At 50.0% G+C, this 136,343-nt stretch overlaps 2 protein-coding genes across 2 annotated transcripts; one reads left to right on the plus strand and one right to left on the minus strand.

Annotated features, from left to right (window-relative positions):
- Nucleotides 1-20,771: 20,771 nt before the first annotated feature.
- On the plus strand, nucleotides 20,772-94,996 carry Arrb1 (arrestin beta 1). Its single transcript, XM_038313926.1, has 16 exons — nucleotides 20,772-20,861; nucleotides 69,572-69,602; nucleotides 71,252-71,312; nucleotides 74,627-74,671; nucleotides 75,367-75,563; nucleotides 76,262-76,321; nucleotides 77,093-77,160; nucleotides 78,847-78,982; nucleotides 80,527-80,611; nucleotides 80,997-81,069; nucleotides 82,409-82,546; nucleotides 83,808-83,891; nucleotides 85,000-85,023; nucleotides 86,899-86,969; nucleotides 87,979-88,030; nucleotides 89,251-94,996. Exons 1-16 carry the CDS (start codon nucleotides 20,842-20,844, stop codon nucleotides 89,360-89,362), a joined length of 1,257 nt encoding a protein of 418 aa, XP_038169854.1. The 5' UTR covers nucleotides 20,772-20,841; the 3' UTR covers nucleotides 89,363-94,996.
- A 12,982-nt stretch (nucleotides 94,997-107,978) lies between these two features.
- Nucleotides 107,979-109,133, minus strand: Tpbgl (trophoblast glycoprotein like). Its single transcript, XM_038313405.1, has one exon. It carries the CDS (start codon nucleotides 109,131-109,133, stop codon nucleotides 107,979-107,981), a length of 1,155 nt encoding a protein of 384 aa, XP_038169333.1.
- Nucleotides 109,134-136,343: the final 27,210 nt, after the last annotated feature.

Consider the following 136,343-nt stretch of genomic DNA (forward strand, 5'->3'; position numbering starts at 1 on the left):
TTTCAAGAATTGGGTACCAGCCCACCCGAAGATGGCTGTCTCTGGAGGGCTGGTTGGAAGAGCAGCCACTAGGGGGCAGCAGATCACGGACGAAGTCTGGGCAGTGTCCTGAAAGCGGGAGGAGTTTTTTGGTTTTTTTTTTTTTTCCCTCCAGGGGCCAGTGCGGAATTTAATTCAGCAATTTGGTCATACATCATGCATTTAGCTAGTCTAGAGAGCCAGTTCTTGGACAGCCAGAACTTCAAAGAGAAACCCTATCTCAAAAAACAAAACAAAACAAACAAAAGACATGAAGTTGTGAGGGGGGACATATTACAGGAATCCGAGGGTGGGGGGCGAGAAGGGAGGAGGGAGATTGGAAGTGGATACGGCCATATTTCATTATTTACTTATATGAAATTCTCAAGGATAAAGAAAAATTATAATAGCAAAATAAACTGCTTATATTTCCTTTCTTTTTTCTTTTTCGTTTCTGATTTTTTAAAATTTTTTTATTTTTATTTATTTATTTTTATTTTTTGGCAGGGTCTCTCTCTCTCTCTCTCTCTCTCTCTCTCTCTCTCTCTCTCTCTCTCTCTCTCTCTCTCTCTCTCTCTCTCTCTCTCTCTGTAGTTTTTGCTGGCCTGGAATTCACTGTATAGACCAGGTCTTGAACTCAGAGAGATCCATCTGTCTTGGCCTCCTGAGTGCTGGGAGTAAAGGTGTTCCCCACCATGCTGGGTTAAACTGCCTTTATTTTTAGCAGTAAATTAACAACGTCAAAACTCAAGAAAAAGAACAAAACACACACACACACACACACACACAACACCTTGATCTCCTGCGTTGAGTGCTCGGGTCACAGTGATATGTTACCTCACCTGGAGTTCTTCCTCCCCATCCTCTAATTCAGAGGGAAAATGTAGCAAAATATAACTTACATTCCTATTGGATAGTTTTGGCTCACTTCCCATCTCTGGGCTCTGTGCCTTCTGCTTCATTCAAAACTGTGGCTCCAAAGAGACAAGACAGCCACAGCCAGGCTTTTAAAACTGTTCATCTCAACTGGTATAGTTGAGATGGAAGAAGGACAGAGATGAGAGCAAGGAAAGAGATATCTTGATTGAGGGAGCCATTATGGGGCTAACAAGAAACCCAGCACTAGAGAAATTCCCAGGAATTCACAAGGATGACCCCAGCTAAGACCCTAAGCAACAGAGGAGAGGGGGCCAGAACTTGCCTTGCCCTGTAGTCAGACTGATGAATATCTTAAATATCACCATAGAACCTTCATCCAGCAACTGATGGGAACAGAGGCGGAGAGCTGCATCAGAGCACTGGGCTGAGCTCCCAACGTCCAGATGAAGAGTGGGAGGAGTGAGAATCTGAGCAAAGAGGTCAAGACCATGATGGTGCGGGTATGCCCACTGAAACAGTTTACCTGAGCTAATGGGAGCTCACCAATTCCAGCTGGACAGGGAAGGAAACAGCAAAAGACAAGGAGATCCGGTTCAGCAAGACTTAGTTAGCTGGACTGGTCCAACTTTTTACAGTCTGACCCCAGGCGGTTTATTTTAGATGTACTTAAGTCCAGTACAATTTTGAAAGAAGGTTTCCTGGTAACAATTATCTCAATCCCACGTGCTCAACAAAGCTTAAGGCATGACTACTTGAAAACTCTTTTGCAAAGTATACGTGACCTCTACCATGAAGATGGGTTCTATAGCTTAAAACCCAAAGATCTAATGTGGTTCCTGACCAAGATAGCACAGAGGTCAGCAGGATATGGAAAACAAATGACACTCCCCTAAGGATGGGTTCTATTGACTGAGAAACAATGCTAAAGATAAAGGTTTAGGGAGAATGGGATAAACATAATAGTCTGGGGAATTCAGGTTTGGGCCGACCCTATGGATAGCACAGATCACTAGGCTGTTAACTACATCCCCTCCCAGAGCTGGGAAACAGGCGTGCATCCCTTCCACTGAAGAGACAAGTCCAAGTCTTTAATATTTCCTCATCTGTGGGCTTGTGCCCTCTACAGATTTTCATTTGTATTTTTAAATATTTATTTATTATGTATACAGTGTTCTGCCTGCGTGTATGCCTTCAGGCCAGAAGAGGGCGCCAGATCTCATTACAGGTGGTGGTGAGCAACCATGTCGTTGGGAATTGAACTCAAGAGCTCTGGAAGAACAGCCAGTTCTCTTAACTGCTGTGCCATCTCTCCAGCCCTGAGATAGGGTACTTTTATGTATTTTTTTTTTTGGTTTTGTTTTATGTTTTGTTTTGTTGTTATTGGTTTTTCGAGACAGGGTTTCTCTGTGTAACAGTCCTGCCTGTACTGGAGCTTGCTTTGTAGACCAGGCTGGCCTTGAACTCACTAAGATCTGCCTACCTCTGTTCCCTGTGTGTGCTAGGATTAAAGGCACGTGCTGCCCTCGCCAGGTTTAAATTTGTTTTTTGATAGGGAATTTTTAAACCTCCATTCCTGCTGTGTCCCTAGCACTCCAAATAAGTCTTAGACAGAATAGTTGTTCAAGAACAGATATGGAATAAGTGAACCTAGAGAGGGGAGATGGGCCCTCACAGAGCCACGAGCTCAGTCTGCTTCCTGGAAGGCTCAGATTCACGGAGAGCCTTGGTACTCCTGTCAGCTCCTACCATCCTCCTCGGAAACCAAGTCAGAGCAGCACTCAAAAGTTGTTCTGACTGAGCTCTCCCTCCACTCACTTCCCTTGCTTTCTGCAGAAAGACATTCAACAAAATGCCTACTAAGTGCCCAATACATTTCAGTTCTATGTTCCCTGCCCTGATGACAATTTCCTCGTTTCTTAAAATTTTCATTGATTTTAATTATGTATATGTGTGTAGGTGTGTGCCCGTGAGTACAGGTGCCTACAGAGGCCAGAGGCATCAGATTCTCAGGAGGTGGAGTTACAGGTGGTTGTGAGCTACCCAAAGTGGGTGCTGGGCACTGGACGGAGGGCCTCTGCACAGATTCTTGCTACTGAGCCATTTCTTCAGCTTTCTGTTTCCTCTCTTTAAATGCATAAAGACAGAGACAGTGGGGATCTCCGGAAAAGAACTCCTGCTGCTTCTGGTGGTACAGCTCCGCCGTTCCAGATGCTCAGGAGGCTCAGTCGGGATGGGACACTCAAGAGCAAGCACAGGGTTGGTCTGGGATACTTCCAGAGACCCTGACTTAAGATGGAACGAGGGGGTGGGGTTTGTAGCTTAGCTGGAAGGACGCAATAGCACGCAGGGGCTCCTGAGGCTGATCTCCAGCATCTCAGAAAGCAAACAAACAAAATTAGGCCAGGTGACTCAGGACTGTAATCTCCACACTCAGAAGGTGGAGGCAAGAGTTCGAGGCCAGCCTGGTCTACAAGAGCTAGTTCCAAGGCAGGTTCCAAAGCTACAGAGAAACCTTGTCTCAAAAAACCAGAGAGAGAGAGAGAGAGAGAGAGAGAGAGAGAGAGAGAGGAGTCATCCTCAACTACATAGAGAGGTAGAGGCCAGCCTGGGCTAGATGAGACCATTTCTCAGTCAGTCCGTCAACGTCAACGGCTGGGGATGTAGTGGAGCACCAGCCTAGTGTTAGATGCAGGGAGCATGGAGTACCTGACTGTGGCAGCTTCTTTTCAGGAATCTAGATAGGAGAGAGCGGTCCAGCAGGGCCAGCCTCTGAGCGAGAGCGCTCTCCAGGCAGAAGGCAGCTGCTTATCTCAGAGGAAGGCAATTACAATGTGGCAGAACCGGCTTCCAGTGAACTCTGCACAGACAGTGAATGCAAGGACGGGACCCAAAGCTGTAAATTTGACTCAGAAGCTGTGGGCCTTAGACTTTTATTATTATTTATTATTATTAATTTTAAAAATTAGATTTATTCATTTTTTTCTTTTCTTTCTTTTTTTCTTTTCAAGACAGGGTTTCTCCATAGCTTTTGGTTCTTGTCCTGGAACTAGCTCTTGTAGACCAGGCTGGTCTTGAACTCACAGAGATCTGCCTGCTTCTGCCTCCCAAGTGCTGGGATTAAAGGCATGTGCCACCACTGCCCGGTTCATTTTTATTTGTGTTTTGCCTGAATGTTGTATCTGTGATCTTACCCACTGAGCCATCTCTCCAGCCCTGCTTTTCATTATTATTTTTAATCGTGTGTATGTGTGTGTGTGTTTCAGTATGTAGGTTGTATGCTTGAATGCAGGTGCCGGAGGAGGCCAAAACGTTGGATACCCTGGAGCTGGAGTTACAAGCAGCTGTGAGCCAACCAACGTGGGTTCTGGGCACCAAACATGGGTCCTCTGCAAGAATAATATGTACTCTTAGCTACTGAGCCATCTCTCCAGCCCTGGGAAAACTTAAAAGGCCTTGACTCACCAAAATGGCTACTAGCTTTGCTCTGAAGGCCATTGACCACACCTTCTTGCTCTCCGCACTTCCTGGCCCCACCCCCAACCCCAGTGAAATATCTTGGCATGCTTATCTTTTCCTGAGCTTGCCTTTCCTCCCTTATTCCCAGAGCAATCAAAGCCCTCCACAGCCATTCAGTTCAACCACACAGAGGCCCCTCAACTCAGTCCCTAGTTTACCTCAGACCAGAGCTAATCCGATTTGTGAGAGGGGCATAAAAGGCATGGACAAGGAGGCCTGGCTAGCAATTCACTTTTGTGTCCCCTTGCAGGTTACAGGGAGCTGCTTTGCACCGCCATTAAAGCTTGGCTCACCCTCACTGTCCTTCCTGGCCGTTCTTCAAGATGATGAGACAATAAACCTGGGTGCAGCGGGCTCAGAACGAAGAGTTTCAGGGATGCTTGTTTTCCATGCTAAGGCCATCTGAGAAACAGGTGTTGTCACTGCAAAGAACCTTGCAACGACAGCATGCACAAGGGCCTAGGCTTAGTCCCTAGCAACACACACACACATATACACACACACGTCTGCACACACATGTATACACACACGTCTGCACACACATGTATACACACACGTCTGCGCACACATGTATACACACATCTGCACACATGTATACACACATACACACATGTCTGCACACACATACACACACATACACACACGTATACACACACGTATACACACACACGTCTGCACACACACGTATACACACACGTCTGCACACACACGTATACACACACACGTCTGCATACACATGTATATACACACACACACGTCTGCACACACATATATACACACACATACACACAAGCTGGGAGTTCTAGGTAGCACTCATCTTTAGGCGTATCTCTATGAGTTCAAGGCCAGCCAAGAGAGTTCCAGGCTAGCCAAGGCTGCGCTGTGAGAACCTGTCTCAACCAAACCAAACCAAACCAACCCCCAAGAAACTCACTGAAAAGGTGAGCGGTAACTCTGTGCCAGGACCCATGTTGGCGGTGGGATTAGAGACAAGTCTTAGCCTCACAGGAAGCCAGTATTCAAAGGGGCTTTCCTTGAGAGCTAGGGGCGGAGGTGTGAGGGAGGGGTTGGAAATGGAGTGGATCTGCTCAGTTTAGAGTCCAGGATTTGGTTTTCAATGAGCCATATTTAAGATACCACCTACTATCTCCACGTCTATCCTCAAAAAATAGGCTAGTTAAGATTTAAGGCTGGGTTGGAGAGATGGCTCAGAGGTTAAGAGGCCAGGACCCAGGTTTGGTTCCCAGCATGCACACACATGATGGTTCATAACCATCTGTAACCCCGGTTCCAGGGGATTAAAAAACTCTACATGTAGTGCACATACATACATGCAGAGAGAACATGCACATACAAAAAATAAGATAAACCTTTTGTTTGTTTGTTTTTTGTTTTTCAAGACACATTTTCTCTGTGTGGCCTTGGAACTCAGTCTGTAGACCAGACTAGCCTGGAAATCATAGAGATCTACCTGCCTCTGCCTCCTGAATGCTGGGATTAAAAGTGTATGCTACTAGAGTTTAAACACAAATAAATCTTTAAAAAATTAAATAAACCAGATGTGGTGTCACAGCCCTTTAATCCCAGCACTTGGGAGGCAGAAGCAAGTGGATCTCTGTGAGTTTGAGGCCAGCCTGGTCTACTTAGTATATTTCAGGACAGCCAGTGCTATATGGTGAGACCCTGTCTTGAAAAAACAAAACAGGTAATAATTAATAATAATAATAATTTATCAGCCGAAAGTTGTGGCCCAGGCCTGTGATTCCAGGACTTGGGAGTGGATGGAATTTTTTTTTTTTATGATAGGGTTTCTCTGTAGCTTTGGAGACTAGCCTGGAACTAGCTGTTCCCAAGCTGGCCTTGAACTCACAGAGATTCACCTGCCTCTGCCTCCCGAGTGCTGGGATTAAAGGCGTGCGCCACCACCGTCCGGCTGGGAGTGGATGGAATTTAAGACCTGAAGGCACTGAGGTCAACCAAGAGGTCCCACGTCAAAAGGTTGACTTTTGGTTTCAGATTTCTGGGTGTGGTTGCTGGCTTTTGTCACCAGCATCACCTAGGCAACTGCTGGAAACTTGGCCCTTCTGACAGCAGGCATTACTGCATGCTACCTCAAGGAACACTCAAGGCAGCAGCAAGGCTTCCTTGGGAGTGGGAGGGAGGAGAGGGGGTTAAAGTATGGAGCCAGGAAGATTGGGTTCAAATTCTGTCCCAACAGCTGTTGCAATGAAGTCTTATGCAAATCAGACCAAAGCTCCCATCATCTTCTGTTCCTGCTTGCCCTCCCCACCCCCCAACCAGTCACCATAATAAAAAGAGAAAAGAATAAAGTCCAGACTTATTCATGACTCAGGTTTGGGTAGGAGGCCCGAGATTCTACTGCAGCAGGCTGTGGGCTCAAGGCCAGATACTTCCTGCATCTCCCACAGCCCAGGAGTTCTATGGCGAAGCCTAGGATCCGTGGCTATTGGTTATTTCTGAGGGTCTTTTGTGGCTACATCTCCAAATAGCTTTTCATTCCTAATCTAAACTTCCTGGACTTTAGAGAGGCCCAGATAATAAATTAAAGCATAGTTTGAGCATCTTTAATCTGCCCTGGCACTCTTGCATTCATAATGTGTATAATCAAAGGGGGCTCTTAGTAAACTTAGATAAACAGAGAATCGAGGAAGGCTTCTGGGTGTTGGACACCTGCCCCCATGTTTACACTGGAGTAGGGCATCCTGAACATCTACATTGACTGGACCACCAAGGAATGGACCTTCAGAAGCTAAACAAACTAGAGATGCTTTTGACTCTAAAGAAGGGAAGATTTGAGAATGGCTGAAGTGGCCCCGACTTGAAGACTGTCCAACGCAGCAGCTGTTAAGACTAGGATCTGGGAGCTGGGAGGTGGTGGTGCGTGCCTTTAATCCCAGCACTCGGGAGGCAGAGGCAAGCGGATCTGTGAGTTGGAGGCCAACCTGGTTTACAAGAGATAGTTCCACTCCAAAAGCTACAGAGAAACCCTGTCTCAAAAAAAAAAAAAAAAAAAAGAGAGAGAGAGAGAGAGAGAGATAGTTCCAGGACAGGTTCCAAAGCTACAGAGAAACCTGCCTGGAAAAACAAACAAACAAACATGACTATGATCTGGCCTTCAGCAGCAGCAAACTATACCCCTACAGTTTGGTAGGAAAGAGCCCCTAATCTGGAGATGTCCACATAGAGTCCATGCAGCCCAGAACTCTGGGTAGTCCCGAGACCTCACTAACTGTGGAGAAAAGAAATGCATACATGCTTATACACACAGACAAATTCATAACACATACCACACGTCCTCACATGCACATATACACCAGTGACATTTATAATAACCATTGAAGCTGAGGGATGGGTATGTGGTGGTGGCTCAGTTTTTCTCTTCCTCTTTTTCTTTTTTTCTTTTTCCTTTTTCGAGACAGGGTTTCTCTGTGTAGCCCTGGTTGCCCTGGAACTCACTCTGTAGACCAGCTGGCCTCAAACTCACAGAGATCCACTCCCTCCACCTCCTGTCCTGGGATTAAAAGGATGCATCAACACCACCAGGCTTTTTTTTTTTTAATTTCTACCCGTGTTTACATTTTTCTATATGAAAGTAAAATGATGTCAAAAAAGAAGAAAAAGAGATGTTTTTCAGATGTTTGTATCACATGCTTCATTTTTTTAAACGTCATCAATTGCTCAAAAAAACCCACCCACATGATCATATTTGAATTATAAGCTTGTTATACAGTTTTGTTGTTTTCTTTTAGAAAGGCTCTTGTTGTCTGGTCCTGAAAGGCCTCACAATCATTGTGCAGTTCACTTTGTAGTTCACCCAGGACCCCCTCTCCACCCCGTCACCCTCCCCACCCCCACCCGATCCCATCCCGGCCTTCACCTCCTGGATGCTGAACTTAAAGGTAGTGCCATCATGCCCCGTTCGTTCACTTTGGTTTTTCTTAAAGTTTCTTGGCACCTTTCCCAATTCTTTTCAAGAGAAGTGTGTGTTTCTTTAAGAGGAAGAGCTCCTGACTTTTTACACTGTTTTCTAACTGAAATAATACTTTTTGACTTTAGGACATTATTATGGGAAGTTTCTGTTTCCTTGTTCTGCTTGAAATCAAATACAGCCCCTACAAACGAGTTTCTTTCAGTTTGTGTCTGCACTGGTTACATTGTTCTTTTACAACTTTGTATCTTAGGGCCCACAACTTTGTATCTTAGTGCCTGCAACAATGTATTTGTTTGTTTCCTATTTCTGTAACAAAATGTCTGAAGCTGGATGTTTATAAAGAAGTTTATTTAGTTCTGGAGCTTCAAGGACATGGCGCTGTTTGAAAATAGTTTTGCTGAGGACTTCCGGGCAAACAGTGTCACAAAGATAGGAATGGATGAGAGCGCCATCACCTGGAAAAATAGAAAGCCAAAGAGGGACTCCAGGCTCAGGTTCTGGCTTTTACGTTTAACAGCTCACTCTTTGGAAATCTAAGTAATTTAAGGTCCTATCAGAAATTCTTCAATTTTTTTGAGAGTGATGATCTAACCACTCCCACTAGACCTCATCATCACCCAACATGGTCACACCAGGCAACCAACTTCTCGATCTCGAACCCTTGGGGAACACCCTCAAGCCACATACAAACCATAGGAAGGGACGTAAGTGAGGGGAACTGAGGACATCGTCACAGGGGAGGAGGGTGAGACGAAGGACACGGCTAAGATGGAAGTATTTTCTCCTGGAGACAAGCATCAGCCTGGTCCTGAGAAATTCTAGAGTCTGTCCCACCTGGAGACAGGGCCGGTGGCTGTTGCAGGTCGTGAAGAATTAGGCCCAAAGGGGGTCTGACCGATCCACCAGTGCCAACTCCTGCACCATCCGCACCCACCCACGGATATCAGACGTGACCTGCACCACTTGGTCTAGAGGGCTCGCTCAAATGCAGGTGGCTAGGCACATTTTCACAGATCCGGACTAGGAGGGGCGGGGCTGGGTGGGTGGGTGGGAGTTGGGGTGGGGCTGACCACAGGCACTTCCTTCACGTTTCAGGTTCTTCCAGAACTATCCTTTGTGAGCGACAGCCCGCTGATTCCTCTCCTTTGTTTTCTTTAATGTTGTTGCTGTTATCATTATTATTGATTAATGTGTTTGTTTACTTGGTATGTATGTTTGCACATGCCCACTCGTGCAATGGTCTATGTTTGGAGGTTGGGGGGGCAACTTGAAGAAGTCAGTTCTCTCGTGCCCTGTAGTGTCTGGGATCATCTGGCTTGGGGCAAGCACCTTTATCTGATGAGCCATCTCCTCTGCCCTTTCCCTTGTTCTCCTGGACTACAAACTCAGGATAACTTTTGCAACCAGAGCTAAGTGGAGCTAAATATAAAGGTACACCTTCAATCCCAGTATTTGGGAGACAGAGGCAGGAGGATTTTTCTGAGTTCAAGACTAGCCTGGTCTATATAGTGAGTTCCAGACTCTGTCTCTCTCTCTCCATATATACATATATATTCTCTCTCTCTTACACACACACACACACACACACACACACACACACACGTGATGAGAGAGGACAAGCCACTGCCTAGCTCCTTTTTTAAAAATTATTACTAATCTATGGTGTCACAAGCCTTTAATCCTAGCACTCAGGAGGCAGAGGCAGGTTTAAGGTCAGCCTGGTCTGCAGAGTGAGTCCAGGGCTACACAGAGAAATCCTGTCTCAATTACCAATGAATAAATAAAAATAAATAAGGAATTTAAAAATAAAAGTTAAGTAAAATAAATGAAATACCTGACAGTTTTGTAAAGTACTAATCAGGCTTTTCTTTTTCTTTTCTAAAGCAGATGTATCTGTGAAAGGGGCACAAGCATGTGACTGGGCACAGGTACCCAAGGTGGCCAGAAGAGGGCTCTGGATCTGAGGAACTGCTTGGGACTTGCTGGGAAACAAGGAGGTGCTTGTGACTGGCCCAACATGGATGCTGGGAACTGAACTGCAGACCTCTGGGAGGGCAGACGGTGCTGTTACTACTGAGCCCTCTCTCCTTACTCCCAGCAGGCATTTTGTAGAATGTCCCTACAAAAATTTAGCATCTTTCTTGTGATTACCCATCATGTGACATCATCTGCTGATAGGAGCCGCCACTGGATTGCGGAAGTCACTGTCAGATGCTCTCACCTTGATCTTCTTGTTTTGTTGTTGTTTATTGGTTTTTGAAACAGTGCATCATTACCTCAAGCTGGTATTGAACGTGAAACGTGAAGGAGGAGAAGCCTTGAACTCCTGACCTTTCACCTCCAGTCACTCTAGTGCTGGGATTACAGTCCTGACTTCTCCTATGTATTTATTTATTCATTTAGATCACTGTGGTTCGTGTTTATTTATTTTAGACTTTGGGTTCTAGCCCAAGACATTATTCATTTTATTGCTCAAATTGTTCCACTGTTGGCTGTTGAAAATTTGTTCCGTTTGGCTCCTAAATCCTGCTAACACCCCTCATCCTAACTCTTTGCTTTCTGGCAACTGCCTCTAAATGTTTAAAAATTGTGCTTTTTTGTTTTTGTTTGTTTGAACTCTCCTGTTTTTCTTTTCTCTGAGACCTTATGCTTTCGTATTGATCCTTTTTATTAGTAATCTCTCTGGTTTTGTGGATGCAGGATAATATCATTTCAAAGTTTCTAACCATAATAGTGTGAGTAGTGAGCTCAGGGCCACATTTTTCTCTGCTCCCCTCCCTGCTTCTCCCCTCCCCCTTCAATCCTTCCCCAAGGTCCCCATGCTCCCAATTTACTCAGGAGATCTTGTCTTTTTATACTTTCTACTTCCCATGTAGTTTATATCTATGTAAGTTTCTCTTAGTGTCCACATTGTTGTCTAAGTTCTCTGGGATTGTGGTTTGGTGTTGCATTCTTCTATGTTGCATTTGTTTAACTCTGTAAAGCTCTGTACTTTGCCTTCTTAAAACACCTGATTGGTCTAATAAAGAGCTAAACGGCCAATAGCTAGGTAGGAGAAAGGACAGGCAGGTCTGCCAGGCAGAGAGAATAAATAGGAGGAGAAATCTAGGCTTGATAGAAGAGCTAGGAACAAGAAAAGGAGGGGAGGAGGACACTAGGGGTCAGTCACCCAGTCACACAGCTAGCCATAGAGTAAGAAGAAAAGAAAGACATATAGAATAAAGAAAGGTAGGGACTGGAGAGATAGCTCAGCTGGACTTCTCTTCCAAAAAACCTGGGTTCAATTCCCAGTACCCACATGGCAGCTCACGACTGTCTGTAACTCTGGTTCCAGAGGATCTTCTTCTTCTTCTTCTTCTTCTTCTTCTTCTTCTTCTTCTTCTTCTTCTTCTTCTTCTTCTTCTTCTTCTTCTTCTTCTTCTTCTTCTTCTTCTCCTTCTTCTTCTTCTTCTTCTTCTTCTTATTATTATTATTATTATTGTTATTATTATTATTATTATTTTGGTTTTTCGAAACAGAGTTTCTCTGTAGCTTTGGAGCCTGTCCTGGAACTAGCTCTTGCAGACCAGGCCTGCCTCTGCCTCCTAAGTGCTGGGGTTAAAGGCGTGCGCTACCACCATCCAGCAAATAAATACATAAATAATAATAAAAATAAAGAATAAAGAAAGGTAAAAAGCCCAGAGGCAAAACATAGTTACAGAGAAATGTGATAATTTAACTTAGAAAAGTTGGCTAGAAACAAGCTAAGCTAAGGCCGGGTGTTCATAAGTAATAATAAATCTCCACAATAAGTTGGAGGAGCTGAATGGCAGACACCCAAGGAGAAAAAAAAATAAAATGAAAAAACCAACTACCCCCCCTCTTTTATTTTTTTGAGACAGGGTTTCCTTCCCTGATGTGCCCCAGGCTGTCCTGAAACTCACTCTGCAGACCAGGCTGGCCTCTAACTCTCCTGCCTCTGCTTCTCGAGTGCTGGGATTAAAGGAGGGTGCCACCACCTCCCAACTGGGACTCCTTGGAGACTTCGTGTGTACCTGCGTAAGCACATACACAACCCAAATAAATAAAATGTAACAAAACAAATTAAACAAAAATGTAAGTTTTTTGGTTGTTAGTCCACTTTTCATTTTCAGAGCTCTTTGCCCACTTCTAAACTTCTGTCCTTTTTTTTTTATTATTTATATATTCCATCTCAGCCCATGCTCTTCACCCTGAAGAGCTTCTGTGAACACTTCTCACTGCAGGTCTGGGGGAGACGGTGGGTCCACAGGATGTATTTGGGTTTTGGTTTGGGTCCTGTAACGGTGGGTATTTATTCCATCGTCTTGGCCTCTGAGAAGTCAAACCCCACTGGATCGTTTTCTCTATCTATTTGCTACGTGCCTTCTTGTGGCTTTCAGGTTTTTCTCTTTTTTTCTGGTTTATAGCTGCTTGGCTAGGATATGCTTGGATATTTTCTTTGCGGGTTTCATTTTCCCTGTTTCTGTTTTGCCAAAATCCTTGGATATATGAGGTGATCCTTTTCATCAAATCTATGAAATCTTTTTTTTTTTGTTTGTTTGTTTTTTTTTCAAGACAGGTATCTGTGTATATCTCGCTGTCCTGGAATTTGTGCTCTAGACCAGGCTGGCCTCAAACTCAGACATCTGCCTGCCTCTGTCTCCCGAGTGCTGGGATTAAAGGCGTGTGCCACCACCGCCTGGCTTCATCAACTGCTTGTGAAGAGTGTTCCTTTTGTGCTAACAGGTCGTTAAATCACTGCCTGGCCATCTTAAACTTGTGAATTTTTTTTAATTATCATTTTAGTGACTATTTCAATTTTAATTATTTGCTTTTAACAAACAATTTCGAAAAGTTATAATGATGTACGTGTATAACCCAGTACTTAGGAGATGGAGGAGGTGGGGTAGAGAAGCTATCCTACTACTCCACGTGGAGTCAAGGGCAGCCTGAACTATATGAAACCCTGTCACTGAAAAAAAAAGTTCACAAGTTTCTTTTAACTAAAAATCTGCTATTGGGCCAAGCAGTTGTAATGCACACCTTTAATCCCAGCACTCAGGAGGCAGAGACAGGTGGACCTCTATGAATTTGAGGCCAGCCTAGTCTACAGAGCGAGTTCCAGGACAGCCAAGGCAACCCTGCCTCAAAAAACAAAAACAAAACAAAAAAGTCCAAACAAAAAATCAAGTCTGCCATGCACCGCGGCCCCGGTCTGCGCTCTAAGCGCTAGATCCCAGTTCGCGAGCTTTGGGCAAGGGGCTGGAGGTTGAGGATACACACGCAGAGACAGACCTACACACAGACCTTCAAACACTGATACCAAAACCCTTCTTTATTAGCACCATGGAGGCCTAAATACACTGCAGTCAATGGCCAACAGGTGAAAATCCCATCCTCTGATCCTCTAAGCTAGGCACAGCTTCTAGTAACTTTAATTAGAAGATTCTAGGAGGGAAGAGCAGGTGAAGGCCAGGACTCATTAGACCCAACAAAGTCTGCTATTGTTAACATCAAGAATAGTCAAAATTGGAGCAAATATTTAGTAACTTTCATGCATGAGCTGTGAAAAGATTCTGGGTTTACCTGTCTACCTATCTGTAGTAGATAGCAGGTACTGACTGATCTTAAAGACTCCTCGATTATTTATTTATTACTAAGTCCTAAGTTGTCTTTGAGGACATCTCTGTAGTGTTCTGTCCTGAGGTTTGTATTACCTTCAGCAATGCCAATCGTTTATGTCAAACCAGGAAAACTGCAGCATTGTCTGTAGCGGGGAATAGAGTTCATCAATAAGCTGAATTAGCTCTGCACAGCGACAAGCTGCCCAGTCTCTGAGCCTGCTTCCTCAGGGTAGCCGGTGTCTGGGCTTCCTTTCCACTCTCTATCTCCTGTTCCAGGCACTGTCCCCAGGTCCATCTGAGTCCTCCCTGTGGCAGACTTCTCCTTTCTCTGCTCAGGCTCTGTTGCTACTGTGTGCCCTCCCCCTGGAATGCAGTTTATCTTTCCTCCCTTGAATTGCTCACACCTCCTCCTTGCTGCTCTTGGCTATGCGCTTCCTCCATCCCTGTCTAATTTATTCTTCATATAACAGCTGGAGCGATCTCAGAGCACATCTTAGCATGTCCCCTTTTTTTTTTTTTTTTTTTAAATATTTATTTATTTATTATGTATACAATATTCTGTCTGTATGCCTGCACGCCAGAAGAGGGCACCAGACCCCATTACAGATGGTTGTGAGCCACCATGTGGTTGCTGGGAATTGAACTCAGGACCTTTGGAAGAGCAGGCAATGCTCTTAACCTCTGAGCCATCTCTCCAGCCCAGCATGTCCCCTTTTTGCTAGAAGTCTTTACAACCTCTTCACTGGCTGCGGAATGAAGACTAAACTCCTTACACACACAGACATCATACACACACACACACACCACTGACACATCACACACACAACCTACACACACATCACACACACCACACACATATACACACACCACACACATACACACATCACACACCACACACATCACACACACACCACACATATATACCACATATACCACACACATACACACATATATACACACCACACACATACCATTCACACATACACACACCATACACATCACACACACACCACAAACATCACACACCACACACACACACCACACACATATTATTCACACATACACCACACACATACACACACCACATACACACACAGCACACACACCACGCCACATACACACATCTCACACACCACACATATATCACATACACCACATGCACACACCACACATACCATTCACACATACACACCACACACATCCCACCACACACACACATACACATCCCACATACCACATATACCATTCACACATACACACCACACACATCCCACCACACACATACACATCCCACATCCCACATACATACTACATACACACACCACACACATATCATTCACACATACACATACACACACCATACCACACACACACACACACACACACACCTTGGTATGATGTGGTCTAATTCCTGCTCATTTTCCTAGCTTTGCTGGGAGGGACATAGGAGACAGAAGTCCTGGACTGGATTGATTGAGGAGGCAAGGGACTTGTCAAGAATGACACTCAGATTTCTGGTTGGGCAAGTTAGTGAAGTTTCTAACTTCCAGCATCTCCAGGGAACATCAGTTAACTGCAAATGCAGAGGCAACACCTCTGCTCCCTTGTTCCTCACTCTGCCTTTCAGCTGCTTGACCTAGCTTTGAGTCTTAGTCCTAGGTCTGCCTTCATTTGCTGTGCCCTTGGCTCGGCACTTCCTCCCTAAAGGAAGCAGGAATCATTTTCACCCCTCCACACCTCTCTTATTTTTTTTTTTTTAACAGAGAGGGAATTTATTTAAAGCAGCAACTTTGGGAAGAGGAACAAACAAAAGGGTCTAGCTAGGACTGACATGAAGAACTGGCCAAAGAGGGCCTGAGGTTTGCATCGTTAAGCGTCCTGGTCTAGGTATGATCTGGTGGATCCTCCAAAGGCTGTTTGTTTTGATTTGAGACAGGGTCTCACTCTGGAACCCTGGCTGGCCTCACACTTGAGGCAATCCTACCTCTGCCTCTCAAGGGTTGGGTTTACAGGTGTGTACTGCTGTGCCAAGTGTGTGGGTGTGTTTGCCTAGTGCACATTGGACACCAGAGATTGACTTCATATATCTCCCTCTATGCTTTTTTTTTTTTTTCATTACTTGGGAGGGGCAATGCAGACATGCCACTGTGTGCACGTGGAGGTCAGAGGTCAGCTTGCTGGAGTTCTCTCCTTTCTCCATGTGGGTCTCCCAGGGACTCCCAGATAGATTTGTTGGTGAGCACCCTCACCTGCTAAGCTATCTTGTTAGCCTAGGCTCATAAAAAAGATTTATTTTTATTTTAAATTATGCATATGCATGCATATCTATGTGTGGGTATGTATAGCATGCAGTTCCCTACCGAGGCCAAAAGAGGACATTAGAGTCTCCAGAACTGGAGTTCCAGGCATTTGTGAGCTTCCTGCCTTCTGCAAGCACAGCCATGCTCTTAACCACAGATCCATTTCTCCACTGAGCTCATTTTTTTTTTTTTTTTAATTCAAGAAATTGGCTGGGCAGTGGTGGCGCATGCCTTTAATCCCAGCACTTGGGAAGCAGAGGCAGGCGGATCTCTGTGAGTTTGAGGCCAGCCTGATCTACAAGAGCTAGTTCCAGGCCAGACTCCAAAGCTACAGAGAAACCCTGTCTCGAAAAACCAAAATAAACAAACAAACAAATAAATAAATAAATTGAAGAAATTGTTAGAAGACTGGGAATGTAGCTCACTTGGAAAGATACGTGCCTCGCATTCAAAGCCCTGGGTTCGATTCCCAGGACTGCATAAACGGGATGCCGTGGTAAGTACATACCTGACATCCCAGCACCCGAGGAAGGAGAGGCAGGAGGATCAGAAGATCAAGGTCATCTTTGGCTGCATAGTGAGTTAAAGGCCAGGCTGGGTTACGATAGTCCCTGTCTCAAAATATTTACAAAGGAAAGAAGCTATGGTTATGGACGATAAACTGGATAAACTGTAGACACAGGAGGCCTCAGTGGTGCAGAGCTGGAGGTGGCTGTTTCCTGGGGGCCTTCGTAGGACTTCATTTGCCTTTAGGGAAATCTCTCTGGTGAAGGATGCAAACCAGGTAGGTCAAGATAGGGAGGGTGGAACTTCTTCCCTTGTTTGAGGAAGGAGCCTGCATGAGCGTTGAACAGACTCTGCCCTAAACCTTCAAGTCATCCTGAACCCCCTCCCCTTGGCACGGTCCAGACCCTGAGCAGGTGCAGCTGGCTCTACCTCTGCAGTGGCGTGAATGAGAAATGTCCCCCACAGGCTCTGGCCTTTGAATACTTGGTCCCCAGTTGAAGTGTTGTTCAAGGAGGTCTATGGGGTGTCGCCCTCCTGGAGGAAGTAGCTACTGTGGTGGGCTTTGAGGTTTCAAAATGTCACATCATACCCAGTGCCTTTTTTTTTTTTTTTTTTTTTTTTTTTTGGTTTTTCGAGACAGGATTTTCCAGTAGTTTTGGAGCCTGTCCTGGAACTTGCTCTGTAGACCAGGATGGCCTTGAACTCGCAGAGATCCACTTGTCCCTTCCTCCTGAGTGCTGAGATCAGAAACATGCGCCACTGTGCCCAGCCTGCTAGTGTGCTCTTTTTGCTTCATGCTTGCTAAAAGATGTGAGCTCAGCATCCTGCTCCAAGCACAAAGCCTCTGCTCTGTCATCATGGATTCTCATCCTTCTGGAACCATCCAAGGTTAACTCTCCTTTCAGTTGCCTTGGTCATGGTGCTTAATCATAGCTGCAGGAAAAGGCCACACAGCCTCCGAGGGCAGTCATGAGTCTGTATTTCTTGGGCCACAGCTCTAGTACAAACCAGAAGACTGCACCAAGGGGGCACACAGCCTCTGCTCTTGCCTGGTTCCACGCCATCCCTGACTAGACTGTGCAGCACAACCTTAGAAAATGTGACCTGCATGCCAGGTATGCCCAACCTCTTGGCATTAGGACACGGCATTGCCACCTACAAAGTTCACACACCAGAAATGCAACGTCTAATCACACAAAAATCTCCTAGTGTTTTAAAGAAGTTTATGCTTGTGTGTTGGGCCACATTCATGGGTATTCTTGGCTGCATGTAGCCCATGGGCCAAAGGTTGGGCACACTGAAGCCCCAAACCTTCTCTTTAAATTGACTTCTCGTGCACCTCACCCCTAATTATGAGACCTGTGTGATATGGCTTCTACCTGACTTACCTGCACCCACTCTTCCTGTTCACCAAACCCAGACACACCCTCCTGGGTCCTTGTTTGTCCTTCCTGTCTCTGGCTTCTTGGTGCAGCTTTCTGCCCAAAGGTCTCCTCTTCGGAGAACCTTATCTAAGGACATTAACCCCAACCACTACGTTTTGGTTTATTTCATAACACTTATCATTAAAACTAGATTCCTGACGGGGAGTTCTCGTGACCGCCTTTGCAGTTTTATTAATTTTGATTACTGAATGAGTGCTAAGTGTTTTCCTTAGGCCTCACAGATGAAAAGAAAGTGTCCTCTTACCCCGCCCCATGACCTATTCTCGAGCACTCCCTGCATTGAAAACTCTGCCCTATTTGCTACTGACCTGTAAATTCTCCAGAACCACAACTGGCACAATAAACAGTCATTGAATAAAAAGTAAGCTGAATTCTGGCTTTGCTCTGTGTTAGTGTCCCTTGGAGAAAAACTGGAGAAAGGGAGGTTAGGGGCCAAGGTCAAGAGCAGGCTAGTGACTTAGTTTCTGTAAGCACCAGTTCGATCATTCATTTCAGAAAAGGCAACAGAGGAGCTAGCTCACAGACGTGCCCAGTAGCACCAGGCTCACTATCCACCCCCTTATGGGGTTTATAGAAGGGATGTCTGCACTTGACATCTTGCAGGTTGACTCTACCATCTACCAATCTGCTTGTGTCCCTCAGTGTTTAGAGTCTTGTTTTCCAAAGCCGGTCCAGGAAGAGCCCCATGGGGGGTGTGGGCTACCTGGAACCATCTAGTGCACCTTTCTGGGCTGTTTGTTTTATTGGGAAAGTAGTCTAAAACATTGTTATAGTAACATAACCGCAGATATTTATGGAGTGGGATGACGAATTTGCCTGAATGCTCTGAGAATTAGCACTGGGCACTGTATTGATGGCCTCGGGTTTGGAGGAAGCCTGTGTGGAGAGTACAAGTCCCCTCCAATGGTTATCAGTCTTTTGGGCTCACAGAGTGAGCTTCCCACTATCAACAGAGGATTCTATTCTGCTCCTTTCAAGATTCCCCTACTCCTGTAGAAGGATCAGGTGGCTTCCGGTTCTGCCCTGGTTGGGGCAGGGGAAGAACCCAGGCGCGAAGAAAGGGCAGGTGAAAATTCCAGACCTTAATCCATTTTCTCCCAGCTCTTACTGCCCAGACGTGGACCACCCTGCTTGTCTATTAGCCTCTACCCACCCCTCCCCAATCTGGACATAATTATAGTCATTATCCTAGGATATTATTACCAACTCTATAAACAGCACACTATGTAAACAGCATAGGTAACTGCTTCTGAACATAATTACAGGAGATGTTTCCAGAGCCGCAATTGCATCAGAGTAAATGACAGCTTCCTTTCCTATCGTTAATTCTCCGATATTAGGGACCTATCAGGGCCAATTAGTCAAACCCCAGCAGTGAGGGGGTGAGAAAGACCTCACATTCTTCCACTGCCTATAAAGCAAGAAGGGACCCCTCAAGATCCCTGCAAGGAGAAACTGGGTTAAAACCCAAAACCCTTCCCTACCCCTCCTTAGCCTTTGGGTTCCACCCTTCTACCCCTCACCTGCTTGCAGCTTCTGCTGTGGTAGGGAACTTGAGGAAAGTCAAGATTTCCAAGGATACCAAGAAAACTGTAGACAGTAGACTCTGTTGGACACTATTGTATTCAGGAGTCCGCTCACAAGAACAAGTAAGTCCCTTCAACCCGTGGACAGGTCACCTGCTGGTCTTAGGACCCAGCCAATACGCATGGAATGGGATCCGAGATGGCTAGTGTTCAGAGTCACCATTGCAGGCAACCAAGGTAGGCCTGGGTGCTAACAACGACGATGTTATCGGCCACCAAGGGTGGTCATCTCTCTGTCCCTACCTTATCTCCAGTTCTCACCGCTTCCTCTTTCGGCCTGCCCCTCCCGTACCCTTTCCACTCTCAACAGCTCTTCCGAGTTGCAGTCCGCTGCCCGCCCCCACCCCTTCTTCCTGTCCCCGTTCTGCAGTTGGGTGGTATCTCTCCAGAAGGGCGGGGGCGGGGAGGGTGGAGCAAAGGGCGAAGGCCTGGCTAGGCTTCTGGAATCTCGCTGTCCTCACGCAGGGGCGCCGCTGTGGCTGGGCCTCAGAGTCTGCGGATTTTCCGCTTTTATCTACCAGCGGACACAAAGGCCAGACCTGGTGTGCGCGGGAGACGCGCTCGCACCCACGGCTGTGCGCACACACGCACAACTGCACAAAGACGTGCACACCTCTGCATACACACAGAGAGACACACAGACACTTTCCCGACAGGCTCGCGCGCACAGCCGTGCACTCACTTGCATTGGCACGCGCTTGCGTGCACGCGCTCGCGTGGACCAGCCGCGGTCGGCATCCCAGCCTTTACTCTCTGGGCACGCACACGCAGAGCCGCGCACCGAGCCACACACGCGCGCTCACACCCGCACACTCCACGCCCCTGGCGGCGGTCCGGGCGCTGTGCTGCTCCAGCGACGGGCGGGGACCCGGGCGGGGGCGGCGGCGGCGGCGACAGCGGAGGAGGCGGAGCGGGGTAGCCGGGAGCGGGCTGGCCCGCGCTCCTCCTGGCGGCCGGGGATTTTCCAGCGCCTGGGAGCTGACGCCGCGGACCTCCCTGCGGCCGCCGCGGACCATGGGCGACAAAGGGACACGGTGAGTGCGGGTGGCCGCCCTGCCCCACGCGCTCGTGGGGACGACCTGGGAGAGGGCACGGGCGGAGGTTCCAATCAGCGTCACCCGGGGTCTGGCACTCTGTGCTCTGTTCAAGTCTCTTGTGTGGTCGCCGGCAAGAACCATGTGTAAGGACCCAGGCAGCCAGGGTGGGCCACCCCATCTGGCTCACGTTTCCTGGCCGAGGCGAGCTCACACACCCTGCACTGGCAGGCAGATTCGAGGACACTCCGGGGCAGGCTGACAACACACACACACACACACACACACACACACACACACACACGCTCATGAACACAGGAGCACCCTTCTTCTGCTGGCACAAGCTGACAGCCGCTGCCACACTCTTTGCATTTGTGACAAGACGACGTCACACACGTTCTCTCTCTCGCGCGCACACTCCTCTGTCAACACATTCTTGCTGACAGTCCTGTTAGCATACACAGGTCCCACTAAAACACTCACTAGCTCTAACACACCCTCATGTTGCCACACGCATGTGGGCATACACCAACACACATATCCTGTGACTTGGATGCTGCGAAGCACCCTTTGGCTGGTGCACGCAGTCCGTCCTCTCTGACATGACATGATGCGGCCACATGTCTTAGTGACACACCAGTGCTAACCACACTGCGTGTCAGAAAATGCCTGCAGGGCCTGACATCCCCCCTGGCGTTTTGGATACACTCACTCCTGACTCACCATGGCAGGACTGGAAGCACAGGTCACAGAGTGGAGGACCCTGTCTGGGGTTTGGAAAGGCAGTTCCTAGTCCCATGGCTTCCTTCCCCTCTGAGCTCCAAAGCACATAGCTGGGAGATATGTCTAGCTGAAGGAGGTGAGGGGAATCGTTTGGTGGTCCAGGGGAGGCTCTGGGGTCAGCCTTATGATCTAAACCAGCCTGGCCCCTGGAAGTCTCTCTGCAGCCCTCCCTGGCGGCTCCTCCTCCAGCCTTCCTGCACCTGCTGCTTTTCATTCCTTTCCTAATCTTATCTTTGTGTCCTCTCCGCCTTCACCTCCTTGCTTCCAATGTTTATTTATTAAGCTCCTGTTGTATACTAGAAACGGTAGAGGGGATCAGAGGGGAGGCATCCCTGTGGCCTCATGTTGGGACCCTCAAACAAGTTGATTTTTGCCTACTGCTGGCTGAGACTCTTAGCAGCTTGTGAAAGGGGCTCCAGAGGTTATTCCCATTTCCCAGGAGTAGAGACTGAGGCACTGAAGTTACTCAGACACCTTGTGTTTGGAAACTGCTTCCCACCAGCCTTCCTACTGAGGTTCTTCTAGGAAAACCATTTTCCTTTTCTGGCTTCTCCAAAGAAGGATCAAAGGATGAGAGAGATCACTAGCTTTGGTTAAGGTCAGGAGGCGGCAGAGGCCAGAACCCACTGTGTCTGTGGCTCTCCTTGGAGCCACTAGGTACTGTGTGGACCCCAGATGTGAGGACTAGTGGGGTACCCGCTCTGTGCAGAGCCATGGGAGACTGCACAGGGTCATGGGGTGTTTGCATTCACCTTGAGGCCCAGTCCCAAGCAGCTGGCTGGCCAGCGCTGTGACCCGGGCCTCTGCCCTTGGAGGAAGGATGCGAGACTCTCTCTCCAGTCACATCCATTGCCCCACGGAGACCCTGCTGACCTGTGAGGTCAGACTTTGGTCCAGAAGGGCATAGCAGGGAGTCAGCAGCCATCCCTTCTCCTTTGTTCATCTGTGCTGCTGATGACCGGGGTGACTCAGCCCTGCTGGGCCTCTCTGTAACTAGGGGAGAAGTGTCACATGCCTCTTTGACGCCGTGAATTGTCACAGGGTGAGGACACCTGTTGGAGAACCTGTCTGAGACCTGAGCTTTGTCCTTGACTCCTCCTGACGTCCTGCTGTGCTTCTCCCTCAAGGGCAGACCTGGAATTCCCATCTGTAAATTGTAGCAATCTACTCTTTGGTTTTCATGGTTCCCATGAGCCTACTGAGTTCACTGGACATAGGAGCACGTGCTGCCTAGGCCTGGAAACATGGGCTGTCTAGACAAACTCCACCTCTCCCTGCCTGTCCCTCCTGCCCTCCCACCCGCCCCCCCCCCACTCTGAGATCCTCTAGAACTCCAAATTTTGACACTCCCTTTCTAGACCTATCTAGATAAGAAAGGCAACATTGCAAAGATACTTTGACTATTGTGTTCCATGAGCCAGGAGATTTTACTTTGTGAATTGGAAAAGACATTGCAAAAATACCCAGCACCCAGACTCTGAGGTCTTCGCATCTATCCATCTGTCTCGGATTTCACCCTACAGAGGAAGTGCTAATGAACATTAATCAAAACTGTCACTGCCCTCTGGGAACTCCCTGGGTTGAGAGAGAGACAGAGACAGAGAGAGAGGGAGAGACAGAGAGAGAAACAGAGAGATACAGAGAGACAGACACACAGAAAGAGACAGAAACAGAGATTATAGGGCAGGAACAAGCTAGCACCAAGATGGGGCCTGAACAGGTTAATTCAAGGGGCTTCTTCGTACCCTGGGACTGGAGTCTCTAAAGAGGAATCCCCAGAAGATTCCCAGGCTGTTGTGATGCAGGACACCGCTCTGTGAGAGTGGAAGAGGAGACCCCACCAGAACTCTGGGCTTGATGTGGCCTGAAGCTGTCCAGGATAGTCAGAGCTGCAAAGATTCACCTAGAAGTCTAAGGAATGGAACTGGAGTCCCCTGCCAGGCCTGGAGATGTGAAAGGAGCCCTGCAGTCTGGGGGTGGACCTTAGGGGGTGAACACAGCCTGAGAATATCAGGCTGAGGAGACAGGATTTTTCTCCCAACACCAGAGTCAGCTGAAAGGAGAGGGTGGGACAAGGGAAGGACAAAAGCGAATCTTCCTTTTAGACCTGGAGGAGGGAGGAGCAGGCCTAGAGGCAGAGACCTCTAGGAAGAAGCCTCAGAACTAAGGCTGCAGGGAAGATGGGGCTAATCCACAGCATATGGACAAGGAAGAGGGACCCAGTAAGCTGGGTAGTTGATTGGACTTTTGCTGCCTGTCTGGTGTTAGAATTATGTTCACAGGGGCTGGGGAGATGGCTCCAGGAAAGTGCTTCCTGCTTAAGGACAAGGCCCTGAGTTTGGATCTCCAGAACCCACATAAAAACTGTGTATGGTGGTCTCTAACCCTGGTACTGGGGGTTGGGAGTCAGGAGGGAAAGGATGTGGAGACAGGTAGGTTGCTGGAGGTCTCTTGTTAACCAGCCTGGCACTCAGGTTTAGCGAGAGACTCTGTCTCAAAACATAGGGTAGAGAGTGTCTGAGAAAGATGCTGGGTATTAATTTCTGGTCTTTACATACGTGCACATACATGTGTGTGCACACCAGCACATATACAAGAAGTATGTGCGAGCTGGGTGGTGGTGGCGCACGCCTTTAATCCCAGCACTCGGGAGGCAGAGGCAGGTGGATCTCTGAGTTCGAGGCCAGCCTGGTCTACAAGAGCTAGTTCCAGGACAGGCTCTAGAAACTACAGGGAAACCCTGTCTCGAAAAAACAAAAAAAAAAAAAAAAAAAAAAAAAAGTATGTGCGTAATCTCACTGTATTTATTAACATAGGAATTGCTGGTCCCACTTTTTTTTTTTTTTTTTTTTTTGGTTTTTCGAGACAGGGTTTCCTTGTAGTTTCTAGAGCCTGTCCTGGAACTAGCTCTTGTAGACCAGGCTGGCCTCGAACTCAGAGATCCGCCTGCCTCTGCCTCCCGAGTGCTGGGATTAAAGGCGTGCGCCACCGCCGCCCGGCTGCTGGTCCCACTTTAAAGATATCGAAATTAACTAGGAGAAAGGAAGCATGTCTACCACCATTCAGCCAGCTAACATCTGAAGAGAGGTCTCTTTGCCCATTAGGTCCCCTCTGCTACTGTATACTCAGAGGGAAAGGGGCTTGTCCTATCCACAGCTGGCCTTTCAACTGCACCCAGCTGATGCTGTGAACTTAAAAGTGACCCGAGGGATCATCTTGAGGCAACAAGAGGGATGGAGTAGAATTTCCTTTGCTGTGGATGTTGAACTTTCCCTCTATATCCCCCCTCCACACACACACACACACACACACACACACACACACACACACTCAGCCCCAGGGAGGGAGGGCGGCTGTAATGGGGACTTGCAATCACCAGCTCTCTGTGAACCTTGGCTGTCTTTCTTGAGGTGGTTAAGCCCTGGGTGACCCTTCTTGGCTAGAACATAGGGAAGTCCTGTGGCTTTGGCAGGAGTGTTCCTGGGTTGCTGCTGGGCGTGGCGGTGAGGCTGGCCCAGTGTCCCTGATTCCCAGCTGGCCTCCGGGCTGCAGACTCCTTTGATGGCTCATTCATTTCCTTTCAAGTCTGAACCTCCTGGCTGGAGACCGAAACCTCTAGTTGGCATGGGGTCAGGGGTCCTTGGTTGTGGGCTTGCCTCATCCAGGGCCTTCCCTTCACACGGGCTGTGGAGGCTGAAGACAGCAACAGGGAGATTCACAGTGGCCCCTTGGCCTCTGCCAGATTATCCGTTCTACTGCTTGCTGGGGTGAAATGCTGACTGTCTAGCCGAGGCCCCCATGGATGGCAGGGGAGCCAGGAGTGGGCTGAGGAAGATGAGGGAGGCTTTGGCAGGTTCCTCTGAACCTCAGGCTAGGGACAGAGGGACAGGTGGGGACTTGAAAGTCTTCTGAGTGGACACAGTAGTTACCTTGGAAGATATAGATGACCTTGGTGTCGGGAGAAGATGACAGGGACTGCAGAGTCTCCTTGGAGAGCACCGGTGTGTGGGGTGGAGAGAAGCAGCAGACAGCTAAGGACATCTGGGACTGGAGTCCCAGAAGCAGGGAAGAGCTGCAGAGGCTAGGGGCGGGTCTACAGCAAGATCCCCACATGCAGCCAGGTGGTGGACGGGAGTCTGGGGGTTTGGTGGAGCGGTGAGGGTGCAGCCAAACACAGTAGGTGGAGGAGAAAGGGGTAGCCTCTGTTTTTCTGAGTGCCTTCTGGTCCTCTCCTCTGCAAAATGGCTCACAAAGCCCTTGAAATCAGTGAGGGCTTCCTGGAGGAATCCAGGTCTTGTAGGATGGAAGAAACACTGTGGTGAGCTGGCCAGGGGAGGCATGCTCCTGGACTGAGGGTCCTCTGACTCTGGGATCTGGTGACTCTGAGCTGGGTACTGGATCTCAAGGAAGGCCTAGGTGGCAGGAGGGTGCCCTAGACAGAAAGAAGAGCCCATGCCAAAGGTACTGACTATGAGGGCAAGGCTGAGAGGGGTGGCCACGCTGGCCCTAGGCGCTAAAGCAGCTGAAACCCACAGCACAGTCTTACTTGTACCCAGGGTGTGTGTGTTTTCTTCCCCACTGGTGAGCTCTTTTTGGTTCTGACTAAATCTGCTTCTTGTCTGTGGGTCCACCAGCCTTCAGATCTGGTTCTTGGAAGACGCCTGCCAGAGCTTTGTTGAACTGGACTGAACTCTGTCCTCCTTATGCCTCTGCTCTCAGCCCTGGGGCCCCCTAAGTGCTGATGTCAATTTCATCACTTCCATTAAGGATTCCTCTGAACCAAAGCACTACTCCTCACATTGGGCTGGGCATCCAGAGGAGTGGGATCATACATCATTTAGACTGGGAGGTCCCAGGCAGAGGCGGTAATACTCCATCAGACTGGAGGCTGCCGAGCAGACAATGTCCCCACTCCATGGGGCACGGGGCTGCTAAGGGTGAGTGTCTCATTACTGTGAGTGTGTGTGTGTGTGTGTGTGTGTGTGTGTGTGTGTGTGTGTGTGCGCGCTGGGACAGAACAAGGGTCCTCCTGGCAGATTCCAGGCACTGCCCTGCCATGTGCAAAATGGTTCCTGTCCCTGGGGGTGGGTGGCTTGATTCCTAGCAAGGGAGTTGAGAATGGGGGTTGGACAGGGTGGCTGTTTTGAGAGGGGAACAAAGGGCTCTGTTGTCCAGCCCCTTCTCTGCCTCCCTCCGCAGAGGAGCCCTGGCTGGGTCGTCTCTCAGGAGACAGCCTCCTCCTTCCTGGGACTGACCCATCTCTAGAACTGCCTCAGAGGAACTCCTTGTTCCTGCCCAGGAGCCCTGATGCCAGATGAGTCCCCAGGAGGCCAGGCCCCAGGGGCTGGACCTCACAGGTCCCTGGAAGTCTGTGGGATTGAAGTCAATACTGAAACGACGGGGGGCCCTGTCTTTGTCCCAGGGAGAGAATACTGACTGTTGACTGTAGAGCCTCAGCAAGGTGGGGTGCTGTGGCAGGAGGCAAGACTCTCCAGTTCCTGAGCTGTGAGGCAGACTGTCCCTTCCACGCTGCCCTGGGGCCTATGGATTCACAACGAGTCCCCTGATGCTCTTGTAGTTTCACCCGTTCTGTGTTGCCACCAATGGAAGTGTAGAGGCTTTGGCCAAAGGCCAAGGGAGTAGGGATGGACCATTCTAGGAACACTCCAGTCCTTGTTGACTGCTCACTCACGGCTGTGTGACCTAGGGCATGAGATTTTCCAACTCTGAGGCCGAGTGTCTCTATAGAAGTCAAACTGCCCTGCATGTGTGAGGGGATTGGACAGCTCAGGCCACTTACAGACCCGTGAGGCAGACACTGCCAAGGAAGTCGGTTCAGGGTGTAGAGTCTAAGTGCTAAGGGTCCAAAAGGATGTATGTACCCCCTACTTGTTTCTGTGGCATCTAGTCTTCCATTAGAAGTGGCCTTCACCCTCTGGTCTCATCTCCAGCCTCCAGGGACATCAACTAGTCATTGACAAGTCCCTGAAGGTCAGTTCCCTCCTGGACATGTCCATTCTATCCTGCCAACCCCTCCCCACTCCTCTGTGTAGTCCTAGCTGTCCTGGAGCTCACTCTGTAGACCAGGATGGCCTTGAACTTGGAGATCCACCTGCCTCTCTCTGCCTTCCAGTTGCTGAAATTAAAGGCGTGCGCCATCACCGCCCAGCTCCTTCAAGGGTCTTCAGGGATCACCTCCTTTAGGAAGCAGCCTGAGTCTCCGTGGTACTCTGGGGCCCACTTCTAGGCCTGCCTCTCTGAAGCCATCCTATCTATCAGGAGTGGATTAGTTGCTCTGGGAAGAACCAACTTCCGGTTTTCAAAGCCCAGCTCTGACACTCGAAAGCTGATTGTCTAACCAGTTGTTCGGCTGATTGTAGCTTGCTGTCTGTAAACCTGGGAGGAGGTTGTCTTGAGGGTTAGGTGAGCTGACAGGTCTATCTTGGAGCCTTGGCACCGTGTCAGGGCTGAAGGTGAGTGTGGAATGCTCCACCTGGATCAGCAGTCCTTACCGCGCTGAGCTCCCCCAGGGAGGTGACTTGGCCCCACGTAATGCCCTTCCCATCTGACAGGCCTGGGTTCCTCCAGGAAGCCCTCCAAAGCTTTCTGATCTCTTTGTGGTCTTCTCGTGCACACGCTTACCTCCCTCCCTGCTTGCGCTCTGTGATCTTCTCTCCTATGAAGCAAGAACTCTGCAAGGGCACCTGGCCCAGGTTGTCTCGTATCTTCTGTGCAGGCCTGGCGTGGCACTGAGCTCCATAAATATTTGTGCGGTGAACAAAACTGAATGTGGGCGTTCCGGTGGGAGATGTCCTCAGAGGGGAGAGTAAGGTAGCCTAGAGCCACAGGAATTAGATTAGGCTCGTGGCCCAGAAGGCAGAGGTCACGGGATGGCCAACTTTCTCTAGAATCAAAAACCATAGTTTTTTGACCTTGGAACCCTCTGGCAGGGGATTGATGGCTGTTGGCACCACTGCTGCTGCTGCTGCTGTTCCTGCTCCCTCTGGGTAACACCATCCAAGCCTCTCTTTGCTTGCCCCAATCTCTGGTACTAGGGATGAAACCCATGTGAGCTAGGCAAGCCCTCTACTGCTGAGCTATAGCCCCAGCTCTGCTTTTGTGTTTAGGTAGAGTCCTTACTTAGCTCAGACTAGCCTCCATCTCCCTATATAGTCAAGGTTGGTCTTGAACTCTTGATCATCCTGCTTCTACCCTCAGAGCTGGGATTACAGGCCTGTGTCAGCTTGCTTGGTCTATGTGGTGCAGGGGATCGAACCCAGGATATCATACATACCAGGCAAACACTCAAACGCTTCGTCGGCTGAGCTGCATCCTACTTAAGTTCCCCGATACGGAACCATCTTCCCCCGACCCCTAAGTATGGGCTCCTTCAGTCATGCTCAGTGTCAGAAGTTCCAGAGCCTTTGGACAGTGGCGTTAAAGAAGGGAGTCCCACTTGAGGGTGGACATCTGGGCCTGGCAATAGGACCTGGCTTGAGGAGGGCACCGTGGCTTCCCATGATCTGCCTGCATCAAGGAGCTCTTTATGATGTTCAAGAGCTTGCCTTGGCTGGCAGAGCCTAGGACTCCCCATTGGCTGCCCAGTGGGCAAGTGCTCAGTACCCACCTCATTATAAGGGACAGAATTCTGTACACTGAATCTAGCAGGCTGCAGCCATAATCAGCTAATTAAACCACCCAAGAATGGATGTTTGGCCCAGAAGAGTGTGTGTGGGGGGGGGTCAGGGAGGGTGGAGAGGCTGGGAGAGAGGAAGAGGATGCTGAGAGCTGAGCCTGCTTGGCAGAGCTGGGAAAGGGAAGCAGGGAGAGGAACTAGAGAGCAGGGGAAGGGGCGGGTGCAGAGAGGGTGCCATCTGGGCAGAGCACCCTGGTCAAACGGGAGCCTGAACCCCACTTTCTTGGGTCTCTCATCTCAAGGCAAGCTGTTCCTCTGCTCTGATCCTCAATTCCTCAGTGTGTCAAAGAGGAGATGGGAGAGGCTTTAGCTTAGGAGGTATCTCCTCATTTTACAGGTTCTGTGCCTAAGAGAGAGGAAAAGACCCAAGCCATGCTGCTCAGTGCTCGAGAGCAAAGACTTAGCCTCCGGCAGCTTGTGCCGAGGGAGGAGCAGACAGTGCCAGGCTCTGCTGGAACCTGTGGGTCTGAGTAGCCCTTGGCAGAGGTTAATTGGAAGGGGAGGTTTGCCAGAAGCCCAGCTAGGATGCTCTCTCTCCAGGTACCTCCTGTCCCCAGGCTGAGTCCGGCCTCTGTCCTGTGATTCTAAACAGTGTCCGCAGGAAGGGACTGTCTAAAGTGTGGTTCTCCCTCTTCAGGGACGGAGCAGTGTATTTTCCATCTATGTAGGAATTTCCCCAGTAGTACTCAGGGTGTGTGTGTGTGTGTGTGTGTGTGTGTGTGTGTGTTGGGAGCAGGATCTCTCCAGAGGTAGAGCCCCAAGGTTTTGGGTGTAGATTTTACGGTAAAAGACAAACTCAGCTAGCTACTGCCCACTCTAGTTCACTTCCATGATCTTGGTCAAGGGTCTTGGGCTCTCTGGGCATCAGTTTCCACACTTGGGAAGTCAGTGCACCTCTCTATCACACTGGGTGGCTATGGGCCCAGAGGCAAGGGTTTGATCAAATCGTTATTACAGATGGGATGATGTTCACCCCTGTGATCTGAGCACACAGGAGGATTGCCTTGAATTTGGGGCCAACCACTTTCTGAAATAAAGGGACCAGTGAGATAGCTCAGTCGGCGAAGACACTTGCTGCCACCAGGACTGACTGCCTGAGTTTAAGCTCTAGAACCCGCATAGTCGAAGAAGAGAACCGATTCTCAGACACACGGACACAAATAAAATGTGATATATAATATGCCACTTGTTACTGAAGCCTGGGACATGGACTTTGGCTTTTTGTCTGCCTATCCCCTCCATCCATCCCCTCCCTGTTCCTCTTCTCTTGTCTCACCTGACTTTCCCCCAGCTGGTCCAGGACTGTGCACACTGCTGGACGGTGGCCAGTGCCATAGAAGACCAGTCATGACAGGAAAGGGAAGTGAGATTGCCCAGGGCCAGCGTTGTAGGCCTGGGCTGGAGCGCCTCCTCTTTGGCCTCTGTCTGCCGAAGCAGATTCTCTTAAGAGGAAGTGGGGGAGAGATTGCAGAGCTGGAAGCTGGGAGCCGCTGTGGACAGAGGGCCCTTGGCATGCCAGATGTAGTCCTCACTCCTTTACCCCTCTCCCCCTTTCAGAGCGCAGAGCCTGGTTTGCTGCCAGGGAAGCCGACAGGCCACTTTTTCACACACTTGAAAAACAACAGCCCTTCCTGGTTCGCAGCCTTCGGCAGGAGGGGGGTCTGGGGGGCCGGCAGCACAGGGCAGGAGTCTGCCTCTGTTTCCCCAGCCTCTTGCAGCCTCAGAGTTGGGCTGTGACCTGCCCCCAGCGAGGGCCTCTGACTTGGAGGACGCCTAGGAAGCTGGTTATGTAAGCCAAAGAGACTCCCTGCTCACTTCCTCCTTCCCTCCCCTGTGAGGCCCTGCGAGCAGGAGGCAGGTGCTGCTTTGCTCAGGATGTCTAGGTCCAGCAGGTTGTGGAGACTCTACTGTGTTGGGGTGTGGTGGGTATGGGGGTGAGCTCCCTGTCCACGCCCTCTGGGGCAAGCCTTGTGGGCTGCCTCAGTGCAGGCCTCTGGGTTGGCGCTGAGCGTTGCCTCCTCCCACACCCGAGGACTCTGAAGCTGCAAAGCTTCATTAGAGGAAGCAGGCGGCAGGCCTGAGATCATTTGCCTACAAACTGCCCCCAGAGGGGATCTGGCCTCTGCAGCCAGAGGAACAAATCGCCAGCATTTTTTCGGTTTGTTCTGTTCCATTGCACAAACATTTCTACAGTGCTGGCTAGGTGCCAGACCTCTACTACAGGCATGTCCCTGGAGTGTAGCCTACCACAGTGGACATTTAAGGAGCAGTTCGGTTTCATGCGAAACTTAAGGATGGATCGTTTCTCTGCGGCTGGCGAGCTGCTCCTCCCGGAGTGTGCGTGCATGGAACTCTGTCTCTTGTCGGCTGGGGTTTTCAGGGATGGCTTATTCCCTTTTAACTGGGCCATGCCACTCTCCCCAGGAGGTGCCAATGAACAAATGTTTCCCTGAGCATCTTGCCAGGCCCCTGGGTTCGATGCTGGGCACCTGAGGTAGGAAGTAGAGACAGCCTCTTCATTTGTATGTTTGGGGGAGACGGAAAATAAATGTCTGAAACATTTTTAAGAGAGTGGTAAGGGATATCCGTTTATAACCGGAGACAGCAGTCCAGGATTAACACTTGGAGACCTCTCTACAGAACAGGGACACTCAAGTATGCGGAGGGAGATGCATTTTGATAGGCCCCGTAGGTGTGAGCTCAGGGGTTTGTGGAACAGACCCTGTCAATTGGGCCTGGAGCACCCCTGTGTCAGGTTGAGGTTCATAGCTTTCTTTTTTTTTTTAAAAAAAAAATTGATTTTATTGAGCTCTACATTTTTCTCTGTTCCTCTCCCTTTCTCTCCCCTCCCCTTCAATCCTCTCCCACGGTCCCCATGCTCCCAATTTACTCAGGAGATCTTGTCCTTTTCTACTTCCCGTGTAGATTAGATCCATGATCCTTGTTGTCTAGGTTCTCTGGGATTGTGAACTGCAGGCAGGTTTTCTTTGCTTTATGTCTAAAAGTCACTTATGAGTGAGTACATATGATATTTGTCTTTCCAGGTCTGTGTTACCTCACTCAATATGATGTTTTCTTTTTTTTTTTAATAAATGTTTTATTATTATGTGTACAGTACCTGCATGTACACCTGCAGGTCAGAAGAGGGCATCAGATCTCATTACAGATGGTTGTGAGCCACCATGTGGTTGCTGGGAATTGAACTCAGGACCTCTGGAAGAGCAGTCAGTGCTCTTAATCTCTGAGCCATCTCTCCAGCCCCCGATATGATGTTTTCTAGATCTATCCATTTGCCTGCAAATTTCAAGATGTCGTTATTTTTTTTTTTTCTGCTGTGTAGTACTACTCCATTGTATAAATGTACCACATTTTCCTCATCCATTCTTCGGTGGAGGGGCATTTAGGTTGTTTCCAGGTTCTGGCTATGACAAATAGTGCTGCTATGAACATAGTTGAGCACGCGTCCTTGTGGCACGATTGAGCATCCTTTGGTATTTCAGTAAAGAATTTCTTGGGAATGCAGACAGCATCAGAACAAAAAACAAAGTTAGCGTGCATTGCCTCTAATCCCAGCACTCGGGGGAGAGAGGGGAGGAGGAAGCTTACAAGTGTGAGGTCATCCTGCTCTACACTGTAAGCTCTGGGTCAGCTAGGATGACCCTAGTGAGTCTCCCCCACCCCCTTTCTAAACAAATCTAAAACAAAAAGGTCAAGAAAATTAGAGTGAAGAGTAAAAGTGTCACAGTGAATATTTCAGTGAGATTAGAAATGAGACAGACATATTGGCAGACGCTGGGCAAAGAGCAGAGGAAGCCAGGACTGCCCAGGGTCTCTACCCTGGTGTCAGGCAGGGGTTTCACAGCTTCTCTGGAGGTTTCCAGCAGAGTGCAAGGCTGGGAGCTAAAGTCTTCGGAGAGACAGCTTTGGTTTGGGGCTGTGGCCGGGAGCTAAGTCTTCGGTTTGGTTTGGGGCTGTGGCCAGGAAGGGGCATGGGTTGCTGGTCTTTATAGTTCAGAGGGACTTCTTTAGGAACGTTGAGGCCAAGCGGTGTGGTAGAGAGGGTGTAGGCTGGGGTCCTCTACTCCCCATGTCTGTGGATGAGATGCTCGGATTCTGGGGAAGTGGTACCCTTCTCCTTCACTGTAGAGTCTGTGCTAATGAGAGCGCCCAGCATCTTAACAGGGCTCACCTGGTGGGTGAGATTTTTATCATGAGTCTGTGGCCCCGGGGCTGTGGGAGAAAACCGAAGGCATTTAAAAAGACTTAGTAATGAAGATTTTGATTTTTTTTTTTTTTGCCAAGTTTTTTCCCCAATATCCTAAAAAGGACAGAGCTGATGACACGTTATAATCAAGCAGTTAATATGCGCACTTCTCTTCCTCACACGCAGCAACACACTGCTTTGTCTGCAGCCATCCAGCAGCCACGATTGAAATCACCATTTTGCAGAGCAAACCGTGTCTAGTAGGGAATTTGCAGAGGACTATGATGACCCTTGCCCAGGCCACGGATGGTCCTGGGTTTCTCCAGCCTCAGCTTCCTTATGAGTGAGAGAATGTCTGGAAAAGAGGCAACCTGAGTCCATACTCCCTGGAGAGAAACCCGTGCCCAGCCATCCCAGCTCAGACGTCCAGTCTGAACGGTGGTGTGTGAATGTCTTCTAATGCTGCTCTATCACACCTGCTCCACTAGGGTTCTGTGGGCGGTTCCACTAGGGTTCTGCCTGTCCTGCAGCTTGGTATAAAACCTGGAAGCAATCCTTTTGTTCAGAGACACAATAGACCGTGACCTTCCCAGCTTAAAAGATAGCCAGCTGCTCCCTACAAGAGGGTCATTTTCAGGTGGCAGCTAGAACCCTGCAGTTTCTGTCTCTAACTTCCTGCCTGCTGTCCTCACACTGTGGGCACTGGCTTAATGTCTATAGCCATTGACCTTTTATATAGTGTTCTGCCTGCATGTATGTCTGCATACCAGAAGGGGCACCAGATGTCATGACAGATGGTTGTGAGCCAGCATGTGGTTGCTGGGAATTGAACTCAGGACCTTTGGAAGAGCAGGCAATGCTCTTAACTGCTGAGCCATCTCTCCAGCCCAACCACTGATTTCCCACACCTGTGTCTCTGTCAGATCAGGCTTTTTGCCCTGGGTAGCCTTTCTTCTCCCAACTGGTCGAACCTTCTTTATATGTTCCTTTCAAGACACAATCTTATTATATATAACCCAGGCTGGTTTTGTACTCAAGACAATCCTCCTGCCTCAGCCTCCCGAGTGCTGGGAATAAATGTATGTGCTCCCATACTTGTCTTCTTCCTTAGGACCTCCCATCCCCTCCATCCATCACATTTGGAGACAGGGTCACATGCATCCCAGGCTGACTTCAAATTCACTATGTATTTGAGGATGACCATGAACTTGTGATCTTCCTGTCTCCACATCCCGAATGCTGGGATGCAGGCATGCGCTATTGTATATATATTATATATTGTATTGTATATGTATTATGTATTGCTGGGAATCGAACCCAGGCCCTCCTGCATGGGAGGCAAGCATTCTGCCAACCAAGCTACATCCCTGGCCCTCCCTCCCTTTGATCTTAATTTAAACAGTCACATGGGCACGTTTTCCAGGTGTGGAGCTTTCTCTGGGCTCTGTGTGCTCCCTGGAGGAAGACCAACTAGTCCTCATGGTCCCTTGGCACCTGGCAGGACTCCTTGGTGGCACTCTGTCCTGGAGTGGGCTACTGATAGAAGGGTCCTCTGCTCCAATTGGAGGCTGTGCTTGGTACCAGAGTTAGGCAAGGTGGGTCACAGTCGGCTCAGAGGAAGTGGGGCCTAAACTGCTGACCCAAAGGAGAAGCTCCCTTCCCTTCTTCTCACTTCCTTTCTGGTCCTGGTGCTGAAAGAAAGCAGATAGAACGGGTAGAAAAAGGGAAATGGATAAATTTTCAGCTGGGGTTTTGGGATTTCCCAGCCTGGAGATGAATAAACAAGACCCAGGCCTTTCTCCTTTCTTTTCTTTTCCTACACTCTTTCTGTCCACCTAGGAGGGTGGGGCACTGGCTACCAAACGGATCGAGAGGGCATCATTGTGTTTTTACAGCTCTGTTGTGTGCTGGAACTCACCCTTCCCTTTACCTGTCTTGTTGGATCTGAGTTCAAGTCTTGACAGACACTTGAAGCTCTGTAACTGGACAGGTCATGCTGGCCACTTTTTTGAGCCTCGGTTTCTTCTGCACACCAAAGAATGGATACTGTCTTCCTCATAGGGTGGTGTCGCTCTGTGCGTCCAGGGCTGAGAAGGTGTTTGTGGCATAGAAGCTACTTTCTGGTCAGAAGCTTGGGGGCATTGGCCATCACCTGGGCCAGGGTGGGGTACACAGTGCACCTTAGGGAACCCCCACCCCACCCCATCTCAGTGCTGAGCACATTGGGGCCAAGCTACTGTCTTAGTTACTTTTCTGCTGCTGTGAAGAGACTCCATGACCAAGACCACTTAAAACAGGAAGCATTTAACTGGGGCCTTGCTTACAGTTTCAGACCATTGTGGTGGGAAGCATGGTGGCAGGCAGGCATGACCCCAGAGCAGTAGCTGAGAGTTTACATCTGATCCTCAGGCAGGAGGCAGAGAGAGAGAGAGAGGGAGGGAGGAAGAGAGAGAGAGAGAGAGAGGGAGGGAGAGAGCGAGGGAGGGAGGGATGGAGGGAGGGAGAGAGAGAGAGAGAGAGAGAGAGAGAGAGAGAGAGAGAGAGAGAGAGATGACTGGGCCTACCTCAAAGCTCACCTCCTCCAACGAGGTCACACCTCCTAGCCCTCCTTAAACAGTTCACCAGCTGGGAACCAGGTGTTCATGTATTTGAGCCTATTCTCATTCTGTATTTGGGCCATTCTCATCCAAACCACCAGTTTGCTACTTACATTTTCCATAAAGGCTTGTGGATGACGTATATCAATGAATTCATCATTAATGCAGCACAGGGCGGGACATGGGCAAATAAAAACAAATACTGGTTTGTAAGGTGAGTCAGGAAGTGGCCAGAGCATCTGGAAGGCCCAGGAGGTGGGCAGTGAAGAAAAAGCTTACCGTTGTAAACTGTACTTGGCGCTTGGCGGGAGTGGAAGGACCCAAGGCCCTCGCTGTGTGAGGCTGTTGCTCTGAAACTCACTTCTGAGGTCTGGTGCTTCCTTGGATATCTCCAGAGAAGGCAGTGGCTGTTCAGGAAGATCTGTCACGGTTCCCCAGCTGCCGGTCTGTCCCAGTAGCTTAAGACCTTTCGCTCCGTGGACCACTGCCCTCTAACGTGTCTGCAGACTGCTTCTTCCCTCCAGGGCTAGGGTGGGAATGGAGGAAGAGGGCTTCAGCTCCGGTCTGTTTTCAGAAATGAAAGAAAGACTTAATCTCTCAGCCATTCCACATGATCACAGCCTTTCCACCTATTTGTCTAGGTCATGGCATTTGTAGAAAGCCCCCAGGTGTGTGTGTGTACCCTATAAGTATGTGTGAACGCGTGTGTGTATATGTGTGCGTGTGTAATGCATAACTGGTGGCACTAACTCTCTCCTTTTACAAAGTGGGGACAAAACAACTTGCCTTGTGTAGCCGTGGGACTGCGGTATGTGCTAGCCGGTGGGTGGGTTTCTTAGCTGCTTGGAGTTGCAGGTACAGCTGGGGACAGAGGCTGCCAGCCTGTCTGTGGAAGAATCTTCTCAGAGATGTGCAGCAGGATCGCCAAGAATTCCACTGGTGTGGACTTCATGAGCAGCAGGCCCTGGATTCAGATGAGCCTGGCTCCTTCAAAAGCTGTGGCAAGACACACAGACCTGGGCCAAGGACGGCAGGGAGGGCCCTGCATCAGAAGAACTTCCTGGGAGCCTCCTCTGTCTGTTGGGCTGGGGGCAGGGCCTTTGTGAAGGCGGGTTATGCTCAGATCGCCTCTGGGCCCTTCCTCCAGTCCCGAGGCAGATTTACTTCAAGGCAAAGCTGCACCCCAATTTCAGGTCTTTTGCACTCCAGACTCCTCTCTGGGTCTCGTCTTGTGCCATAGGGCTCAAGGCTGCCCTGAACTTTGACTTCTGGGATGGGGGTGTAGCCCATGTATCTGGACCTGGGTTTGATTCCCAGTACCCACAAACAGCGTGTAGTGGTCATGTCTCACATCTCAGCACTTAGGAGGTTAAGGCAGGACAAACCAGGAGGGTGACATGATCTATCAACTGTGGAGCACAGCTGGACTGGAAAGGGACTGTCAGAACCTGATGGGGCTTTCCATGGGAAGAGGGCTAGAGGAAGCCTGGCCTGGCTGTCTCTGTTCCAGCAGCTGGAGGAGGAGTCTGGTTGCTGTGGGGCTTATGGATGCCTCTGGGGCAGCTCAGCTGAACTTGGCTGCTCATCAGGAAGCCAGGCTGATAGACTGTCAGTCCCAGAGGGGGCTGCCTGTCCTTCCCCAGGGTCAGTGTCCACTTTAGGGGAGAAAGGGAGGAGACCTGGTTATTGAGATAGGTTTCAAGTCTCACGTCTGGTTGATTATGGTGGTCCACACCCATCATCCAAGCACTAGGGAGGTTGAGGCAGGAGATCAATTCAAGACCGTGTTCCACTACATGGTGCGTCCAAGGTTGGCTCTAGCTACATGAGATCTAGTCTCAAAGTAAAAAAAAAAAATTCAAATTTTACGTTTACTGTTTGTCAGGTTAGTGGATGTTAAATTGTTAAATAGTTACATAATTTTCCTGAACTTTTTTTTTTTTTTTTTTGGTTTTTCGAGACAGGGTTTCTCTGTAGCTTTGGAGCCTGTCCTGGAACTAGCTCTTGTAGACCAGGCTGGTCTCGAACTCACAGAGATCCGCCTGCCTCTGCCTCCCGAGTGCTGGGATTAAAGGCGTGCGCCACCGCCGCCCGGCAACTTTTTTTTTTCTTAAATCATCTTCAAAGTGTCCTTCCTGTCATGGGGGCTGTGGTAAGTCTCAAAAGAGATAACACAGGGCCTGGCACAGGGTCTGTACTCAGATTGTGCCTAGCTCACCTTCCCATGGCCCTCCCTAGCTTGTATCCTGCATCTTACCCATCCGCCTGTCCCCCAGTCAGTGTGTGCTCCCTGGGTTTGGTTTTGTTCATCTTGTGACCTTCCACAGCCCAACTATAGGGCCTTTGAGACACTTTGAAAGGGTTGGTAAACCCCTGCCAGGGGGCTTCTGTGTGGCTTCTGCCCTGCGGGACCTGCAGAGGCTGTGGCTCTTGCTAGGCTCCCACAGGCCAGCAGCTCTGTTCTCTGCAGCGCCCTGTAATCAAATCTCTGTGAGTGACAGTCTGAAATCTGTGGCTCCCTGCCGTGGAATGCCAGCACCCTGGGAGCCCTGTCTCCAGGTTCCAGTGGCTGACACCAGAGGTATGCGGCAGGAATTTCATGCTGAGGATAGGGCTTCTGTCTGCTCTCCCCTCTCAGAAATCAAGCCTGCTTCCTCGTCCAGCCCGGCCATTTTCTAGGTGGGGCAAGCCTCCCCCGCCCCCTACCCCGTTGAGAGTCAGATTGGGCAGCCAGATACATCAAGTGTTCTGCTGGGTCTTGGAGGAGGTAATGCTGGAAGTCAGGCTGTTGTTTTCGAAGAATCTTCAAGGGTCCTTCCCTTTGACCTGTGATCTGTAGGCCTGGGGTAGAGGGACCGAGCAGCTCAGACATTCCATTCCTTGCGGGCCCTCACTGCTGGCCTCACAATGGGTTGGGAGCTCTGTGCAAAGCTGTTTATATTTCCTTGGCAGAATTTATTGCCCAGCCTGGCCTTCTGCAATTAATTATAAGCCAAACAAATAACTTGTCTCTGGGAGGCTGGGGCTTGGCGTAAACATTTACGTATAGCCAGGGGGCCAGCCCAGAGACTGGGTGCTTCCCTCTGGCCTTGGGAACAGAGGGACGGAATAGGGTGGGACCATTTCCGCCTGAACCCGGGAGGTCCTGGGTTCAGGCCCTTTTTTCAGTCTTTCAAATTACCCCAAAGTATGGTCCCTGCTTGTAAAGGGAGACTCAGGCAGAGTTGATCAGTTTGTCTAAGACCACACAGCTTCAAAGGAGAGTTGTCTGTCTGTCTGTCCATCCATCCATCCATCCATCCATCCATCCATCATCCACTGCATATTTATTAAGCTCTCATCCCATGGGAAGGGGGTCTGAGGAGGGTCGTGATAATCAGTAATAATCAGTATACGCAGAACTTTTCTAACGGGGCTGAATTTGTAGGCACGTGCCTCGGTTGCTGGAGCACTTGCTTAGCTTCTATGAAGTCCTGGTTCACTGCATAGACTGAGCGTGTTGGTCACCTACCTGTCCTCTGGAGCAGAAGTAAAAGGGCCAGAGTTACCGGGAGAGCTTGCTGGGGGTGGTGGTGCACGCTTTGAATCCCAGCACCCAGAAGGCAGAGACAGGCGGATCTCTGTGAATTTGAGGCCTGCCTGGTCTACAGAGCCAGTTCCAGACCAGTTACAGCGACACAGTGAGGTCTTAATCTTCATTACTGTTATTATTGTTCCTATTACTTCTTTTGTTTTTTTTGAGACTATAATATGATAACAACATCCCACTCCCCCTTTTCCCTCTTTTTTATACCCTCTAATGTACCCCTCTGTAGATGGATTTGTCTTTGGGCCACTAGCTCACAAATAATGATATGGATTATTGTTAATTATTATTAGTAGTAACTAAAGCTCAGCCTTAGTTTAGGCTCTTATAACTTAAATTAACCTGCTTTTATTAATCTATGTTTTACCATGTGACTTTTTATCTTTATTTCATTTTATATGTCTGGCTCTCTCCGTGTCTCCCTTGCACCTTGATTGTCTTTTCCTACTTCCTCTCTCTGCCTGGAAGTTCTACCTATACCTCCTGTCTAGCCATTGGTCATTCAACTTTTTGTTACACCAATCAGAGCAATATATTTCACACAGTATACAAACATCCCACTACACCCTCCTTGCTCTCTTTCAAATTCATGGGTTCTTTTTCATTAATTGTTGTTACATCCTTATATGTATGTACATAGATTTCCTAAATATAACCTGTAGTGTGGAACTGCAGACAGGCCTGCTTTTCATCCCGCCCGGGTCCCGGCCACCGGCTAGCTTAGCCCCAGAAATAACAACACATAAATTGTATTCTTTTAAATACTGCCTGGCCCATTAATTTCAGCCTCTTACTCACATCTTGACTAACCCATATCTAATAATCATTGTAACACCACGAGTAGTGTCTTACTGGGGAAGATTCAACATTTCTGACCTGGCGGCTGGCTTCATCGCACCTGTCTCACTGAGGAGAGGCACGGCAGTCTGGCTCAGAGAGCAGAGGCATGGCAATTTATTAACTTCCCTTCCCAGCATTCTGTTCTGTCTACTCCGCCCACCTAAGGGCTGGCCAATCAAATGGGCCAGGCAGTTTCTTTATTAGCCAATGAAATCAACTCAAATAGAAGACCCTCCCACATCAATAACCTGCCCAGTCTGTTACTTGTGTGTCTGTCTTTAGGGCTGACCATTTGCTATTGGATAAGCAATGGCTGTGTCCCCCACCCCTCTACGTGTCCCTCAGTTGCCTGTAGTTCTTTGAGTAGGGCTGAGGCTCACTTCAGCAAGCCTGTGTTCAGTTCGTGTCTAGGCAGTGAGGCCTTATCTAAAAGGAAGTTCTAGGGCTCAATCTTGGTTACATACGTAGGGACTTTAAAGACCCTATCCTCAAACAGAAGACGAACGAGATAGCCTGTGAGGGTCTTTAGTGGTCACCTTCCACCTGTTTTGCACAGGGATGGCCTGGCTGGGAGCAGCATCAGCAGGAATAACTCCTCAAGGGCAGCCCTCACTGCTCAACTCCCCAGGTCTGGAACTGTACCTACGCTGAATATCCTTCATGCTAGGGAAGTGTTTTAGATTTGAGCTTTTGGAATATTTGCACATATGCCATAGAATTTCTTGGGGACAGGGACCAGTTTAACATGAAATCCATTTGTTTCATGTGTGCCTTATATAGGTAGCCTGATGGCAATGGTGATTTTGTAGGTGTGTGTGTGTGTGTGTGTGTGTGTGTGTGTGTGTGTGATGAGGACTGGCAAGTCCCTACCACTGAGCTGCATCCCTGGCTCCCTCCAGTTTTGTAATGGAGTTTCTTTGTCTTTATCGTGACCCTTTGCATGAGATCGAATATACAGTGTTCCCCTTGTGGTCTGTTGATATTCAGAAGTTTCAGATCTGGGAGTATTTAGGACTTTTAATTCCAGATCACCAGCCTCCTTTTGCTGCTGGGCTAGATAGCTTAGAGGAGGTGTGATTTGGCATGGTTCAAGGTTCGGTGGCAGGAAGAGGTATTGGGGATTCGAGGCCAAGTGTGTCTAAAATTGAGAAGTGGAGGTACTGGCCGCCAAGAACTCCTCATTAGCAACTGCCCTATGCCCTTCCCCTTCCCTGCTCGGTCTGTGTTTTCCAGCTTCCTGTTCAGCCAAACCCAGCTCACCGGTCTTGCTCACGGATCTCTAGAGCCATCTGCTGGGGGCCACCTTCCTCTTTGCAGAGGAAAACAACGTGGATTCCTGCCTCACAAATGGAGTGCTTGGTCTCGGGTCTTGGGTCCTGGAAACCCTTGATTGGGCAGGAGCCCATCCCCAAGGGTGGGGGCTGCACCCCTTGGGCCTCCATGACTTTGGGCTATGGTGGAGTCTGGGCTCAGCTTGAAGTGTGCACACCGTGTCAGCCCCCTTCTCGGAGGCAGGGGAATAGACACAGATGGTCAGAGAGGAAGAGATGTGTGGAGTAAGAGAAGGCTTCAGAAGGCTTCACGTTGGGAAGGTGTCTAATTTCAGATTCAAGTTATAACCTGTATCCCAGATGGCCACCGGTTTTGCATTCTGGTGATGGGAACAAAAAAAAAATCCTTACTTGCCGGATCAGAGTGGGACGTCGGGGTTACGGGTCTAACTAGGGCACCAAAGTTCTGGTCACAGATGTATAGAGGGGCAAATTGTGGTATATCCACGCCGCAGAATGCCATTCAACAGAAAGGCAGCGGAATCCTGACTCAGGCTGTAATTGGATGAATCATCGTGAAGACATCGTGCTGAGAGGTAGAAGCTGGGTACCAAAGGGCACGTATTGTATTAGAGAATTTATGTGACATAGCTAGAACAGATGAATCCATGGGATGGAAAGCAGGCCCTGGCTGGCTGCCAGCACAGAACAGGGAAAGGGTGGGGGAAAGACTTAATGGATAAAGAGACTGGTGGACGTGTGCTGGAAGCAGACAGGGGTCGCAGCTTTGCAGAGCCGTGTGAAGATGCTAACAGCTACTGACTTCCTCACTCTCTACAAAGGCTTAATTTTAAAGTTATTTTAACTGTTAATCAGCTAATTGTATGTGTTTATGTATGTGTGCACATGCATGTAGAAGCAGGGTTAATGTTAATTTTCCTCAGTTGCCTCGAGTCCACTGGTTTGTCTAGATGGGCAAGTGATCCCCAGGGACCCTTCTGTCTTTGCCTCCCTGGTGCTGGTGTTATAGGTACGCACTGCTACCTCACGTGGCTTCTTTGGATTAGGTTCTGGGTGATCAAATTCAGGTCCTCATGTTTGTGTGGCATGTACTTCACCAACTGACCCATCTCCCCGGTCTCCAACTGTTTTATTGGTCCCCTACAACCGTTTGCTGTTCTTATGAATGGGGTCTTATGTTGCAGGGAGGGGCTGCTTGTTTGTCCCAGCCGCCCGGCTAGCTTAGCCCTGAAATAACCACACAGAAACTGTATTAATTAAATCACTGCTTGGCCCATTAGCTCTAGTTTCTTATTGGCTAGTTCTTACATCTTAATTTAACCCATTTCTATTAATCTGTGTATCGCTATGTGGCTGTGTCTTACCAAGTAAAATTCCCAGTGTCTGTCTCTGGCGGATCCATGGCGTCTCTCTGACTCTGCTTTCTTCCTTCCAGAATTCAGTACTGTCTTCTCTGCCTACCTAAGTTCTGCCCTATCAGGCAAAGGCAATTTCTTTATTCATCAACCAATACAAGCAACACACAGAGGGGACTCCCACATCAAACTCATAATCCTCTGTCTTCGGGTGCTGGGATGATAGGAGTTGTGTCACTGGGTCTGGCTCGGATTCTTTGTTTGACATGTTAATGGCATGCTACGTGAATTTCATCTCAGTAAGTTTGTGTTTAAGAAAGGCGACTTCTGGGGGCTGGAGAGATGGCTCAGAGGTTAAGAGCATTGCCTGCTCTTCCAAAGGTCCTGAGTTCAATTCCCAGTCAACCACATGGTGGCTCACAACCATCTGTAACGGGGTCTGGTGCCCTCTTCTGGCCTACGGTCATATACACAGACGGAATATTGTATACATAATAAATAAATAAATATTAAAAAAAAAAGAAAGGCAACTTCTGTTGGGAGGAGGTGCAACAGAGACGAGACCCTGGGTTTGGGTTGAAGCTGGTGAAGAAAGAAGTCCAGGTCTTCCTGGTAGGCTTTTGGTGCAGAGAGGGGCAGTTTGACAGTGGTTAAGACCAAAGCTCGGGTATTGGCCTGATTTCTGTTGCTGTAATAGAACACCTGAGGTCTATTAGCTCACAGTTCTGGAGAGTCCAAGAGAAAGCACCGGCGTGGGGGAGGCTCTGGCAAAGACCCTGTGATAGATAGCATCATGGCAGGTGTGTGTGTGTGTGTGTGTGTGTGTATGAGATCTGCGGGGAGGTTGGGAGTCAGAGAGCTATTCAGGCTCTGGCTTACCTGTCCTAACAACGCACTCCGTTTTTGGTGTGTGTGTGTGTGTGTGTGTGTGTTCATTCATGTGCATACACATGTTTGTGTGGCTGCCCATGCTCATGTGTGAGGAGGTCAGAGGTCAACCTCTGGTGTTACCAATGAGCTCTAGGGAACCATCCGGCTATCCCTATCAGTGCTGGGATTATAAGGGAGCCCCGCCATGCAGTCCTTTTTATGTGGGTCCCATATGCTTTCCCAGGTGACTGAGTTATCTCTCCACAGCCCACAACTCACCCTTCCGAGGGCAGTTTCCCTAACAACCCAGCTGCCTTCTGCTAGCTTCCTTCTCCCCCTTCCTTCCTTCAGCTGGAGCCCAGGTCTCAAGGATGCAAGGCAGGTATTCCACCGACCCAGTCAATGTCACCTCTTAAAGTTCCATCGCCCCTCAATGCCACCACCCTGGGAACAGGCTTCCAATACCTGAACCCTAGCTGGGAGACATGCAAGTCGTTGTCCAAAGCGTAGCAATCCTCAGGGGCTGGAGAGATGGTTCAGTGGTCAAGAGTGCTTGCTGTTCAGCCATGAGAACTGGCTCACAGAGGCCTTCTAGCTCCCAGGGATCTGATGTCTCCGTGGACACCGGCTCACAGAGGCCTTCTAGTTCCCAGGGATCTGATGTCTCCATGGACACCTGCACACACATGTGCATGTACACGCACACAGATACATACATGCAGACACAAAAATACAATTCTTTGTTTTTTTTTTTTTTTTCAAGTCAGGGTTTCTCTGTGCAGCCTTAGGCTGCCCTGGAACTCTCTCCGTAGACCAGACTGGCCTTGGATTCATAGAGCTCTGCCTGCATCTGCCTCCCAAACGCTGTGTGCGCGCTACCGCTGCCCAGCCATAAAAAAGATTTTTAAAAATCTTAAAAACAAAACTGTAGGAGCTTTAGCGCACAGCTGTGTCATCTTGGCCTGGTTTCTTATCATTTGTTTGTTTCGGTTTCCCAGCCTAGAATGCAAGAATAATAAAGTTTTTATCATGGAAATTTAAATCTTCTATCATGGGAATCTTAAAGCTTTTCCGAGGATTAAATGAGTTAATATTTGAAAGAACTCCACACTGGCAGCTGTTATTGTCACTCATTCAAATTTTCATTTATTTGTTCATTTGCTGGGCACCCACAGGAGCCAGGGCTGGGGCAGGGCTCTGGAGACACAGCTGTGTGCATGACTCAGAGTCCGCTCTCAGGACCGCCTCCCATCCTGGTCGGAGAGTCAGCCGGCTGCACCTGCAACTTTGGCTGTTGATGAAAAGCCTTCATCATCTCCAGAACTGGTTGAGCAGGCGCCTCCCCTGGGACCCCGCAGGCCTTCTTAATGGTTTTGAAATGTACCAGACTCAGGAGCTGGTGACAAAGACTCGAGGCAGGCAGCAAAGCCCTGGGTTTTGGTGTCCCTGCCTGGTACGGACAATAGTTCAGAGCGGTTCCCAGCGTCTTTTCTGACTCCCAGTCCTGGCGACCACACAGAAACGACTTGGCCTTGGGCTTTTGCTGTCGTTGTGAGAACTGTCAGGGACCGACTACGGAGTGCAGAGGGATCCATGGGGTCTCAGAGGTCCCTGAGAAGTGCTCAGAGGGGGAGGGACGCTGGTGGCTTCTGGCCACACCTGTCCCTAGCAGGGCTGTGGGTCCCCTCTCCAGAGCTCTCATGCCTACTGGGACTCAGTAAGAAGTGAACTGCTTTGTGGGGACTGCCGTCTTGGCAGCCAGAAGGGGAACTGGGGTAGAAGGTTGTGGCTTTGCCTGGTCAGCAGCCTTGGAGAACGAGGACCCTGTCTTCTTTGGATGAGGTCACCCCTGTTTCTCTTCCCTCTGTCCACAGATCGTTCAGGCTCAGTAGGACCTCAGCTCTCTTCAGAACAACCTTATTCTACTGCTGTTTCTCCACGTTCTATCAGCTCCCCTAGGGTTCTGGTTGTACGTCCCTCGTCCCTCGGTCACCGTGGTCAACTGGGCACTGTCACACACCCCCAGTGGTGAAAACTGATACTCAGAAGAATCATTCTAAGAAGGAGCTTGCTCTCTTCTCCTTCCCAAAACTACTATGTTCAGCAGAGTGGGTGTGGTACAGTGGTGCCCTGTCTGTCACCTGAGCACTCAGGGGATGGAGTCAGGACAATAAGGAATTCAAGGTCAGCCTGGGCTATGGAGACTTTGTCTCAAAACAAACAAAAAAAATGCAAGTAAGTGAGCTGGGTGTGGTGATTCACACCTGTAATTTCAGCGTTCGGGACTCAGGCAGGAGGACAGCCTTACGTTTGAGGCCATCCTGGTTTACATAGCAAATTCTAGGCTTGCTAATACTCCACAGGAAAACCCTGTTACCAAGTAGAATAATATAGGGCTGGGTGAGGTGGCTCAGAGGTTAAAAGCACTGACTGCTCTTCCAGAAGTTTTGAGTTCAATTCCCAGCACCCACATGAAGGCTCACAACCATCTATAGTGATATCTGGCGCCCTTTTCTGGTGTGTAGGCATATATGCAGGAGGAACACTGTATACATTATATTGAATATGTATATGAATTTTTTTAACAAAATCAACTGAAGCAAGCTATGTCTGGAGTGGAGACAGTATCTGGAACCTTCCAGGTCTTGTCCTTTCTGACCCACGTGTTCCAATGGGCCAAGTCATAGTGGAAAGAGAAGGGACCTTGGGAGTGGAGGAGTCGGGGTCTGTCCGGGTCAAGTTCTCTGTATTCTAGGACACCCAGACCCATCTTCTCCCCTGTGTCCACCCTGTGTCCACCCTCCTCTTGTATCCTCACAGACTCCAGGCCCCAGGACTTTGGCATCCTGGGACCAGGGAGGACTTCTGAGCCTTCCCTTCATCCACAGGCCTTTGGTAACACCTCCTGGGTAACAGGTTCTGACCCGAGCCCAGGAGAGCCTGGGGCAGACCTCACCTTCCCTTGACACCGATGAAGGTGAGCACTCTGGATTCAGGAACACGTCCATCCACTCATCCACTCAGCAAGCACCATCAGTATCTTCAGTTGCCGGATGTAGTCCTGGCATCAGGGCAGTGATAGTGAGCAAAATGGCTTAGAGATTCCTTCCCGAAGTTGGCACACTGGTGCAGTTCCTTTAGACACAGGAGTGGCACGGCGGGGTCCCGGTTCTGAGGGTCTAGCTGGAAGCATTCGTTATCAGTTAGTCATTAAACAGCCGCAGCTGCTCTTTCCACACGAGCAAAGACAGTCCTGCATGATTCCCGCACTTAGAAGGAGGTTTGCAAGGTTTGGTGTGAGTTCTGAGCTGTGTGTTTCAAGCCTGTACCCATACATTCAGCGTAACTGGATTAGATGCTGTGAGACAGAATTTATTTCCTGTTCAATGGTTCCCCCTTCTCATTCTTGGCGGGAGGCGGTCAGAGGACAACATGCAGGGAGTCAGTTCTTGTCTTCTACCATGTGGGAGTTGGGGGTGTGTGGGAAGAGTGGGGGCAGAGATCAAACTCAGGCTATCAAGCATGGTGGCAAGCACCTTTACCCGCTAAGCTGCCCCTGTAGAGCCCAGGAGAGCACTCACAGGGGGGACTCCAGGAGAGCACTCACAGGGAGGACTCTCCCCTCCCCTTCTTGGAGTGTCTAACTCCTTTGGGGAAGACTTCCCTGGCTTCTTAGCTAACCACTTGCCATCCTGGGTTCTCAGAGTGCTGAACTTTGGAACATGTGTTCTAGGGATCACCTATACTCCTTGGTTGGGAGTCAGTCTTGCAGGACTGTGCTTCCTGCTTGCAGGAGAGGAACTGCGGTCCCTTCGACAGTACATCTGTGGTATGTGCCAAGGTATTCCTGGAGACTCCAGATAGGAGAGGGAGAGCTCTTCCTATGCCCTTTAGTGAGGGGAGGTTCGAACTAGGGACATGTGGTTCTGAGAATAAAACAGCTAATGAAAGGGCTCCTCCATTCTGCAATTTGGCTGCCAGTGCTGAAGACGAGCCCAGACCAAAGTTATCCAGGAACTTAGTGCATTTTCCCTGAGGTCTGTCTTTTTACCTTGTGTCTTTGCTCAAGGGAAAAGGGATAGGAAGTCTCAAAGTTCACAGTGAGGAGTCATGGAGAACCCAAGAAGCCAGTATTTATTTAACTCATGAAGTCCAGAACCGGGTCCCAGGATGCTTTCAGATCCAGCATTTGTGTGTGTGTTTGTGTCTATGTATGTTTTTCTCTGTGTGTGTGTGTGTGTGTTTATCTGTGTCTATGTGTCCATGTGTGTCTATGTATGTGTTCGTGGTCTGTCTCTCTGTGTGTTTGTGTCTTTGTGTGTGTCTGTGTGTGTGTGTGTGTGTGTGTGTGTGTGTGTGTGTGTGTGTGTGTGTGTCTCTGTGTGCCCATATATCTCTGGGTATGTGTGCCTGTTTCTCTGTTTGTGTGCCTCTGTGTGTGTGTATATGTGTGTGCCTATGTGTGTCTCGTGTGTGTGTGTGTGTGTGTGTGTGTGAAGGGCATTGGCAAAGATGGTACCTCCTTCTTCCTCTGTCCCCATACCCCCTCTAGTCTCTTCATTCCAGTGTGTTTTCCCACTAGACCTGAGGCATAGACCAGTTTCTGCTTGGGCTGGGGCTTCCTCGGAGGCTAGGCATTCATTCCCCATGATCAGACTAGTTTTGGAACGTTATACCTTTTGATTTGGTGCTAATCCTGCTGTGGATCTGGGGTTAGGGCAGTGTTAGGTACATGAGTGGAGTATGAGGAGTAGGCGTTAGGCTGCGCCATCTCTTCCACCTCCGAGCTGGCGGAGGCTCCGGTCCCAGGGCCAGTGTCTCACCCTGGTCCCTAAGGCCCTAGGTTCTTGCCCTGTCTCCTTCCTCACAGGTCCCTGCCTGCCAGGAATTCTGTTTTGATTGGAAGGAGGCAAAGCGGAGGAGTTTGCGTGTCTGGCTCCTTCCTCTCTCTTTCTCCTCCCTTCCTACCAGTGGCTCTCAAGATGTTTCCTCTGCCAGCCTGACTCCACTTGGGCCTGAGTCCCCTCAGGCACCAGCGGCGATCCTCTCTGCTTGGAGCTTCTGTGGGCTGTGGCTTTCCATAGTGGACCTTGATGCCTTCTGCCCTTTGAGGGACCCAATGAGCAAGTCCCTCAGGGTGGGGGCGGACCACCTGCTTTCTCTCTTCTCAGCATAAAACTCACACCTGCTGAGGAGGCTCCTGGTCATCCCAGGGCTGATCTGGGTGGACTTTGGTTGCGTCTTTTCTTTCTAGGGCCTCTGATTTCTGGAAAGGCTCATAATGGCCTCGTTCTCATTTGTTAATAGTTTGGATCTGTCTCACCCAGCATCTCTACTCCAGGCCTGAGGGTCATGGGAGGCCTTGTCCCCAGCCTCTGCAGAGACCTGGCATGTAGGAGCTGAGAACTGATTCCTAGCCCAGGTTCCTTCACTGGTCCTGTTGGGTGCATGTTCACATGGAGAAAGCAGAGCCACACCCTGGCTGGACAGAGCCAGGACTGAACCTTTTATCCTCAGCTCTTTGCACTGTGCCGGGGGAGTGTGGCTGCTTAGTAAAGCTGGTGGAAGAGCAACCAGAGAAGCTGAGCTGGTTATGGCAAACAAGGGCCTCAGGGAGCTCTTGCCAGAGGAGGTAGAGCTGGCATAGGTTTTGAAGTTAGGCCAGATGGGAAAGGCTTCTCATGCAATCAAACAGCCTACGTAAACTCTGTGAGGTGTCCTGATGCCCAGGGTATGTGTGCAGCAGGGGCAGGAGGGGAGGCTGGAGAGAGAGATGTGGAGAAAGGTCTGGTCTGGCGATGGGCACCCTGAACTGCCAGAATGCTGCACTGGCTTCCTCAGCTGGTCTCTGGCTTCTGTACTACAGGCCTGGCCTTGAGGGGCAGCTGGCAGCGGAGGGGGAAGGGAGGGTTTGTGGCTTTGAGGACCTGAGGATGTCTGAATACCTCCTGGGGTTTGGCTGTGCTTTCCGAGTGAGCAGGATGTGGGATAACAGCAGCAGCGACTGAAGCAGGTTTTCACCCACAGGTGAGACAGAGCCATGAGGCCTCTGCTATTTTCTGGTGGTGACTGGGACTTTTGCTGCTTTGGGGAGTTGCAGTTACCTCTATAATGAGGGCAGAGAGTCTGTCCAGAGAGTTAGGAAAGTTGAGCAAGGCAATCTGGGGAAAGACTTCCTTTCTTTTTCTCTGCTCCGTCCTGTATCCTGTTCCCCACGCCTGAATACAGTTTGAAGGATACTAGGTTTTCTCAGGCCCGACATCTTGGTCCTCAGTGTCTCTGGTCCACCCACAGCATCTCCTTTTCTAAAATGCAGCTTCCAGGGCTGGGTTGATGGTTCAGTGGGCAAGGTGCTTGCGAAAGCCTGAGGACCTGGGTTCAGATCCCCAGGTCCCCCATAAAAAGTTGGGCATGAGTCTGCAATCCCAGCACTTGGAAGGTGGGGGCAGGCAGATTCCTGGTTCTTGTTGTCCAGCCAGTCTAGCTGGAATTAATGAGTGAGTGAGAGAGACACCTGACACTGACCTCTGGCCTGCATACACACGCACGTGTAAAATTTAACAGTTGCTGGGCTGTGGTGGTGCACGCCTTTAATCTCAGCACTCGGGAGGCAGAGGCAGGCGGATCACTGTGAGTTCGAGGCCAGCCTAGTCTACAAGAGCTAGTTCCAGGCCAGGCTCCAGAGCTACAGAGAAACCCTGTCTGGAAAAGCAAAAACAAAATAAAACAAAAAAGTAACAGCTAAAAAAAAAAAAAAAAAAAAAAAAAAATCCCAGCATCCCCTACGGATGCTGAGTAGGGGCCAGATTTTCTTCAACAAGTCTTTCGTGTCCAGCCCCTTCCTCATATGTGACACCCAATGCCTTCCAATACCCTTCGGGACTTTTGCCTTTGAACATTCCACAGGGAGTCGCCTGGCATTGCTGATGGAGGGGGGCAGCTCCATGGGAGGCTGGGAGGTGCCAGGATCTGTAGTCAGAAGGGTTCCCTGGGGCTCTAACACTGCTGTTTCTGTCTTGACGTGCACAAGGATGGCAAGTCCACGTTTTCATTTGCGTGGGGCCCACGAGTCATGTAGCTAGCCTGAGGGCTGGTTCAACAGTTCTGGCTTAGCTGGGTAAGCAGAGGAGGTCCCCTCCCTCTCTGGGTCTCTGTCCTCATCGGTACAAGGGTCAGATCATCCCCTCCTTCCTGAGTGACTCCGAGGGCTGAATGTGCCGGGTGCATCTTTCAGCCCAAGCCAGTGCGAGGTGACCTCCTCGTGCTGAGTACTTTTGCCGCTGCACACAGTGCTTTGACGTCGCGAGGGCCATATTCTGTGGTGGGGAGACAACTAGCAGGAGATGTACAGCACAGAGGTGTTCTGGGGAAGACGCGCAGAGCTAGGGAGGGAGTGAAAGGTCTGAGGGGGCACCAAGGGGTTCTTGAGGATTCTGAATGAGAAACCATACAAGATGCAGTGGTAGGAATGGGGTGTGGGGGCGCTGTGCGCTCTGCTGAAGCAACAAGTTCGCTGTGAGCTATTTATTTATTATTTATTTATTTATTTATTTATTTATTTATTTATTTATTTTTGGCCTGTCCTGGAACTAGCTCTTGTAGACCAGGCTGGCCTCGAACTCACAAAGATCCACCTGCCTCCTAACTGCTGGGATTAAAGGCGTGTGCCACCACCGCCAGGCTTTTTCTTTTTTCAGTAATTTATGGTCATTGATGAAGAGTCTTGAGAGAGACTGAAGTAAGGAGAGGGAGGAGAGATGAGGTGATGAGCTGTGGATATTGGGGTGGGGTCAGAGGCTATCTCAGGGTCTCACCTCCCTGGTCTGGGTCTTTCCTAGACCACCTTGCTTTAGAAAGGGAATGGATTCTACCCAGAGTTCCAGGAGGAGGTAGGAAGACAGCAAGGTGAGCTTGTGCTCTGAAGGCATGTACCCAGCAGGCAGTGTGGTGTGTGCTGTATGGGACCTGAGCGAGTTGTAGTCTTTCTCTGAGCCTTGCTACTTCCTCACCCTAAATACCTTCGGTCTCCTTGGTAGATTAAAGATGTTTCTTTTTTTTTTTTTTAAAGATTTATTTATTATGTATACAATGTTCTGTCTGTATGTATGCTTGCTGGCCAGGAGAGGGCACCAGATCTCACTACAGATGGCTGTGAGCCACCATGTGGTTGCTGGGAATTGAACTCAGGACCTCTGGAAGAGCAGACAGTGCTCTTAACCTCTGAGCCATCTCTCCAGCCCAAGATGTTTCTTTTTTTAAATATTTATTTATTATGTATATAATATTCTGTCTGTATGTATGCCTGAAGGCCAGAAGAGGGCACCAGACCTCATTACAGATGGTTGTGAGCCACCATGTGGTTGCTGGGAATTGGAAGAACAGGCAATGCTCTTAACCGCTGAGTCATCTCTCCAGCCCCAAGATGTTTCTTTTATGGTTCTGGAGGTCTGAAGTCTAAAGTGGGTCAGCAGGACTGTGTTCCTTCTGGCGACCCCAGGGGAGAATGCTCTTCCTTGTCCCCACTGGCGTCTAGATACCACCTGCATCCATAGCTCCTGGTCCTGTCCTCTGCATTCAATGCCATCAGTAGAGTATCTTCCTGTGATTCTAAAGCTGCCATTTCTCTCTGAACCTGTGATTACTGTAGGCCTTCCTACCCACATAATTCAGGAGTTCCCCTGACACCCCATGCAAGATTTTTAACATGTGCTGTCCCTCCATCTTATCTCAGAAGTAGGATGGGGTACTTTCTCCAGCCTGCCATACATACCTGTGTCATGTCAATCAATTCCTGGGACTCCCCCTTTCTCTTCTCTCTAAGTTTCTGTCTCTCCATTTGTAAAGTGAGACCCTGCCACTACCATGGTCTTAAGTCCAGGCCTCTGCGCTCCTGGCAGACTGGGGCTCAGGAAACACAGACATTATCCTTGCCCCAAGGATGCCCCTCTTCTCCCTCCCTGGAGCAGCCTCCTCTCAGTTCCTGGCCAGGAGCACTTCCCATCATTCCTGAGCCACTGATGGGAAAAGCTGAGCTAACTGCTCCCTGGGGAGGGTGAGGGGCAGAGGAAGGAGATGGGAGAGGCTGGTGGCCCTGTGCTCTTAATGGGAGAGCAAATTGACAGCAGAGGGTCGAGGTTATCAGTCCTCAGAGGCGCTGGAGCGAGGATTCATCCTTGTCTCTGGCAGAGATCTGCTGCTCGGCTCTGCTGGCTGCCCTTCTAGGGTGGGTCCCTTCTGACAGGCCCCAGGGCCTGACTGAGTGTGTACAGGGGTTGTGGTAAGGGGGAGAGGAGAACCAGGGACCAGCAGGGCTGAGAGTGGGGGGTAGTTAAAGAACTCAGGGCCCCCTGCCTTTCATAGCAGACTGCAGCTCAGCTGGGCTCCAACTCACCTCCCTCTGCCTAGAAACCAGTCTTGGCTTGCCTTGCCTGGTTTGCTTATCTTCCTTCACCCAGCCTCTTTCCTTTCATTCACCGATGTGTATGCATGCCTGCGTACGTGAGTGTGTGTGTTAACATGACCATGGTTTGCGAGAGGCGGAACAAGGGTGACTTTGAATGGGTTGTGAATATGCTTTCTGCTAGGTCAGAGTGTCGAATGCATATGCATACCGCTTTAATGTCCTCTCTTCCAACATTGCCCTTCAAGTCCCAGCCTGGGGACAGCTTGCTAGCCGATCTCCATCTCACTCTGGAGTTACTGTCCCCCCCTCGGCAACCCCTCCTCTGGTGCATTCGCTGAGCTAGTCCCCTATGGTTCTCAACGCCACTGTAGTGGAGGTAGACCAGAGAAGGTTTGGCAAAGGGACTGGGAAGTTGGCGCCCTGGGGTCTGGCTTGGGGTGGCAGGGATGTAACACGGAAGCGGCACAGCCACAGCCTGTCCTTTGAGCAGTCTTCCATGGCTGAACCAGTGTATGAAAGTGCAAGCTAGGGGATGTGCTGGACACACAGATAGCACCCAGTCGATGCTGGGTGACAGTGGCTTTTCCTGACTGCTGTCCTTATGTAAGATTATATTGGTTTTCCCCCACTGGACGGGCAGCCCTGAGGGCACGGTCCTCTATAGCCTTGTTCTTCTCTTGTGCACGAAGCCACCACACACTGAACTTGGCTTATTCGCCCAGTGCATGAAGACGTCGGTTTGTTCATTCTTATGACCCAGATGAGGACGGGTGTGGCGAGATGCTACGTGAGATAGTGCCAGGGTAGAGATCTCAGCTTTTCTCCTCGTCTGCTCCTCACACACCTTTCTCTCGTGCGCCTCTCCGAGGGTTTGGGATCACGTGGTCTGTCTCTAGGCTGGGGCGGTAGAGCTGGTTCTGGAGGTGCAGCTTTGGACAGACTAGTGGTTGAGGGGGTCCGTGTGGCTCTTCACAGCTGGTTTCTCACCACCTCTCTAGGGACCAAAGTGAAACTGGGGAGTAGGTTGAAGGTTTGCAGTGGGTGTCAGGGTGCTTCTTACCAAGTCCTGGGGAAAGTTTTGGAGGTGCTCTGAATGCTTCCCCCTGCTTACCACCATTCTTGGCCAGCTCCTTGGCACCCACCTCACTTCCAGGCCTCCGTGTTCTTAGAAGTAACAGAAAATCATTTCTTAAATATGCTCGATAATGCAGCCGTGTTCTCCTAACAGTCTTGTGGTCTTCCCAGAATGCCTCATTCCTATGATCTCCTCAGCCGTCCAGGCTTCTGGGAGGTAGCATGACTCTACTGAGAGCCCCTGCTCCAGCTGAAGCCAAGAGAGACTTGGACCTGCCCCAGTCCACCTGGCGGGTCTGTTTGCTGTGGCGGCGTTAGTTTTATGGTAGCTCATAGGACGCAGGCTCGTGCCAGATCTGTGTGTCACGCTCTGGGTAGCTGAATAGCAAGACTGTGATGCCACAGGCCCGTTAGATATCCCGCCTGTGCACTTTGATCGTTTATATTGCTGTTCTTTGTGTTCAGCGAGGGACAGGAGGATCTTGAGTTGAAGTCCAGCCTGGGCTACATGAGGAGACTATGTCAACAAACAGATGCAGAAGGTGGAGATGTAGCTCCAGAGTGCTCCCATATGCCAGGGCAAACAGCCTATAGGGAACTGTAGAGAGGTGCTCCCCCTGGAGGTGCTGAAGCCCCCAGGAGTCAGTGCTCCTCATAGAAGAGCGAGTGGCCCCCAGCTTCCTTCATAGAGCATGGTGAGCCATACTCACAGCCAGGGAGAAACAGAGGCTGGGGTCTGGAAGGTTGGCCTTGCCTTCAACAGCCTCGGGGACTGTGGTGGCCTTCTCTCCTCTGGATCCTGCTTCTCCTTCTATAAAATGAGAATAATGTTTTTTTTTTTTTTCCCCATTGGAGTTGTCTAAAAGATGAGGCCCAAAAACCATGTAAAGGGCTCAACACCTGAACCATTGGTAGCCAGGAACTCTAAATATAGTTATGGGGGTTTTGTTTTCTAAATTCTAATAAAATCACTCGGTTTCAGAAGACCTGGCTGTGGTAATCCATGCTTGTAATTCCAGTGCTCAGGAGGCAGAGACAGGAGGACCTTGAGTTCTGGTCCAGCCTGGGCTACATGTCAATAAATAAATGGGTAAATAAGATGGGGATATTGCTCAGTTGTTAGATTGCTTGCCGAGCATGCACAAAGTTCTGGGTTTGGTCCTCAGCATTACAGAAACCGGATGTGGTGGCCTTACACCTATAAGCTCAGCCTTGGCAGGTAGAGGCAGGCAGAGGAGGCATTCAGGGTATCCTTGGCTACATAATGAGTTTGAGACCAGTCTGGGCTACATGAGACTCTAGATCAAAAACTAAAAGTTTGAAAAGAAGGATAACTGTGATTTAAGATGCCTGAGAAACATTGTGTGCTACTCTTTTGGAGACCCTCTCACATCCTGAATGGCCATCTCGTGTCTGGTTATGAAATGTGTGGTTTGGAACAGAAATAGGATGAGTTGTGTCTTTTTAGAAGCATCCAGTTCTTTTAATATTCGGAAGCACTGTTACTAGGTTTTAGTTTTTTTTTGGGCTGGTGGTACCGATTCACGTGCTAGGCAAGTGCTCTGCCACTGGGCTCTAGCAGTTTTCAACTTGCACATTTAGTGTGTGTATGTACGTGTGTGTGCGCACACACGTGTGTGCATGTGTATGTGCATGTGTGTGCATGTGTACTGTGCATGTGTGCGTGTGCATGTGCACGTGTGTGCATGTGCACGTGTGTGCGTGTGTTCGTGCATGTACGTGTGTGTATGTGTGTGTGTGTGTGTGTGGTTTGCATGTGTAAGTCAGAGAGTGACTTGGGGGAGTCAGTTTTGTCTTCCTTCCATGTGTGTTCCAGGTTTGGCTACAAGCACCCTGGTCCCTCTGATTCATTTCCCAGGCTCCCCTTCTGACTTTTTGTTTTGTTTTTCTGAGACAGTGTAGCTCTGGCTATTCTGGAACTCACTCTATAGACAAGGCTGGCCTCCAGCTTAGAGGTCTTCCTGCTTCTGCCTCCCAAGTGCTGGGACTAAAGGTGTGCGTCATCACCGCCCAGCTTCCTTTTGGCTTCTTAATCTGCTTTGACTGCTTAGGTCGTTCATTTCGTACTCTGTTACTTGGGTGAACTCTTTAACCCATGTGTTAGTTTCCAGTGGAGACAGTAAGAATGTATCAGGTGGTGTGTGTCGAAAGGGGATAACAACAGGTGCAGGCTGTTTGTTGAGTGTTAAATGAGCTACTGTAGCGCCTAGACTAGTGCCTGACTGAATTAAGCACAGCGGCATCTGTTCTGTAATGATTTCTGAGTCAGAAACGTCTCAGATCATCACCAGAGTGCAGCCGCTTTCCTGTGCATGTGTTCAGCTGACTTTCAGCCTGCTGGCTCTGGGCAGCTTGGGCCATGATCGATCTTGGGGTCTGGTTTCAGACCCTGCCCTTCAACCCCCTGATTGTACCTTCAGCCTGGGGTCCTCGACCTTTGCTTCCACCTCTGGTTTGGAACACATGAGGCTGAACTTGTCAGAGGTGTTGCGGGGACTTCGTGACTGATGTTGACTAATAGGGGCCCCTGGAGCTGGCGGGAGTAGGGAGAAGACATGTTGGCTGCTTGGGTCAGGGTCAGGGGTGTCACCCAGGGAAGGCCAGTGTTGCCTTCAAAGAGGAAGCTAGAGGGCTGGAGAGATGGCTCAATGGTTAAGAGCATTGCCTGCCTTCCAAAGGTCCTGAGTTCAATTCAGGCAACCACATGGTGGCTCACAACCATCTGTAATGAGGTCTGGTGCCCTCTTCTGGTCTGCAGACATACATACAGACAGAATATTGTATACATAATAAATAAATATTTTTTTTAAAAAAAGAGGAAGCTAGAATGGGCCTTCCTGTCCGTTCTTCCCAGTGCTGATGTCTCTGTAGCCAGGAACGGGTGTAGCATCATTTGGAGATGGGGAGGTAGCATTATTGGCTACAGGGACCTGACATACAGTTGCATTAAGACCAGAGCTGGGTGCACAATCCAATTGGTACCCCCTTTTCGAGGACATCTTCCCACAACTGCCACCAGAAGCTGATAGTCCTGACTGACAGTTGATAGCCTTTGCCTAGACACTTGACCGGACTGTCTTAATAACATGAAAGTTTCAGTTTGGTTGAGGTGTGGATTGAAAGTTGGCATGGGACCCTGGGCAAGATTCTTTAAAATTCTTCTCTAGAAGATAGTCCACCTCTATGCCTTTGTCTGAACTGGTTTGTTCTGGAATAGCTGTGGGGCTGTAGGTCTAATAGAGGGGAGAGCTGTTGATCTGATGGAGGAGGAGAAGGAGAAGGAAGAGGAGGAGGAGAAGGAGGAGAAGGAGGAGGAGGAGGAGGAGGAGGAGGAGGAGGAGGAGGAGGAGGAGTCAGCATATCCTGTCTGGGGGAAAACCTCAGATTCTGCTCCCTGGAATTCTCTATTCCCTACAAGTGCAGTAGCCCTCTTGTCCGCGGATGGAACCATGACTTCTTTTCCTTTAGGAGCTTCTATTCTGATAGAGGAGTCATAGCCACACTCCTCAGGGAGATGCTGCTTGGGGCCTGACCTCCACCCTCAGGAAGGACTTCTGTAGGGCAGGCAGGTACATTTTGTCCTTGCACTCGACAGGTGGGCTCTGACTTTGGAATCCCTTCCACTGTCCGATTCCTAGAGAGTTCCACCCCTCCAGATAGCCAGTAAGGAATGAGCTGGACAGTCAGGTATAAGAGCGAAGGCAGGGAGCTGTAGAACGAAGGATCCCCACAGCAAGCGAGAATGACAGGAAGGCTTCCTGGGGGAGGTACCTTTCTGGTGGAATCAGGTGTTGCCTGTGACTCAACTCGCAAAGGGTTAACATGGAGAGGCTCCCTGCACCGAGGAAGGGAAACTCAAGGGTCACTCAAGAAACCCATCTCCATGCAGTCTGTATTGCTGGGGCAGAGGGAGGCTCAGGAGACCCTCACCACTGGCTGGCTGTACACAGGCCAAGTTCTGCCAGCCCAGAGACATCCGCTTGCTATGGCCAGAGAAGCCCAGAGGAGGAGAGGAAACAGGACGCGTATCAGGAACGCCTTTTCCTTTTCTTTGTAACTGACCCTCATTTGGGGCTGGGGAGAGCTGTCTGCAGGGCTGGCTTGGCTGCTGCTGCCTACAGCCCCCAGTTCTGGGTCTCACTAAGGGGCCTTGCCTCTGCTCTGCTCCTTCCTGGTCTTGCGCGGTGGTATCCCTGAGTCTTGAGGCTTGCGTCTGCAAAATGGGGTAAGACGTCTTCTCATCTGCCTGGCCAGGAAACAGCTGTCTTCCTCTCCCTGTGGGTTTGTATCACTTATTCCTGGATCCCTGAGAGGTGCACAGAGCACATCCTCTGTCTGATGGCTCAACTGGGCAGGGCAGGGCTGGGAAAGGCAGCGCACACAGGGAAAGAGCAATATGGGAAGAATTGCCTGGTCATTAGTAGTGGTGTCTGGCTGGAGAGAAAGACTTGGGACTAGCTGTGACTGTGTCAGCCAACGTGCCCCAAGTGATGGAATTCTGCAGGGTGCTGATTGCTGCGGATTCTAGGAAGGTCAGAGGTAAATCCAGCACCCGAGTTATTCAGAACTAGGTGTGAAGCGGCACTGACCAGTTGCCTGGCCAGAGCCTTCAGGGACGTGGAAAGGGGACATATGAGCTTGATGCTTCCTGAGAGGAGGTTGAGATGTTTACATTAGGAGGCTGGCGTTGGTGGAATGGGGATGGGTGGACCATGAAGGATGAGAAGAGGGACAGTTGTTCAGATGGGTGGGCATCAGGAAGGATGCCTTTCCTCGGCCCTCTCATGGCTGCAGTTACGCCTTGTGTGTGTGTGTGTGTGTGTGTGTGTGTGTTTACGTGCCGTATGGGTAGTGTGTGTCAGGGAGGGTGTATGGTAGCAGTCTGCAATGTTTGCGTGGTGTGGTTAGTCATGTGGTGTGCCTGTGTGGAAGTGTGAAAGTGTCTGCTAATTGCATGGTTTCTGTGTGCGTGTGCACATGAGTGTCTGTGTGTGTATGTGTGTGCACGCATGTGTGCGTGTGCACATGTGTGTATGCATGTGTGTGCACGTGTGTGTGTATGCACATGACCACGATCTGGTCCTTACATGCTGCTGGTACCTGGTCTCCCCACCCCACACACCTGTACTGGAGCTGGCCTAGAGGGACTTCTACCTCACTTGGGGCTACACCCAAGTGTTGCCCTAAGGACCCCTGACTATGAAAGTGGTGGTGGGTGATTTCAGCCCTTACCTTTTCTGTAGAGCAAATTCTCCCACTGTGGAGTTCGTGCTGCCAGTGTGATTGCCCTTGGGTGTAGGGTTGAGAGGGCTGAACAGGAGGCACTACTCCATAGGACACATGAGGCCCCACTAACCTCAAGAAAAGAAGAGAAATCCAGTAAGAGGATATGGAAGTGAGGGGGCTGAGTGTGTTTTCCTTGTTTCTAAGGTAATTTATTCAGTCGTAGTGTGGACGGAAACTTCTTGACCTATATGGGCTTGCGGTGAGAGCCTTAGCTGGGTATGGGTCTGCCCTGTGCATAGAACAAGCAGCTGGAAACAAAAAATGACTATGTGTTCCAAATGTCCCTTGTGCTAAAAACTCACCCCTAGCTTAGAACCCCTCATGATGGGTGTGACAATAAGCTCAGAAATTACCAGAACTGTGGTGCTGGTCAGCTCTCAGACATCTGGAGAAGCCAGATCCAGCTCACTGCAGGCGCCCATGACCAACTTCTTCCTCAGGATCAGAGCTGCCCATTAGACTGCAGGCCTCTGTCCGCATGGAGACCCTGGCAGCAGGGGGCACTCAGCTCCCTGACTGGCCACAGCATGGCTTCCACAGGCAGAGAGGACAGAGCCTCTCTGCTGGACCCCTGTGTCATCTCCTGATCTGTGAGAAAGGAAGGGGGTGATGCTTCTGAATTCGTCTTTGCATTTAATACACTGACGTATGTTTTTCTGTATTCTGAAAGTCCGCACATTCTCACTGGCAAAATCAAAGCGAATCAAAGTAAAGCAGAAGCTGTGTTTCCAATAAATCTTCCCCCAGGCTTGGGGATGGATGAGTGTCACCTGGGTTTCCCAGAGGCAGAGGCTGGGGGAACAGGAGTTCAAGGTCATCCTAAGCTACATGGTGAGTTCCAGACTAGCACAGAGCTGGGTTTTAACCCTAGCACTCGGGAGGCAGATCTCTGTGATTTCAAGGCTAGCTTGGTCTATATAATGAGTTCCAAGACAGCCCGAGTTACATAGTGAGACCCTCTCAAACCCCTGCAAGAAAAGAAAAAAGAAAGAAAGAAAGAAAAAGACTAGCCTGGGGGTATATAAGACCTTATCTTAAATAAAATAATAAAATGATTTTTAGAATGTGGAGTAGGAATTTTTCACTGTGAAAACCAGGGGCCAGCGGTCCTGTGTGTGGCTCCCTGTTGGTACCGGCCCCTCTGAGCTGAATGTCTGCCAGACACTTCCTGATGTCTAGGCCATCAACCCTAACTTACCGTGTGGCTAGGTCCCATGTTGCTGGTCCTCAAACTCAGAGTTTGTCTGTTATTGGTTCAGTTATCCACTCATCCGGGGTATTTGTCAAGCACTGACTATGCACAGAGGAAAACAAGCATGGGAGGAGGAGCCAATTCCTGGCCTTCTTTCTCATCTGTGAGAGTTGATTTTGATTGTCAACTCGATATGTAGGATCATGAGATTAAATGGGGTCATGCTGATCAGGTTTATTAAGACCCGTGCACTCTGAATGACACTACCCCGGACTGTATACAAAGCAGAGAGTGAGCTGAGCACAGGTATCCATTACCCTCGGCTTCCTGACTGTGGTTGCTGTGTGTGCAGCTGCCTCAGGCTCCTGCAGCCCTGACCTCCCTGTCATCACGCACGATGCCCATGATCTGAGACAGAATCAACTTTTCATCCTTAAATTGGTTTTGCCAGGGTGGTTTATTACAGCAACCAGAAAAGAAAAACAGTATCACTTGTGTCCCTGATGGCTGGTGTGGGTACTGAGGGGACCCTAGGGAAGAGAGAAAAGTTCTGATATGGCCGGATGCACGGTGCTACTCCCTCCCACCCTCCCACTGCGCCTATGAGTGTGGAGGGTTTGGTTTGTTTGTGGAGTGTCTGCCTTTGCACCTCATCTACATTGTAAGTAGTCTGGAGGCGCACAGGGCACTTGGACCCGTTCCCTGGAGGGGGTCTGTTGTTTCCATAGTCTGATAACACAGTATTCTCCTTAACAGTCTTCTCTCCTGCTGGGATGGTTACTTTCTCACCTGAGGGTGTTGGTGTGGCCAGGGTAGATGATAGCATAGGAAGGATACTGCTAGCAATGCCCATTCCTGTTAAGGAGTCTTTAATAGATCAGGTCTCCCTGTTATTCCCAGAGGCAAGGCAGATGGTCCTCTGTACCCTTAACACAGGGGAGGGAGTCTCAGAGAGGATGGGAGACTGGAGTCAGGTGCCTGAATTTTTGGATCCTTTCTTTTGTCTCCTTTCCTTTCTGTCTCTCCCTAGCCCTCGGGAAGGCGAGGCGGGCTCAGGCTGTCTGTTGATGCCATTGTGTTCAGATGCCAGGCAGCTTGGTAAAATTTGCATTAGCCTTTGGTTTGCCTTTCTCCAGTGACATAGATTCCCAGCAGACGGGCTGTGATGTCCTTTGTTCAGGGGACAGAGTCTCGTCCATGTACCCCATGATTGTCCTACCCCATTTCTTCACCAGTCCAGATCATGGTCAGATTATGTGAGTAGAGACTGGTAAATTATAGGTAAAGCTGACAGAATCCCATCCACGGAATCCCATCCTTGGCCCCCAGCCCTCAGGCCTACTAGACACTATTCTATGCCCAGGGGCTGTGTCAGGCCCAAGGGCATCCTCGTGAAGTTTTGAGAAGCCTCTGACAGAAGCCAGGATGACAGAAGTCCAGGGGGCCCATTCTAGGCTGGTTGGGACACAGTCTTCTGGCTCCAGTGTAGTAGCTGCTTCCCCCCCCCCCCCCCCCCGACAGCTTTGGTTTCTCCACCAGGGCTGTGCTGTGACCTCTCAGGCCCCCGACCGTGGTGGGGGGGGTGTCTGTGAGATGAGGTGACATTTCCTGTCTCCCCTCCTGGGCTGACCAGAGAAGCAGGTGGGCCGAGCACGTGAGGCAGTCCATTCCGCTACTTCCCTCATAGCAGACAGCAGACAAGCCCAGCACAAACAACTCCTCCCAGGGAGAATATCGTAAGGCCCTCAAGAGTCTCTGCTGCCGCTGCCACCTGCTCCTCACGCCTCCCTGCTCCCTGATGGCTGTTCTCACACCCGGGAAAGTGGGTCAGAATGTAGGGCGGCTGCGTCTGAGAAGTAATGCCCCCTTGCTTAGTCCCTACCCCACCTAACTGAGCCAATACTGCCATAGGGGCAGGAGCAGAGATGAGGCTGGGGGCAGGGACAGATGCAGGGGGAAGCTGTGAGTTCAAGGGTGTGTCTGTATCCATTCTTCCTCTCTCTCATTGCCTGTGGCTCTCCACTGCCTTCTAGATGTGCCCCAAGTGTCTCAGCTCAGCACTCAAGGCCCCGCACGGCTAACTACCTACTGTGTTAAGACTCAGTTGTACATAGAGATGACCCATGGCTCTCCTGGAACCATGGACCCCTCTCTAGCTCAGCTTGCCCTTCTGGGGTTTTCTGAGGCACTGGGGACACTCTCCAGCTATGCCCAGATACTCTGAATCTTTCAAACACCCAGAGACCTCAGCCACCTTCATCTTTGTGTCTGGGAACCTTCCCCTGGCCTCTCCCCCATCACACACACTGCTTTCAGGGTTTCTCTATGTTATGGCCTGGGTCAGTATTTCATCCCATTTTGTGACTGAATAATATTCCATTTTGTCTATCTGCCACATTTTAAAAAATGCATTCACTTTCTCACTGATCAGGCATTTCTCCTTCTCTTTGACTGTGTTAAAGGACCCTACTGTGCACATCCAGGGGTCTATACCTAGGAGTGGACTAGATGGGTCACATCTGAACTCACTTTAGCTTTTTGGAGGAGTTGTCTGTCTTTCAAAGTGGCTGCATCGCTGTTGGCTGATTGGTGCATGTGTGTGATGTGTGTGTGGTGTGTGTGTGAGCACATGCATGTGTGTGTGCATGAGTGTATGTGTGTGTGAGCGTGTGTGTGTGGTGTGTGGTGTGTGGTGTGTGGTGTGTGTGGTATGTGTGAGCACATGTATGTGTGTGAGCATGTATGTGTGTGAGTGTGTGTGTGGTGTGTGTGTGTGTGAGCACATGCATGTGTGTGTGCATGAGTGTATGTGTGTGTGAGCATGTGTGTGTGGTGTGTGGTGTGTGTGGTGTGTGGTGTGTGTGAGCACATGCATGTGTGTGTGAGCATGTATGTGTGTGAGCGTGTGTGTGAGCGTGTGTGTGGTGTGTGTGAGCACATACATGTGTGTATGAGCATGTGTGTGGTGTGTGAGCATGTGTGTGTGGTGTGTGTGGTGTGTGTGGGGTGTGTGTGTGTGTGTGTGTGTGTGTGTGTGTATGTGTGTGTGTGTGCGTGTGCTAGGAAACAAACTCAGGTCCTTTGCAAGAGTAGCAACTGATCCTAACCATGGAGCCATATCTCCAATTCTCTTTTGCTTTCTCTATAGTAACTCCTTTAGCATAAATATTTAGTTTATTTTTCCTGCCTTTAGTTACTTGTAATTTTGGTGTTAGATTTAAGAAATTATTGCCTCTGGGTGATAATTCGGTACACCTTTTAACCCCAGCACTCGGGAGGCAAAGTCAGGTAGATCTCTGAGTTCAAGGCTAACCAACCTGGTCTATAAAGTGAGTTCCATAACAGCTCAGACTACATGAAGTAAGGCTGTCTCAAAAAACAAAACAAAGCAAAGTTATTGCCAAATTCAAGGACATGAAGATTTACATAGTTAGCAGTTTCTTTAATAGTTTCATGGCAGTAAAGTTTTTACATTTTGGTTTTGGTCCATTTTGAGCCAGTTTTGTGTAAGGTGTGAGGTAGGGGCCTCATCTCATTTCTTTGCATGTAGATATCTAGTCCTTCAGGTGTTTGCTGGGAAGACTATTTTAGCAGGTGTGGTGGTTCATACCTACAAGGTTGAGGGACGAGGACCTGGAGTTTGAGATCAGTCTGAGATACACAGAGAGGAAGAAAGGACAGAAGGAAGACAGACAGACAGACAGACAGACAGACAGACAGAAAGAAAGAAAGAAAGAAAGAAAGAAGAAAGGCTATTCTTTCTCTTCACCACCTTCCTTCCTTCCTTCCTTCCTTCCTTCCTTCCTTCCTTCCTTCCTTCCTTCCTTTCTTTCTTTCTTTCTTCCTTCCTTTCTTTCTTTTGAGACAGGGTTTCTCAGTGTAGCTTTGGAGTCTGTCCGGGAGCTCTTTCTGTAGACCAGGCTGGCCTCCAAGTCTTAGAGATCCACCTGCCTCTGCCTTCGACTGATGGGATTAAAGGTGTGGACCACCACCACCCAGTTCAGGATTTCAAATTTTAGAATCAGGTTTCTGACAAGACCCAAGCCCCCTGTCTGTCTTAGCATGCAGCAGAAAATCCAGAACGTTGCTAAATTTGGCAGTAGAAGAAAAGATAGCGTGGCAGACAAAGCAATGCTCTACCCCAAGATGTCCGGACCCTACCTATTCCTTGGAGCCTCTGAATGCTGTGCTGTGTGGCCAAGGGTGATGATGGTTACAGATGGGTTTCAGGCTGCTGATCTGATGGCCTTAAAGTAGAGAGATATTTCTGGATTACCCAGATGGGCCCCGTGTCATCTCAAAGGTCCTTAAAAGGAAAGAGAGGGCAGATCTGAGCAGTATGGTGAGTTCGCTGGCTTTGAAGGTGGAGGGCGGAGGAAGCTTCTAGAAGCCAGAGAAAGTGGGAAGCAGTTCTGCCCCTAGAAGCTCCAGAAGGAACCAAGGACTGCTGGCTGATGACGTCTTGATTTTAACTCAGGGAGGCCCACTTTGAACTTCTGAAGCACAGAACTATAGATAAATAGTTATTAGAAGCCACTGAGTTTGTAATAGCAGCCACAGAAAAATGAGTATGAAGGATTTGGGGACCCTTGGACAGCCCCTCCTGTGCATTTGGCTGGAAGTGGCATGTGGCATTTGTGCTCCCACAGGGTAAAGGGAGAGGCTTGGCATCTCACACATCCAGCCTCAGGGAACCAGAATCCTGGTGCCCGCGAGAGTATCAGTTACATCTTTGTTGCCTGTGGCGCATGTTTCTATGTTCTAGTCCATTCCATTTCATTAAAAAACAAAAACTGAAGATGGGTGTAGTGGCACTCAGGCGACGGAGGCAGGAGGGTCTCTGAGTTTGAGGCTAGCCTGGTCTACATAGTACAGCTATGACCTACGTCTACATAGACAGCTAGAGCTATGTTATGAGACCCTGTCTTGAACACAAACAACCTCAAAATATAGTCAGGCATAGGAGCGCACGCCTCTAAACCCAGCACACAGGAGGCAGAGGCAGGAGATTCACTGTGAGTTTGAGTGCCTGTCTGTATTGTTAGTTCCAGGCCAACCAGGACTACATAGTAAGACCCTGCCTCTGTGTGTTTAATGTATGTGCTTGTGCACACGTGTGAACGTGGAGACCAGAGGTCAGCCACGGGTGTCTTCTCCTGTCAGTCTTTGTTTTTGAAACAGGGTCTCTCACTAAAACATGGAGCTTTCTCTGAACCCAGAGCTCTTTACGTGGGCCAGATCCTGTGGCCAGAGGAACCCCCCCCCGCCCCCCCCCCCCCCCCCCCCCCCCACGATCTGCCTATCTTTGCCTCCCCAGTGCTGGGGTTACAGGTGCACACTGCCATAATCAGCTTTTATGTTGGCACTGGGGATCCGAACTCGGGTCTCATGCTTGTGAGGCAGGAGATTTATCACGGAGCCATCCCTTTGTCCCCTAATGTTTTAAATAGACTTCCTAATCAACCCATGAGTTGCAACCTCTGGTTTGGACAATGCTAATCTCCAGAGCCTCTTCTGCTCTGGCTTCGTGGACCACAGGATATGTCCTGGGTACAGGTGATTGGGTCAGGGGGTGGGATGCCTAACCAAAGCTGACCAATCAGATTCCTCTCCTGGGAATTTGGAATTGGGCCATTCAGTCAGTTAGCAGCGGGAAGCTGAGTGAGAGGCAGGGTAGAAACAGGGTTGGAGTGTGAGTCACATGCGAGCCCAAAGGATGGAGGAACAGAAAAATCCCTGAGTAAGCGGAGCGCGCTGGTCCACAGAGACAATGGAGCAGCCGCACAGACAGCCTCGCAGCCAGGAGGACCTACAGCCCCAGAAGGAGCGGTGGAGACAGGGAGATACAGCTTGAGGCTCCGATGGCGTCCCCATTCCCAGCCCCGGCCCCAGCGCATCCTGCCTGCTCATCCTTCCCGTGAGATTTTGGACCTCCTCTTCTTTCTCTTGAGCTATTCCGAACCTTCACCAGGAAGGACACTGCTGGCTTTTCTCTTTGGGGAGCCCAGCTGTGACGGAGGCTCAGGTTGTGGAGTACAGGCAGGGCTGGGGGTGGGACCAGATGGAGCTGCTCAGACCTTCAAGGCTGGCTGGGATCATGGGTTTATGTTCAATTGGTGCCCGCCATAGGCAGAGAGCCCATGTAGGGCTGTGGGAACTGAAAATACCCCATGGAGCCTCTTTTCCCGATAGTTAGGGGTAAGAAGTGGGTGGAGTTTTGAGCGGCGGTGCTTGGGTGCTTGCGACGCCAGCGACTGGCTGAGCCTCGTGGGTGACTGCTTCCAGCCTCAATTTCTACATCTTTGAAATGGGGTTGTCCGTGATCAGCTTTGTCCTGGGAAAAGTACTTAAAGGCGTGAGTGGAGAATAAAACACCGGCGGAGAGCGAGGCAGCTGGTCTTGTTGTTTGAGGAAGCCGCAAGAGTCCTGGCTTCCTGAAGGAGGTGGCCCCGGGTGCTGACTAAGGTGGTGACAGGACATTCCCCACTGATGTCTGTGCTTCCTGCCCCTCATCACCCCCACGCTGCCCCTCACCCCAGTCACCTTTCGTTTATCCCGCTCCCTCTCCCCTCTGGTCTGTTCTTCCTGCCTCTTTGAAACATGGATTTAGGAAACAGTGGGTTGGATTGAGGCACCAGTCCCTGGAGGCCCAGTCCAAAACGGGTCTGGGTCCTTACCTAGTCCCTTGTTTGCTGTGCTCCCGGGCAAGTTAATGCATCTCTTGGAGCCTCCAGTTAATTATTCGTGGAGCGGGAGTTCGCATATCTATTTTACTATGAGAAATGATTAGCTGCTCTGTAGCGCTTCCCTTCCCCTCCTCTTTCCCTCTCTCCTCTGCTGCTGAATGTTGTTCCTCCTGGCCCCTTCCTTTCCAGCAGCCACTGGAGAGGCGCTGGCTTCTTTATGGTGTCTGGGTGTGAGATCGTTCTTTTCCCCCACAGCCCAGGCTACCAAGGGCTGGAGGCGAGTGAGGAGACTTGGAAGCCACAGGGTTTTCACTTGTTTGGTTTCCTGGAGAAACGTGGAGCTCCTAGCCCCTAGCTTGGAGTTGCTGGTTCAGATGGGGTGGTCTGCATTTTTTCCCTTACTTTAACAATGATCACACCCAGGCCAGTTGTGGCGTCTTCACACTTCCAACACTGATAAAATGTTAATGAGGAGAAGAGGCTCCTAGGGCCCCTAGGGGAGCACTTGGGGAGATGTTGGGCCAAGTTCTCCTTTGTAAGCAATACTCAGACCTGTCAATATTCCCCGGGCCCCAGAAGGGAGGGTGAGGCAGGGCCAAGGCTGTGGAGACCCCACAGAATCACAAGCCTGGATGCCTGCAGATCAGCTTCTGGGAAGATTTGGGGTACACCCTGCTGAACCTGGGGAAGCTATTTCACCTTTCTGGGTCTGTCTGATCTCTCTGCTTTGGCTTTCTGTTTCTTTCCATGGTTCTCTTTATTTCCATACCTGAATCTCTCCTCTCTTCACACCTCCTTCCCTTCTTTCAATACCCTTCACCCCCAACTCCCTAGCTCTTACTTTTTTTTTCTGCTTTGCCTCCATCATGGTTGATAAATTGTGGACTCCATGACCGTATGTGGGTGAGGGAGACTCAGCCTCCCAGACACAGCTCTGGCAGGGGGAAAGGGTTGCCATGGAAGGCAAGTGGCACCCTTCAAGATCGAGGGACTACATTACCCCCTGACCTCACACCCAGTGCTCTGATGTGTGAGCATATGCATCCCCTCCCCCAACCCCCGCATTCCTGTGCCTCTGTCCTGCAGTGAAGCAATGCCGTTTATTTATCTGCTCAACAAGTATTTATTGAGCTCTTGCCACCTGCTATCATTTAACATATTCGTTGAACAATAGTGAGGGTGTGTCCCTGTGTGCTTGGGATGCACCTGTAGCTGGGAGAGAGTGTCCACTGTTGCGGAGTGGGCGTGCTAGCAGACGTCAGGGTGAGAGTAAATTGTATGGTCAGTCAAGGGGTCACTGGGAAGAAAGAGAAGGACTGGGGGACTGGATGTCAGGGGCTTATGGCAGGGGGTTGGGAAAGTGGATATTGGGAAGAGTGTCCAGGATAAGAGACTAGGGTAAGGGAAACTTGGAGTAAAGGTTTTGTGAGGCATCACCTGGTAGACAAGGAACAAGGAACAAGGAACAGGGGCTGGAGAGCAGTGAGGCTGGAGGCTAAGGGAGAGTCGCAGGAGGTGAGACAAGGAGGGGAAGAGGCGAGGCCAGATCACTGGGACCCCGCAGGAGCTTGAAGGTTTTCCTGTATGCAAGTTGGGTAGAATTGTGAGTCTCAGCCGGCTCTGAAGCACGGAAGGGGGGCTGCAGGCAGCTGGCGCTCACCCTAGGAGAGGCAGAAGGAAGGAAGCTGTTCCACACCGAAGCTTTGCTGGTGCCTGTAGGGACACTCAAGGCCTCTTTACCTATGACCCTGCCTCAGGGTCGCCTGCAAGAGATTGGCTGGGCAGAATCCATTAACCCTGGCTTTGCCTTTCTTTCTCTCCACAGAGTGTTCAAGAAGGCAAGCCCCAATGGAAAGGTGAGTCTGTGGTGTGTGCCGCCCCTCACTGTCCCCACACTTGGGGCGACTCTCTGTGGACCAGGAAAGGAAGCAGTGTCTCCAGGGAGAGACAGGCTCCACTCGCTGTCCAGGGCTGACCCAGCTCTGTCCTCAGGAGCCCTCAGTTCAAATGGGGTGTGTGGGTAGGTGTGTCGGGGGCTCCCTAGAATCTTTCTGTGTGGCCTTCAGGGAGCCCCCAGATAGGGAGAGATGGACTGGCCTCTCCTGAAGAGGCAGAGTAAGTGTGAGAGACTGAGATAGCTGGCCACAGTGACGCCATCGAGTGCCCTGGTGTGAGAGGTCACCGTGTCTCCAGGGCCTCCCAGGGCCCGGGCTTCTTGCTTGCTTGCAGAGGCTGCAGGATATATCCTGTTTTGCTCTCTGCTCAGCAGACAGTCAGTACTAACATCTATGCCAGGTCTGGGCTGGGTCTGCTGGGGGTCGGCGGAGTGCTGAGATAAAAGAGGCACGGTGCTCACAGTGCAGAAATCGGTCATCTCACGCAGAATGCCAAGTAGGATGCTGGGATGCCCAGAGACTGGAAGACCTTGCCTGGGGTGTGTGTGTCAGCCATGGCTTCCTCTGGAGGTGACACGGTTCTAGGCAAAGCCAGGGAAGAAGGGGGAACTCTAGGGTGGAGCATAAAATCCAAGGAAGAGTGGGACATCCCAGGCCAGTGAGTCTCCGAGTGAACAGAAGGAACAGAGCTGAGGATGAAGCAGAGCACATGACAGGTGTCCTGTAGCCACGCTTAGTGGCTCACGCACCTGGGTTACCTTGTGCACATCTGTATCTCCATTTGAAGTTCCTAGCAGACATCAATAATCATCTTTTAAGCTTTCCTGCTGAGCCAGGATCCGTCCTATCTCGGATTCCTTGACAATCCAGGGCCCCAGGCACCCCAGAGCAGTCAACTAGATTTGGTACCGAGAATGAAATCCATCTGTCATCCTTAACCCCCAGGCACAGGGGAATGGTTAAAGGGCTTTCAGAAAGGCCCAGCTGTCTGAAACAGCTGCCAAGTGTCAAAGGGACTGATGTGGTCTCCCTTGAGGAACCTGTTGGGAAGGTTGAGGAGCCAGGGGCATCTAGGATGGTGCTCCCAGTTCAGTGTTGAGTCTGGAGCTCTGATTGGCTCAGACTCTTCCTCGCTGGCTGGGGATTGGGCGGGGAGCTAGCTCCCTGATTCCTCGGTGCCCCAGAAGAAGAGATGTCCTCGTGTAAGTAGATCCCTGCCTAGTTCAGGGTAGGTAGAGATGAAGAGCCCAGAGCCAGCATCAGCGTCAGCACTGAGCGCATGGCTTGCCTGCCTGCCCCCAACCGTCCCCAAGATGCCCTGCTTTTTTGTTTTGATCTGCTTTCCCTCCAACCCTCAGTGGGGTTTGGCTTAAAGGCCTCCCTAGGCCTCAGTGTCAATAAAACGAGAAGAATAGCAAACCTTTCATAAGGGTCTGGGAGGCAGAGGTGTTTAAATAGTTTTTCAAGATCTACTATCATTAATATTTGGTTTGGGGCGAGGGACCACATCTTGCTGTGGTTCCAGTAAGGCTTAGGAATGTGTGTAGGTGTCATTGTCCTGTGTAATACTGGTCCACAGCCACTAGCATTCTTGTGCCTCTCCTCTCCAGCTCACTGTCTACCTGGGGAAGCGGGACTTTGTGGACCACATCGACCTCGTGGACCCTGTGGGTGAGTGCCGGGCAGAGGGCTAGGGAAGAACCCCACCTCCAGAAGGGTCTTGTGCCCAGAATGTATGGGCCTGGCTTCCCGCTCTAGGAAGCGAGCTTCTGAGCAGCTCCTCCCTATTCAAGAGAGAGTCATCTTTGATGGCTCCCAGGAAGGGAGCCTGATGGACAGCAGCTACCGCAGCTTATGTGAGGCTCATTGTGCACCAGAGATATCTCCTACTTTCCAGACAGTGAGGCACAGAGGGGCTCAGCGACTCGTTCCCGGTCACAGAGCCAGTGAGGCGAAGGTTTGAATTCTAGCCCCTGGCTCTGCTCTCTCCTGGGGAAATACTACTTAGGACTTTGGAAACAGGGGCTGTCCTCACCTGGGGCTCTGCCGGAGATGCTGAGGCACAGCTGAGATCTGCTCCCAAGGTCTTGGCTGAGTTTGGGTTTCTTGCCCTTGGAACTGCTTGCCATCTTGGTTTGGATTATTCTTTGTTGGTGGCATCTGCCTGGTTGGTACACTGCAGGGTATTTGCCTTCATCCCTGGCCCCTGCTCGTTAGGTACCAAATCTACCCCTACCATCACCACTACAGTTAGGACAATGCCAAATGACCCTGTGGAAGTGAATTGCCCATGCTCAGAACAGCTGCTTCTATAGAAAGACATTGGCCTCAGGCCTCTCTTCATATTGTATGAAGGAGGTCCAGAATCACCCTGGTTTACAAATGGAAGCACTGAGGCCAGAGAGGTTCTATTATATCATCACCATCACCACCACCACCACCACCACCACCACCACCACCACCACCATCATCATCATCATCATTTTAAAGATGGCCATGAACAAGTCAGAGAGATATAAACCGAGGCCAGAGTCAGGTGAAGTGAAGAAATGGGGGTGTGTGACTTGGGAAGATGTCCCAGAGAAGTTGCTATGTCTTGTGCACTGTCCTGACCTAAGAGGAACTGTGGTTCCAGAGTCAGGAAGACAGAGCATAGCTGCAGGTTTCAGCTCATCAGAGAAGACCCTTGTGACTGTAAGAAAGGACTTGGGGTCCTGAGCCCCTGGGGTGTTTTCAGGGCTGTAAGCTGAAGATTCCAGCTTCCTCCCAGGCCCCTTCCCTTTACCACCTAGGACAGGATCACCTACTTTGCCTCTCCGGGACAGTGTGTAGGTCTTCTGAAGATCCACCATTTGCATCTTCTTCAGAACTGGCTTTTCACCTGTGCTTGGCTTCAGGCAGTGGTTTCCAGAGAGTTCTCTGTGGACCAGTGTTGAGCATCACCTAGTAGGAGCATCAGAGGCTATGGAAGGGATAGAGAAGATGGGAGCCAGGTCTCCAATATACACACCATATACACATTGGCAACGGAGGGTACCTACTTCATGCCAGGCTCCCTGCTGGACCAGAGGACCCAATAAGTTCCTAGATCACTGTCCGGGATTGGTGATGTACCTCATTGTCTACGACATTCCCCTCTCTCTGAACTGATCCTGTCTTCCCCATCCTTTCCCATCCCATCTGTGGCAGAGACCTGGTGCTAGTCCAGGGCCCAGGACCAATGGATGGGGCATTTGACATTAGCTCTTGGAGTCCTCACCTACCAGACTTCACAGTTCTGAACTGTTCCTCCTATCTTGTCAAGTCCTTTGGTCATCTAGTGAGCCACCCTTCCTTGTCCTGTGGAGCCTGACTCCAGGTCACCCACCTCCCAACCACCGAGGAAGTACCCCTGGCAGGGACAAGTGCCTTCCCTGGGATGTTAAATTTATTCTCAGTTGAGTCCCAAGATTACAGTCATGGACATGGCAAAGAGGTGATGCCCATCACAGACGGAAGAGTATACATGGAGGGGGGTGACCCTGAAGATGGATTGGGGATATCCCTGTTTAGATGTCTCGATAACCTTGGACCAAGATACTCACTGTCTGTTTTTTGAACTACTCTGAGTGGTCAGTTATAGGGATAGCACGGAAGAGGATAGTGTGGTAATGTGAGAGCATGTGTGTGTGTTTGTGTGTGTGTATGTGTGTGTGTTTGTGTATTTATGTGTGTATGTGTGTGTTTGTGTGTGTATGTATATGTATATGCGTGTGTATGTATGTGTGTGTGTGTGTGTGTGTGTGTATCTGGGGATGCCAGACAGTGATGCTCTTTGGGACAGTGCTCCTAGCTTCCTGGGATGCTCAGCTAAGAAACATCCTCTGTATCCTGCCAGATGTTCTGCTCCCAAGGACAGACCTTGTGAGTGGTGTCAAGGTACTCCCATCCTCTCCACTGTGTGGTGTGTCACTTTTATCACAGTGACAGGATGTTCACTTATTTGGGTGATGGCTTTAGAGGTTTCAGACCACAGTCACTCAGCGCTGTGGAACTGGAGTGAGGCAGAATGTCACGGCGGGGGGCCCTGTGGAGGATTGAAGCTGCTTTCCTCTCAATGAGCAGGAAGCGGAGAAGGAAGAAGGGACTGAGAGCCAAATATACCCTTCACATTAATTGACATGCTTCCTCTAACCAGGCCCCGTCTCCTAAAGGTTCCACTGCCTTCCAGTGGCTCATTAAGCTATGAATTCACCTATGGGTTAGATCCCCCATGATCCGGTCACTTCCCAAAGGCAGGACGCTGTTGCTTTGGAGACCAGTCTTCAAGTCACCAGCTTTGGAGGGCATTTAAGAACCAAACCATGACAGTCATGCTCACTCATGCCAGGGGCTGTCCAAATACTTCCATATGTGGCAGAATCTACCCATGAGCACAGTGACACAGACTACCCAATCTGTCCTCACATGAGCATTGAAAGCTGCTCATCAGGGCCCCAGATTCATAGACAACCCCCCTTCCGCCCCAATGTCCAGGAAGCTCTGAAAACCTCACAGTTCCTAAGCCTGGTGCAGACTCTGTTTATTACTAAGCTGACCTAACATGACTCAAGGCTATTTACCATAGTTAGGCTCTTGGCGGGATTAGTCATTTAATGATGGCAATTCTGAGAATTGTCCTTCTGTGGTTTTGTCACTGTGTGGAGGACAAAGTGTGCTTACACAAACCAAAATCACCATGATGTCCCTAGGCAGCAGACTCTTACGGGGCCACCTCATACAAGCTGTCCTTTGAAACATTGTTCTATAGTGCATGACCACAGCTGTGTTTTCCCGTAGGGGTGTCAATGGCTCTGATCGTGGGCGTGCACCCTGCAGAGGGTGGCACCCCAGTGGTCCATGTGCCCTATTTATTACCTTTGGGGTTTGGTGTGAGTGGATGTTTGGGGCTTGGGTTGAGAAGGTCAAGTTGGGGGACTCTGTTTATTGTCTCCCCCTCCCCCCAGATGGCGTGGTCCTGGTGGATCCTGAATATCTCAAGGAAAGGCGAGGTAAGCTGTGTTCCTCTTCTTCACAGCATGCCTGGTGGCTCCTCATCCTCTGCTCTCTGGTGACCTCCCATGGCTTCTCCCTGTCCATCCAATTGGTTCTGTGCTTAAATGCACCAGTGCATACTATAGTAAGAACTCTGGTCTCTGGCACAGAGCAGCCCTGCCTCGTGTTCACTGTGGGAGAACTTATGCCCCTAGCCTTGTCCAATCAATGAGACAGCAAGGCTTGGTACAGGGGAGATGGCAGAAGAGCAGGAGAGAGGCTCTTGTTTTATTGAAGATAAAGGTAAAAAGTTCTGAGTATAAGGTTAGGGTGGTTAGGGTTGGGCTGGGCTGAGAGCCCATGCCTTTTAGACATAGTCTCTGTATGCGCCCTTCCAGGCTGTCTCCCTTCCCCTATCCTAAGTCTGCCAGCCTAATGCAGCCACCACAGCCACAAGGCTGTCTGACTATCTTTCTGCCCCTTCGTATTCCTGGGCTGGAACTACCTGGGCAGAGCAGAACTGCCCAGAAGGAGGCCCCTTTCTAAGAGGCCGTATCAGGGCTGCCTCTGAAGGCACCCTGTGTCAGAAAGCAGTGTACCCTCTCTGCTTGAACCTGGGACAGGCTTGTAGCCTCCAGGGCTGCAGCTGGAGCTCTGGAGGGGTTGTGTGCTGCCCTCCCAGGCCCCTCCTCAGTGCCCCTGCTCCTCACAGTCTACGTGACGCTGACCTGCGCCTTCCGGTATGGCCGGGAAGACCTGGATGTCTTGGGTTTGACTTTTCGCAAGGACCTGTTTGTGGCCAACGTGCAGTCCTTCCCACCAGCCCCCGAGGACAAGAAGCCACTGACTCGGCTGCAGGAGCGGCTCATCAAGAAACTGGGCGAGCACGCCTACCCCTTTACCTTCGAGGTCAGCTCCCAGAAGCAAGCGAAGCAAGCATCTCCTCTGGGATGCACTCAGGGCAAGCCCATGGGAAGCCAGGAGGGCAGCTGCTTTGTCTCTCTGGGTTGGGACCTGGGCACCATCACTTATATTACCTGTTATATGTCTTATCTCTGGCCACTGTGGACACATCACACACGCCCACACCTCTAGGCGCTCTTCTGGCCTTCCTGTATTCAAGTTACTAGAGAAAGGGCGGCCCAGGGGTGGCTGCAGCGAAGGAAGGCCTGGCCCTGAGTCACCGTGTATCTCCCCTAAGACAAGCTGCCCACATGCGCAGCTGATCCCTTTGCCATGTCTCCTTACCATTCCAAGACTCCACGCTTCTGGAGTTCACAGCTTCATGTTTCCCAGATTTCATGATTCTGGGGTGGGACTGAGCTGAGCTCTTAGGTGAAGAACAAGCAAATTCTTTATCTCCCCCAGTCTGCCCCTGACCCCATGTGCAGTATGATGTGTTATGGCTTGACCAGGAGAGAAACAGTCTGTTTTAGGGGCTCCTCGTCTGGTGGGAGAGAGACATCTTGTTTCCAGAAGACCTGGTCTGATGGAGGAGAGATGATGTGTCCCGGGGACTTGATCTGATGGGTGTTTAGGAGTGAGGTGTGCAGGGAAAGACAAAGCAGAGGTGAAAGCTTAGCTCATTCTATCCGTCTCCTGAACAGATCCCTCCAAACCTTCCATGCTCGGTGACGTTGCAGCCAGGGCCTGAGGACACAGGAAAGGTAGGTCACTCCAAGAAGACTATCTCTCTGGTTCCAGACTCTCGTGTCTCCAGGGTTCTGGTTTTCTTCCCCTGGAGTCATGTACATCTGGAACCTCCCTTCCTGTTGGAGCTGCCTGGGTGTGATATCCCTTGGACAGTCAGTCCCTTGAGAAAAGGCTGAAGATGCAGGCTGGCCTCGCCCCCACCTCCGGTGATGTGTCCCAGGTCCTTTGAGTCACTCTTGCTGGCTCTGGTGTTGATTGCACAGGACCAACAGATTCTGAGGACCTCCCTCTGGCTTCGCATGGGTCCTAGCTGCCTCTTTTGGCAACGGGATGGCTGCTGTTCTACAGCTGGGATGTCTGACGCTTGGGGAAAGTGACCCCGGCAGCGTCTCAGGCCCCAGACTTTAGAGCTCACTCCCACCTTCAGAGCAAAGACATACTCCCCCATATTGTTAGAGAGTGAGGGATACACCATGACATCCAGCACAGGGTCTTCACGTTGCTGGTGGCTGTATTGAGGAGGACATCCACCTAGACTGAAGCCGGGGTCCCAAATGTGATTGGGGTTGGCTGGTGGGCTCGCAGGAGCAGCTCCAGGGGAAGGTCCTGGGTCGGGGGAAGCATTGGGACAAGGTCAACACTGGACCAGGTTTTCAGATCCATATCAAGGAGCCCTCAAGTGGCAGAAGTTTATTTTCTCACCCAGCACTCTGGCTTGTAAGGGGGAGGGCGGTTGGGGACCTTGGCTCCTCAATGCCCCGGGGTCAGCATGGTCTCCTTCACAGGCCTGTGGTGTGGACTACGAAGTCAAAGCCTTCTGTGCTGAGAACCTGGAGGAGAAGATCCACAAGAGGTACTCAGGATGCCAGCGGGAGAAGGGTGGAAGGACAGGAGGGGGATCCAGAGAGGAGTGATGAGGAGCGGGTTGCACTGTGGGAAGAGTCTGGAAGGCTGTCAGGTCTTGGTAAGCTTCCTGGAGGAGGTGGCCTGAGGGGCCTGAGCCAGTCCTTGCTCGCATACCTACCTCTGTCTTTCCCTCCAGACTGCAGTGTTTTGATGTTAGAAAGATGCCCCCTCCACTCTCCCCCACCCCCGCCCACTTTAGTTCTTAGTCTGCCCACAGGGGAGGGACATTTTCTCGCTTTGCTAGGCAGAGAGAGGAAAGCAGCTGGCCCGGATCTCTCACAGCTGCCTTCCCTGGGGTTCAGGACCTTCGGTCTCCTGGTCTTAACCACAATTCTGACGCCCCTGCATCCTAAGTCCAGCCCCTAGACCAGCCCCTGAGCGATGTCCACCAGCCTCGTATGGAGGAGTCTGCCACCTGGTGGTGACTAGCTGTATTACAATCGTTTCAAGCTGCAACTTGGTAGCTCCTGTATGGGGTAGGGGTTTATTAGACTCCTCTCTTGCTTCTCCGTCCCAGCTTTCCCCTTAAGACCTCAGATGAAGAGGACCTAACAGCATTGTGGAATAGGAGAGGGGTCTTTAGCAGAACAACAAACAGCAGGCAACCTTGAGGTTCGCCACCCTCACCCTCTCTCCCCATGGGACATCTTATCTGCTCCCAAGACTCACTAGTAATATGGACGAAATGGCTGTCAGTTCTTTTTCTTTTTCTTTCTTTTTTTTTCTTTTTTTTTGGTTTTTCGAGACAGGGTTTCTCTGCAGATTTTTTTTAGAGCCTGTCCTGGAACTAGCTCTTGTAGACCAGGCTGGCCTCGAACTGACAGAGATCCACCTGCCTCTGCCTCCCGAGTGCTGTGGCTGTCAGTTCTTAAGTGCTGAGTTGGTTCTGGCCCTAAGGGGTTAAGTGTGGTTGTCACTGTTGTACAGATGAAGAAACTGAGGCACAGGGAGGTAATTTCCTCAGGCTATGTAGACTCTCAGGTTCCAAGGAATGGAGGTGGCTTATTGGAGAAATGGGGGTGCTGGTATTTCTCGTGTGCCACTGAGGGTGTGCCACTGTCCCTGTCCCCTTAACAGTTCAGTTCATTTTGCTTCTGCCCTAAGCCCTGGGACTTCCACTGAACCCTTCTTATCTGTGGGCCTCACAGAGTCACCTCTCCACTGTCCCGCACGTCCCCGGCTGAATCTATATCCTGTAATGAAATCCTCCACCTCCATCCTGCGGATTTCCACTTAGCGGGTCTTGAACACATATGCTGCCGTGTGGCGGTACAGCCCCACGGGCTGAGACTATGGTAGTGAACAAACCAGACAAGACGTTCCTGTCCCCAGCAGCGTATGCTATCAGGAGACAAAGGGGGCAAGAAGCAAAAGAGTCCTTGTCTTATGACTGTGCTGGGTACCGGGACATGGATGTACTGGGTACTGGGACATAGACCCAGATGGAGTAGGGGTGGCCCAGGGACAGAATGGAGGAGGCTGAGCAGAGTCACATGGTGACAAGCTCTCCAGGTTAACCTCTGTGGTTGGCAGGCGATGGGGAGCCACAGGAGCCTGACGAGAGAGATGTAGGTACAGAGACAATGCCTGGAGACCCGTGACTCTTGTCTTTCTCCCCACTTACCTCCCTTAGGAATTCAGTGCGGCTAGTCATCCGGAAGGTTCAGTACGCCCCAGAGAGGCCTGGCCCTCAGCCTACCGCCGAGACCACCAGACAGTTCCTTATGTCAGATAAGCCCCTGCATCTCGAGGCATCTCTGGATAAGGAGGTAAGAGGCTCAGACTCCTTGTCCCCAACTCGGATGCCCCTCAGATTCCACTGTTTCCTGACCTTCCTGAAGGGTTTTGGGGAATCCTGTGGGGGTCCAAAGGACTGACTGAGGTAGGCATGTGCACCCACCAGACAGGAATGATGTACCTTCTGGAAGGGTCCTGGCCATTCCTCCTCACATCCTGATAACTGCCTGCTTCAGGCGGGGTGGAGAAGCCCAGCCCTATCAGCTGGGGTGATGATGGGGAACAGGACCCAGGGATTCCTTGCAACTACCCTCTCATCCATGAGCTAGCTAGAAGGCAACAAACTCTTAAGAAGTCAGGGGACAGCCGGGCGGTAGTGGCGCACGCCTTTAATCCCAGCACTCGGGAGGCAGAGGCAGGCGGATCTCTGAGTTCGAGGCCAGCCTGGTCTACAAGAGCTAGTTCCAGGACAGGCTCTAGAAACTACAGGGAAACCCTGTCTCGAAAAAAAAAAAAAAAAAAAAGAAGTCAGGGGACTCTGAACCAGCTGATGGAGGTGTGGGTGTGACCCTCCTTCTTGGGGGGAGCTAAAGGCAAGGGCCTGGACAAGGTGTGGCAGAGGCCCTTATCTGAGAATCCAGAGCAGATCCTTCAGCGAGTTGGTTAGCCCTTCTTCCCTTCCGCTGAATCTTCCAGAGCTTTCTGTGTCTGCAAACCCAGACCATTAGAACCCATAGGGACTTGAGACATTGCTCTGTTCAACCCCTCATATTGAATAAAGGAGAAACCGAGACTTAGTTAGCCTGTCCAAGGTTGCACGGTCATCATCACCATTGTTACTATTATTGTTGTCTTAGCAAATGGTTGGAACAGAACCGAAGCCGGGGATGCCAGCTTACTTTTCTTTTTGGTGTGTGAGTATGTGGGTGTGCATAGGTGCACATGTGCGTATGTGGGTGTGCATGGATGCAGGTGTGTGTGTGTGTGTGTGTGCGTGTGTGTGTGTGTATGCACATGGGTGTAGCTGGATGACAACCTTGGGGGTATCATTCTCAGGAACACAGTCTACTTCCTTTTGAGACAGAGTCTGTCATTGGCCTGGAGCTTACCAACTGGGCTATAGACTGGCTGGCCATTGAGCCTCAAGGATCCTCATGTCTCTGCCTCTCTAGTGCTGGGATTATAAGCAAGGGCCACCACATCCAGCATTTTACATAGGTCTGGAGGTGGAATTCAGGTCTGTGTGTGTGCGATCCAGGTATCTGGAGGTGGAATTCACGCCCGTGTGTGTGCAATCCAGGTATCTGGAGGTGGAATTCAGGCCCGTGTGTGTGCAATCCAAGTATCTGGAGGTGGAATTCAGGTCCCTGTGTGTGCAATCCAAGCTCTCTACTGACCAAGCCATCCCCCAGTCCTGAAATGTCATCCTCTCATACAGACATCTTTGAAAGCCTCCACAATGGTCCTGAACGTCCACATGCTTGGTAGTTTGTGTGACACTTTTATTCCAGTGGGAGCAGAGGTTGGAATAGCCAGGCGTTGTCCCTGCCCATTCCTGCCTGTTTTTGCCTCGTAGATCTATTACCACGGAGAACCCATCAGTGTCAATGTTCACGTCACCAACAACACCAACAAGACTGTGAAGAAGATCAAAATCTCGGGTAGCTGGGGGATTCTCCCAAGGGTGGGAATAGCCGTAGGCACGCCCTTTGTTAAAAGTCCGTGAAGCACCCTCCGTAGCTTTGGGAACAGGTCTGCTCTCAGCCAGCGGTGGTTCAAAGCTGGTGTCCCAGGCGATGGGATTATTGCTTTGGTTACTTCTTTTCATAGGCTTTCTGGGCCCTGGGCAAGCTGTCCTAGGGCTTTGGTGGGGGCTTCGCTTTGGGTGGAGGCTGGGGTGTTGGCCTTCGGTAAACCCTGGCCGTTGTCATAATTTAAGCACTCCTACCCTAGGGAGCTTAAGGTGCATCCTGGGAGCTGCTCCCTGACTCATGTGCCTGCTCCACTCCTCTCTCTCTCTCTCTCTCTCTCTCTCTCTCTCTCCAGTACGGCAGTATGCAGATATCTGTCTCTTCAACACTGCTCAGTACAAATGCCCCGTGGCCATGGAGGAGGCTGAGTAAGTGCGTTTGAGGCCAGCTCCGGAGGGGTGAGACCAGATGGGGGGATGGGGCACCAAGGCCCAGGCATCTCTTCCCAGCCTGCAGAGAATGGGGCCTCTGCCTTCTTGACACTCACAGTAGATGGTGTGGCACACATGGGGAAGTCAGAGGGCAACTTGTGTGCGTCAGCTCTCTCCTGTCACGCATGTTCTAGGTTAGGATTCAGGTGACATGTGCTTTTACACACCGAGTGACCTCACTGGCCCCCGTTTTGAGTCCAGGTCTCACTCTGAGACCAGGCTAGCCTGAAACACACTATGTAGCCCAGGCTTGCCTGGGGTGCATGGCAATCTTTCTATGTCAGCTCTCCTAGTGCTGATGCTATAGGCGTGAGCAACCACACCCTGGCATGGTTTCTAGTATCCTGTAGATGGATATGTTATCATTAAGGCAAATGTTCCTGCCTTATCAGATATTCTTATATCCATTATTGATTAGAAACAAAACCCAAAGCCACAAGGCATAGATTCCTGATGAGTGTCGGGGATACAGTGAAATGACCCAGAGCCCCAATAGCATTCAGTCCCAAGCGAATGTCACATTCTGTGGCATGCTTGCTTCTGCAGCCTGGAGAAAGGGTAGACGCCTGGCTTGCAGTCAGCATGCTTTCTTGTAAGGTTGGGGTTGGGGTTGGGGTTGAGACGTGGCTGGCTCCACCCAAAGAGGCAAATCTGGGGCTTACTCCAGGGCTACCCCAATGTCAGTTTCATGTATCTGTCTCGTGGGAGACGGATGGGAGGGAACAGCACCAGGCAAATATAAACAACTGAAGTACCTGCTTGCAGATATGCATTACAGCAAGTAAAATTTTAATGGTAGAACCTTGGTGGGGACTTCCAGACATTCGGTAGCTTTGCTCATGGTTTGTACACACTGATACAAAGTAAATGAAATGGCTCGATAGCTAAGAGCACTTGCTGTTCTTCCGAAGGACTGGGGTTCATTTTCCAGCTTCCACAGCAGGCAGCTCACAACCGCTTATCATTCCAGTTCCAGGAGCTGTGACGCCCTCTTCTGGTTTCTAAGGGCATTGCATGAACATTAGTATTCATACACTCAATGGAAGCACACACATGCACATAAAGAAAAACTTGGTCATTGAGAAAATAATAAACATAAATGTGCCGTTTAAACGTGCACCCTGGCCATTCCTAACCTAGGGGTAGCCCTGCCTTTGTGTGGTGTGTCTGGCCCCGGGCGACCCACTGCATCTGGGATACAGAGGTTTGCTGACAGGTCAGACGTCTTGGCTGGGTTTTCTGGCTGTGATCTTCATGCGGCCTCTTTACTTCCCAGTGACACGGTGGCTCCCAGTTCTACATTCTGCAAGGTCTACACACTGACCCCCTTTCTGGCCAACAACCGAGAGAAGCGGGGCTTGGCCCTGGATGGGAAACTCAAGCACGAAGACACAAATTTGGCTTCCAGCACTCTGTGAGAACCGACCCCTCCAAGTCCCGTGCTCCCAGTGCCCTTGCTGCAATGGGCCCCACCCTCTTAGCCCACCACTGTGAGGATGAGGTTTAGGTTCTTTCCCCAGCCTGTCCTGACTGGGACCAGTCCACAGAGTGTGACGAGCCAAGAAGGCTGTCTCCCTGCTCCCTCCTGCCCAGTCAAAGACTACTCAGCCCTAACATTTGGCTCTGGTGGGGGGGGGGGACAAAACGGAAAAACTTCCTGCAAGGATTGGCAGCGCTTAGCCTAGAGTCCTGAACACAAATTGGGGGTGTCCCTGATGCTGCTGTCAAGGTTGGCGGGGAGAGAATGGCTTCTAGAAGGGTCCTGGAAGGAGATAAATGGGGGCGTGGAGAGACTGGGGAAGAGGTGGTGAGCTGGGGAGATACATTTGGGGGCCCTTCCATGTGAGGTACTGTAAGGCCATCTAGTTACCCTTGTTCCACGGGTGTCACCCTTCCACGTGAGGAATTGTAAGGTCATCTGGTTACTCCTGTTCCACAGGTATCACTGGGCCTTCAGGGGTGTCCCACTCTAGAAGAGTCCAGACAGTAGGAAACTCTTATGCCCTCTGCTGATATCTGGCTCTCTGCCTGTTGCATCTGAGACCCCCATTCCCAGCTCAAGACTCTTGGCTCAGGCTAGACTGTCACATTGTTATTGCTCCTCAAGGCTCCCCTTTTCCCACAAGCTCTTTGTCCCTTTTCTGCCCTGGCTCATATTTGTCCTGCCCTCGACTCCCCCGATGAGGTATCACCTCCTGAACACATCCTTCCTGTGCTACCACCACTCCCAGTTACTATTCCTTCTCAGCTCTCAATGTGGCCCTTTGTGCTTATGGGTCACTGAGCGTAGATGCGTGAGAGAGAAGTTAATGGCAGGAGACCAGTTAGAGCCTGATCTTGCTGCACTGTGTGGCACTAGCAAGGCAGGGAGGAGGGCACACTGAGGCCACAGAGCAAGGATATCTCAGCTCAATGTGGACCTGAAAGGACAAGGACCATAGCTTGGTGGTAGAGTACCTGCCCATCACACACAAGGCTCTGAATTTAATCTCTAGTACCACAGAGAGTGACCTAGGCAGAACCCAAAGCTACAAGTTCCAGTCCACTGGGCACAGCTCTCTTGGATCTAATGGCTCAGGAGAGGGAAGGACAGGGGTGCCTTCCATTGCCCGCCACAGTGAACCGGATCCCATCTGCCAAGGAACTACGGACCAGCTTCCCTGTCTTCCCTGCAGGCTGAGGGAAGGTGCCAACCGTGAGATCCTGGGCATCATTGTTTCCTACAAAGTGAAAGTGAAGCTGGTGGTGTCTCGGGGCGGGTGAGTCCAGTTGCCCCTGCACCCTACCCTGTCTTGCCTGTTTGCCTGACCTTTCTACTGCATCTTCCTGTGGAGGAGGCGGAACTTGAGGACTTCCTCTTCCTTCTCCACTGGCTGAGGCTCCTCCCTGTGTCCATCTCTCTCCTTTCCCCTTTCTCTTTAGCCTAGGCCCGGGTCTGGGTCTGAGAATTGGGCACAGACTGGGTACTGTGACTCTCAGGGGCTACCAAGCACTTCCTCACATCTCAGGGCACGGTACCCACACCCCACTCTTGGAGACGGAGAAACCCAGACCTGAATTGGAGGGTTGCTAACTTGACTGACGTTCCCATTTTGTAGGTGGGGAAAATGAGACCCAAATAATTGTCCCAAAGAACTAAGTAGCATTTATTTTTTTAATATTTATTTATGTATTATGTATACAATATTCTGTCTGTGTGTATGACTGCAGGCCAGAAGAGGGCACCAGACCCCATTACAGATGGTTGTGAGCCACCATGTGGTTGCTGGGAATTGAACTCAGGACCTTTGGAAGAGCAGGCAATGCTCTTAACCGCTGAGCCATCTCTCCAGCCCCTAAGTAGCATTTATTAAGGTGTTGGCTTTGGCTCAAGGATGATGTACACCCCTGTAGTTGTAGCGCTTGGGGCGGGGGGGGGGGAAGAAGCAAGAGATCAGGAGTTCAAGGTCAGCTTGAACTGTATCACACCCCGTCTCAATAGAACAGAGAATATTGTCTGTGTGGCTGGCAGTGTTAATACTGAATGCATATTACAGTACATTTCTAAACATAGTGGCCAGCCCTATGTTCTGTGACCTTGCAGAACCCACAGTCTTCCCACGTCCTAGTGACCCCAAAGTCTTCCTTCTGCCGTTAGATAGCCCGGGAGTGGGAGATTAGTTCTTACGGATGTAAGGGGTCCAGGGGCTCTGCAAGCCAGCCCGCCCCCCAGTGCCCTAGATGAGCTGTTGGCACATAGGGGTGGGGAGGGTGTCCCCTGGGTCTTCTGTGGCGGGGTGGCAGAGTGAACCAATGTCCTTTTTCTTTTCTCCCCCCACCCCCGCACTCTGTCCCGACCGCTTCCTCTGCCTCCTCTGACCCACTCAGCCTGTTGGGAGATTTTGCATCCAGGTAAAGTCCCTCCTGTCTGCTTTGTCCATCATCCTGCAGGTCCTAGGGTCACAGACCCAGCTGATCAGAACCACAGGGTGCTGGGAGGGAAAAATCCAGGGGTTATCTCAGCTCGTGGGCTGGGGAGGTGTTGCAACTAGAAGTGACCTGGGACAGTGGGGAGATGTGGCTCCGAGCAGAACACCTCAGCCAGCTTTTCTTCCCGCTCAAGTGATAGTACCTTTGTAGACGACAGTGATCCAGGCAGTGGCCCTAGTAGGGCCAACTGAATTACTGACCTGGGTTCTAGGATGCTTCAGAGATATGCAGTCCTACTGGCTTTCAAACGTCTACTCTACTAAGAAGAATTCATGGCTAACTGCAGTCAGTTGTTCCTGCAGCAGCTAGACATAACTTAGGAGTGTGTGTGCCCCAGACATGCTAAGGCAAACTCCTAATGTCACATGATGATGATGACACTCATCCTATGAAATCTGAGTGAATTTCTTGTTCGGTGTCATTCAGCAAAAAGTATCTGAGTCCAGATTTGTGGCCAGGCTTGTGCAGGGCACTGGGATATCAGAAGGGGGCTGACAGTGCCCTTACCACTCACAGTCTGGCAAAGCCGGTGCCCAGGTCCTTCCAGCCACATCCAGTGTGTGAAGACTGATTGACTCTGGCTTCTATCAGCTCCCATCACCACACCCAGTTCCCCACTCCCAGCTGGCCCTGAGCAACAGGATCAGTAAGATGTGGCTGTGTCTCTGGGACCATTCATAATTTAAGGAGGATGACACCACCCTTAGCAGAGAGGAGCCTCCAGGGCTACTTTTTATTGCTCTCCCAATTCTGTTTATAGTCCAGAGGTTAAGGGGGTGAAAGATGGAGCCAGAGTCTTTCTTCACTTACCACTTAGTAGCTGTGCAGCCTGAGGCAAAACTCCCCCCCACCCCGCCCCCATACCCTGAGACAGGGTTTCTCTGTAGCTTTGGAGCCTTTCCTGGAACTAACTCTTATAGACCAGGCTGGCCTTGAACTCACAGAGATCCCACCTGCCTCTGCCCACCGAGTGCTGGGATTAAAGGTGTGCACCACCACCGCCCGGCAAGAGGCAAAACTTAATCTACACATACCTTAGCTTCCAGGTCCTTGCCTATGCCATCATATACTAGGGTCTTTGTGAGAGTACAGGAGTTGGACTTTAAGGAAGGGCTTGGAACAGTCATGGGTACAGTTTGTACCACGCGGGGGCCTGCTCTTGTCCTCAACCTGTCTGTGAGGGACGAGGTCAGGGAAGGCCTGGTCATTGACAAGTGGTGGCCACGCTTCCTCTCACATGCACAATCTGAGGGGCCAGAATCAGCTTCTCTGAGCCTGAATCCCTGAAGCTTATAGGTGGCAGGGTCTTGGGGTCACCTGAGCATCTTTTAATAGGAGTGTTGGGAGATAGGATGGGTAAGATTGGGAGAAAATTGGGACAGTAATGTCAGGAAATCATGGTGAGTTGAGGTGGGCAGAACCCCAGGCCACCTTGGTTACCCACTGACCATGGTGTGAGTCCCTAGAGGGTGTGGTTCCCAGCCATGGTAATCAAACAATCCTTAGGAGCAAGGGGAATTTTCGTTTCTTTCTTTTTTGTTTTATTTTTGGTGTTGGTGGTGGTGGTGGTGGTGGTGGTGGTGGAGGAGGAGGAGGAGGAGGAGGAAGAGGAGGAGGAGGAGGAGGAGGAGGAGGAGCTTCTGTCTCCTCATGAAGACGGGAGGAAAGGTGGTAGTCAGGGTAGCAAGACGGGAGTTGCTTTCCCATGAACCTCCCCAGGCCTCAGACCGACAGAGCAGCAGGTTTTTAAAAGCCTGAGGCTCCCTCTGAGCTCACTGAGTTGGGATTGTGTTTCAGTGATGTGGCCGTGGAGCTGCCTTTTACCTTAATGCACCCCAAGCCTAAAGAGGAGCCCCCACATCGGGAAGGTAAGTGAGCCCCTTGGATCACTGGGGTGGGACTTTCCAGCTTCCCTGTTATCCCAGGACACTTCTTTCTGTGTTAGCCCTCAGCCCAGTATCACCCTTTCCCCATCTCCCAGACTCTTTCAGGGCCCACAAAACATTTGGTTTTGACCTAGCTAGGAGACCGAGAACCCTGACTCTTGTCCTCCAGGGGAGAGGGAGGCTAGGAGTGGAGGACAGGCCATATGGGTGGATTTTCATTTTCATTTTATTTTTTTTATTTAAAAACATTTTATTTTATGTGTAAGGGTGTTTCACCTGCACGTATGCCTGTGTACTACATGTGTACAGGCTCTCAGAGGTCAGAAGAGGGTATCAGATCCCCTGGGACTGGAACTGTAGATGGTTTTCTTAGATACCCCATGGGTGCTGGGAATTGAACCCATAACCAGAAGACCCAGTGTTCTTCTGAGCCATTTTCCCAGTCCCTCCTATATCGGCTGAAGTTTTAAATTGGTAACAGATTGGCCACATGATATTGGAAGGGGTGTTAAAGTTCACAATGCAAATGAAGTCTGTGCCTACAAATAGACTGAATGAAATGTCGCAGATGGCATTCTGAATGCAGAGAGGTAAGAAGGTGGAAAAATGGCCAAACATGACAGCACCTGCCCACAATCCCAGCCAAGGGAGGTGTGTGAGGCAGGAGGACCACAAATTTGAGGCCAGCCAGGGCTGCAACAATGATCTTTTTAGAGCGAGTGGAACTCAGGCAAGCAAGAAACGACTGTGTTTCACACTGGAGACCTGTCTTCTGCAGGGTCTTCAGTGGGCACGGAAGCCCCCCTCCCTGCCTCTGCTGCTTTGGAGAAGACTCAGGTGTTCTAGGACCTGGGATGCTTCCCACTTACCTTCCCTATCATCTCAGCTAGAAGAGTCCCAGGATGGGGAGAGGGGTCTTTGTCCCATTCCTCACCTCTCATCCTGTACCCCACTAACCCCTGGGTGCCTCACATGCCTTGTGTATGTTCAGTTCCAGAGAGCGAGACTCCAGTAGACACCAATCTCATAGAGCTTGACACCAAGTAAGCTGAACCTCCCTGCCTGTGATGTCTCTGGGTGGGGCTGGAGGCGGGATGGGAGAGGTGGAGGGGTCATTTGCATAAATGCTTATTAACCTCGGAGAAGCAGCCCGTCTAACCTGTCCGCTGAGTGCTACCTCTGATCACCTCTTCAGCACCCTGCTTGCCTGCATGTGACTTTGAAGGACCCTTCGTGCCTGTGCCTGTTCCTCTTCCTCCCGCATTGGTGGGGTCTGTCTTCCTCTCTCGTCAGTCCGTCCATCCGCAGCGCTCACTCAGCTGGCTGGCATGGGGCTGGTTCAGACTCTGGGTTCCCGTCTCTCGCCTGACCCATGCCAGTTGGAGGCTGCCTGTCAGGGTGGAGAGAGTGTCTGGGTGTTGTCACTTCTGCCACCCGAGAACCACCTGATTCGGATTCCCCTGCGGTGAAAGGCCATGGGGCACCAGACAATGGCCAGAGGAAGAGGACCTGGTTCAATGGCTTGAATCACCTCTGGGGCCAGGCTTGTTGTCTCCCTCCAGCTCCCTAAGCCTCCTTTCCTTGACCCTTTGGAGAGATCTGGGAAACAGGGGTTTCAAGCTGCCCTATGAGGGAGCCCATTCAGCTGGCTAAACTCTATGGGACAAGGGGCTCTTGTGTCTCTGACTGGGCCTAAGTGATATGGTGGGAAAAAAAACAGTCCCTAGTCCTGCAGCCCTAACCAGATCTTCCCCCTTTCCTCTGCCCCCTGCTCAATAGTCCCTCCCCTACTTCGGGCCCTTGGGGTTAGCATGTGAGCTAGTACTTCTAGGAGGAAGGGCCTTCTTTTCTTCCTTAGAGCCCAGAACCAACTTCCTGGTTGAAATAAGCATGCTCCCTAAAGCAGTCTTGTTGGTTTGATTTTAAGGAGGTGAAGTGGGGATTTCTTGGACCTGTTCTTTGGGGGTTCCAATGCAGAGCTACACCGCTACCCCTACTTACCTTCTCCACCCCCTCAGGAAGGGGGTCACTTTTCTAACCCTTATATGTGGAGAGGCAAGCTTATGAGTGTGACAATCCCCACAGTTACCAACTGGTTTGTAAATAAGCCAGGTTGGTGTGCCTTTCTGTCCGAGGTCATTCCAGAGACCCCGGAGAGTGTAGTTCTCTCTTGAGCCCCTCTCCCCACATCTGATCAGGCCTCTGGATGGGTCTGATGTCTGCCCCTGCAAACACACAGCATCCCCCTTGTCTCTTCCACCAGTGATGACGACATTGTATTTGAGGACTTTGCCCGCCAGAGGCTGAAAGGCATTAAGGATGACAAGGACGAAGAGGAAGATGGCACTGGCTCCCCACACCTCAACAACAGATAGACTGGAGCCAACCCTCACCCTGGCAGCTCCAGGTCCACGTTTGCACTCGGATGCTTTCTCGTCTCCTCCCCGTTCTGGTTCCCCCTTCCCTTTTGTTCTTCCAGTTCCTACCAAGGGGCCCCAGTGGTCTTCCAAGTCTCGGTGATGAGCCTCTGGCCTCAGGACTGGCCTCCCGTCACCATGCCAGCAGGACCACCGCACACATCCTCCTCAGCCATCTCTCTGCGATCGCCTGTCCACCCCCTTTTCATGCTCCTTCCCAGAAAGGCCACACCACCTGGCCTTGGGATTTGGTTTGAGTTGGGGAGCAGAAAGGGGAAGGTGTGTGGCCAGAAGGCCAAAGCGATGGTGGGTATGAAGATGTGGAGACGTTGGGCAAGATGGATCAAGACACACAGGAAGATGTCTGCCGTCCCAGGAGATGATGGTTTGGCAGCTAAAAGATGAGGGTATTTCAGGCTGGAGAGGACAAGACTGTGAATGGATTCTCGATGCTTTTTTTGTGGTCTAGGCCCACCAGAGACTCCTTCCCCTCCATCCTCATCTTTGGTCCATATCCCTGTGTTTCATGAGGGAGGCAACACCCAGACTCCAGACATGAAGAGCAACGGACTGACTTTCTAGCCAGCAGACACCTAGATTGAGGCAGGCTACAGATGCACCCACACATCTGTTACAGTACCCATAGGATGAGTCACTTTAGCTTTGTTGCATTATGTGTGGGGGCACGGAGCGGGGACGCGGGTCTCTAACAAACACCAGCCCCTAGCAGTGAGCCGAAACCACTGAGCTGGTTGTCTGAGGGGGTTAAGAGATGGGGCAGGGCAGGGGATAAGTATACATCCTCTTTTCCCGTAGTGGCTAGTCCTGCAGGAGGCAAGGATGGAGGGCAACAGGCAGCTGAAACCACCAGTATCTTCCAGCTTCCTCCAGGGGTTTTACAGTGACTTGGCCCTACAAGCTGGAGGGGCACCGTGCCTGAAACCACCATTTCTACTGCTAAGAAAGCCTGTCCTGGAAGGTGGCACCCATCGAGATGCACTTCCCTGTAGGAAAGCGCCTCCTCTCCCCAAGGGGTGGATCCCATTAGTACCTACCGGGGTCGTGGGTACCCAGTATCCATCAGGTGGTGTTAGTGTACTTGACGGGGGGTGTCTCCCAGGGTAACAGGACAGACAGGAGGTAAAACAGTACTCAAAGGTATACTTGTTTGGATGCTAACTTGTTGTGTGATCTCGGGCCAGTTCCCTCCCCCTCTTTGGGCCTCAGTTTCTTCAGTTGGAAAGCCAGGAGGCGGACCAGATGATCCCAAGAGTTTCCAGTTCTGGTTTCTGTAAATTTGTGGCTCTCTGAGCTTCTAGTCTACCAGGTGGGGCTGAGGCTGTCAACTGCCCCATCTGCCTTTAGAGGGGATTCATGGGACCTCAGAGGACTCAGGGCTGGGCAGAGCACTGGGTGCACCTTCCTGACTAGGAAGGATCGTTCTAGGACCCTAGTCGGCTTGTCTGATGTCAAGTTGTGGTCACAGCTTCTGTGGATTTCTCTGTCCCAGAGCTATTATTTGCTGAGGCTTGCATGGGAAGTCTGTGGACAACCTTGGGTTTATCAAATATATTGATTAGCGGGCAAGAGGATCTCATCTCAATTTCTGTTCTCTTTTCTCAGTTCCGTACTTGCCTAAGAAGGGAGGCCACAACTTTTGTTTGTTTTTGAGGCAGAGTATCATGTAGCCTAGGCTAGCCATGAACCTACTATGTAGCTGAGAATGATTTTGAATTCCTGATCCTCTTTTCTCAAGTGCTAGGATTATAGGCATGTCTCATGACCACTGGCTTCACACTTTATTTTACAGACTGAATCCCAACCATTTTCAGTCCACCATGTCCAGTAATTGTAATAATTTTTCATGGTGAAATGATCCACAGGCCTTGCACCTTTTATATCTTGTAAACGGTCAACTCAAGGCCCCTCTTTGCAGATTAGAAGAGCCAGTTTGGGGCAGTCGTAGTCGCTGACTAGCCCTGGAATCATAACTGCTGACTCTCCTGGCATCCAGGCCCTGCCAGAGCTAGCTGGGTACTTTTGCACCTATAGAGTTGATAAAAATCTTGAAGAGTTTAAGGCAAGCATGTGCCTTCCGCTGGCTTCCACTAAAACCTTTGGAGCTGATACAAGGCCGTTTAGCATTTGGGCTAGCCCCTCCCTGGCAAACCTCCCTCCCATCCTTAGCTTGTACAGCCAAGGGTGTCTCAGGCAGATTTCTTGAACTTCCTGCACCTCGGCATCCCCACTCACCCTTCGGTTTACCCCACAGATCAACTGAAATTCCTCCAGCCGCAGGGAAGTCTCAGAGCTCTCTCTGTTTTGAGCTAGGACTGCCTAAAGGCAACAGTCAAGGTGGATTCCAGCCAAACCATCTTTTGTTGACTGCTTTGTTCCTTTATGCTGGGTGCTGTGGACACTGAGATGGATTTTCCTGGCCAGGGGGAAGTGAGAGGCAGTACTGACAGCGCTGGCTACAGCTAGTCAACTCACACAGTGCCCCCGTGTGAGTTTGGACACAGCGGCCCTTCCAGGTGGAAACTACACCGTGGGAGTCTGGAATTAGGTGTCACTTGCCTCTACTTCACCGTGGTGTGCCGTCATCCCGGGTGAGGTACTCGGGCTAACGTGTCTCTTTGGCCTCTTCAGTAAGAGGCTTAGATCCCTTGTCTAGGCCTCCGCTGCAGACACCATGCCTAACCCCTATCTCATGATATGGCTCAGTATTTCTCTGTAGGGCCCTTCTCTGTCCTGGAGTTTTCCTGGCCAGGAAGTACTTGGGAGTGAAACTGGAGGCAAAGGAGCCTCCTGAGGTTCCAGGCATTCTCCGGTGGTGTTGGCTTTTCCTGTGCTGAGGGACTGGGACTTGTGCCACCAAACAGCCCACACTGGGACTTTCCAGTAGACCAAAGGGCATATGTTGATGCCAGTCTGGGCAGGAAGAGCATGCTTTGGTAAAAGCTTGTCAGTAGGGGGTGACCAGACTTGCCCAGTATTCCAGCCAAGAGAAGAGTTCAGTTCCAGAAAGATAAGGACGGAGTTGCTTGGCTGGACCCTGTGGCCATTTCAGCTTTGAAGCCCAGATGGCTCCCGCTGGAGTGTGGCTCACAACCTGATTCCCACCTGGTGCAGTGAAAGGGAGGCACCATTGTCCTGAAAGTCCCCAGGGCCACCTCTCAGTCCCTACTGACTGGAACAATAGCCTTTGTCTGCTTTGTTTGTGGGATTGCTATGAGGCTGAGAAGAGAGCAAGGAGCCAGCACTCTGTAGGCTGCAACCTGCTATACAGAGGTGGCCCTGTCACCGCAGGGATGAGGCTCTGAGGTCACACAGGAATCTTGCCGTAGAATGAGCCCTCTGTTTGCCAGTCTCTGTCTTTTGTCCTGATTTTCCTGGTTAGATGTCAGCCACAATGACAATTAGCTGTTGTGGCCTAGGCGACCACACTGGGGAGAAATGTAGGTGCTATTGTCCAAGAATGGGCCCCAGCAACCAGAACACAGAAGACATGGGCATTGACAGTGGTAAGGGGCCAGGGAGGAACATCCTGGACTCTCCTGGGCCGGGATTCACCCACCTCCTAGAGCCCGCAGAAGTTAAGAAACCTGGACTCTGACCATAGATCAGATTGCTGAACCCACCCTTGTGCTACCCAAGAAATCCAAGGGTGAGAGGAAACAGATGTTGCCTCTTCTAAGTATAAGATTCTGTCCAGGACCTACAGAACCACCACAGCTCCTTGGAGACCTTTGGGAATGTCCAGTCCTCTTGCTCTGAGAGCTGAGCCCTGGCTGATCCATTCACAGTAGCTGCCACACCCCAGAGGCAGCTCTCTCCCACCAATGGCTAACGCCTGTGTGAGTGGCTTCCATCCACCAGAAGGGGCTAGGCTCCAAGCTTGAACTCCCAGGACCCAGGCAGGTACCTGTTCTGATAGTTACTCTTTTTAAAGTTAAGGACCAAATGAGACTCCTCTGATTTTTATTCACACAGCCTGTCTTGGGCCTGATCCGGGCAGCTCTCTAACTCCTGTCCTCCCTCCTGGCCTGAAGCAGCCTACTGGTGGGGACAGATCCACCCCTCTGCCACCCCCATGCACACTGGCTTCACAGGGAGGTTCGTGGGAGGGGAAGCACTCCTCCCTCAACATTACCAACCTGTCATCCCCCAAAAGGGAAATCACAGTCAAAGCACAGGTCCCTGGGACCCACCGTCTGCCCCAGGTACCGTGGAGGTGTTCCACACAGCCTTGCTGGGGCTGCTGCCAGGGGAAGTTGGGGAAGGGGCGAAAGGCCAGGTCTCTGGCCTTTTCCTCATTCCTGCTTCCTCCAGAATAACTCTGCACTTAACTCTCTTGTCTTTCGAGGTTTCACTTTTAAACTCTGCTTTGAAGAAAAGCTTCAGACCATTCTGAGGTTTGATCTTAGACCAGCAAGCACAGGCTCTCCTCTTGCTCTTTGTGTGTTGGGGTGACTCCCGCAAGTGCTGATGCGAAGATACTTTGTGTCACCAGGTCCTAGCATTTGAACACACATGCGCTTGTTTTCTAATTGAGCCACCCCAGAGCTTGGGGATGAGTTGGATGTGGGCTGGAAACTTATGCTCACTGACGGGAGGGCTTGGCCCCGATATTGACACGTGCTGCATGGGGAACACGGAGTCTCCACTCGGGACTCGTTCTCAGGCAAGGCCCTGTGGCTCAACAGGAAGAGCAGGGCCATGGGAGGAGAAGCTAGGGCTGGCTTCTATACACAGCCAAGGAGTGGGAATCCAGGTTCACAGAAGAGATATACCAGGGAGGGCGTTTGTGAGGCTGGATTCTCCAGAGATGTTTTAGGTATGTCTTCCTTGAGTGCATCTCCTAGGATCCCACTTCCACACCCATGGATGCCCATGTGCACAACAGGAGGCTTTTGTGCCCCAGAGGCTGATTCCCCTCCTGTAGTCCGTCAGCTTCCTTCCATGCTGATCTGCACGCTTACGGGAATTCACCTGCACCACAGCTCATTGCTGAAACTTGGGCTAGCCTTTGGCACAGTCCTGCCTGGACCTCCTGGCATTCTAGGTGAGGATATGAAGCTCAGGGCACTGCTAACCACATGGCATGGGAGAAAGATGTTTATGTTCAGTCTAAACGTGACTTAGGAGACCCCACTGACCTCAGGTTCCCTATGTGTAAAGGGCTAGTACCAGGCTCTGCCCACCTCACAGGGACGACCGGAAGAGAGGTCCTATGAGGGGCAGCCTGTGTGAGGGAATAGGGTCTTGCCTGGGTTGCCGACCTACAGAGCCCACAGCAGAATGAAAATACGGGATAATCTGTCTTCCCTGGGCATCTCCACTCGGTGTTAGGTCCAGACGCAACTGCTGCCGGGCTGCCTCTTCCGAGGGGTGGGAGCTGATGTGTGTCCTGGGTGTGGTGGGGAGGGGCGGCTGGGGCAGCCTCGGGTCTGTGACCCTCTGTGAAGTGATGGTTTTGGCACATTCATTCCTGGACCACATCCAGGTCAACCTGTCGTTCCTGTGGCTGCCCTTGTTCTGTGAAGTCATTATAGTTTATTCAGCTCCAACAGGACAGATGAGCAAAATGAACCTTGAACGAGAGGCCATTAAAGGCCTTTTGTGACAGACGACATTGGCTGTGTTTTTATTTCTTGTCTCTCGAGCCCCGACAGACAGGACAGGGACCACAGGAAAGGGGCTGAGATATGCCCTCCTGCCTGGGACTGCCCTGGTTTTGTGCCTCATCTGGGCTTTCCTGAAGATTCCTGAGGGATTTTCCCATTTCTGTTTTCCTAGTGTCTAGCCTCGTGGCCTCGGGGGGCAGGGGGGGGGGCAAGCTGCCAAGCTTTGGGTCTCTCTCAGAACTGCCTGGATTCCATGAGCCCTGGTTGGCTTTCGAGTTGAAGACCCTGTCTCCCGTCTGTTACTGTCTCCTCGGTTACAGTCCTCAGCCCAGTCCTGGTTCTGGCTCTGCCCACTCTCCATAGCCTGCTCTGCCAGGCCTTTCTGAGGTCACTTCAGTTCCCCAAGATTTACCTCCCCTGGGCTACGGGATCCAGGGGAAGAGTAAGGACCTAGATGGAGAGGACCAGCCAACATTCTAATAGATGGTGTCTTATTTTCAATTAAAGAAAAGGCATGGTGGGCGGTGGTGGTGTACACCTTTAATCCCAGCACTCAGGAGGCAGAGGCAGGCAGATCTCTGTGAGTTCAAAGCCAGTCTGGTTTACAAGAGCTAGCTCCTGGACAGGCTCCAAAGCTACAGGAGCTTTGAAAAACAACAATAACAACAACAAAAACAAAAAACAGAGAGAGAGAGAGAGAGAGAGAGAGAGAGAGAGAGAGAGAGAGAGAGAGAGAGAGAGAGAAGGCATGCTGGACAAGGTAGTGTACACCCTTAATCCAAGCTCTTGGGAAACAGAGGCATGCAGATCTCTGAATTTTAGGTCAACCTGGTCTACATAGTGAGTTCTGGGTCTATCTAGCTACACAATGAGACCCTGTCTAAAAAAAAAAAAATAAGGGAAAGAAAGAAAAAAAAGAGGCCCATGAATATGATAATTTAAAAAATGATTATGTGATGAAAATTTATTTTTCATGTTCCTGTAAAAATTGTGTCAACTTATGTCAAAGCCTTGTCTTCCTGGGTAGCCATATGTGGGTCATTCCTTTTGTTCTCTTACAGACAGACAGAACAGGAGGAATATATGGGCATTTATCTTTTTTTGTTGATGCTTAGATGTATTTTATTTTCTGTGTGGGTGCATTTTGCCTGCATGCGTGTGTGTGTATGTACCATGTGCATAACTCAGGCCACCAGGCTTGAGCGGCAAGTGCATTTCCACACCGAGCCATCTCACCAGCCGTTGGTTGCTTCTTGAGACAGGCTTGGCAACACCAACATTCTACAGACGATTATTACAGGGCCCATAGTCTACACACTATAACATCCATACTATCCAGAACACGATCTAAAATTATTGTAAACACACACATGCACACACTGTGACCAGTACTTAAGATTAAAAATTACAAAAGGCACCAACTCTAAGAAGACTTTCACGCTAAGATTATTATGAGAGGTTGTAGTTTATAATTTAAATGGCTAGAAAGATAGTTGTTCAAGGATACAGAAGCTATAGGGAAAATAACAAAACAGATTTTAGGATTTAAAAAGTAACTGAAATAAAATACACACTGGCTAGGTGGTAACAAAAAATTCACTGAATATTTGAAGATAGATGACAGAATTTTTCTATCTGTGAAAAAGGAGGGATACATTTCTTTTAGAGTTAACAGAGCCTTGGGGTCCTGTGTGTGTGAGGACATGTGGGGCCTGATCATAGAGTTTCATTGTCATTTGAGACTCAGAGCAGAGGAGAAAGACATTGGTGCAGAAAACGTAATATTTGAGGAAATAATGGCTGCTACCTACTCCCCACCCCAACCTGATGGAAGACACACATTACCATTTGAGAAGTGAATTAGGCAGGATTCCGTGAGGATGACAACCTTAGGATGCACATATTATGAAGGGGATTTCTCAGATGAGCTTACACGGTGTGGGCTGGGTAGCCCAGCCATGGTTTTCTGTTCGCTGGGGAGGCAGAGAACCGAGGTAGCTACTCTAACCTACAAAGCTGGATGCCTGTGGAGCCCCAGTCTGGTGCTGAAGGCCTGGAGGATTTCTAGGGAACTGCTGGCATCCAGGCCACACTGGAAAACTGAGAGGGTTGGGGTCTGACGTCAGTGGAGGACAGAGCGGGTCAGCTTCCATGGCGGCAGCAGTGACAGACACACTCAGGCACTTTTGCAGGAACTGGGGGGGACAGGCAGAGCTGTTTCTTCCTTGGCCTCTTTATATGTGGGCCACCTGCTGGGAGATGCCACCTACTCTGAGGATGGATCCCTTCCACCTCTCAGTCACGCCTCTCTGGGGACATACCACAGACACACCCGGAGGTATGTCCTCCACGTGACTCCAGACCCCACAGAGTTGACAATTAAGATTAAACATCACCATTTGTAGAAGAACAATGTCTAGACAAATATCATGAAACTCCTACAACCCAAGATCAAGTTAAAACTCTTGAAAGCCTCTAGAGAAAATGATGTATTCTGGAATGTTCTTCCATTTAAAGAGTTACTGTCTGAACACAGGTTTCTCAGGGGAAAACATGGAAGTCAAAAGAACATGAACTAGATTTAAAAGGTTAACAAAAATGTGGACTCCGAACTTCATATCCAGTATAAAAAAAAAAATCACCCTTCATGAGTCTTTGTAAAACAGATTCTCAGATCAATAAAGACCAGAAGAACATATCACCACACATTTTTTTTTAAAAAAAAGCAAATAAAAGTGTTTTTGGGTTGAAGGGACATTATGACAAAGATGAGCTCAAATTTTTCAGGAATTAAACGTGACAGACATGGTAATGATTTGGGTAAAAATACAAGGTTCTGTTGATTGTTCTTTAGAATGAAAGGAAGGAAGACCATAATGCTGGCAGGGTTGCCACTCCTGACAGAGAATTAATGTCATAAGACATCTGTAATGTGAGGGAAATTAAGAACTTATTTATTCACACATCTTCTGTATTATATTTGAGGGCTGTAGAGAAGGCTCAGGAGGTAAAGGTGTCTACCACTGAGTCTGATGACCAGAGATTGATCCCCAGAACCCATAGGGCAGAAGGAATGAATCCACATGTTGTCCTGTGAACTTCACAAGTATGTTGTGTGTGCATACCCATATATACATGTGCATGAACACACACATAAACACATGTGATGAAAAAAATGTAAAAATACTATTATACTTGAAGTGATGAAAAAATAACCCTAAGTAGACCAGGAAAAGGTATGTATATTGTGATCCCTGGAGCAACAACTCAAGATAGAAACACATCTATAAATGAAAATAGAAACAATAGCACATTAAAATTTAATTCAGATATTTCAAAAGAATGCAGGAAATCAGAGACAGATACAAAAAGAAAAAATAAATGGAAAAAAACCAGAAAAATAAAAATAGTATTTTTTAAAAAATAAAAACCAATCATATCAGTAACCATAACAAACGAAAATGGACTAAACACAACAAATTAATGGCAGAGATTGCCAGACCGGGTTTATCATCTAACTAAATTCTGTCTATAAGAAACCTGCTTTAGGGAGCTGGAGAGACGGCTCAGAGGTTAAGAGCACTGACTGCTCTTCCAGACATCCTGAGTTCAATTTCCAGCAACTATGTGGTGGCTCTCAACTATCTAAGATGAGATTTGGTACCCTTGTCTGCATGCAGCACATTATATACATAATAAATAAATAAATCTTTAAAAAAAGAATCCTGCTTTAAATGGGGACCTTGGGAGAGGGTTGAAAGGGAAGGGAGAGGCAGGGAAGGGAATCAATTAAAAAAAGATAGCAAAAAAAAAAAAAAGAAAAAGAAAAAGAAACCTGCTTTACATATAAAGACAAGGGATATACTAAAATTTCTTTTTTTTCTTTTCTTTTCTTTCTTTCTTTTTTTTTTTTTCAAAATGGAGTCTCACTACGTAGCTCTGGCTGCTGGCTGTCCTGGAACTCACTGTGTAGACCAGGCTGGCCTCAGACATACAGAGATCCGCTTGCCTCTGCCTTCTGAGTGCTGGGATGAAAGGCATGAGCTACCAGCTGGCTGATGTGTTAAATTTTGAAGGACGGAGGCCAGGTGTATTGTTTCACACCTATAATCCCAGCAGTCAGAAGGTAACAGCAGACTAACTTCAGTTCTAGACCCCAAACAAAACGGCCCCTCAAAAGTTAGAAAAGCTACACCATACAAACAATAAAAAAGCATAATTAATGGCAATATTAGTAATTGACAAAGTAGATTTCAAAACAAGAAATTTTAACAGTGTTAGCGAAACTAAAGAGTGTCAGTTTATCAAGACATGATAATCCTAAATGCACAGTGCACCTGGTCATCGTGTGTCCAGATACATGGTGTACAAGGGGTGGAGCAGAAAGGATAAATGTAAGAACCTAAGTACCCCTCTCCCATCAGCTGACAGGTCTGAATGACCTAATTGATATTAGCATGGCCTAGAAGACATCACTGCATAGTTTACCCCCAAACAGAACAGAAGAATACATAGCTTGCATTTTCTGTGCCTAAAGAGATCCTTAGTAAACTTAAAATTTTTAGCTCATAATTTTTTTTCTCTAATCAACACAGAAATAAACTGGAAATTAACACCAAGAAAAATGTATCCGGGAAGTATGCAGGTATTTGGAAATCAAGCAACACCTCTAAATGGCTCAGAGAGGAATTCACCAAAAAAGAAGAGAAAATATTGTTCTGAACAAGTATAGAATTAAATGAAAAGAGGGATTGAGAAGGGAGGGCAGTAGACCATGGGGGAGGTGCTCAAATTTAAAATTTTTAAATTTGCATGAAAATGGCCTTATGTAACCCAATACAATATAGTAATATTATTAATTAACTTGGGAGGCAGAGGCATCAGATCTCTGAGTTCGAGGTCGGCTTGGTCTACAGAGTGAGTTCCAGGAGATCCTGGGCTACACAGATCCTGTCTCAAATGCACCACTGTTACTACTAACAACTGTTTTATTCCAGGGCAAAAAAATGAAAATAAAAACAAATATTTAAGTTCATGAGAGAGGGTTAAAATGGTGATGATCTTGGTAGATTCTGAAAAGACACTTGAAAGACGATATTCTCCATTTATGATTTTAAACAAAAAAAACTTAGAAAAATGTTTTTTTTTTAAGAAATCATATTTAGGGGCTGGAGTGATGGATCAGCAGTTAAAAGCACGGTATCTTCTTCCAGAGTTCCGAGTTCAATTCCCAGCACCTTCATGGCAACTCACAACCCTCTGTAACTCCAGTTCCTGGGGATCCAACACTTTCTCTGGCCCCTCTGGGCACCAGGCATGGATGAGGCACAAAGGTGTATATTCAGGTGAAATAGCATACAGCAAAATAAAACAACATTTATTATTTATATTTATTTATTTTGTGTATGTGTTGTGAGTATGTGCGGGAAACAGGGCCCATGCTTGCTGGTGGCTGGGACTGTGTGAAAGCTGGCTGTGAAGAGGCATCAGGAGGGTGATTTCTAGAAGATAGGGACCTGTTTTATATCTCTTCAAAACTCTTAGACCCATCTCCCCCAAAGGGTGGAGTTTAACTGCCTACATTTCAACATGAAAGAAAAATAAACGAAGACAGGTATAGCGGTCAGTACATGCTCGTAATCTCGGTGCTCAGATGTCCAGGACAGGAAGTTCTTGGCTGCATAGGGAGACCCTGCCTCCAAAAGAACCAGAGAGGGGGAGGAAGGCAGGCAGGCTGAACAAGTAAGAGATCACTACTGCAAACAATTGTTTATTGGTTTGTGGCATTTGCTGGATTTCTGGCAGTCGTCCTCCAATTGCTTGTACATCTACAGAGGACAAGACCAAAGTTTGGACTTGCTGCGGAGTGGCCTTGACACGTAGCACAGCATGCCACGCTAAGGAGGGTCTTCATGCTCTGTTGGGGTAGCTGAGAGGGCTATCAGACAGGCTTCTGGGAAGAAGAGAAGTCTGGAGTGAATGTCGGAGGAGGGGCTGTGGACATTCCGTGGGCACACGGGGAGGATGCTTACAGGAGAGACAGCCTGGACCTGTAGGTAACTGTAAAGCCTTCACTGGGGTGAAGGGGGCTGGGAGAGTTGGCAGCAACCAGAGGAAGGAGGTCACCACCCAGAAGAGAATGGGGTAGCCACATTGGAGCGAGAGGGATCCCGTTAATGTGTCTCTGCCATCAGTCTGGCTGCAGTGTTGAGCATGGACCAGGAAGGGCGCTGCAGGGAGGAAGTCATGAAGGAAGCAGGGCAAGAGATGCAGAGTTGGCCTTGGAACTGAAAAGGGAACAGACTGGAGAGGTACTCAGGGCCAGAGTTCACCCCCAACCGATAATGGAAATTTCGGTCTCCGTCCCTCAGCCCTGAATGCTTCTTCCTAGGCTGGTCTTTCCCAGCTGGTTTCTCAGAAGAGCCTTGCATGGCTACTTCATTCAAAGGCGGTCCTTTCCTACCATCCTCGCTCCCGTTTCCCCCCTAAGAAGTCTAGAGCACGGCTGTGGAGCTCACTGTCTGGGTCCTAAGCCCACTGGCCTCTGATTCACCTTATGTGATCTTGATCTTAATTAGCCATAGTCATCTCCTTGTGACCTATGCTCCTCATCTGTGAGGCAGGAATAATAGCTGTGCCACAGAACTGCCATCGGGGTAACAGGTTAAAGGAAAAATAGCGTCTAGAAAGATCTCTGACATACAGCAAATTCTGGGTGACGTCACATACTATTTTCCTCGATACTGCATCCTTAGCTTCTTAGTTCCTCTGGGCTTCAATGCCTCATGCATGGCCTGAAAGAAGAAAGGAACTGTCCTATCTCGACCAGCAGATGGCGCCTGGATGTCAAGAAAAGAGAAAGGGGGCATCACTCAGCAACGCCTCTGCCAATAGATGTCTCTTCAGGTCCCCGAGAATGAAGACGACACACTAAAAAGCTTGGGAAGGCTCTTCCCAGGCAGGACCCTGAAAAAGTATCCAAAAGAGAGCCAGAAGGTTAAATCTTTCTCAAAAATGAAGTGAAGAAGCCAAGTCTAAATTATGTTTTGCAGGGTCACACTCGGAAAGTTTGTTTTAGCGGTGCGGGGGCGGAGCTCAGGTTGCTCTGGTTGGTCTTGGAACAGTTGAGGGTGGCTTTGAACTTCCGATCGGACTGCTTCTGTCTCCCAAGAGACAGGACCACAGGCATCTTCATCAAGTTTATTCCTTTTGTTAAAACAGCAGGGAGGAACTGGGCACCCAGGTATCTTAAATCATCGCAATCACAGTTTAATGAGGTGGGGGGGTTGTGGGAGGTAGCAAAGTGCGGGGAGGGAGGTCAGAGCGCCCTGTGTGATCCTCTCCCTTTGGATACGCGTATCTGCTGGGTAGGACTGAGGCTCGCGGAGTTCTGAAAATATTTTTTTGTGTTAGGGTGAGGACGTAAAAGGGATATAGTCCCCCTCCACCCCATCCTGATGTAGGCAAGGGGCAAGAAAAGTGCCCAGTACAGGCAGGAACCAGACACGCAGCGCAGCAGCGGGGAGAGTCCTGATGCTATGCTGGGAGAGGGGAGGGTGCTGTGCTGATGGAGGCTCAGGGCCGGGGACAGCTGGCTGCACCCCCAAGATGTGAGGAGTAGCTCTCACGGCCAGAGAGCAAGAAAGGGAGGGCATTAGTCACGCAGTTCTGGGAGACGAGAGAGAGAGAGGAGAGAGAGAGAGAGAGAGAGAGAGAGAGAGAGAGAGAGAGAGAGAGAGAGAGAGAGAGAGAGAGAGAGAGAGAGGCACAGAGAGAGAGAGAGACAGAGAGACAGAGACAGAGACAGAGATGTAGATGTAGAATCCTTTTTAAAAGCAGGGTTACCATGTAGCCCAGAGTGGCCTGAAACTTTCTATGACACCAAGGATGACCTTGAAATGATCTTTTTGCTTCCATCTTCCAAGTGCAGGAATTGCAGGCATGCAGGCATATGCTACAACATTCCATATATGTAGTTTTGGGGACAAAAGTCCGGGTTTTGTACATGCTAGGAAAGCACTCCCCCAATTAAGTTGCATCCCTAGCCTGCCTACTTAAAAAAATAAACATTTGAGTTTTTTTGTATGTGTGTATAGGATGTATGTACAGGTGCTTCAAGACCAGAAAGAGGCATCAGATCCCTTGGATGTGGTGTTAGAGGCGGCTCTGACCCCCAGTATAGGTGCTGGGAACCAAAGCGGTGTCACTGGGAGAACAGCAAGTGATCTCAACCTTTGAGCCATCTCTTCAGATGCCGCTTCTTTTTTTTTTTTTTTTGAGATTTAAATGGAAAAGCATTTTAAATTTTATTTATGTGTGTCTGTGCACGTGCATTTGTGCATTCACGTGGGTGTGTAAAGAGGCCAGCAGAGGGCACTAGGTCCTCTGTAGCAGGTGTGAGCTGCCTGACATGGGCGCTGGGATCTGAATCCTGGTCCTCTACCAGAGCAATAAGTACTCGTAGGCACTGAGCTACTATCCAGTCTCCGCGTCTGTTGCTGTTGTTTGAGGTCTCATTCTGGCCTAAGATGCCCTCAGACTTTTGGTGATCCTCCTGAGTTGCCTCCAGACACCTGTGGTTTGTCTGGCTTTCTTTGTAATAAAAATATTATTATTTTTAATTTTTCCATGTAATTATTGATAGTGAGTCCTTTTCCATTGAAGTTTCCCAGCGTGAGTGGCCAACTCAGGGACTTCCCTGACATCCTATGCTTGCATGGCCACATTCGCAGTGACCTTGCGTGGCACCGTCTGGACCCAGAACAGCAGTAAGATCTGGTTCTTGTATGTGAGCCCTGCGCTCAGCAGGTGTTCAGCAGAGCCAACGCAGGAGGAAGAGGGGTGGGTTGAAAGGCAGGGACTTGACCTCAGGCATCCAGAATCAGCCCCTTGCTCCCCTCACAACAGACATGCCCCCCCCCCCCCCCCCAGCACACCTGCTGCCTCCAAGATCAGGACTCCTTCAACCTGTCTGAAGCAACTGATGGTGCCCCACCCCCACCCCACCCCCCACTGTGGACTGTCTTTTTTCCTCCCTAGCTTTCCATGGTTTTATCCTGGCTTCTGGAAGCAGTACCACAGGAATAAGAGGATGCTGAGTCCAGAGGTGATGGACCTGCCAAGTGCTCGGGGCAGACCAGCCTTGGAGGCAGGAATTCTGGCCTCTGTGTGACCCGAAGCAGCTCCTGTTCACTCTGAGCTTTGGTCTCCACGCCCATTCAAGGAAAAGTGCATTGAGCATTTTCTATCTTCAATCCCCGGAAAAGCTGCCCCCGCAGGATGCTGAGGGAAGTGAGTGGGCGCACGAGGTGGGGGTGAGGTTGTGGATCAGCGTTATCAACTGCTCCCCTCGCTTCTCTCAGCCTAGGAAAGGCCATGCCAGTAAATTAGGGCCGACCATCTGCCAGGCCGACTTAATGAAGATGAAGATGGCCTTCAGTCGGAGGCGCTGTCTGCAGAGGTCACAGCCTGAATGGAAGAAAGACAGAGCTGCAGAGAGAGCGAACTCTAGGGGACAGTGCCATCCTGGGCTAGAAAGGTAGAGACCTACTCGGCAGCCTTCCCCAGCACACAGTAAGGACTTGCCTGATATTTTGGTCCAAGGGTTCAGATGGCCTGGGAAGACGGGTGCTTAGTCAGATTCGAACTGGGTCCTCAGGCTCAAGCCAGGCCTTCATCGGCTCTCACTCTAGATCGGAGGGGCAAGGATAGGCTCAGGGTCACCAACACCAGAGGTTCCCAGAGAAGTTTGGCAATTTTGAACCTCTTATGGGGGTCACAGAAACCTGGGAAGTCTGCCTGTCTCTCTGAGTGCTCAGAGGGTTCACGTCTACCATAGTCTTGACAGTCACACCACACTTACCTGCCCTCACCTGCTCACTTCCCTATCTGCTCTCTAAGGAGACATCCGGAGATAACTTTGCCCCTGTCACTCTGTCCCTGCTGCCCCCATCCTCCAGGCCTCTCCCCACTCATTTCTAGCAGCTCCTGGGAGAGGCTTTGGACTGAGCGGATGGTATGGGGAGTCAGGGTGGCTCATTCCTAGAGGCACAGCACTAAGGAGGCTGAGACTTGAGGGTCTTAAGTCCAAAGCCAGTTTAAGTTTAGGCCACGTAGCAAGATCCTGTATCAAAACCAACCAGAGGAAACACAAACCAAGGGCTTGTGAGTGTAGCTCAGTGGTACAGTAATTGCCTAGCCTGTCTGTGCAAGGATCTGGATTTGACCTTCCTAGCATCACAAAACAAAACAGAACAAACCCCAACTCAGCTCAAACGCTACTTCATCTACAAAGTCCTTTTAGTCTGGGTCAGAGGCTCCCAGTCATTAGGCTCCTTAGGACCGGCAGAGCTGTATTCATCATAGGCTAAGTGTGAAGCTAGACCTACAGAGGACAAAGGCTGGGGACATGGGCTGGCATGACCAGGAACTGGCTTCTAATGGAGTCCATCAAAGACACGAAGGCAAAGCCTTGCATCATATACAATAGGCCTTCAATTGACTTTTAAAATATCTGTTGCTATTCCATGGCTCAGGAAAACTAAGTTCTTAGCAGAGTATCCAAAGTGGCACCATGTAAAAGGTTCATTTGTTTGCCGATAAAGCGCCCACAGCCAACAGCACCCTTTATCTGCCAGGATTTACTGCAGTTACGGTACACTTTTAGCACCGAGGTGATCTGTTGAGAGGTGGTTTCCTACCTCTCAGAGCACACACCCAAGGTCCCTGACAGATGTTCATGGAAACCGGCTGGGAGGATGGATACAGCATCCACTAGGGGACGACAAGGAGCAAGTGCACTGTGTCCCGCCAAGACAACAGAGGCTTCCCATGGCACCAGGATGGCCTTTTCAATGTTTAGAAGCCACACGTTCTAGAAACACGTGGCTCTGAACCTTTTAAAATACATGCTGGGATTCTAGACTTCTGCCCCATGATTCTGAGGCTTTGAGAACCTAAGTAAACAACTCTGGGAATCCTGAAATAAGGGATGAGCCACTTCTTCCAGCCCGGGGCCCACCTTCTTCCCACTGCCTTTATAAAGGGGGGTCACTCTGCCCCACCCCCTCTAGGCTGCTGTTTCTCCTCATTTTGTATACCCCTAGGCAAAAAGGCTAGCAAGCAGATGGGCCTGGAGCAGCCAATGGCCCCTCAGACAAATTTGCCTCAGTAAACTGCCTCTCCTCTGTAGCTGGCCTCTTTCCTAAGAGGCTCATCCCAGGCGAGGTTAGTCAGTCTAAACATATTTCCTTCCAGCCCCCCACCCCAAAGGACAGGGAGTGTAAAAAAAAAGTGTAGAATTCATTGCCGGTTGTGGATAAGCCCATTTCAGACCATCAAAAAGCGGGGAGTTTGGAGAGTGGTGGATAGCCTCTCCACGTATCTAGCCTCAATCTTGCTCTGTGAACCCACAGTTCATTTCTTCCCCCCCCCAACTCCAGAGAACACACAAGGGACATGGCCTCAAATGCCCCCTTGCCACCTCTCGCTCCCACCAAGGCCCCAAGGTCAGTAGGAAAAACACAGTACCACTTACAAGAGCAGAGAGTATCAGAGATTATTGCAGACTTTATAGAAAACAGCCCAAGGGAGGTCCAGATTTCTCAGTTGAGGGAGGGAAGGCGGGCCTCAAGCCAATACACAGAGGAGGAAGGACTTCCTGTGCAGAGGCAGCGCGGGCCTGCCATTCTGCCTGACTTAGGGTGAGCGGTGGGGAGGCGGCCCCTCCTCACTCACTATTGTGCTTTGGGATCTTGCAGAAGGCAGGGCGCTGAGGCCATGACCTTGACCAGGAAGGCTTGTGACTGAGACAAGAAGTCAGACTCTATCCTCCTCCAGAAGGCATGAGAGGTGGTAGCAAGGAGTTCCCAGGGGAGGACCGCATGGGTGAGAGGGAGTCCAGACGAACTAGACCGACAGCAGCTCCCAGCCTCTCTTTCCCAGATGGACGGGTGACCCTGGTTTGGAAGCCCTGCACACCCCACATGCTCTCTTCCTCACCAGGGTTTGCCTATGTGCCATAGGGTGCTCGCCCTTGTCCCACAGGATGGGAGAACTCCTTCTAGGAGGGCAGTGGGTAGCACCCCACCATGGGGAGATTCCTCTCTGGACCCGGATCAGAGAATGGCACAGGCAGGTACGGTGATGGGTAAGCCTAAGACTTAGGCCAGGGCACGAAAGTGACCAAGGTGAAGAGCTAAGCTTGAGACTGAGGACAAACACTGAGCATTGGGACATCAGATCCCCGGTTGGAAAGGTTAAGGATGGAATCCACACCAAGGCATGTCCCTGGGTCGAGAGGGACAGGGCTGGAGCTGGGACCCAGGCAGGGCCAAGGAATGGAGGAGCTTGAGCTAGAACCAGTATATGAAGCACGCCAGACTAGAGGAGGCTGCTTAAGCCACAGAGCCTCCGGATGTGGATTACCAGATGGAGGGCTCAGAATTCTGGGGTGGGACAAACGGTTCAAACACCACAAAAAACCTTCCGGTAAGAGCAGAAGGGATGTAGACCCCCTGAGCTCTGAGAAAAGGATTGAGGGCTCCTAACTGGGGTCAGGGGTCAGTGCAGTCTAGCCAAGGTGTCTGGCTCAAAGCGTGTGTAGTAGAGAAAGTGCTAGAGATTTCAAAGTGGAAGAGCGGGGTCTTTGGGGAGACCTTTGGGTGAAGGGATTTCAATCGCCCAGGAAGGACCGACAGGAAGGGTTTGTTTCTGGAAACAGATGGGGGAGTCTCTGGGTTTTTGACCTGGAAGCTCTTAGGCCAGGGAAAAAACGAGTACACCTTGGAGTTTTGGGTTGGGAAAGATGCTACGATTGATCCAAAGGTCTCAGAGATCCAAACTCATTGGCGTGTCATCTCCAGGGCTCAGGCCAGGCAGGGGAAGGCTGGGTGGTCCCAGTAAAGTTATCAGCTGACCGGGATAGCCTCCCATTAGGGAGGTGAGGCTCAAAGACCAGAGCCCGGGGAAGTGGCCCGGGAGCCGGAGGGGGCAGCCGGAGTGGGCGCGCGGCGCGGGTCTGCATCCTGCTCATAGCGATAGTGGTAGCCCTCCATCTGGTCCCTGCAGGCCTCGCGCAAGTTGCGCATCCAGCGCTGGATGCCACGACGGTTTAGGTAGAGCACCATGAGGAAGATGAGGCCGATGAGTGCCAGCACCAGGCCGAAGAAGACGTAAGAGGCTTCCAGCTCCGGGCCGGCGACATCCACCTCTTCCCCGCGCTCGTTAGCATCGCCGTCGGCGCAGCCCAGCTGCGCCTCGTCCAGGTCCATCAGTGGCCGATCGAGCAGCGCGCGCGGGGAGGCGCAGCGCAGGCGGCGCGCGTCGGGCACGCGCTCGGTGGCATTGTGGAGCCAGGCCAGCAGGGGGCGCGAGGTGCACCCGCAGATCAGCGGGTTGTCCGCCAGCAGCAGGCGCGGCCCGGGTAAGTCGCCATCGCGCTCGAGCGCGCGCAGCTCGTCGGGGCCCAGGCCGGTCAGTGCGTTGACGCGCGCGTCCAGCTGCTCCAGGCGAGGCAGGCGCAGCGCGACGGGCGGCAGGCGACTCAGCGCATTGCCCGCCAAGCCCAGCAGGCGCAGCTCGGCCAGTGGGGTGAGCGCGGCGTCCAGGGCATCCAGCATCCCGGGGCCTCCCCGTGCCAGCGCGTGATTGAGCTGCAGCGAGTGCAGCGCAGGCAGCCCGCGGAAGGCACGGGCTCCCAGGGCGCGAAGCGGGTTGTGGCTCAGGTCGAGCGCCGCCAGACTGGGTAGCCCGTCGAAGGCGCCGTCCTCCACCACCTCGATGTTGTTGTGTGTGAGGCGCAGCGCAGTGAGGAGCGGCAGGCGCACGCCCTCCGTCGCCTCCTCGTCCCCTCCCGCGAAGGCGGCCGCGCGCAGCACGGTCAGGTTGGCGCCCACGATGGTGAGGTTGCGCGCGTCGGGCGGCACGTCCCGCGGCGGCTGCCGGAGCTCCGCGCCCGACGCGCAGCGCAACAGCAGCCGGGGGCTGCCGAAGCAGTAGCACTGGAAGGGACAGGGCGCGGCGGGCCGGCTCAGCGCTGCTGCCACGAGAAGCAGCCCAGGCAGCGGGCTCCAGAGCCCCCGCTGTCCCGCGCGCGGGGCCATCGCGGCCGTCCCCGCATCCAGCCCCCAGCCAGCCGCGCTCACCAGTGAGTTGGGAGCGCTTGGTGATGATGGGGTGGGGGTGGCACGGGAGGGTGGGGGTAGGCTAGACCTTGACCCGGAGCTGGCTGTCCCGATCTGTTTCTTCTGCTTGTAAAGTCCAAGAAGCCTCCACTTTGCTGACTGGGGGGGCGATAGGGGTCAGGCAGGAGACCCCGGCCCCCGGTGCCCTCGTCGCCCTGCGCTCCGGCCTCCGACTTCCGCGGCCGTTCTGGGCTCCGAGCCGAGTGGGCAGGGTTTGCCTCCCCCTCCCCGCCTCCGGGCCGCCTCCTCCACCCCCGGCAGAGTCTCTGCACCTCCTCGCCGAGGGAGGCGGGGTGGGTAGCTCTGGAGCAGCAGGCTTAGGGCCGCTGTGCTCTCTAGTTCCCGAGCTGCTAAGAAGTTTGGCTCCCCGAGCTCTGACTTGCTTCTTTCCCCACCCCCTACATTTAGGCAGGTTCTTTCCCTCCTCCCTCCTGGCACATATGGGCGGGGCCCGGAGGGCTGACCTGGCAGGTGGGTCTGTGCACCCACCGAAGGTGGGAGAGGCGTTTAGAACTGCTACCCCTCGAAGAGGAGGTGGGGCTGAGGGTGGGCTGAGAAAGTTACTCTTGTTGTAGTCAAGGAAAGGAGCTAAGGGCGAGAGCCCGGAAAATACCTAGCTTTGCCTTCCTCTTCTGTGATCCCAGTTCCGTTAGGCGCGGCCGTTTCTCCACCTCTGCAGGTTCTTTGCGTCAGTCAGTCTTTTGTCCACTCTGTCCCATGCCGGAGGGGAGTCTACAGTACCCCCTGTTCCCACACTTCCCATGTCCCTAACTCAGGCTGCGCTGCCCCTGCCAGGACCTCTCCCATTGGTTCCACCCTTCGGGCTGGACCCCTCCCAGACTCAGGGACTGGTAGGTGGAGAGACTCAGCTCTTTGCTTTTCCACGCTGCCCCAGCACCTGAGCACCCTTAGGATATAGTGTTCAGCTTTGTCCCTCCAAACTCCCCCACCAGTCAGTACTGAGTGTGTGTGGGGGTGCAGGTTGGGGGAGAGGGCTCCAGAAGTAGTAGGGTGGGGTGGGGGTGTGGTAGCATCCAGGCGGAGCTGGGGGCTGAGCTGCTGATAAACTTGCTTTGTTCTGAATTTTTTTTTTACTTATTTACTTTTGTTCTCTCTCTCTCTCTCTCTCTCTCTCTCTCTCTCTCTCTCTCTCTCTCTCTCTCTCTCTCTCTCTCTCTCTCTCTCTCTCTCTCTCTCTCTCTCCCCAGAACTGGGAAGCTCAAGACCTGATTTAAAGAGACAGACTCCGGAGCATTCCTGGTCTTGGCATGAATTATTCAGGTTGGAGAAGCTGACATTTGATCTCTGGGCCATTCGAGTATCTTGCTTGGCAGAGCTGGTTGGGATGGAGCCTCTCCTCCTCTCCAAAAGAATCAGTCAGTCTTTTTCTCCTGAACTGGGGATGTTTTGTTGACTTCTTCCCTGAGGTTGTATTTAACAGATCGACCAGCAGATTGAAACCACTTAAGAAGGCACAGCCTGTGGTGGTCTGGGTCTCAAGCAAATACCAACAACAAGGGCCAGGCTGATGATGCTGGAGGTTGACCCAGTCCTCTCTTTCCCTGTCTCTATGATGGCTCTCCCAGTTACTGGAAGATGACAGTAGGTAATTTTTCACGTTTAGAGTTAGACATGTTGTCTGTGTACCTGGTCACATGTTAGACATGTCTGTGTACCTGGTCACATGAGTTTATACATCCATGTGTGCCTCTATGCAGAAAGGCAGGTTTTACACCCAGAGACCTACCCATGCCCATGTGTGGTCTCACAAATCTATTCTTATGTAGATGTGAGGCCACACGTGGGCATGTGTAAGCTTGCACAACTTGCATAGAGCAAGTTCAGACAGACTGGTCTTGCACAGGCTCATCGGTGCCTGATCACATAGGAATGTAGCTTGAAGGGCAACATGGCTTGCGTCCATAGACTCAGAAGTACACCTAAGTGCTTGAATGCGCCTTTGCTGGGCCGGAGCAGGTTTCAGCTGCAGCCTCAGAGGGGACGGCTTGCAGACTCACATGCAAGGGCAAACATGCAGATGGGGCCCTGGGCTGTGCTCTTGGTCGTTGGAGATCTCAGGTCCCCTTTCTCCCATGGCACAGCTGCTCCAAAAATGAGTGACCAGAACCGTCTGCTTCCTTGGCCGTACTGCGTGGAGACCTTCTGCCTTCAGCCCTTAAGGGATTGCCGCTCACTGCCAAGGCCGGTGCTTCCTCTCAGGTTTTCATGGCAGCTGACTTCTGGTTGCTGCTCACTGCTCCTCCTGCAAGGAAAAGGGGCTTCAGGGCAGCAGGCAGCCTTCATTAGTTGGTGCTAAACCCCTCATTTGGGGAAGAGAAGCCTAAGAAGAACCTACAGTCATTGAGCAAGAGGACCCATGTTCTCTGTGTTCTCTGGAAGAAGAGCCCTCTCTCCAGGAGCTGTATACAGTAGGTGTTTTAATAAATGTATGTCCACTTGAGGCTGAGGCTGTTTGTGTCCTGATTCAGTCAATGCAAGTGTCTGTTCCTTGACCGTGTATTGCCTTTGCGCCTCCTGGCTGTGCTTGCCGTCTTCTTCTGGAATGCCGTTTAGTGATCAGAGTGTCATAGCATTCTTGGCCTTTTAATTTGTTGGTAGTGGGGACTCCAGATCAGACTGATTTCTGTGTTGTCAGGGCAGAGCTCAGGGCTCAGCACGGAGAAGGAATGAGGGAGAGAACCTTCACCGAAAGTCTCTGGCTTGAGACCAGCGAGGTGAGGGTCCTCCTCTATAACTGTAACAGGAGACCCTCACCTGGAATGTTAAGGACTTCTCTCCCACTCCCACCAGGTCAGGAGCTCAGGTTCCCATAGTTCCTTTGCCATGCCAGTCCCTGTGCCCCAGGCTTCCTCTCTCAGCAGTGCGACTGGGAGCCTATGGGTGGTGAGCTGGCCCTCTCCAACTCTCCTTGAGCTAAGAGCACTGCATCACATCCAAGCAGAGAAACTGGGAGCCATGCACCTGGACCAGGACTTGGGGTTTTGTTCATTTGTTTGTGTTTTGAGACAAGGTCTCACCCTGTAGCTGTGGCTGACCTGGAACTCACTACGTAGACCAGATTGGCTGTCAAGATCTGCTTGTCTCTGCCTCTCAGGTGCTGGGATTTAAGGGGATTGCCAGCATGCTTAGCTTGGGCCTCTGTTCTTAGTTTTTATCCCACTAGATCTCAGAATTCCTCTCCCAGCCTTGCAAGCTGGTGTCCCTCCTGTGCTCGGGTCCCTTCTCTCTGGCCTTTATTTCTCCTTGGAAAGACCCTGCTTCTTCTACGCTCCTGTGCACTTCCCTGGGATCGCCCAACCGCATCCATCCCTTTACCCAGCAGGCACCAGCTCCTCGCTGCCTTTAGAGATGCTTGAAGATCACTCAAACTCTTGGGAAAGCCCCTCTGTTTCCAAACCTCAACTTCCTTATTTGAAACAGAAGAAAGAAAAGTGTATATTGACAAAGGGCCTCTTGGTTCTACACTCTTTAGATATTTAGGCATAGAAATAGTATATAACTCATTCATATCTGTGCCTCCACCTTCATATGTGGCTTTGAACTTGGCTGTATGGCAGTTAGGGCCTTAGCTTGCTTAGTCATACAGTGAAAGCAACTGTAAGCTGTGTGTGTGTGTGTGTGTGTGTGTGTGTATGTGTGTTGGGGGATCCCTTTCGGGTGCTTCTCTGTCCACTTTTCTCTAAGACAGATGGAGGTGCGCCCCAGCAGTATGGCATGATAATTGTGGGAGACCCAGCTCCTCTCCCCTTGTATTTCTGTGCTGCCCTGGCTGGGAAGGGGGAGCTTCACCGTGGATCCTCCCTCTTCTGTCACTCATCACAGCCTCCCTCCTCCCTCACTGCCTTGAGACACAGGAAAATCCATAGGCCCGAGATTCATTTTCTCCGTTGAGTCAGCAGAGACCATACTCTGCTTGGGAGGGGCGGGCAATTGGCTTTTAAATAACTCTCTGATATCCAATACCCTCCTCCACTCTGTGGCCTGCCTCTGGGGAAAGGCTAATATAAACGAATGGGCTGAGTGTAAGTGCTCCTGCCCCTCCCTCCCTCCTCCCCTTATGTGCCGCTGACAAAGATGCTCCCTGACTGTCCTGCACTGGGTCTGATGGCTTACAAAGGTGCTTCGGGCTGAGCTTGAAATCCCATTAAGAATGAGAAACTTACATTTAGCAAAGGGTAGGGGGCCCAAAGCTTTTGGCTTTGGTTTCCTGCTGGGGTGTGACTGAACAAGCCACAGTCCTTCCCTGGGTTTTTAGTGGGCTCCTCCGTAGCGGTGGGCTGTCATGGTTTGTTGTATTGCCCTAGGCCTCCTTCCCTTGTAGAGACACCAAGCCCCTCCATCACTGTTCTGGGAGAAGCCAAGAGGCACAGTCTCTGAATCTGAAGTACAATCAGTGGTTGGCCCAGAATACCATTGAGTCAGATGCTCAGATGCAGGAGAGGGTGGGAAAGAGGGAGCAGCAGAGTTGAGTCCCTTCTTTTCCTACCCCATTCCTCCCCTGTTCTCTTTTCTCTTTTTGCAGATAAAAGTAGGGACCAAGAGCAAGAGCCCATTTGAATCTTGGCTTCCTTGAAACTCAAGGAAGGTCTCAGCAGCCGTGGATGCAGCTGGAGGAGCTGGGAACAAACCCCTGATCCTGAGCTGCACAGGGCCCAGGCTCCCAGTATTGGAAATGAGCAGGCTTTGTTGATCTTCTGCGTTACTCAGAAAACAGGGCTCGATAACTGTTGACTGCAAGAGAACACTGGCTGGGTTAGAGCTATGTCTGAGTGGCTGGGAGTGTGGCTTAGTGGTAGAGCACTTGCCTAGCATGATCAGGCCCTGGAGTCCACTTTCAGCACTTAAAAAAAAGTCACAAATAAAAGAAATCTGTGTTTGGAGTATCAGCATTCATGTACATATACCCTCCCCATACGTACACATAATTGCTTTTGAAGCTGTCCTTGGGGTCATCTCAGATGAGTCATGACCCAGGAACTATATACATGTTTTCTAACTCAAAGCATGTTGCTGGTGCCATTTGCCTGATCCAGACACAGATCTGGGGGCTGAAGTCTAGGCAGGGTTTTCTTTTGCACGACTTCCTCAGCCTTCTCTTGGGCTCTTGTGCTCTTCCTTGGCTGTACCGGTCTTCCACTTTCAGTATCACAGAGTCTTGACATCAAAACATCGAATTCTAAGAACCACAGCCCTGGGGAGCCATAGAGTCACGGTGTCTGTGAAGCAGGAATAGGCTCTTGCGGTGTTGGTAATAGGAATGGTGGGGAATTAACCACAGCGAGGCTGTGGGAGGCCATCCCAGTGTTCCTGAATGCATCATACCACTCTGATCTATACTTTCATGCTGTGCCTTCTCACACTGAATTTGGCTCGACCACATCACTTCTTTGGGATAATGGCGCATCGGCAACTGTGGTGCAAGCAGGGGGTTAGTAAGTGCCTAGACTTCCAGGATGCGCTTTTTAGCTTCCCTGAAATTGCTATGTGTAAAGACACAAGGATGGAACCAGAGCGAGCCATCTCAGCTGACTCCCCTGAGGCCAACCAGATCCTAGACGCTGTGTGAGACCAACTGCAGCAGCATTCTCCAACAGATCCAAGCTCTAACTGTTAACTCATGGAGTTGTGAGCCACCCCTGAGGGGTGGTTTTAAGCCACTGAACCTTGATATGATATGATACATGGCAGAAAGCACCCCATGTAGAGTCTGAGAATCAGCAACACAGACTCCCAGGCACATTTTATAGGCTCCCTGCCATGCCAGCATCAGTGTTGTGGGACCAGAAGCTGGAACCACTAACGTAGAGCTTAGTAGAAAGGTCACCCAACTCATCTTTCTTAACTTACGCCCATTGCTGCCCTGGCCTCTCATGGAACAGTTGGCCCAGAGACCCTTCTAGCACTGAGTCCTCCCCACCCTCACGCTCCCTTATTCTTCAGTATTGTGTGCATTCCGTCACAGTCTTGTTCCTCCATCCCCTGCATCCTCCAGCCCTAGGAAGCTTTCCTGTGTTGATCTGCTTGTTCTGGTCTCAGAAGATCAAAGTGGGGCTTTCTGGAATTTACCTAGATCAAGTACAGCCACGACCTCACACCCTTACCTTGTAGGGCTCCTTTCTCAGGGTCCGCAATGAAGACCATTGATCTGTCCATGGTGCTGAATTCCTTCATGCCAATTATTGCTCTGTTTCTGTTGTGTGTGTACATGCATGTGATGGGTGTGTGTGTGTGTGTGTATGTGTGTGTGTGTGTGTGTGTGTACAAAGGGGTCATAAATTAATGATGGGTGAACCTGGGAATCCACATGTTTCAGGGTTACAAGTATATATGACTGTGCTCAGTTTTGCTTAAGTGTGAATTTTGGGGTAGGAAGGGATGGTTCAGAGTTTGAGAGCATGTACTGCTCTTGCATAAGACCAGAGTTCAGTTCCCAGAACCCATGCCCAACAGCTCACAACTGCCTGTAACTCCAACTCCAGGGGTTCTAATGCCTCTCAGGTGCATTCTTGCTCTGTCTCTCCTCTCTTTTACACACACACACACACACACACACACACACAGAGAGAGAGAGAGAGAGAGAGAGAGAGAGAGAGAGAGAGAGAGAGAGAGAGAGAGAGCTCTAGATTTTACAATTGAGAAATAATCATGTGATATTTGTATATTTCAAGTCTGGCTTATTTTAACAGTGATCCCAATTCCATCCATTTTTTTCTGTGAATGTCATAACTGACTCTTCTTTAGTAGCTGAATAAATATCACTGTGTGTATGTATTATATGTTCTTTACCAACTCATGTGTAGATGGACAGCTAGGCTAGTTCCATTTCTCAGCTGTTGTGAATGCATGTCAGCAAGCATGAATGTGCAAATATATCTGTGATATTGTGACTTAGAGTCCTTTGGGTAAGTCTCTAGGATGGCTATAACTGGGTTGCATTAGTTCTTTTCCTAGTTTTTTTTTTTTTTTTGACGAACCTCCACACTTGTTTCTATAGTGACTGTACCATCTTCTATCCCCACTAGCAGCAGATAAATATCCCTTTCCCATCATCCTCACCATCATTTCCTACCACTGATTTTCCTAATGATTGTCCTCAAATGGGGCTACCCCCGTGGTGGAAATCCTACCACATCTCAGTGTTCTCCCCGGATTTCTTAGAGAGATTACCTGCCTGGACTGTCCAATGCAAAATAATGGTGGTGGTGGTGATGTATAATAATTACGATTATGTCCAGTTATTTGTATGTAATTACAAGAACAGCCCTTTAAATGCTACAGAAGAGAAGGTCCCTCTTTTTCTTTCTCAGAAGGAAGTCCAGAAGGAGGAGTCTAGAGTCTAATTAGTCACTTGGCTTCACAAGAAATCCACACTTATTCCAGCCTTCCGCTCTGTCTTTCTTGGGGGTATAGTTCTTATTCATGTTGTCCAAATGGCCACTAAAACAGTGGTGTGGGAGGTCCTTCTGTCTGTGTGTTGCTTTTGTTGGCTAATGAATAAAGAAACTGGTTTGGCCTGATAGGGTAGAACAGAGCTAGGCGGGGAAAACTAAACTGAATGCTGGGAGAAAGAAGGGTGGAGGCAGGGAGAAGCCATGTAGCCCTGCTGAAGACAGACACTGAAAGTTTACCCAGTAAGCCACAGTCATGTGGCACTACACAATTACTAGAAATGGGTAAAATTAATATGTAAGAGATAGCCAATAAGAAGCTAGAGCTAATGGGCCAAGCAGTGATTCAGTTAATACAGTTTCGGGTCTGAGCTGCTGAGCAGCCAAAAAAACGAACAAGCGGCCTCCCTACTACAAAGTGGTAGCCACCACATCAGATACCAGACAGAGGAAAAGTAGAAATAAAGTCTCTCTTTCATTTTATGAGCAACCCCCCCCCCCCAATTTAATCCAGCACACTACTTACATGGTCTGCCTAATTAGCTTCAATGAGTCGGGAAAACAGGTGAACACTGTGGTCCTCGATGGTGAGAAAAAAAAAAAGAAATAGCTACTGAAAAGCATCTGTAACATGTCTGATAGTCACAATCAAAGGATGGCGTTGATGTTGACAGTGGTTATGGTGTCAGCGCTGACAGCCATGTCAATGGGAAGGGGAGGGGTGACGGCTGATGATGATCTTGGTGATAACGACGGTAGTGATGGAGGTGATATGTGTCAATGTGATGATATCAAGCTGAATGTCAATATAGACTCAGGTTGAAGAGCCCACACACAGTTAAACCTAAGCCTGGCCAAGGAGAATGGGGGATGGACTCAATGTCTATAGCCTTGGGGGTCTGCTTCTCATCCTGAGTGTAATTTCTGGCACACCCACTGCCTTTGCAGGTCACCAGCCACAGCCCTGCTTCCTTCTTGAGCCCAAGCCACCCCAACAACAGTGCGAGCCAGACAACCCTTATTCAGGCCATAAGTAACCCAGGAACAGAAAAGTCTAGGCCTTTGAGAAATGAAGCAGGAGGGGCAATATTGGAGTTACATTTATTAGATAATAAACACAGGTGGAATTTGCATTACGGACAAGGAAAACTTTGCTGTGAACTGCAGGGAAACACATGGACCTCAGAAATGATGAGCAGAAAGATTTACAGACATAGACAGAAATAGGCTGTGGTCACAGACCCACGGGCCTAGCCACACTTGTTGCATAGACTGTCGACTGTCCATGGTAATCTTGCTCCCTTGAAAGGCTAGCTATCCAGTCATTTTATTTTAGAAAGAGGGGAATCCCATATCATCTTATTCCAGAGGACAACTCTCTTGTGACCTCCCGAGTCCCACACGGGAAACAGAAATGACACTTACGGAGTCCTCTGCAGTCAGGGGCCAACCAAATAAGGAGAACATCTGACCTTCTCTGACCTTCAGTGGCCCTGGATGCCATCTGATGGGCACTGTAGCTATGCACTGTGGCTGCACCAGGCTCTGTGGATGAAGGTAACCGGGGAGCAGGTGTGTCCTCTAGGAAGTCTCCCCTCAGAGGCCCAAGGACACATCTGGAAGCCATTAGCGGCAGCTCCGGCTCCAGGTGAGAAGGCGTGCTGGGAACATGTGGCGGTCTCCCCACTAACTGGCAGTGGTGCGTGAGGACATCTTGGCTCGGAGAGACTCCAGCGCCGCTCCCCGAGCTCCAGCCAGGAATGCAGAGCACTGTGCAGGCTCCAAGCTCCTGACTGTTGAATCGTTGGCAACCCCCCCCCCCTTTCGTTCTTCCCAAACCCTTGATACAAGATCTCTCAGCCTTCCCAGTGACATCCCTCCCTAGGAAGCCTTCCACCGGCCCTGGCTTATCTTTCTCAGATTAGGCTCTGAGCTTCTGTGAGTCAGTCTGACCTATTACCCTTCCCATGGGCCCATGCTCCCTTGCAAGGGGTAGCCTTGCCCAGGGTCCAGACACCACAGCCCTCCTCTACTCAGCAGGCCAGTTCAATCACACCCCAGCTGGATCTTTTCCCAGTGGTCATGGTGAGAGTGTGTCTCAGTACCCCTTGATACTGCTGATCTTTGTTCACATAAGACAAATCATGCTTTCCCATCACTGGGTGGTGGTTCATGATATTCCTCTTCTAACTCCCCTGCCTTGGGTTGGCCACCATTCACCAAGATGCTCTACTGATTCTCAGGGCCCTGTATGTTCCAGGGCTTAGAACAGACATCCCAGGATGACAGGTGGGTGGTAGAGGTCAGCAAAAGAGCTCCCCAGAGGGGTAACCCCATCTTCACTAGCCTTCAGAATCCCTGTGATGCACTGAGGCAAGTAGCTCTCCTGAAACTCAGCACAGGCCCTGGCCTGTTTTAGCTCGTTTCAGCCAGTGTGTCCCAGCCCTGATTCTCAGAGGGCAGGGGAAGGAAAAGGAGCCAACTGGAAGTTCAGAAAAGGAAAGACTAAAAAGGAGTTCACAATAGGCACTAATTAGCCACTGCAAGAAAGGAAAAGGAGGCCAGAGGGCCGAGGATCTTTTGGAAAGAAAGCATTTGGCAGGCAGAGCTCAGCTGCTCCTCGCCCCTCACATGACCTGATGCAGGGCTTGGCCCCCACACCCACCTGATGTGGGATTATGAGGCCCAGCTGAATCAGGCTTCACAGCTCCTCACAGACCCTGCTGGATCTTCAGAGGAGGAGACGGAGGGAGGAGGGAGAGTGGGCTGACTTCACTGTGTGTGCTCGGCACACTGCACGGAGAACATTGCAGGTGATTCTGTTTACTTCCCTCAGTGCTCCTAAAATGTAGATTGTGCCCAGGATTTTTAAATACAAAGATGGCCACTTGGATGAAGTAATTGATTAAAGAGGGGTAGAGGGGAGATGGGCTCAGACTTGCATCCTGCTTCTGGTGTGAAGATAGGAACATTCAGAGGGCAGAACTGTGGCCTGTAGCACCCTAGTATCCCCGGTGATCACCCCAGGAATGGTCAAGAGTGAGTTGAGTGCTGAGAACTTTGTGGACAAGGGAGGCTGAGCCAGGAAAGGACACAGAGGAAATAGAAGGAGGAATGGCGGAAGTGCTCAGAGGCAGACGGGGAGATCTTTCCAAGTCCATGGGATACCATGAATGGATTTCAGGATCCGACCTCAGTGCCTGGCCAAGCTACTGCCCGACACAGTGTGGGGAAGGTGGGGCTGGGAGGCAGACATGAAGCAGATAATTTATTTTCCTCTCTTTACCAAACCCCACCTTCCCAGATGGTTAAACTGAAGAAAAAAAAAAAAGTCCCCAAAACAAAAGCAAAAAACAAATGAAGAAAGTTTAACCCTTGCTGGAGGCAAGTCACCCCAACTGGAGCTAGGCTAGGTGCCCAGAGCCAAGCTGTGATTCCAGGCCGGGTGGTGGACACTGGGGGGCAGAGGGTTTACTGGGCTTCAGGAAGGGCCACTACATCTCTCCACATAGGCTGAACCTTCTGGCAGAGCAAAATGCCCTTAATAAAGAAGTAAGGGATCGGGAAGTGGGCCCTCAGTTGTTCCTGCCCGTGGGCACCCTGAACTAACAGTGAGGGAATAAGACAAACATTTCAAGGGCCAGACTGGTGAACAGAGCTGGCTTAGTTGGGGAGGGAGCTCAGTTGGTGGAGTGCTTGCCTGCGTGCACAAAGTTCTATTTCTTTTTTTTATTTTTAAAAATTTTATTTATTTTATGTACATGAGTGACCTGTCTTTACTTACACCAGAAGAGGGAATCATATCCCATTATATAGATGGTAGTGAGTCACCATGTGGTTGCTGGGAATTGAACTCAGGACCTCTGGAAGAGCAGTCAGGAGTGCTCTTAACCACTGAGCCATTTCTCCAGCCCACAAAGTTCTATTTCTAACAGAAACTGGGAGTGGTAATCGTGGTATGCCCTAATCCCAGCAGTCACAGGAATTCAGAGTCATGGTGGACTATGTAGTGAATTCAACGCCAGCCTCTGAAGCATGAGACCAGAAACAAAAACCAAACCAAACCAACCAACACTATCCTGAAAGGCATCAATGCCAAGTATAAACACAAGGAAACAAACTCGGGTTGCCGGGCACTCTTGTAAGCCCAGCACACTGGAGGCAAAGGTCAGGGTCATGGTGAGTCTGAAGCCAGATGAGACCCCGTCTACAAAAACAAAACACGCTCAAACAAAATCAAGATGAAGAAGTGGAGGTTGAGAGATGCCACAGAGGCTCAGGGAAGCTGGGATCACACTTCCATGCAGTTGACTCTAGGCTCTTCATCTTTATGATCACCCCAGAGTAGCAGCAAGAAGCCTGAGTCTCCATACCCACTGGCAATTAGGGGCCCCTTGGTATTGTGAAAAATGCCGGCGAAGTGTGTCTGATTAGGCTCATCAGCGCCCAGCGTGGGACACGTGCGCACTTAAGATGGATCACCATTATCCTTGGCTGAGATGTGGCATGGGGATTTCTAATTACAAATTACTCCTGCTGGATTCCATTATGCTTCCTCCTGCGCTGGCTTTTTGTGTTCTCAATAATCATACAAAAATTGGAGAGCTGTGGTCAGCTAAGTTTATTTTCTAGGTCTTAAAAATAGGCAGCCGAGCTTTTACTAAGGCACAGTATCACCAACTGAACGCCTGACTCAATGTCATTAATATAAGGCAGCAACTATTAGATTTTCACTCTTCCACAAGTACAAAGACGCAGAGCAGAACAGACATCTATCACGCCCTCAAAGACTCATTCATTTAGAAAGTAGGTTTCCAAGCACACGCCTGTAATCTCAGAGGCAGAGGCAGATGATTCTCTGGGTTCAAGGCCAGCCTGGTCTACAGAGTGAGTTCCAGGACACCCAGGGCTGTACGGAGAAACCCTGTCTCGAAAAACAAATGAACAAACAAAAGAGAAAGTGGATTTCCTGTTGGTCAGGGGTCTCACTCATGTTCTAACTTGTTTCCAGCCAACGGCTTCCTGTTGTGGGCAAGTACCCAGTGTTGACAGCATCCTTTCTGGGTATGGCTCTTCATGGATCACTGAAAAGTCTTCAGATTTAACACCACTAACTAGGACTGAGAACGTGAGCCTGGCACGGAAGCACATGCATGTGGTTTTAGTGCCTGGGAGGTCAGAAGTTCAAGACTGGGCTGGGAAGATGGCTTGAGGAAGCTCATTTGCCGTGCAAGCCGATGGCCTGAGTCTGAACCGTCAGCCCCATGTGGAAGCTGAGCTTGGCTGTGCCTGCGTATAATAACGCCAGCGTTGGGGAGTGGAGACAGGTAGATGCCTGGGACTCACTGGTGCCAGTCTAGCCAACAGAGGAAGCTTGAGGCTCAGTTAGAGACCCTGTCTCAAGGAAATAAAGGGGGCAGTGATAGAGGAAGACATCACATGAGCACACATGTGTGAACATATCTTCACACACACTACACACAGGTGTATACCCCTCCAAAGCAGTTTAAGGTTGCTTTCGGCAACACTGGAGTTTGGGGCTAGAGTTTGCAAAAGACCCTGTCTCCTAAAAAGAGAAAGAAGTCAAGCTAGCTCTCCTCTCTCATGATGGTGGGATCTTGATTTGCTAAAGGCATTTATATCTCTTGATGGGAGTCTGAATGCAGGATCCAATAATGATACATGGGGTTACCTTGACGCATGGACCGATTTACTCAGTGTCAAGAGTAAATTGGTGAGTCAGAGTCAGCTAGACAGATGACCAGTGTCTCAGGTCCCGTGCTTTTTTATTCAATCTGATGTGTTTTGAGGGATTTGGATAAGGTAGGTAGATCTCTGTGAGTTCAAGGCAAGCCAGAGTGGCATAGTGAGATTCCCTTTACTGTTTTTGTTATTTTGAGTACAGGTTCATCTGGACATAGGAAACAGCATCCAATCCAATACAGTTTGTGCAAAAAGCAAACAAGCAAAAAGCATATGTCAGTGCTATGATTCCTGAATAGGTAGAAGAGCCTTTGCTGGCCATTTTTCTGGGTCTTTCCTTGATCTAAGCTTGGGGTGCTGACGTGGAAACTCCAAGCCTGGAGCATGCTGAGTCCCTGGTATGGGAGAAGAGCCCCTACCTTATACCACTGTAGTGAGGAGCTGTTGGGCCGCTTCCCACCGCCCAGCTCCTGCACGGCTAGCTTTACACGCGAAATAACAACACACAAACTGTATTCTTTTAAATACTGCCTGGCCCATTATTTTCAGCCTCTTACTCACATCTTGCCTTAACCCATTTCTAATAATCTGTGTAGCACCACGAAGTGGTGTCCTACCGGAAAGATTCTAGCGTACGTCCATCTTGGGCTGGAGCTTCATCGCATCTGGCTTCTCTCTCAGGAGAGGCACGGCGGTCTGTCTAACTTAAGAGAGGCGTAACATCTGACTGAGCCATCTACCTCACTTCCTTCTTCCTGTTCTGTCTACTCCGCCCACCTAAAGGCTGGCCAATCAAATGGGCCAGGCAGTTTCTTTATTAGCCAATGGGAGTCCTCCATCATTTCCCCTTTTTCTGTTTAAACAAAAAAGAAGGCTTTAACTTTGACATAGTAAAATTACATATAACAAAACAGTTATCATGCAAAAATTACAGCTACAATATTTATATCTACTTTATCTTTTATCATAACAAAGGAAAACAACTATAACTATTCTTCAGCTCCATCAAAGACTCCAGAAGAACACAATATTACCTAAGTAAATAAGAAATATGCAATTTCCATATAACTCTAGAAATGATAGAGACATCTCGCTGCCTGGACAGTCACCCAAAGTTCTTTTGTATTGGGGCATCTATCTTCGGCCTATAGGCCCACAGTATCCAATAGACTTTTCCATGAAGCAGGAAATTTCAACGACAGTTCAGTCACTATCTGCTGTGTCCTGTAGAATGTCTCGCAGACTCTTTCTTGAATCAGGAACCCCGAAAGATCATCTCACATTTAGGCAAGTTCAGCAGTCCTCTCTCTAAGGGTTCTCTGTGTCCAGTTTATGCAATAGTCCAGGCAAGAGCAGTTTCTTGCCCAAATGGCTATCAAACTCCATAAGGATCCTCTTTGATGCCCATCATCTTCTTGAAGTAGATTGGTGCTGCCAGGAGCAGACATGTCTCATTGTCATGAAAAGCCCTAAGTTATTAAAACATTTAAAATGCAATATTCTGTAGTCTTTGAAAGATATGAAGAATGCCTATTTAACTTAAATATATCTCTATATATCTAGAAAATCTAACTAACATAACTACAAGTTTTACTATTATTGATGACTATCCATTAACAACCTATATACATTACATTTTTAAATGAACTACACAATCACAATACCTTAATCACTATTAGAAATACATATACATATAACAAAATTGACCTTAAATTTAAATCACTAAAGCAAAATCCATATCAATGCAAATTATTCATCTCCATATCATATCCCCCTTTAAATGTAAAAGAACATTTATAAACAATATTTGGGAATATGGGCGCAGTTATTTCTCTCCAAACTGCTTCCTGCTGAATGGGGACGCTGTTAATCAGATCTTTCATAATGTAACCTGTGTGCCAGGTTCATCTTAGTCATCAGTTGAGCGAAGTGATTTTTTGAGGGTATTCATAGCAACCTTTCAGGAGGGCGTGGTCTATCATACCATATTGGGAAAGAAGCAATCCAACGGGTCTCATTTTCTGTAAAATTAAAAGAAACTCCTTTCCAAAGCATCATATCCTTAGATCTAAATTCTGAAGTCAAGGTATTTTCAAAATATCTATCTTGGATTAGTTCAGCAGCATTTGTAAACAAATATCTTTTAGCAGCTATTGCTTCTTCCTCAGCATTCAAACAATTCAAAGAGAGTATAATAGTATACAGTATCAAGATTCTCCGTATATTTTCCATCTTTGTACGGCTTTATTTTAACCTCTATTTTGTTTATTTTTACTTTTATTTTTTGATAAGTTCTTTGTATATCTTTGTCCTGGAATAACTCTGCAGACCAGGCTGTCCTTGAACTCTCAGAGATCCGTCAGCCTCTGCCTTCCAAGTTCTGGGATTAAAGGTGTGTACTACCACACCTTGAACTCACAGAGATCTGTCTGTCTCTGCCTCCCAGGCATTCGGATTAAAGGTGTGTGCTACCACACCTTGAAGTAACTGAGGTCAATCTACCTTGCCTCCCAAGTGTTGGGATTAAAGGTGTGTACCACCATAACAAACTACTTCCTTTTTTCTTTTTCTTTTTTACTTTTAAGAACTTTAACTAGCCTGCATATACTTTTAACTCACTGTAAACCATTTAGAGGTTTTCTTTGTCTTTGAATCTCTCTTTACTGTATATCTCTCTTTTTCTGACCACACGAGTCTTTAATTTACCAAGCAGTATAGGTAGGATTAAAGCCGTGGCTTTGACAGCTAGATCCAGCCCATTCCTTAGCTTTCCAGCCTCATGGCAGAGGTACCAGCTGTAGCCATGTTTATCACCACAACTCTGTGGAGGTTCAAGGTCCCTGCCAGCAAGCAAGCTGCAACAGTGTCAAACAACACTCAAAAGCTCTGTAGTCAGGACCGCCTGCTTGAAAGAGTCAGAGTTTGCCCTGGCAGGACGGCCCGGAAAGCCAGCATTTTAAAACAGCACAACTTTTTTCCTGCTGTGGCTGAAAACTGAAAAGCATGCGTTCAGCTTTTCATCAACACCGTTTAAGTGTTTCATGGCAGGACCTCTTAAAAGGGCTGCAGGGTTTTGCAGCTAAAGCTGAGTCAGGAAGCCTCTCTTAGATGAGAGTGCTTGCTTGCCAGACCCGAAAAATAGAGCTTTACTCTATTCTTTCCCAAGCTTTCTCAAGCTTTCTGCGGATTCCGTTATCCACGTGGGCGCCATTCTGTAGTGAGGAGCTGTTGGGCCGCTTCCCACCGCCCAGCTCCTGGCCGCCCAGCTCCTGCACGGCTAGCTTTACACGCGAAATAACAACACACAAACTGTATTCTTTTAAATACTGCCTGGCCCATTATTTTCAGCCTCTTACTCACATCTTGCCTTAACCCATTTCTAATAATCTGTGTAGCACCACGAAGTGGTGTCCTACCGGAAAGATTCTAGCGTACGTCCATCTTGGGCTGGAGCTTCATCGCATCTGGCTTCTCTCTCAGGAGAGGCACGGCGGTCTGTCTAACTTAAGAGAGGCGTAACATCTGACTGAGCCATCTACCTCACTTCCTTCTTCCTGTTCTGTCTACTCCGCCCACCTAAAGGCTGGCCAATCAAATGGGCCAGGCAGTTTCTTTATTAGCCAATGGGAGTCCTCCATCATACCACAACAGATGAATACAACATTGTTGGGTGCACAGAATACTGTAGGGGTCTAGAGGAAGCCAGGGCTTCCTGGCCTGAGTACCTAGACCTGTGGGCTTGCTAGAAGTTCAGGCAGAGTAGGCCAGGCTGGACTCCTCACTTCTGCCCCTCAGTGTCAAGGGGCACTGAGGCCCACTGCAAAGCCCCAAGAGGAACAAGAGAGGGAGGCTTGCCAGGCCCCCACCCTTAGTCCCCTTCTCAGAGATGGGAGCTTATGTCAGGGGTGGGTGTTGATCCTGGAAGGCCCTGGGAATCAGTCAGGGATGAGCTTCTAGGCACAATAGGTGGTTCCAGGACTTTGGCTCTGAACATTTTTACTTTGTCCCCCCCCCCCCCCCCGCTGAGTCCTGCAGCTGTTCCTGCAGGTGGAGTGGGCTGGAGACTCATGTTCAGGGGCAGAGGACATGTGAGGAACAGATGTCCTAGGAGTTATTTGGAGCAGAAATAGAGAGCGGTCCAAGCTTTGTACCCCCTAGAGAGACAAGGTGAAACACACATACAAAAGCTTCTAAGGTGGGAGACTAGCTGGTGTGGTGATTCAGAAACCGGAAGCCAGGGGTAGGGGGAGAGGAGAAGCCAGGGGGAGAGAAACGGGGCAAGAGGAGAGCTTGTCGATCTTGGCTGAACATGAACATGGTGCTGTGAATTTGTAATCCCAACATTTAGGAGGTGGAGCCAGGAGGATCAAGTGTTCAAACCCATCCTGGTCTACACATCAGGTTCAAGGCCAGCCTAGGCTACGTGAGACCCTGACCATGTAGGACAACTCCCCATCAAAAGAGGTTGGCCTTTATCCCAGAGGTCAGGAAAAGCTTCTGAGAGCTTTTAGGCTGAGAGGTTTATTGCGTATTGAAAGGCCACTCTCAGAGCTTGGTTGAAGGAGCAGGTGCAAGGCAAGCAGGAAGCTCGGAAGAGTGCAGAGGAATGAGAGGCAGTGATACTGGGACAGAGTGGAGGTGTGGAGAGGCAGAGAAGTGGGTGGGTTGGAGGTGCTGCAGAATTGCACACATGAGGTCAGGGCCTGGGGCTTTGGTGTCTGGTCTTGGGGTCTTGTGGCAGGACTTGTGCTGAGGAACAAGGCACAAGCAATAGATAGGAAAGGTGAACTCAGTTTGGCACTGATGAGGTAGGGCTTTCTGGGTAGTTGGATATTTACGACTCTGACAATTGATACATGAACTTTTGGATTAGCCGCCATGGGGACAAGTGAGCTTCTTGCCCCCAGAAGACTCATGGGTCCATGCAGAGTAGCCAGAAACTTCTTTTGGGGAGAATGAATACTGGAAACTAATCCAAGGGCCTCACACACACGAGGCAGGTGCTGTACCACTGAGCTATATAGCCTCAGCTCGCCAGAGGAGACGATGCTATTACCCTTTGGGGGCCTGCCCACGTCTAGAGTTTAGGTGACCTGAGTCACCCACCCCTAGAGAATAGTAGGAGCATCCTTTCCAAGTATCTTTGAGTCCAGGCTTGAGCCCTGGCTCTCTGCATCTTCCTCTTTCCGCAGAGAGGTTTCTGGAGGCTGCTGACCTCAGCAGGATACCCACGCTACCCTGCCTCTCCAGTCCTGCGGCTGCCACCCAAGTGTAGATGCTGGACTAATGTTTAGCAGAAGCTGCTGAGGTAGTGCTGGCATGGCTTACTAGGCTGGCTGGCTGCCCTGCCCAGCCTCCTCAACCCCAGTCTTGGCCTAGGCCCTCCTCCTCTTCAGCTGCCCCCACTCCACTGCATCTCTCTCTGCGGCACTCAGCAATAGGACACCCAGTGGCCCAGCCTGGAGATCCTAGGAGCACACATAGAGGGTGTCCCTGGAAGAAGAGGGAACCATGAGAAGGTCTGGGAAGGGGCAAAAGAGACATAGAAGGTGCTTATTGAGCTGCAAGGCCTCCAGGCTAGTCAGCTTTATAGATCCATTGAGGAAACACACCTAGGCACAGCGGGGGAAGTAAATTGCTAGAGGATGCACAGCACACAAAGACGGAGGAAAGAAGGGTTCTGAGGACACGAGAGAGAGAGTAGAGAGGCCTAGGAGGGGCACTGGGGACGGTTTGGTGAGTCCAAGCTGGCTGAGATTGATTTTTCTGTATATATCAGGCCTCCCACCATTGGGGAGTTCCACCTTCTTCCATCTGATTAGGGAATGTGTAGGATAGGGAATAGCTTTCCCATTAGCCTGGGGTCCCCAGAGGCTGAAGGACTGCTCCAAATCTCTATCATCTATCTATCAGAGAAAATGGACTTGCAGAATAGAATTAGCGGGAGGCAAGGGGGTGGGGCTTACAACCCAGATAAGAGAGACACAGAGAGCCTCAGAGGGATGGACCCAGCATTCACAATGGAGTGGCCCTGCCCGACTCAGAGAGGGGTGGTAAGCCTCAAAGCCTGGAGAATGGGAGATAAAGCCAGGAGGAGGAGGCCAGCCCCTCCGCAGAGTTGGAATGCTCCCAACACACACCGGGCTTACGATAACATACACATCGCTACAAGATGTGGGAGCAACTGGGCTGTTCCCACCCAGGCTCAGTGCCCGGCCTGAGATAACAACGGTTACCAGGATAGGATGAGGCTGCATCAGCTTGGACGGCCGACACCGTAGAGTTGCCAGGCTGCCCAGAAAACTCCCAGCTGCCTTTGCGTCTGGAGGACTGTCTGCTCTAGCAGTGAAGAGGGCCAAGCCTCTCGTTAATTTCACTGTTGCATGTTTTGTTTTCATTGCTTTCTTTCTTTCTTTCTTTCTTTCTTTCTTTCTTTCTTTCTTTCCTCCCTCCCTCCCTCCCTCCCTCCCTCCCTCCCTCCCTCCCTTTCTTCTTCTTTTTCTTTCCTTCCTCCCTCCCTCCCCTCCTACCTTCCAAACAGACAGAAACACTCCTCATCCTTTTTTTTTTTTTTTTTTTTTTTTTGGTTTTTCGAGACAGGGTTTCTCTGCAGCTTTTTTAGAGCCTGTCCTGGAACTAGCTCTTGTAGACCAGGCTGGCCTCGAACTCACAGAAATCCGCCTGCCTCTGCCTCCCGAGTGCTGGGATTAAAGGCGTGCGCCACCACCGCCCGGCTAACACCCCTCATCCTTACCCTTCTTCCTGGTGCTCTCATATTTTCTGGGGGGTAGCACAACTCAAGATAAGAGCCCCAAGTATCACTCAACATGCTGCCTGGCTTTCTCTTCCATGTTAGTAGACCCTGGTGAGTCCACACCTAAACTCCTGTCCACTCCCATCTGCAGGGAACCATTCTCTCTTGCTGTTGCTCCATCTGTCCGCAATTGTTTATGAGCAACTTGCTCACTGCACCCTCCAGAAGCCGGTGAGGTGTCAGGAACTGTCCCCGGAGGTCAGCTTGTCTGCTTGTCTAGGGAGCTCAGTCATTTGTCAATGGGTTTGAGGCAGGTCCAGCTACCAGGAGCTCTAGAAGTGCCCGGCCCTGCCCATCTCACTTAGCGCTAACTGGACCTAATTAACTAATAAGGAAGAACAGTTGTGCACCCTTTTTAGAACTCCTGGGGCCAGAGCTCCAATCAGGTTCATCTCTGTTCACGTCACACCTAGCCCCCGATTCCAGACCGATTTCAGCAGGCTGTCCGTGCTCAGGAAGTGGGGGCTGATCTGAGACTCTGGGGTCCCAGCCTCGGTCCTATCTTGGCATACCATCCAAGTTGGACCTAGACCAGCAAGACCTCTTGTTCCATCCTTCCCTTTTCTTGCCTCACTCGAGGATCCATCCACCATAACCATTGCTAAACTGTCTCACGGCTATGCTGTACCGTATACATCCTGTTTCAGCCTGGTTATCTCTCTCCAATCCATCCTTCCTTTACAGCTTGGGGAGCTGGCTCACTGCTTCCTCCGGGGGAACCTTCCAGAATTGACCCCTGAGACCTCCCTGGCTTATGCCTGCTCTGGGCTTTGCCTACACAAACAGTTACATCACTTGGCACAGAGGGTTCCAGGACATGGTGCCTGCTTCTCTGTTCATCCTACCCCATGGAGGCAGAAGATGCAGCTGGAGAGACCAGAGGGCTTTGACTACCAGGCTAAAGAGAGAGGCTTATGTATATTGGCATAGGTAAGGGGTCCTGAAGGCTGAGGTACCCTCATTTGGGGACAGAAAAGTCACCTTTCAATTTGGTTTTCTTCTAACCCAGAGAATGGAAGACTAGATCTCAGAATGAAGAAGGAAGTGGGCATGGATGTATTTCCCTCATCTATGCTGGTTCCCATGTCCAGGAGGAGTCCCCCCCACCATGAAGGCATGGTATCTGAGGTTCCCACCCCTCCCCTCAAGGGCCAAGCCCAAACCCCAATCCCCTGTTATGTAAGTGAATTATCCTCTGTCCCTAACCAGCACCAGCCAGATCTCCCTCTAATTGATTTAATCTCCTCATACAGAGAGCGAGGCCAGGGTTGAAGAGATGGCGTTGGTCAGGAGCCAACACATCAGTGACGTAGGCACATTCATGGCAGGGAATCTAGGTCATGGATTGGCTCGCTGTGGCTCTGATCCTCCTCTCTAGCTGTTTGGGGTGCATGAAAAGGCATTTTCAGTCACTCCTTATTCCTCAAGTCCCTGGCTTCCGTGGAAGGAAGCCGAGACTCCCATAAGACTCTGGTCTACCTCTCAGATCTCCTCCAATCCTGGACAGATATTCCCTGTGTCCCACTCTGAGCGCAGGATGCAGAGTAACTAATTTGTTGAGGAATGAGAGATGAGCAGATGGTCCAGTTTTAGTGGGGCGGGGGGAAGAGACCTGAATTTACCTTCTGCACTGAATGAGTCTGCACTCTGCAGCTTCCTTGGAAGAGGTGTTCAGATGTGTTTGGATGCCTTCAAGGATGAGAAGTTCAGGCCCAGGACAGTGCCTCTCTATGTGGAAACACCACCCTGGAGAAGTTCTTTTTCATACAGGGCAGAGGCATTGGGACTTCTCTTTGGAATTAGCTCTGATTTTGCAGCCACAGGGGTCCTAGGGCAGCCAGATCCTGGGACAAGGTGATCACCTCTCCTGAGGTTGTCCTCCTCTGGGATGGAACAGTCCTGGCCCTTTCACGAGGTCTCTATTTGGTAATCTTTCTGGATAATTCCTTGATGCATCTCCTATGTGAATAAGCTGTAAATGTCACGTCACACGGACTCCAGGGCAGTATGAACAGTTCAGGCCAGGGCAGGACCATCTGTCTTATATTTTTTTTTAATCTCATTACTGCATTCCCATGGATACAGGCTGAAACCATCGGTACCTAAGCACATTCCACTTTCGGCTCAGCTTAAACAGAGCCAGCAAACCCCATCATCATTCTGCATTCTGGCACTGCCAAGGGAAAGTCTCCAGGAAAAAGACCTCTGCGGGCTGTCAGAACTGCTCAGTAGGTAAAGGTGACTACAAAAGGTGACTGCCATCAACACCGACGACCTGAGGTTGATTCCCAGGACCCACACGGTAGAAGGAGAGAACCAATTCCCAGCGCTGTGACATGCATATGCACAGTTGCACACACACACACACACACACACACACACACACACACTGAATTTTATAAAAATACCTTTGTGACATAAAGTACATCTATATGTTTTTTTTTCCCTCATTGTCGTAAAACACTGACCAAACCCATGTTGGGGGAGAGCTTATTTTGCTTATAAATTCCAATCACACCCCATCTTTGAGGGCAGACAGGGAAGAAACTCTAGGTAGATGCAGAGGCAGAGGCCACAGCTCCTTATTGGCTTGCTCTCCATGGCTTGTCCAGCTTGATTTCTTTTGCCACTCAGAACCACTGGCCCAGGAGAGACACCACCCATAGCAGTCTGGACTCTCACATATAAGTTACGAATCAAGAAAAGGCCCTCACAGACGTGTTCGCAGGCTAATTTGATAGAGGCAATTCTTCAATGGAGATTTCTTCTTCCCATCTATGTACTAAGTTGACAAAACCCAACCTCCAGCCTTTCTATCTGTCTGTATATCCTTCTCAATCTATCCAGAGACCCACTCAGATGCCAGTCATCTTCCCACCCAACCATCTACCAATCAATTTACTTTCCATCCATTTTCTCTCTCATCCAATTATCTACCTACCCATTCGCCCACAAATCTACTCAGATACCCACTCATCCAATCCATGTATTTATCTCTCCAACTTCTCGACTTCTCAATGGCCTATGTGTTCATCATCCATCTGCCTACTGATCCACCTGTCATCTACCCACCCGTCATTTCTGCTGCACACCATCTATTCACTCATCTATCCATTCCCCTTCCATCCTGTACTCACTGAGACCCCACTCCGTGCCAAAGTACATTCTCAGGTGCTCTGTCTTGTGTCATTACTCTCAAAGGGGGAAGGAGCAGATAAAGGAAATGGTACTGAGTATCACAAACCGAAACAAAGCTTTGAGAGCCGGAGGAGGATGTACCATCTAAATGAGGCTATGATGCCTCCCTGGTAGGGAGATACTTGGTTTTGGACCTTGAGATGCATAGGTCCATTGAACATCATTCCAAGCAGAAAAGACACATTGAAGATGTGGCCCTTAGAGAGCTCAAGTTCTTTATATACCTGTCAAAGAGCTGGGCACAGTACAGACATTTAAGATGTATTTGCTGATTGCCTTATCTCTCCCCGCCCCATTTCTTTTTCTGATGGGGAATCCTGATACTTGATTGCAACAATTTATTTTTTTTCTCTTTGTAAAGGTTTCTACAGGGGACTGAGAAATAGCTGGCTTGATAAAGCTCTCTTAGTATGCTTGAAGCCCTGGATTTGATCCTCAGCACTATATAAACAGTATCACAGTGCATATCTGTAGTCTAGGAGGAAGGATGATCAGATGTTCAGACGTTCAAGGTCACCTTTGGTTACAGAACCAGTTTGAGACTAGCCTGGGATACCTGAGACTTTGTATAAAACAGGAGAAAATAAAGGGGGAGAGGTAGAGAAAGAAGAAAGGTGGGAGGGAGGGAGGGATAGGAAAGAAAGAGGAGAGATAGATAGAGATAGATAGATAGATAGATAGATAGATAGATAGATAGATAGATGATAGATAAATGAAAGACATGCGAATTCTGCAGTCTTTAGTTGCCTCTCTGGATGGTCTTGACAAATCCCAAAACACTTCTTGGTCTATATGTACCTAAGGTTGAATGTCTGACTCTCAGGTGATCATTCTTCTTGATGTTAATGACTTGGGGATGTTCTTTGTTCTCTTTAGAGGTCATGGTATTTCTATACATCTTAAATGATGCTTTCTTTAGCAAACACCAATTACTACAATCTTACCTGTCTTCAACTTTCTAAGCTTCCATTCTCCAGCAAGAAAGTCTGTGATATGAAGAAGGGATGAAATCTGTTCATGGGAAGTTCTGTTCAAGCAGAAGCCCAGTTTTGCCATGAGCTTCTGTGTAACCTTGGACAAACCCTTTCCTTTTTATTCTAAAGATTTCTTTCCATAGGATCTTAGCACCAAATGTAGCATTTTACATTGCCTAGTCTGGTATCTTCATATTGCAAATGTAAGGTCAGGCCTATAAAGAAAATACATGTGGCTAACCCTAGCTAGATCTGTGACACAGTCAGGGTTAAATCCCTATTTTTCCTAATCTTCCGTTTAGGGGTACCTTCATCCAACCACCACACTCCAGGCTCTATATCAGCTTCTGTATATCTTGAGGCAAGCTTCCTCTTCTACCTCCAGTGCCCAGGAAGAACTCTGTGAGCCTTCCAAGTGTCCTGGCTGTGTCCTACTGATTCATGCCTGACTGGGGGCTGGGAGGCAGTATCCCCAGCCTAACAGAGTTAATTATGTTCATCAGGAAGGGAGAAGAGAAAGGAACAAGGCGCTCTGGTTATCTACTGGGCTTTAATCAAATTGAGGAATGAGGAAATCCATCACCCAGAGGCGGAGGGAGTTGGAGAGCTTCGCTTTCTGGCTCAGAGTCCTGTAATGGGTTGGGCGCTGTCCAAGGTGCTGACATCTTCACTTGCTCCGAGTTCCTAGGAGGAGCTGGGAGAGGACCATTCCGGCTTCTAGAAAAGAGGGTGCAGAACAGACCTCAGAGAGGGTCTAAAGGTGCTGAGTTCCTATTCTACTTCCTACATCTTCCCTTAAAAAATTCTGTCTGTTTGCTTTAAGAAAAACACCCTGTCTTGTGTCCAGTCCTGGGCTGAGACGGAGGGAGTATGTAGAGCTTGGAGAAGCCCTAGATTTCTTACTGTCAGTTAGACTTCTGGTGCTTGCTGAGGGTGGAGGCACAGTCCTTGACCTTGGGGACTTCCTTATCTTAAAGGGACTGTGCTTTCTAATTTCATGCGGTTCTTAGTTCAATGACAGAGACATAACCTGGCTTTCAGAATGTATTGAACTAGGAGATTCAACCCTTCCCCGGAGTTCAAGCAAAATATAATGGAGGTGCAACTGTGTCTATTTGGAGTCTTCATTCTGATAGAAAGATAAGCTCTCGGCCTAGCTGAGGATTCAGATAATCCTATACATAGACAGAGGAACAGAATAGACAGATAAATTTTCTGTGTGCCCAATAAATAATCAAAGAGCATGGAGCTTCTTCACACTTATAATTCAGGTTATGGCTCTAGATAGTTAGTGTCAGTCATGGAAGGCTTTCTGGTGGAGATAAGTTTGAGTTGGATTTAAATAAAAACAAGAAACTGAGTGTGGCACTATAGTTCTAGAACTCAGAAGGCCGAGGCAGGAAGATTGTGAGTTTAAAGTCAACCTAGGCTTCCTGGAGAAAACGAGGAGAAGAAGAAGAAGAGAAAGGAAAAGAAAGAAGAGACACAAATCCTTAACCTTTAGGTGCCTCGAGCACAATGGCCCATTCTCTAAGTCCCCTTTGGAATAACGAGCTATAAACTGGGTTGCCATGAAGGTTCTCATCTAATGAGCCATCCAGGAGGGAGGGACAAAGCACCCGGCTGGTCAGTCGGATAAGAAGCAGCAGCAGAATGGGGGTGAAGCAGGGACCAGGGAGACCATTGCATGGTTGGGAGGGAGAGCAGAGGCTGGGGTGGGGGTGAGAGAGTGAGTGGTGGACAGACCCGCTCAGCCTGTGTCCAGGCGGCCATAACGCGGCATCTGGAGCAATTCCCTCTTGTGTCTGGAACTGACAAGAGGCACTTTAACGAATCGTTAAAGCTAGAGGCTATTAAATCAAAAAAAAAAAAATCACAGGCTTCTCGGTGTTTTGAGTCACACAGTCGCAGTGAAAGTATCGGAATCTATAGGAGGGAATGGCAGAAAGAATCAGGGTGTCTTAAAACCATAGAATTGTGGAGTGCTAGAGCCAGGAAGGAAGGAAAATACTAGAGAATCTTGGCATTTCAGTGTCAAAGGAAAAACCACTCACAGCTCATTGACTCTCTCTCTCTCTCCCTCTCTCTCTCCCTCCCTCCCTCCCTCTCTCTCCCTCTCTCCCTCTCTCTCCCTCTCTCTCTCCCTCCCTCCCTCTCTCTCCCTCTCTCTCTCCCTCCCTCCCTCCCTCTCTCTGTCTCCCTCCCTCCCTCTCTCTCCCTCTCTCTCTATCTCCCTCTCTCTCTCCCTCCCTCCCCCCCTCTCTCCCTCCCCCTCCTCTCCCTCTCTCTCCCTCCCTCTCTCTCTCTCTCCCTCTCTCTCCATTCCTCCCTCCCTCCCTCCCTCCCTCTCTCCCTCTCTCTCTGTCTCCCCCTCCCTCCCTTCCTCCCTCCCTCCCTTCCTCTCTCTCTCTGTCTCCCTCTCTCTTCCTCCCTCCCTCCCTCTCTCTCCCTCCCTCCCCCCTCTCTCTCACTTTATATACCGTGGTGCTGGGAGTGTGGTCATGTTATCCTACCTAATTCATGTAAGCCCTAAGTCATTCACTTTTGTCTCTACTCCATACCAGATCTCTGACAAGGCTTTGTCAAAAACACATTTGTATAACTTCCATGATGGGGGAATCACTGCCTCTGGGTACAGCTCTACCCATTGCCGAAGGCTACCGGAGAGATCTCCCTGATGTAAGTTGCACCCTCTGTCTCCCTGTAGTGTCTCCACACTGGCCCAGCTCATGCCCTCTGATCCACGCTGGGTAAGTCTAATCCCCATTCACATGACAGCTGTTGGGATGGTTAAAGACGGCCCTTATTTCTCTCTTCTCTCGGCTAGGCTAAGCTGGTTTGTTGATCATTGAGCTACAAATGGGACATCAAATCAAAGACTATTTGGGCTGGAAAGGTCCTCAGAGGTCGCCTTGATCATAGGTTCCCTTTTACTGCTAGATTATATTGTGGCTATGGTTGGAAGTCCGAAGTTTCAAGGAGACACACTTGGATTTGAAATCCTGAGCTCTGCCATGAACTCGATGTGCAA

Source organism: Arvicola amphibius, chromosome 12, assembly GCF_903992535.2.
Source record: "Arvicola amphibius chromosome 12, mArvAmp1.2, whole genome shotgun sequence".
Lineage (NCBI taxonomy): Eukaryota > Metazoa > Chordata > Mammalia > Rodentia > Cricetidae > Arvicola > Arvicola amphibius.

Excerpts from the sequence above, each read along its gene's own strand:
- Arrb1 (XM_038313926.1), top strand. The coding sequence starts at position 20,842 with ATGGGCGACAAAGGGACACG. Across the intron at positions 78,983-80,526 it reads AGGCATCTCTGGATAAGGAG|ATCTATTACCACGGAGAACC; the intron begins GTAAGAGGCTCA and ends TTTGCCTCGTAG. Across the intron at positions 88,031-89,250 it reads CTCATAGAGCTTGACACCAA|TGATGACGACATTGTATTTG; the intron begins GTAAGCTGAACC and ends CTCTTCCACCAG.
- Tpbgl (XM_038313405.1), bottom strand. The coding sequence starts at position 109,133 with ATGGCCCCGCGCGCGGGACAGCGGGGGCTCTGGAGCCCGCTGCCTGGG.